General features: G+C 38.9%; 1 protein-coding gene across 2 annotated transcripts; it reads right to left on the bottom strand.

The window, feature by feature from the left end:
• Positions 1-25,668: 25,668 nt before the first annotated feature.
• On the bottom strand, positions 25,669-122,665 carry TAF4B (TATA-box binding protein associated factor 4b; the record flags this gene model as incomplete). Of its 2 annotated transcripts, XM_080920313.1 has the most annotated exons (15): positions 25,669-25,873; positions 47,894-47,998; positions 57,192-57,248; positions 61,503-61,628; positions 68,741-68,871; positions 73,128-73,297; positions 79,434-79,545; positions 80,070-80,187; positions 86,405-87,007; positions 94,624-94,713; positions 97,121-97,243; positions 97,331-97,492; positions 108,021-108,128; positions 109,895-110,040; positions 122,326-122,665. In XM_080920313.1, the coding sequence occupies 15 exons, from the start codon at positions 122,663-122,665 to the stop codon at positions 25,706-25,708; spliced, it is 2,559 nt and encodes an 852-aa protein (XP_080776439.1). In that variant the 3' UTR covers positions 25,669-25,705. The 2 variants fall into 2 exon arrangements, with proteins under 2 accessions (XP_080776439.1, XP_080776440.1); XM_080920314.1 differs by lacking the exon at positions 97,121-97,243.
• Positions 122,666-144,179: the final 21,514 nt, after the last annotated feature.

The following is a 144,179-nucleotide window of genomic DNA, read 5'->3' as shown; positions in this document are numbered from 1 at the left end:
TAATGCATCACATATGTGATAGTTTATACTGATTGTCAACAACAGGATCTAGAATCACCTCAGAGAAAAACTTCCAGGCATGCCTGTTGAATAACTTGGAAAAAGTACCCTAAAAGTGGGCAGCAACATGCCTTGGGCAAGCACCATGGACAAAACTAAAAGGAGGATTTGGGCTGAGCACCAGAATTCATTACTCTTTGTTTCCTGACTGTGGATACACTGTAACAGCTGCCTCCTGACTGTGGATACACTGTAACAGCTGCCTCCCAACTGTGGATACACTGTAACAGCTGCCTCCCAACTGTGGATACACTGTAACAGCTGCCTCCCAACTGTGGATACACTGTAACAGCTGCCTCCCAACTGTGGATACACTGTAACAGCTGCTTCCTGACTAGTGGATACAGTGCAATAGCTGCTTCCTGACTGTGGATACAGTACAGCAGCTGCCTTAAGCTTCTACTGCTCTATCATCCCCATTGTGATAGACTGTACCCTCAAACATCCAGTCAAATAAACTTTTCTTCATAAGTTGCTTATATCAGGTATTTTGTTATTAAAAGAACATAATTAATGTAATATTCTATATGATACATATCATGAGTTATACAAAGATAACTTTATTGTTTTGTTTAATACTAACCCAAATTCTATGAGATGAGTGACACTTCTCTCACAGAAGTAGAGGACACCAACAACATCGGCTCAGTAAATAGTGGGAGAGAAACTCAAATCCCAGTTTGATCTCAGACTTCATAGTCCCCCCCCACCCCATGGGCTTTCATCACAGCCCAAGGACTTGTTTGAAGTGGTATGATGGTAACAGAAAAGTGCCTGGTTTTAGAGCGGAGTTAGAGAGTGGCTAGCCAAGGCCAAAGAATGAGCCCAGAGCCAGAGCAAAGCCATTGGACTCAGAAGACACTGTGAAGGCTGAACCAACTTGAGAGCAGTTGAGGGACATGGAGAAAGAAATTGGAAGAGGTTTAACAAGGTATATGCCTGAATCTAAATGATCCAGCTGACCAAAGAGATAATACATAAACATACACGAGAGAACGAGGACATCAAATGAAAGGACAAGGAAGAGCTGACACACATATAAAGCACATATCAAAGGCCACGTGGAAAATGAAGGTAGAAAGATCAAACACAGTCCGAAGTTGAAAGGCAAATTTCTTAGTATAGAAAGAGGAGCTGAGAAGCTGTGGGGAGCAGGAAAGGCATCTGAAGAGCCACCTGAGGTCAGGAGGACATGCTAGCAGCTAAGAGGACTGCTCAGAATGCTGTGTGTATAAAACTGAGGAGATGAGGTGATTATTAAAAGAAGACTTCAATGCTTCCTTTCATCCTGATGCCACAGGTTGGTCTAACAAACATTTAAGGGAAACCATGTTGAGCAATGACATAATACACACACTCTCAGCAACATGTGTGCACCTTAATCTCAACAGGCATTCTGCAGTCCACTCCCTTACCACAGTTCAGCCAGCACAGAAAAACCAAGACTCATATAAATATTATATGCAGAATTTAGATTTAAATAAATATATTTGAATGCACATATGACATAAAAGTAAAAGGGGGACTATGTGGGACTTGGACCCTTTTCATGGAGGGAGCAGAGGAACTAAAAGAAGGTAGAAAGAAAGGGGAAGAAAGACAAAATGTGGCATGTATTATCTTACACACAGAAGGAGGGCCACTTGCCAGGAGAAAGAGAATGGGTAGAAGAGGGGAGGAGGGACAGGGGAGTCATGATATATGCTTGAAAATGTCATAATAAAACCCATTGTTTTCACCAGCTAAAAATGAATTGCAAAAAGATAATATAGATACACCATGAACTTGTGTGTGGTGGGATCCCAGAAGCCAAACACAATCACACGAACTATACAGAGAAGAGTGGAGAATTTAAATTCCAAAGCTAGTAACTTCTGAAACAACATGCCAGATTGAGAGCACAGTTGTTCCTCCATGCCTGAGGGGGATTGGAAGCAAGACACTCCCAACCCAACCATGGCCAAAATCCATGGGTGCTCGAGTTATATATAAAATTACTTGTTACCATTGGTACATACAGTAGTCCCAGCTACTTGGGAGAAATGGTTAAGCTCAGGAGTTCAAGACCAACCTAGGTAATATAGCAAGACCCATTTAAAGACTAAAATAAAATGCTTAGTATTTGCATATCTATGTACAAATATATTTCCTTCAGACTGTTGGTCACCTCTGGGCACCGGTGGCTGTTATGGGACTTGAGCTTAAACTCACTTTCTCCAGCCTCACCTTTACTAGCTTACGGACTACATTTACATCTCACTCTGCCCAGCACACAGTGGTTTTGTTTGTTTGTTTGGCTGGTTTTGGTTTTAGTTTGATATAGAAATCTATATTCTTTACAAAATATGGAGGAAGCACTCATGAAATTGAAAGATAAGTTGCCTTTCTGGGCACAGTGGTGCACACCTGTAATGTTAGCAGTCGGCAGGCTAAGGCAGAAGGACCACAAGTTCCCAATAAGCTGTGGCCATGTATTGACAGTGGATGACGGATGCTCAGCCTTTACTCGGGTGTGTCCTGACTCAGGACTCTTTTATTCCCCAGGATTGGTAGCATGATCAGAAGTGCTGCACCAGGAAACCCCTTCCCTCTCTATTCTAAGCATTTCCAGGTAGCCTTGAGGCCAGGGTCACAATACTCTCTGTTTGCCCCTCAGAAATGAGTAAAGACCCATTTGCTCTGTCTCTCTTTCTTCTCCGTCCCTCCTTTCTTCAACAACTTTTCCTTCTGAAGCACGCTCAGAGAAACTCTCAGCAATTGTTCAAGAATGGTAATAGAGAGAGGAACTTAATATTGAAGAAAGAGGGGTAGAAAGAGACGATGTGGTGGTGACATTGGTAAATGTCCCAAATACCAGGCCCACAATATGTGAAGTTATAAGAAAAGTTACCATTGCACTCCAAGAAAATGAACATTTCTGCTCACTGCCCCAGGGAGGAGGCGGGGATCAGAACCCTCTGAGTACCCAGGGTCCTCCCTGGAGAAAGGATGCCGGAGGAGGAAAGATCTAGGGTTCTGTGTCTCTGCCAGCCTCATAGCTTTGTGAATCTCTTGCACGAATGATGAATGCCTCCATCCTGCTGATCCTGTCCGGTGTTTGCCTCACCTAATGCCAGACATTGCTTCGCCTTCATTCATCCTAAAGCAAAACCTGTCATCTGTCTCTCTTTTGGCAGAAGGTCTACTCCTCCCAAGCCATTTATTCTTCTATAAGCTGCAAGGGGCAGGGCAGTGGTGTATGAGGCACTTCAGAGAAGCCAGGCCTGCTTGGCTTCCCAGCACAGGGTGCAGGGTTCATATCTGTGTCAAAGGCTGAGGGAGCCACCATGACTCTAACTCATCTGTCCTCAGAGTTCTAGCTGTTGAGACTGAATTTTTATTACATGAGATATTTGGAGATAAAAAAAGTCTTATAATAAAGGATTAAAAGCCCATGCTTTGTTATACATATCTCCAGGCAAACCTAAGGTTATTTTATCACTACCGAAGTTACAGGCCTGATGTAGTTTCAGCAGGAATCTGGAAGGGGCACCAAGTGAGAAGCCCCATCTCTAAGGCTTTGAGAGGCCCTTGTTTTAGAAAGCTGGGCACCCATTCATCCATGTGAATAACCAGCTGGGCAAAACCCAAACCCCAACAGAAAAAAGAACCTATCCATCCACCCGCTTCCCACCAACAGCAAGAGTTATGAGCTGGGCCATCCTGGTGTTCACAGTACATTTGGTCTAGCTGGGCCTCGCCTCTAAAGAAGACATTGTAGTCTGCTGTATTAAGGCCTCACTCCTTCCTCGCCGGAGAAAGATTGTTAGACACGGGATGAGGAAGAGACTCCCAGACTCTGTTCAGCGGTCTTGTTCCTTCAGACCCTGCAAGGATCCAACACTGGCCCCAGAAGTGAGTTTGCAGCAGGCCAAGTGTTTCTGTTTTGTTGTGCCGACTCCCTGCTTGGTCTCTTCAGCTAGGTTCCCAGCAGTGTGTGTCCTACATAAGAGGTACCCCCTCCCTGTCCATATGCACCCCAAAGTTTGCAGTTCCTTAAGCCAATTTTTCTTCTGTGAGGAAGAAATAGGAAGAAAGTCCCCAAAGGGCTTTCTGACCTCCCTGGGGACCCTTACCAACCACGTCAGTGGAACATGAGATCACCCATGTCCAGGAATTGTGACACCCCCAACCCCCAGCACATGGATGTTGCCCATAGTATAGATATGGCAGTAAGGGGTCCTAAATGTCACATAGGCAGATTTTTAGTAAGAAAGTATGGCTACAGTGACCCTCCATCTGACTTTAGAGTGGATTCTCTCCTTGAATACACTCCCTGGAACATACTCCAGAGCAGCTTCTGCTTGGCCCCATCCCAGGATGTAGCCCAGAAGTAACATTCACCCTCTGGTACTCCAGACTCACAAGGCTAAATCATAAGCAACATGGTTGCCACCTGATCTGGGAGCCCAGCCCTGCCCTAAAAGTCTAGCCACAGCTTAGAAGAGGACCAAGGTGGACAGCTGGTTCTCTGGTAGCCTCTAACCTCTACAGAGTTACCTACAGCCTGACCATCACTCAGGCCTTTTCTTCTAGCTTTCACGATGACTGTCACAAATTTAGGGGCTTAGCAGGCCTAAGAAGGGGCACTAAACATGACATCCACAAATGCATAGTCAGCAAGTGTGTAACCTTCACACTCACTTGGGTGGCAGTCTCTGAGGGGATGTCTCCTTTCAACACTCACTCCCCCAGCAGACAGCTGAGGCTTCTAGACTACTTGCTAGCCTCCCACTCCCATCCCCCACCCTTGCCCCAGCCCCCAGCAATGCTGCAGTTAGATTGGTCCATGGTCCCTGTAGTGCTCCAGGATCACACTGGGGCTCTTGGGTAAGCGAATTTAAAGAGAAAGTTGTCTTTAGTTGATCTATGGACCATGTGACTTTGCTTGGGAAGTGAGAGGGATGTGCTGCCGGCAGTCTTTCTGCTGTGGGCACACCCTATCCCCATCCCATGCAGCATGAGCTGAGAACGGCCATGGCATATTGCCATTGGGGAGAGAAGGGGACCTATGCAGTCTGTACTCCTGGGAGTACTGCTGTGACTCACATGGGCTGGGAAGCCTGGGGAGTCTTACTATAGGACTCACTGGGACAGGCTTCCCTGGGGAGCATGACTCAAGTGCTCTTGCTGACTGCCAGGTTTATAAAGCAAATAAATGGTTCTGTACCTGGAGTTTCCACCCAACCATGCTGGGGAGGCACCCTGCAGTATAAACATGTGACTCAAACGTTGGTCTGTGCTGCCACTAACAGCTGCTAGGCCCTTCCAGAGCTGGTGTGACTCCTGACGATTTCAGAACGCTCTATTCCAAAGAAGCTAAACAAAGGCAGTGAAGTCCCTGATGATGGCTTTGCAGACACCCTGACATCAGCTCCCAGTTACCTGACAGCTAAGAGGCTGAGTGTTCTGGGAGGGGCTCTGAAAGCGCTAAGACCTCTGACCCTATGAGGACATAGATTCTGTCTTCCAATCTCTAAGGGACATATGTGCCCTTCTGTGTGGTGTAGTGTAAAGGTACCTGCTATATGTTCCCAAACACCAGTAATCTGGGGGACCAACAGCCCAACCCCTCATGTGAGACGATATCTACTCCCTACCCTAACCCTAAACCATGTAGGAGAGGGAGAGATGAAGTGAGGTTGTAGAGACCCAGAAAGAGGCTAAGAATTCTTTGAAGGCTATGGGCTCTACAGGGCATACCTTCAAAGGCTGACACGATTAGGCATGAAACCATGAATGATACTGACTGTGAGCAAAAGGCGGTCACATAAAGACTCAAGAGTCTTGACACAGGAGCCATGTGAGTTTGCATCTGAGAGAAAATGGTAGTCAAGAAAATTAGCATAAAAATTGCTGGGAAAGGAGGGTAAGGAGCAGGATCATCAAGGATGGCTTAAAGCTCTGATGTCCTCCAACTGTGCTTCACAAGTACAATCTTATCTGACCTCTGCACACACACCTAGAATTCAAAACACATCAGCTGTCTGACTTGAAATTCCTTTCAAAGCTGGTTAAAGCTTTCCTGAATCTCCTTCCTCCATAACTACCAGGATGGTTTTGAAGATCAGTGCTCTGAACTTCAGCTTTAGTCATCTACTCGCTTCTTCTACAAACACAGAAGAAGCAGAGACCCATGCTGCTTCCCGGCAGGTTGAAAGGCTGCTGGGAAATGGCCTGCCGTTATTCCTGTGACCTCTCAAAGACCAGAGCCACTGAGTGACCAGGGCATGAATAGTAAGAAATCATAGGAAAGAAGGGACAAGAGGCACTGGTTCTTGTCAACATGCTAGGATGTAAAAGTGTCTAGCGTCAAGAGGATCTGAGACACATGTTCTGTGAAAGATAACCAGGGGTCTGATAATTCAACCTAGTTCACTTCTGCACCCCTTACTAAGGCAGTCACTCCATATAGCATATCCTAGCTTTCATAAACTAATAATACCTCCCCCCCCCAAAATATACCATGGCGCCTTTACCCTGCCTAGGAAACCACACTCAGCCTAATAACTGTTGTGCGTTATTTATGTTGCTGTACAAAAGCATTGAAGCTCTGCCTTCCTAAGAGCAGGTCTCCAAGCACGTACCTCCCCATCCTATCATGTGGATAGTACATCTCATGTAGCGACTCAGCAACATGCATCATCTGAGTCTTCCTTAGAATGTGAGATGCATGTGATATGTTTTAAAAATGATCTTATATACCTAATCTATTTTTTAATTACATTTCTTGATTGATTTAGTGTGTATGTGGGGGTGGGGCTGACAACTTGAGGAAGTTGGTGCTCTTCTACTGTGGTCAAACTCAGGGATCAAACACAAGTTAGCAGAGTTGTCAGCAGGCAACTTTACTCACTAAGTCCAGGCCTAAGTTTAGTAAGCCTTTAAACTGTGTGTAGAAGATAAACTGAAAAAAGAAGGAGGCAGACAGTCACAGGGATGGCAGTCAAGGCAAACATCTCTCAGTGCCTGGTTCTTGTTTCACTCAATTCTAACTACCTGCCAAAAGACCTTACCATCATGAGGATACTCCTTCAGCAGGTCTGCTCTTCTTTATCCTGGACTGTGTTGTATGGGGTGTACCATCTGGTACAGAACTCATCAGAGTGTGCCACACGGATGTGAAATCAATGAACCCGAGAATCCCTGGAATAAGAATGGTAGCATCACATTTTGAGGTTGAATGAAAAAAAAATGGTGTGAAATGATCCAACCTAACAAACAAGAAATCTATGGACCACAAGTGGTCGTGGGCTGCTAAAGTTAAGCTCTATAGCTGGAAGGGGCATTAAAATTTTCCAGGGTGGCTTGAACAAATTCTCAGACTCCAGGCAGCTTCCAGGCCTAGTCCTGATGGCACAGGGGCATGTGAATAGCCCAGAGGATGATCCAGACCTTGCTGGGCCACTTTCTGCTTTGTTGTGACCATATATATGTTTCTTTGGCTTGGATCATGTCCTCCTGTGTCCCATGCACTCCAGGTTTGCTTGCCAGCATGGGATGAGATTAGCTGATACAGTCTGAAAGATACAGGGTCTTCTGGGGGAAGTTAGGTGATGGGATTCCCTTAAAGGGAATTCTGGGACTTCACTCACTCCTCCCTGTTTCTCTTCATTTCCTGTCTGTCATGTTGGGAGCACTTGCTCCTATTATGTGTTCCTAGTACGCTGCACTGCCTTGCGCTGATCCTAAGCAACAGGGAAACTATTCAAGGACTGAAACTTGGACTATGAGTTAATATAAATCTTTCCTCTTTTTAAATGATCTTAGGTATTCCGTTACAAAATGAAGACACACAGATCTATTTGCTCAACAGTAAGATGGATATGTGTGCATTATACCACCGCCAAAGTCCTACAAAATGTTGTGGTTAATAATGACTAGAACACTTTCATGTTGAACCACACTACAAAGCATAAGCAAAGTCGTCTTAAAAATTAGAGTAACTCATGAATCAAATGGGAAATTCAGTGGAAAAAACTCTTAAGAACATAATGTTTTTCACAATCATAATGCCATCTAAGCATTTCCTAAAAGCCATTTAAAATGATACTCTTTAGTTATTATAATCACCACCAATGTTATTGTTACAATTACTTTTATTTTCATGCTGTCTGATTTGGATAAAAAACTTATATGGGAAATTTATGAGAGGGTGGGTAGATGGATCAACAGGTGTCAGGACCTGTGTTCAGATCCCCAGCACCCAGTGGAAAAGCTAGGTCTGGTTGTTGGAGCCTGCAATCCCATTGCTGGGCTGTGGGTGGGGAGAGACAGGAAAATGTGTGGGACATGCTGAAAAATGGTAAGCTCCAGGTTCAGCCAGAAATCCTATCTCAGAGGAATAAGCAGAGAGAGATAATGCTGAAGAATGGACATCTTCTTGTGGCCCAAAGACATTCTGATAGGAATTAAAGTGGAAATTGAGTGGGTGAGATGGCTGAGTAGGCTGGACACCAAGCCTGAGGATCTAAGTTCAAGCCCTGAGACCCCAAAAGTAGAAGAGAACCATCTACCATAAATTTTCTTCTGACTTCCACACACATGTCATGGTACAGACACACGCATGCAAATGAATGTGAAACTATAAAAGATATGTGAGAAACTGCTTAGACACAAGGTATATAATGCTCATGTTTTTTTCATTTTTTATTACTCTGTATTTACATTTGAGATGTTATCCCCCAACCCCCTCCCGCTACACTCAAATCCCCCCTCCCCTTCCATTTGCCTTTACAAAGGTGCACTCCCTTCTAATCACCCTTTCCACTCCATTGCCTTGTCATTCTCCTACATTGGGAAAACATGCTCTGCCTGGACCAAAAGCCTCTTCTCACATTGATGCCAGACATTGGTATCTTCAGCTACATATGCAACTGGATCAATAGCTCTCTCAATGTGTGCTCAAAGGTTAGTGTTTTTGTCCATGGGAGTATTGGAGGGTTTGGTTGGTTAATGTTGTTCTTCCCATGAGGTTGCAAGACCTTTCAACTCCTTCAGTCCTTTCTTTAGCACCCTCATTAAGGTCCCCTTGTTCAGTCTTAGCTGCAGGCATGCTCAGCTATATCTGTATGACTCTGACATAGTCCCTAAAGAAGCATCCATATCTGGTATCTGCCAGCAAGTACTTTTTGGCATCAGCTATAGTGCTTGGATTTGGTGGCTGCATATGTGGTAGATCCCCAGGTGAGGTGGCTTCTGAGTGATCTTTTCTTCAATCCCTGCTCCTCTATTTGACCTTGCATTTCCTCCTGTGAGTGTTTTGTTTTCCCATTTAAGAAGGACTGAGGCATCCCCATTTTGGCCTTCCTTCTTCTTGAGCTTCATGTCTGTGGATTGGTTCTTGGGTATTCAGAGCTTTCTGGGTCTAGTGTCCGCTTATCAGTGAGTATATGCCATGTGTGTTCTTTTGTGTCTGGGTTACCTCACTCAGGATGATAGCTTCAAGTACCATCCATTTGCCTAGGAATTTCATGAAGTTCTGATTTTAATAGCTGAGTAGTACTCCATTGTGTAAATGTACCACAATTTTTGTATCCATTCATCTACTGAAGGACATCTGGGTTCTTTCCAGCTTCTGGCTATTATAAATAAGACTGCTTTAAACATGGTGGAACATGTGTCCTTGTTATATGTTGGAGTGGTATATGCCCAGCAGTGGAATAGCTGGGCTTCCAGGAAGTACTATGCTCAATTTTCTGAGGAACCGCCAGACTGATTTCCAGAGTGGCTGTACCAGTTTACAACCCCACCAACAGTGGAGGAGTGTTCCTCTTTTTCCACATCCTCACCAGCATCTGCTGTAATCTGACATTTTGATCTTAGCCATTCTAACTGGTGTGAGGTGGAATCTCAGGGTTGCTTTGATCTGGATTTCCCTGATGACTAGGGATGTTGAGCATTTCTTTAGGTGTTTCTAAGCCATTCGATATCCGTCAGCCGAGAATTCTGTTTAGCTCTGTACCCCATTTTTTAAATAGGGTTATTTGATTCTCTATAGTATAGTTTCCTGAGTTTTTGGTATATATTGGATACTAGACCTCTATCAAATGTAGGATTGGTAAAATACTTTGCCAATCTGTTGGTTATAGTTTTGTCTTCTTGCCAGTGTCCTTAGCCTTACAGATGCTTTGCAATTTCATGACATCCCATTTGTAGATGCTTGATCTTAGGGCATAAACCATTGGTGTTCTGTTCAGGAAATTCTCCCCTGTGCTTACATGTTCTAAGCTCTTCCCACTTTCTCTTCTAATAGTTTCAGCTTACCTGGTTTTATATAGGTAGGGGAAGAGTGAGCATCCTTATCTAGTCCCTGATTTTAGTGGGGTTGCTTCAGGTTTCTTACCACTTAGTTTGATGTTGGCTATTGGTTTGCTGTATATTGCTTGTATTATGTTTAGGTATGGGCCTTGGATTCCTGCTCTTTCCAAGACTTTTAACATGAAGGGCTGTTGAATTTTGTCAAATGCTCTCTCAGCATCTAGTGATATAATTATGTGATTTTTTTTTGAGTTAGTTTATATGGTGGATTATATTGATGGGTTTTTGTATATTGAACCATCCCTGCATCCCTGGGATGAAGCCTACTTGATCATGGTAGATGACTGTTTTGATGTGTACTTGGATTTGGTTTGCAAAAATTTTATTCAGTATTTTTTGCATTGATGTTCATGAGGGAAATTAGTCTGAAGTTTCTCTTTGTGGTGTCTTTGTGTGGTTTAGGTATGAGTGAAATTGTGGCTTTGAAGAATGAGTTGAGTAGTGTTCCTTCTGTTTCTATTTTGGAGAATAGTTTGGAGAGTATTGATAATAGGTCTTCTATGAAGGTGTGATAAAATTCTGCACTGAATCCATCTGGTCCTGGGCCTTTTTTGTTTTTTTTTTTTTTTTTTTTTTGGTTGGAGACTTTTGATGACTACTTCTATTTCTTTAGGGTTTATGGGACTGTTTAGATGGCTTATCTGATCCTGATTCAACTTTGGTATCTCGTGTCTGTCTAGAAATTTGTCCACTTCCTCCAGATTTTTTAGTTTTGTTGAGTATAGGCTTTTATAGTAGGATCTGATAATTTCTTGAATTTCCTCAGTTTCTGTTGCTATGTCTCCCCTTTTATTTCTGATTTTGTTAATGTGGATACTTTCTCTGTGCCCTCTCGTTAGTCTGGCTGAGGTTGAATTTTTCAAAGAACCAGCTCCTGGTTTTGTTGATTCTTTATATCGTTTGTTTGTCTCTACTTGGTTGATTTTGCTGAGTTTGATTATTTCCTGCCATCTACTCCTCCTGGGTACATCTGCTTTTGTTCTGGAGCTTTCAGCTGTGCTGTCAAGCTGCTAGTATATGCTCTCTCCAGATTCTTTTTGAAGGCACTCAGAGCTGTGAGTTTTTCTCTTAGTACTGCTTTCATTGCATCCCATAAGTTTGGGTATGTTGTGCTTTCATTTTCATTAAATTCTAAAAAGTCCTTAATTTCTTTATTTCTTCCTTGACCGTGTTATCGTTGAGTAGAGCATTGTTCAGCTTTCATGTGTATGTGGGCTTTTTGTTGTTATGAAAGACCAGCTTCAGTCCATGGTGATCTGAGAGGATGCATGGGACTATTCCAATCTTCTTGAATCTGTTGAGGCCTGTTTCGTGACTGACTCCATGGTCAATTTAGGAGAAGGTACCACAAGTTGCTGAGAAGAAAGTTTATTCTTTTGTTTTAGGATAAAATGTCTTATTAATGTCTGTTAATTCCAATTGGTTCATAACTTCTGCTAGTTTCATTGTGTCTCTGTTCAGTTTCTGCTTCCACAATCTGTCCATTGATGAGAGTGGAGTGTTGAAGTCTCCCACATTATTTTGTGTGGTGCAATATATGCTTTGAACTTTAGTAGGGTTTCTATTATGAATGTGGGTGCCCTTGTATTTGGAGCATAGATGTTCAAGATTGAGAGTTCATCTTGACAGATTTTTCTTGTGATGAGTAAAAAGTGTCCTTACCTTTTTTGATGACTTTTGCTTGAAAATCTATTTTTATTTGATATTAGGATGGCTACTCCAGCTTGTTTCTTGGGACCATTTACTTGGAAAGTTTTTTCCTAACCTTTCCTCTGAGGTAGTTCATGGTCATCTTGTTCTTAAGGGTAGAGAAGTTTTCTTCTATGATTTTGTTGAAGATATTTTCTGTGCCTTCTAGTTGGGAGTCTTCCCCCTCTTCTACAACTATTATCCTTAGGTTTGGTCTTCTCATTGTATCCTGGATATCCTGGATGTTTTATGTTAGGAGCTTTTTGATTTTTGCACTTTTCTCTGACTATTGTGCTAATGTTTTCTATTTCATCTTCTGCCCCTAAGATCCTCTCTTCCATCTCTTGTATTCTGCTGGTGATGCTTGCATTTATGACTCCTGATTTCTTTCTTAGGTTTTCTATCTCCAGGGCTGTCTCTTTTTGTGATTTCTTTGTTTCTATTTCCATTTTCAATTCCTTTACCTGCTTGCTTGTGTTTTCCTGTAGTTATGTGAGTGATTTTTGTGCTTCTATTTGTCCACGTGTGTTCTCCTGTAAGTGTTCTAGGAAGTTATCCATGCGCTTCTAGAAGATCTCCATCATCATCATAAAATATAATTTCAAGTCGAAAGTCTTGTTTTTCTGGTGTATTTGGCAATTCACTACTTGCTGTGGTGGGAGAGCTGGGTTCTGATGTTGCCAGGATGTCTTGGTTTCCATTGCTTAGGTTCTTTCGCCTTCCTCTTGCCATCTTGTTATCTGTGATTATAGGTGATTTTGTTGTCTCCGACTGAAGCATGTCTCTCCTGTGGGCTCAGGAAGGAAATTGCTTCTTGGTGTTTGTCTCTTTTCGGGAGGCAGTGAGTTTTGATGGCAGTGACTCTGTTCTGTCTCTGTGGGTTCAGGTGGGAGAGCTCTTGTGAGGCTGTTTTGGGAGCTCAGCCGTTTGTGGGCTGGTCCTGAGTCTTGATGCCGGTCACTTGTCCTTCTCGCTGAGCCGAAAAGCACTAATGTCTTTTCTGAACAAAACATAACTAGAGTGCATGGCTGAGTGTTCTCCCTCTAACTAGCAGTGGCAGTTTTCTCTTTGTGAGAGGGTTGTTCCTTTATCTGAGCGCTCATTGCATTTTAACTCCAGTTGAAGAATGCAATCAGCCATTTCAGCTTTGCCTTAGGTTTAGAACCACTTCTTAAACATATCGGGCTTAGAAACTGACTTGTGTTGCCAGGTTGCTAATAATTTTTTAAATTATACTAGAATTTGTACATAAATTAAATGCATCCTAGCACCATGTCTTTAGGCCAATGACCTTCTCTCTCTAGGTTTCTGTTCCTGTGTCTGAAATCTGATTACAGCCATAGTTCAATTGTGCTTTAAGTTTCCTAAGCCTGGATGTAGCCTGACCCATGTGATTATGTAATTATTGACAACTATTTTATACTGAGAAGTCCAGATTTACTATAAATTAGTAAAAGCGTATTTGTATTGAAGCCATAGAATATATGACTTAAAACTCCGAGGTCCATTGATATAGCTCAGCCAAGCAAACCTTGACAAACTTTGATCCCCAGACCCACGTAAAGATGGAAAAAGAGATGGGCTCAGAGTGTTGTCCTTTTTATGATTACTGTGGTACACATTAAAATATTTTTTTCCAAAGTTGAGACCAATTTTTATTTCTTCACTGAACATGAATGCTCCACTTTAGTAACATGTTTCCTCTCTAAGGAGTCTGTGAGAATCCAGTCTCAGAACTATGTTTCTGGAAAAGAATTATACCTAGCCATATGTTAGTATTTATGCAGGTATTCCATATTTCTGAATATTCAAATTCCAGATAGATACTGTATCTTGCTTCTTTCTCCTGCATGTTACCTCACCAACAGATTATTAGAGGCTAGATAAATGAGTAGTTTGGAATACGGGCAATCCCATCCATGATTACACCCAGGAATGTTAAATTTATATCATCCCTGATCTGACCCACTCACTGTTTTTTTAATTAAGTATATAAATCCCAGAGGTCAGAGTAATCTTAAATTCAGATTGGCTCACAGTTGGAGGATGATACCAGTGGTGCTTCAGAGTTACAAACACATAGTGGGTCCTTCCAGTGAATGACTTTTCTTTTGTCCCTGTCTCATGGCCACTCTTCTCCTCCAGTAACAGGCATAGGCTATCCCTCTTCTGTTCTTCTTACAGTGCTTAGGTGGTGGAGGAATCATGGAACCTGCAGACATAGTTTGTTAGATTCTATAAAATGGTAAACAAATTCATGAACTTTACAAAATAGCAAATTTCAAATGAAAATTGTTTCTCCATAAAAATTACAAGATTCTACTAGCACACTTGATCTGGAAAACAGGCAGGTAGAATTTAGAATAGTGGAATTATGAAAACAAGTAAGATAAGTCAGTATGCTGTCATATGCAAATAAGAGGGTAAGAACATAGGGACTGCAGAGTGGTATGTATAAAACTAATAAGAAGTTCCTTGAGAAGGGATGGAGGCCCTGGAGAACCTGTAAGACAAGCATTTTGGTGTGTGCTTTTTATACTGTCTTAGTGTGCCCTACATGTTTCTATGTTTTTCATTAAAAATTTGGAAGGAATGGCAATTATGGTTCTCAACCCTAGAGAAACAGTAGACAAAGACACTGAATGTGGGTATCTTAGGATTTCTATTGTAATAATGAAACACCACAAAAACAAGTTGGGGAGGAAAGGTTTATTGGCTTACACTTTCACACTGTAGTTCATCACTAGAGGAAGTGAGAACAGGAACTCAAAAAGGCCAGGAAGCTGCAAGCAGGAGCTGATGCAGAGACCATGCTTACAGGCTTGTTAAGCATGCCTTCTTATAGGACTCATGACCACCAACCCAGGGATGGCACCACCCACAATGGGCTAGGCACTCGTACATGCACATCAATCACTAAGAAACTGCCCTAACAAGCTTGCATATAGCTTAATCTTATGGAGGCATTTTTTAAAATTGAAGTTCCTTCTTCTCAGATGACTCTAGCTTGTGCCAAGTTGACATAAACTATCCACAACAGTAGACAAAGATTTTGTTAATATGAATTGTTACCCTGACTGGATTTATACTCACCATAGAAACACAACGGATATATCTATAAAATTGTTTTCGTAAAATCACAAACTGAGCAGGGAAGATCCATCCTTAATGTAGGCTGCATCTTCACACCTGCTGGGGGTCCTGGACTGAATATATATAGAGAGGGCTGAACACCAACATTCATCTGTTTTGACTGCAGACACCATGTGACCATCTATTTCACCTTCCTACTGCCATGCCTTGCCAACACTGATAGATTGCTGTGTCTCTTACACCATGAGCGAGAATAAATGGTCCTCCCTTAAGTGACTTCTTGGTGGATATTTGTCATAGTAACAAGTAGCTTCTACAGGGTTGGAGATGTGGTAGAGTTCATATGGCAAGACTGAGTAAAATCATCAGCACCTATCCTATACACACACACACACACACACACACACACACACACACACACACACGCACTCGCGTGCTCCAGAGAGAAAGAGAGAGGAGTGGGAGGGAGGGAGAGGGCTATTAGATCTTTGTGGCTTCCTGCTCTAGTCTCCAGTGCCAAGGAATTTAGCCAAGAACATAGTTGGGTAGGACAAAGCTGTGTCACTTAACATCTCCAAATAGACAGCCTGCCCACAGAGCTGAGCAACCAAGAGCTCATGAGCCTATGGGTGAGTCCCCACTTTTCCTCTACTGACTTTCTGGGGCGAGACCACCAGGAACTCTCAGCAGGTACTGAGGTACTGCCTGAGACCAGACTCTTCCAGGCTCCATCTGTGCCCAGAGCTAGAGTCTGCACACAGGCATCGGGACTCACAGTCTGCCTGCAAAGAGCAGAACAACCAGGGGTGCTCTCCCTCCTGAGCCCTCAGGCAAGTCCCTATGTTCTCTACACTATTAGGGAGAGACTGCTGGGGACTCTCAAGGCTTATCACAGTGCTGTCTGAGACAGAACACTTACAGCATCCATCTGTGCCCAGAGCTAAAGCTGGCCCACCTCCATCAGGACTCACAGCCTGTGCACAGAGAGCTGAACACCCAGGAGCATTCTCACTCCTAAACCCATAGGCCGACAGGAGAGACAAGCTCCAGCAAGAGACAAGATCAACTAGCATCACAGATAACAAGATGGCAAGAGCCAAGTGCAAGAACCTAAGCAACAGAAACCTAGACAGCATGGCAAACATCAGAACCCAGTTCTCTCACCACAGCAGGTAGTAGATATCCTAACATATCACAAAAACAAGATTTTGACTTAAAATCATACTTTGTGATGATGATGGAGGTCCTCGAGAAGCACATGAATAACTCCCTTAAAGAAATACAGAAGAAGACAGATAAACAAGTAGAAGCCCTTAAAGCTGAAACACAAAAACCCAGAAAAATCCTTTAAAGAATTACAAGGGAAAACACATCAATTGCGAGAAGAAATTGGACAAAACCATCCAGGATCTAAAAACGGAAATAGAAACAATAAATAAATCACAAAAGGAAACAACCCTAGAAATAGAAACTGTAGGAAAGAGATCAGAAATCACAGATGCAAGCATCACCAACAGAATACAAGAGATAGAAGAGAGAATCTCAGGGGCAGAAGATACCATAGAAAACATTGATACAACAGTCAAAAGAAAATGCAAAATGCAAAAAGATCCTAACCCAAAACATACAGGAAACCCAAGACACAATGAGTAGACTAAACCTAAGAATAATAGGCATAGAACAGAGCAAAGATTCCCAACCTAAAGGACCAGTAAATATCTTTAACAAAATTATAAAAGAAAACTTCCCTAACCTAAAGAAAGAGATGGTCATGAACATACCAGAAGCCTGCAGAACTCCAAATAGACTGGACCAAAAAAGAAATTATTCCTGTCACATAATAGTGAAAACACAAAATGCACATAGCAAAGAAAAAATATTAAAAGTAGTAAAGAAAAAAAGGTCAAGTAACATATAAAGACAGACCTATCAAAATTACACCAGACTTTTAAACAGAGATCATGAAAACTAGAAGATCCTGGAAGGCGCCATAAGAGAACACAAATGCCAGCCCAGGTTACTAAACCCAGAAAAACTCTCAACTACCATACATGGAGAATCTAAGATATTCCATGACAAAAATAAATTTACACAGTATCTTTCCACAAATCAAGCCTTGCAAAGAATAATGGAGATCTCCAACCCAAGGAGAGAAATTACACCCTAGGAAACGTTAGAAAACAATCTCGCAACAAACCCAAAAGAAGATATGTACATATTTCCACCTCGAACAACAAAATAATGGGAAACAACAATCACTACTAATTCTTAATATTTCTTAACATCAATGGACTCGATTTCCCAATAAGAAGACATAGACTAACAAACTGCATATATAAACAGGACCCAGCATTTTGGAAAACATATATCCCAGCATACAGAAAAACCCCTCAGTGACAAAGACAGACCCTATCTCAGAGTAAGAGGCTGAAAAACAATTATCCATGCAAATGGTCCCCCAAAACAAGCTGGAGTAACCATTCTCATATCGATTAAAATTGACTTTCAACCAAAAGTTATCAAAAAAGATAAGGACACATCATACTCATCATAGCAAAAAGCCAACAAGATGAAATCTCAATTCTGCATATCTATGCCCCCAATGCAAGGGCATCTACATTCATAAAAGAAATCTTACTAAAGCTCAAAGCATACATTGCAGTTCACAGAATAATAGTGGACTTCAACACTTTACTTTCATCAAGGGACAGACCATGGAAACAGGAATTGTACAGAGACACAGTGAAACTAACAGAAGTTATGAACTAAATGGATTTAACAGACACCTTCTTCTCAGTACCTCATGGTACCTTCTCCAAAACTGACCATATAATCAGTCACAAAACAGGTCTCAACAGATACAAGAAGATTGAAATAATCTCATACATCCTTGAGATCACCATGGACTAAGGCTGGTCTTCAACAACAATAAAAACAACAAGAAAGGCACATACAACAAAAACAACAGGAAAGGAAGCTTCAAACTATTTCACAAGATTGAAACAAAAGGAATACTAACCCAATTTGTTCTATGAAGCCACAATTACACTTATACCTAAACCAAAAAATACTCAATAAAATTCTCATAAACCGAATCCAAGAACACATCAAAACAATCATCCACCTTGATCAAGTAGGCTTAATTCCAGGGATGCAGGGATGGTTCAATATAAGAAAATCCATCAACATAATCCACTATACAAACAACCTCAAAGAAAAATAACCCACATGATCATCTCATTAGATGTTGAGAAAGTATTTGACAAAATTCAACATCTCTTCATGCTAAAAGTCTTGGAAAGATCAGGAATCCAAGGCTCATACCTAAACATAATAAAAACAATATACAGCAAGCCAGTAGCCAACATCAACCTAAATGGAGAGAAACTTGAAGCAATCCTACTAAAATCAGGGACTAGACAAGGCTGCCCACTCTCCCCCTACCTATTCAATATAGTACTGGAAGTCCTGGCCAGAGCAATTAGATAGCAAAAGGAAATCAAATGGGAAAGGAAGAAGTCAAAATATCACTGTTTGCAGATAATATGATAGTATACTGAAGTTATCTCAAAAATTCCACCATGGAGTTCATTTTGATAAACAACTTCAGCAAAGTGGCTGGATATAAAATTAACTCAAACAAATCAGCTGCCTTCCTCTACTCAAAGGATAAACAGGCTGAGAAAGAAATTGGGGAACTGAAACCCTTCACAATAGTCACAAACTATAAAATATCTTAGTGTGACTGTAACCAGAAAAGTAAAAGATCTATGTGATAAGAATTTCAAGTCTCTGAAGAAAGAAATCAAAGATCTCAGAAGATGGAAAGATCTCTCATGCTCATGGATTGGCAGGATTAATATAGTAAAAATGGTCATCTTGCCAAAAGCAAAAGATTTAATGTAATTCCCATCAAAATTCCAACTCAATTCTTCATAGATTTGGAAAGAACAATTTGCAAATTCATTTGGAATAGCAAAAAACCCAGGATAGCAAAAACTATTCTCAACAATAAAAGAACTGCTGGGGGAATCATGATCCCCAGCCTCAAGCTGTATTACAGAGCAACTGTGATTAAAAACTGTATGGTATTGGTACAGAGGCAGGCAGGTAGATCAATGGAACAAAATTGAAGACCCAGAAATGAACCCACTCACCTATGGTCACTTGATCTTTGACAAAGGAGCTAAACCCATCCAGTGGAAAAAAGACAGCATTTTCAACAAATGATGCTGGTTCAGCCAGAGGTCAGCATGTAGAAGAATGCAAATTGATCCATACTTATCTTGTACAAAGCTCAAGTCCAAGTGGATTGAGGACATCCACATAAAACCAGGTACACTAAAACTAACAGAAGAGAAAGTGGAGAAATGCCTCAAACACATAGGCAAAGGGAAAATTCTGGAACAGCACACCAATGCTTATGGTTTAAAATCAAGAATTGACAAATGGGGTATCATAAAATTGCAAAGCTTCTTCTGTATGGGAAAGGACCTTGTCAATAGGACAGAATGGCAACCAACAGATGGAAAGAGATCTTTACCAATTCTACATCTAATAGAGCACTAATATCCAATACATACAAGAACTCAAGAAGTTAGACCCAAGAGAATTAAATAATCCAATCAAAAAATGGGGAACAAAGCTAGACAAAGAATTCTCAACTGAAGAGTATCGAATTGATGACAAGCACCTAAAAAAATGTTCAACATCCTTAGATATCCAGGAAATGCAAATCAAAACAACCCTGAGATTCCATTTCACACCAGTCAGAATGGCTACGATAAAAAATTCAGGTGACAGCACATGCTGGAGAGGATGTGAAGAAAGAGGAACACCCCTCCATTGTAAATGGGATTGCAAGCTGGTACAACCACTCTGTAATCAGTCTGGTGGTTCCTCAGAAAATTGGACATAGTACTATCTGAGAACCCAGGTATACTTCTCATGGGCATATAACCGAAAGATGCTCTTAACAAATAGCAGAGAAACATGCTCCACTATGTTCATAGCAGCCTGTTTATAATAGTCAGAAGCTAGAGAGAACCCAGATGTCCTTCAACAGAGGGATGGATACAGAAAATATGGTACATTTCCACAATGGCATACTACTCAGTTATTAAATCAATGACTTCATAAAATTCTTAGGCAATTGATGGAACTAGAAAATATCATCCTGAATGAGGTCACCCAATAAAGAAGACATATGGTATTAGCCCAAAAGGTCAGATTAGCCAAGATACAATCCCCATACCATATGAAGCTCACTCAAGAAGTTGAAGACCAAAGAGGGGGATGCTTCAGTCCTTCTTAAAGAGGGGAACAAAATATTCACAGGAGGAAATATAGAGACAAAGTTTCAAGCAGAGACTGAAGGAAGGGCTATCCAGAGACTCTGGGGATCCATCCCATATATAGTCATCAAAACCAGATACTATTGTGGATGTCAAAAAGTGCATGCTGACAGGTGCCTGATATAGCTGTCTCCTGAGAGGCTCTGTCAAAGCCTGTGAAATATAGTCAGATGCTCTCAACCAACCATTGGATTGAGAATGGGGCCCCCAATGGAGGAGTTAGAAAAAGGACTGAAGGAGCTGAAGGGGTTTGCAACCCCATAGAAAAAACAACAATATCAACCAGACCTCCCCAGAGACTAAACCACCAACCAAAAAGTACACATGGAGGAACCCAAGGGTTTCAGCAACATATGTAGCAGAGGATAGCCTTATCAGGTAGCAACAAGAGGAGAGGTCCTCGGCCCTGTGAAGACTCAATAACCCAGTGTAGGGGAGTGTTAGGGTGGGGAGATGGGAGGGAATGATTGTGTGGAATGGGGAACACTCTCATAAGGGCAGGTGGAAGGGGAACAGGATAGGGGTATTTGATAAGCTGCTCTCAACTACATGCATACAGTCTTTACTAAATTCTCAAAGCTACCCTATAGGCCAGGTGCCCGCCCCCCTTTTTTAAGATGAGGAAACAAAAGTAAAGTAACTTGCCCAAGGTAAGTGGCACAGGCTTTTTATTGCTGTGATAAAACACGATGAGCAAAAGCAACTTGAGAAAAGGGTTTATTTCAGTTTACAGTTTTACATTACAGTGCATCACTGAGGGAAGTAAAGACAGGAACAAGACAGAAACCTAGAGGCAGGGGCTGAAGGAGTGTTGTTTTACTGACTCATTCAGCATACTTTTTTATAGTACTCAGGGCTGCCAGTCCAGTGGTGGCACCACCCACAGAGAGCCAAACTGTTCCATATCAACCATCAATGAACATAGTACACCACAGGTTACCCACAAGTGAGTCTGGTAGGAGCATTTTCTGAATTGGGGTTCCTTCTTTTAAAAGGACCCTAGCTCATGTTAAGTTCACATAGAACTAGCCAGCAGAACTGGCTGTGATTAACAAGAGACCAGCACTGCTAAAGCAGAAGCTTTGTTTTGTGGTGACAATTGATATGGTCAACTGCAGCTGAGAAATTAGTGGTGATTAAGAGACTGACATCACTGGGGTGAAACACTGACAAGTGTTTCCTCAGGGTCAGCATAGAGAACCTGTACTCTTGAGGCATCCACAGACATATCATGTGCTGATACCTAAAGTTGTTAGTGTAAGAGTCACCCAGGTGTGCAGGGTTCACAAAGAGCAGCCGAGTCTTGGTGCTGTGTGGTAGTGTTGCAGTCCCTGAGGAGAGGCCACTGGTGAAGGTACAGATTTAGTTGCAACAGAAGAAGAAGATCCAGGATAGAAGAGCCCATGGAGAGATGTTGAGGCTTGGCACCATGTGGCGGGGTCAGAATCCTTGAAGAGAGCCCAGGAGAGGCCAGTGGCAAAGGTACAGCCAAGTTGCAGAGACTCAACCATTTTGGAGATGCCAGTACCACTAGATGACCACCAAGGACTTGCTGTAGAGTGGAACCAGCCTGAAATAATGAGAGATGCTGTGTGTGCTGCAGATTAGGCAATAAACCTGAAGATAATCCCTCAGAGGCATTCCCAGAAACCTGTCTCTGATGTGATTCTAGAGGTCACCAACTTGACAACTGAGAGTATTAAAAGAAGAACGGTACAAAGTAAAACTGCCTACTAGGTTATATTTAGACATAACACAATATGCTTATCCCCTGCAGAATGTAACTGGAACTTTTGAGGACAGAATTGTATACACACTTAGTAGATTCATTCTACAACATACAAAGTGAAAAGTTCAAGTCAGCATGTAACCTTGGTCCTGTTACTCTCCTAAAAATTATGCCATAACACTGCTGTGTTTTCTGCTGGAACCATGACATCACTAGAATGAAGTCTTAATTGTAAGTACATTTCTCTTGACAAAATTCTAATGAAACAAAACTTATGCCACATATAATTTTGAAGAATTTTATAGGTTTTAAAAATGTTTGTTGGGTCAGTGAAATGGCTGAGCAGGTTAAAGATACTTGCTGCCAAGTCTGATGATCTGATCCAGTGCTACATAATAAAGAGAACCAAGTCCTGTAAGTTGTCCCCTGAACTGTACATGTATGTACATGCCTATAAATCATACACACACATACAATAAATATAAAAAAACATTTTTCTAATGCTTCTTTAAAAAGAAGATTACTGGAGTTGGGGAGGTGAGGATGAATAGGGGGAGTGTTGAGGAGGTGAGGGTGAGTGGGGGGGTGTTGGGGAGGTGAGGGTGAGTAGGGGGGTGTTGGGGAGGTGAGGGTGAGTAGAGGGGGTGTTGAGGAGGTGAGGGTGAGTGGGGAGGTGAGGGTGAGTAGGGGGGTGTTGGGGAGGTGAGGGTGAGTAGGGGGTGTTGAGGAGGTGAGGGCGAGTAGGGGGGGTGTTGGGGAGGTGAGGGTGAGTAGAGGGGGTGTTGAGGAGGTGAGGGTGAGTGGGGGGGTGTTGAGGAGGTAAGGGTGAGTAGGGGGGCTGTTGGGGAGGTGAGGGTGAGTAGGGGGGGTGTTGAGGAGGTGAGGGTGAGTGGGGGGTGTTGGGGAGGTGAGGGTGAGTAGGGGGGTGTTGAGGAGGTGAGGGTGAGTAGGGGGGCTGTTGGGGAGGTGAGGGTGAGTAGGGGGGTGTTGAGGAGGTGAGGGTGAGTGGGGGGTGTTGGGGAGGTGAGGGTGAGTAGGGGGTATTGGGGAGGTGAGGGTGAGTGGGGGGGTGTTGGGGAGGTGAGGGTGAGTGGGGGGGTGCTGGGGAGGTGAGGGTGAGTAGGAGTGTCTGGGGGTACAGATGCTGAGAGCCTGGGCTGGAGCCACAGTGTTCACATAACAAAACAAAATATCACTACCACCACCACCAAGGGCTTGCTAAATTATATATTAAAAACAATTCACCTGAAGAGCAAATCTACCCCAAAGTCTCCATTTTGCTGTATACGCACAATTGTTTTTCTCTGTATAAGAGAGGTCTTGAAACCTGTATAACACAAGTTTCAAAATGCACATTCAGAAACTTGAGAGCTGGCTCAGTGGGTAATGTACCTGCTATGGTGAGCAGAGGACCCACGTTTGGATCCCCAGTACCCATGTAAAATGTTAGCCACGGTGGTACACTCCTGACATCCTAGAGCTCAGAGGTGGAGACGGGAAGATCCACGGGGTTGCTGGTCAGCCAGTCTAGCCAATAAGGAAGCTCCAGACTCAGTACCTTGTTTTCAGACATAAGATGGAGAGGTGAGAGAGGAAGACACACATACATACACCATATGTATATCACAAAAGGTTTTATATTAAACATTTTGAAAAAAAAATCTTGGTAAGAAAAACTCAACGGACCAAGAAAAGCTTTCATAATGACTATGTTTCATAACGACTTTCTTTTTGATTCAAATAGGCAAAATTACAACTATTTCAAAGGAAGTGATATAGAAGCTTAGATCTAAGTGCAAGTTTAGAACCCAAATGCAAATAAAGACACTCACTGCCAGGCAGATCTGTGTCCTCCAGGGACTGGCTGCTAATAGAAACTGCTGCAAAGTCAGGGACTGAGCAAAGTTTTGTTTGTTTTTAATCATAAAATAATTATTTTAATGGTGTATTTGAAATAATTTTAAACATCTGATCAATAAGATTACAGAAATGTGGGAATTGCTGTACTTTACAAAAAATAAAGCTAAGTATTTAAATATACAATTTTGGGTATAGATTTCTTGGTAAGGTAATTTTTAAAGCATATACATAATTTACGGCATTTTACATAACTTGCTAGAACAAAAACTGTGGCTAATTAAACTCTTACAACAGTACAGAATGTGACCATAACAGTCCCTGTGGGAGGAACAGAACAGAGAATGACAGACTGGAAATGTTTCCCCAGGAGAGTTTGGCATTCTTTCTGTCTGTGATTTCAATTTCACCATTATTTTTGTCAGTTATCATCTACACAAGTAGATTTCAGAGGAAGAGAGGAGGTACTTTGAATATCAGCTTCCTCCTCAGAGAGATACACAATACGCTGCTCACATTTAGAGCCGCCCCTAAGAGCGAGACACTGACAGCACCTCTTACGTACACAATTTAAAGGGAGTCCTACAGTGTAATGTTCTTACCAGCAGTTGGATATTTGAAAAGTACTAGATGCTTAAAATATAGGGTAACTGGGAGAGAAAGAACTCCGGGAATTAAAACAATGCAAAAACAAACCATCCTTTTGAAATACTGTAACTAAATATTTGCCAGGTTTTCCTCTTTGGTTGACCTATGATTTTTTTTTCATCAGTAAAACAAGGATGAGCTTTGGCTTTCCCAGTGCAGCCTCGTCTCCTTGGACATGTGGTTCACACATCAGTTTCAAGATGCAATTTTCATCCCGTCATTTTGAACACAAGGCCTCATTTTTTCCCAGTATGTTTTAGCTTTTCCACATTTCAATGAGGTATATCAGTAGCGATTTCAGTTTTAAAACTTGGCTGACAAAGACGGCCCTCACTGGGCATCAGAAACACTGCAGCATGGGAAGCCAGAGAGTCAGCAACCTCAGACTAATGACCTCCAACGGCTGTGTAATTCTGGCTCAACTAACCCACGTTGACTCTGCCTCTACTCTGCTTGTAACACTTCAACAATGGAAGGTAAGTGTCACTGTTGGCTCAGTAACCTCCAACTGCAAATCATAAAATCTAACACTAGGAGACAGATTCAGTACAGGGTACATTCTGACTCCTCCGTTATCCTTCATCTAGACACAGCCTGTATCAGAGAAGGCACCTCACTGCTACCACGCGGAAACAACAACCGAGGGTGGTAAAAGGGAGACCCTAGCTACTGTAATTAAATGCAGGTCAGTCAGTGGTGTTTCTATATAAAGTATACATAGTACTGACTTTCAGAAAGCATCTGAATCCTCATCTGCAAGAATCCACAGGACATACAGACAAGAAGTAGTAAAAGCTTGTCAGTGTAAACAGTGGTCTTCCATAATGGTGACTATTTTCCAGAGCAGATGTCAGAACAGTGCAACAGTGCTCTCCGTATCTTCTTTGGCGGTAAACAGTGTGTCTGGATGAAGTGATCACTTAAGAAGGGCAAGGTATAGGGCTCGGGAATACTTCATTTCTCTTTCCTGTTCCATACAGAATATCAAGTCCCTGAGGCAGATTCTTGTGATTCTTGGACGAAGCAATGGTTTGGTGGCTGTTAGGCTGGAAGTCCCAGAAGTAGAAGGGTTATCTTTGAAGCTCTAAACAGGGAAATAAAAAAGAGAAGTAGTTTAAAAAAAGGACTTTCATAAGGCAAAGCCTGCTGCTGTGGCACATGTGCACTGTTCACTGGCTCCTCTGTCCTGGCCTGGCAGAGCCTGGAAGAGAGGTCTCTTCTCTTCTCTTTCAGGTGTCCCTTTGCTCCACTCTCCTGCCCTTCCAGGTGAGTCTTCCCACGTGAAAGATTTTACAAAACACTTCAAAGGGATGAATTTATGATTTTGATCATGGTGCTGAAGGGTTATATACAAGTAAAAAGCCACTGCCACAAAGCAGTCTTTTGTGCATCAATTGTAAAAATAAACATAGCAAAAGCCCATTATGATTCTGATCTCATCAAGTTACAGTGCCAAAAAATCTTTAATGGCTCCCCAGAGGCCAGAGCTCCACTTGAAAATTTGTCTTTCTTTCATACAACATTGCAACAAGGTCTGAGGGCTGTCTCCCACTGCTTAGACCAGATAGGAAAACGATTCTGGCCTGGAGAAGTCATGTGTCATAAGTCTCACAGCAAGGTGGAATAGGACGCCATTTGTAATTTGATCTGAAATCAGTGTCTTTAGCCACTGTGCTATGTGGTATTATTGGGTGCCAGGTCAGCACCGTCCTGGTTCCCTCCAATCACACTTGCCATTCTCTTTTACAAAGGACTTTAGCTATATGCAATAGGCAGAGATCTCCAGAAGGCCACTCAGGTACAATCTAGTCATCTAACGAGATTTATTAAGAAGCTCATGCTGAATAACAGTGATTCATAGATGGTTCCATATCACCACAAAACCACCAGACCAAAAGCTTTCTAAGGAAAATGATTATTGTTTATGGCCCCTCAGGAACTTGGCAAAGTATGAAGAACAACATGGATTATCCATAGTATTTTGTTTCTGAAACAGAGTCTGACAATTTTGCTCTGATTGGCCTGGAACTCACTGTGTAGGTCAGACTACCTCAAACTCAGATATCTACTTTCCTCTTCCTCCCAAGTGTTGAAGTGCTGCCATTTAAAGGCATGTACTACCACATCCAGCCTAATATTTTCTTAACTGAATTTACTGATCATAAACAGAATAGCCAATGTGAGTTTCAAATTCATCTAAGAATGAACTGAAAGCCATTATTCCTGCAATAAGATAGTTTCTTAAACATTGACATCTATGCACTATTTTGCCAAATTTTTTTTTAAGTTTTTACTTTAATAATGATGATGATGATGATGATGATGATGATTATTATTAATTTTGGCTACATAATGTGGGGTTGGGTGAAGGCCACATGCATATTATGGTGTGTATGTGGAGGCCAGAGAACAACTCAGTGGAACCAGTTCTCTCCTGTATTTATGTAGGTCTTAGGGGTCAAACTCAGGTTGTCAGGCTTCTATCCACTTTATCCACTGAACTATTTAATGTCACAACAACAACAAAGAAGGTGACCAACAGTCTTACTGAGTTTTGCCATCTATGAACCACATCAGCAACCAGCATGGTATCATAACTCTACAGGTGCATTGGTGGCCAATTTGGAAACAAGATGGATACTGTGTCTGGTGCTAGAAACTTAGCTAATTATTCAGTACTACAGAAATTATGGCTATTAAAAGAGAATTTACAATTAACTAAACTAGCTACTAACATAATCTCTAACAGTAATCCCTAAACACTGTGTTCTTATGCCAACAGATAATGGTAGTCTTTAGCCCTCACCAAGGAAATCTCTTCGCAACACTAATCGACCACTCAAGAAAACTACAACCAATACCAATGCAGTGATGGAGCCCTGTCCCAAGAGGTACATTTCCAATCTGATTGCACCTCCACTCAAGGCTCAGAGATCATTTCAAAGAGGGATTGGAAAGTTATAAGTGCCTAAGGAACTGGGAGTATGCTTTACTGGAGTGAGACTGTACCTTCTGGTAATATCAGAAGCTATACAATTTGAAAACCCAAACGTGAGCAATGATGACGCCAATAAGCAGGTCAAAGGCCTTAATCCAACACAAAGAACTACGGACAAACTGAGGAAAAAGCACACCAATCAGTTCTCCAGTGCCAAACGGTGATTCCTGAAAACATGCACAAGTAATACATGGATTCAACAGGCTATATTTAAAACACATAGTGTGTGTGTGTGTGTGTGTGTGTGTGTGTGTGCGCGCGCGCGTACCATATACATATATACATACAAATACAGATATATTCACAACATTTAGTAAAAAAAAAAAAAAAGCCATTAGTTTTAAAAGAGCAGAGAAGAATATATGGGAGGATTTGAAAAGAAGAAATAATCTCAAACTTAAAAATAAAGTCAAATAGGGTGGTGCACTCTTTAATCCTAACACTCAGTGGGTAGAAGCAGGCAGATCTGAGATGGAGGCCAGCCTGGTCTACATGGTGAGTTCTAGGGCAGCCAGAACTACACAGAAAAACCCTGTCTTAAAATTTTAAATAGTTATCCTATGTGTGTGGTGTCTATGAGAGCTGGTGGGCAGATGTCAGAGGGCAGCTTTCAGGACTAGGCTCTCCCCTTCTACCATAGATACCAGAGATCAAACCAGGGTTGCCAAACTTGTACAGTAAGCACATTCATCCACTGAAACATCTTGTTTGCCTAAAGAATTATGTGTAAAAGGGAAACCCTTGTTTTGTGTGTGGGGGTATGGGGTGTCCTTTAGCTTAAATTCCAGATTATAGATTATCTGTGACTTATGGCAGGCAAGTCACAGAGCAGGGCCTTCAGAGAAGTGGCTATATTCTATCAACAGACAGAAGAAGAGAGTCACAGACATGTACATGATTTCACTCAGATGGCACTGATCAGGATCCCTTTCTTAGGGAATGATGTCAACCAGTCTTCAGTAACATCATGAAAATAATCCTCCACAGGCAGACCAGTCTAATCTAGACAATTAGTACTCATTGAGACTCTCCAGATCATATAAACCTTTTGCCTTTTACTTCATTTTAAAAAAACTATATTTTGTTTTGAAACATATTTTCAGGACTGGAGAGATGGCTCAATGGGTAGAGGCATACTTGACACAAGCCTGATCCCTGGAGGCCATGAAAAGGTGAAAGACTCTTCAAAGTCTTCTTGTGGCTTCCATATGAAAGTAGAACATGTACACCTACGCTCGCGTACCATGAATGTACACATAATAATAAATTAATTGTGTAAAAAGTAAAAAAAAAAACATTTTGATAGGATTGGTTGAGACTTATAGAAGTACTTAGGTAACATGGGAACCAAATTTTTCCATTCTGCTTTAACAACACTGAATTTTAATTATTCCCTTCACAATTTTGGCTTGTTTTGGCAGTGGGGGGGGGGCATGGTGTATACAGACTACAAAACTCCAAGGTCAGAAACATTCAACGGAATCCATGATATTCATAGCATAACTTCAGGGAGGCTGTACTTAGAAACACATTGTCTTATAACATTCAGTTTCTGAGGGATATAGCATCCTAACCATGCCAATTCTCTCATTAGGTTAAACTTGCTCATAGGACCCTATGGAACAAACATTAGGAAGCCAAGAGGAAGAAGGGCGCAGAGTGTGATCTGTGCATGTCCAAGTGGCGAACTACAACTGAGCAAGCATGGCAGTCCACAGTGAGTGATCTGCTGTCTTCCTTCTTTTCTGCAACTTTTGCTACTCAGGCATCCAACAGACGACACTTTACTACTGTCAATTATTATCACTAAAACATTTTACATGATTTCCGCAGGATGATCTCAACAGCTCAGCTTTGGAAACAACATACACAATAGGACGTCAGTAATATGTACTGACAGTGACGGGCGATCTTGTTTACAAGAGTTAGAGGTATTTAATCTTCAGTGCATTCTAAAGTAAAGAAGGAAAAAGGAAGAAGGGAGGTAGGAAGGACGGATGGAAGAAAGATGTGGGAGGAAGGGAAGATGAATGGATAGACAGACAGATAGATAAATAGACAGATGGATCTCATATAATTCAGGTTGGTGCCCAAATCACCTTGGAGCCAAGGATAAACTCTGAACTTCTGGCTCTCCTGTCTGTACTTCCCAAATGTTAGGATCACAGGTGTGTGCCACCGTGCCTAGTTTATATGGTGGTGGGGGTCAAACATAGTGCTTTCAGCAAGCTGCACAGAGACTTTACAGATTAGCTGCATTTCCAGCTCAAAAAGGTTTTTTTTTCAGTTATAAATGATATATTATTGCTAATTCTAAATCTATACATATATTTAACAGTGTTCATACATCTGCCTGCAACATAAATATGTCTCAGCAATTTTGTTTTTATGAAAATACCTAGAAATGTTGTTTTTACCAAAAGTCACGTAAGTTTATATTTTGTATTAGTATTCACAAATAATCTTGACTGGAAACACAATGACTATTATAAGTGAAGTAAGTTTTAACAACTGAGAGGACCCGGGACACAAAGGAACAACTACTGTGAGGTTCCACTTTTTGCATGTTTCCAGACAGGCAAGCCTGCAGAAGAGTCAGGCAATGATTCTTTTGGGAATCCGAGGAGCTGGAAGGACACTGTCACTTCCTTCCAGGAAGGTTCCTTCTTAGCTTGAAACTGTCTAGGTGGGAACATTCCCTGCCTAAAAACTGATTCCACTTATGCTTTGGTTTTGTTCATTACGTATCAATGTGGTGTTTTGATTAAAAATTAAACTGCTAGCAAAAATCCCATCTCATCTCTGTAGGAAATTGAAAGGAAAGTACAAGAGGGGGAAGAAAAAAATGGTAAGATTGTTAAATGTAAAGAAAATAAAGACCCAATTATCTGGGTTAAAGAACAAAGGGGTCATGGTTCATGTCTGTCATCTGACAAGCCTCAAGAAGAACTGCATTATGGCTGCCAGGCCAGGGTTGAGGAGGAGGTCACTGCAACAGGATGCAGTGGAGGCCTGGGGCAATGTTATAAATGAAACAAGCCCGAGGGACACTCTACAACCCACCACAAATGTCTTTCATATTTCACAACTTCATTCGCTTCCTCCAAATCATGACTGATTTAAAAAGCCAAATTCTTGAAACTGAATGCAAAATAAAAGCTTATCGTTTTTGTAAGTGGGATAGTTAACAATTCTGACTGGTTAGTTTCACAATGGCAAAGCCATAATAATCAGATAATTCTTGGTTATTGAATGACTACTTGTATTCATCAACAGTAAACCTGCCTCTCAGTTTTTCTATTCCTCCATGCCACCAGGTCCTTCCCCGAAGTTCCCTCGGTTCAACAGTGCCAAGACTGAAGAATTAATTGCAGTTCAGAGAAAATACAGAAGAAAAAAATAGGATCTTATGTAAAGACTGCATTGTTTCTGAAACAGAGGGTTTCCCAATCCACGTCTGATGAGAATATTCCTTTATGGGTTTTTAAAATGGAGAAACAACCAATTGACCAAATGCCTAACCAAACCTAGCATCAGTAAGTATCTTCTACAACAACAGACCAATTAAACTAGCTTCACTGATTTGTTAAGATTGCATTCTTGAACAAAGCTTCTTATTTCTATGATGAAACAGCAGAAACTCTTTTATTCTTATGAGGAGAAAGTGAGTACCAGTGGTTTCCAGCCTTAGATATTTAACAATGCAGTGACTTGGTGTGCCAGGATGGGGTGATGCACTGAGGGGTGGGGCTGTACGAGCAGTGGGACTGGGAAGGGGCTGCAATCAGCAATGACTAAAAACAATTGGTCATGCAAATTTTTATTCCCATCTACATAATAGAGCAGGTGGCGTAAAATAAAATCTTTAAAAGCCTTTTAACTTTTCCTTTAGTTATAACAATCACTTCTACACCAAGTTAGAAGCTAAAACAAGAGCTGGGTAGCCAGAGTGGCTTTCAGAGCCCTGCCACACTCCTCTCATTTCGTGTGGGCCTTTATCCAAATGTCACCACCCTTGCGGAGGGAAGAGAAACCCCTGAGAGTCAGAGGACAAGCACACAAGGACCCACAGCAGCATGGAGTGGGGATCACGGGCTGCTGGGAACAAGCTGAGAGCTGTCAGTAGTAACCTGTCTCCATGACCAAGTCACACTCTGATCTAGTTCAAGCACTGTCACAGGCACCTATGCTCGGATGATACTGTACAGAAATAGCACTAGTTGTCAGCTTCATAAACAATATAAAACAAACTACTTAACGTCTCTGCCTCAGTTTCTTACACTGTGAACAAGAGGACCAACAGCAATACCACCCCATCACCAGATCTATTTGAGAGGAAGGTTACGTGTTTCTTCCTTCAAGTTTATAAAGATTTGTATTCCACCCAAAGAGCTGTTAGAATGGCTTAGCACTGGGCTGTAGTAGAATCTGGGCAGAGAATCTGAGAGTGTGGGTACCATTACTTCCTTTCCACAATAAACACGTCCTCTAGAACCTGGGAGCAAGGATAAATGGGAGTGTACTAGAGCTGACTGGGTAGTAAGAGTGCTTGCTGTACAAGATGATCTTAATGCAGAATCCTCATAAAAGAGCTGAGCTGGCGCACGCTCTCTCTCCCCCAGCACTGAAGGGAAGCACGGAAATGGAGTAGGATTTCCTAAACGGTTGGAAGCTCTGGTTTAGTAAGAGACCATTTCTTAAGTGAGTTAGGTGGAGAGTGATAGAACAGGACATCCATCTTTTTCTGGATAATGAACATGCACACAGGTGAACACAATTTCACACCTACTCCACCCCCCCCCAATAAATAAGTTGTTGCCTGACTCAGTACAACAACATACAGAACCTTTTGTCCAAAAGCCTAAGCCTTCAGGTCAGATATGAGTCAGTTGGTAGAGTGCTCATCTAACACTGAGGTAGCCTTGGGTTTGACTAGTGCCACCACTAATGGCTCATACCTGTAAATTCAGCACTAAAATAGTGGATGGAGGCAGGGAGATCAAAAGCTCAATGTCAATCATATCAACACAGGGAGCAGGAGGCCAGCCCAGGCTACACAGACCCTGGCTAAAAATCAAACAAAAACAAAACACCAGACCAACTTTTAAGCCTTGAGGGGAACACAGCAGAATATACAGAACTTTGAGGCTGACTGCCCTCTGCTGGTCAAGAAGTAAAACTTCTAAAGCTAAGTCTGACTTTAATCGCATTCATTTTATCCTTTAGAGCTGTAGCAAGGCATAGGCAGTCAGACATGTCTGTCTCTGCCCAATAATTTCATCATCCGATGTGTTTCAAAGGAAGTAAGCAGTCTTAAGTGACACTGAACCACAGGCTTTGAAGTATAGTTACGGTTCTGAAATTATGTCAGCTAGTAAAGAAATGAACTGGTTGTCATATGTATTAACCCTAATCTTTACTTCAGGCCCCACTATTTAGCAAATTTTTAGCAAAACTTCCAAATTAATGTAGTACATTCAATACATATCCCACATTCAACATACCTTGAACCATTATTTTTCCCCTTCTTCCTCTTTTATTTCAAGAAATGTAAACATATATAAATAAAATACCCAATACATCAATCTGGATGAAACCTACCACGCTTACCAATTCTACCTCTCCTTAACACCGTGTAAGTCATACTTCCTTCAACCTTTTCACTTTTATTATCTTATTTGAAAAATACTAATTTTTAAACAGTCTACCCTCTTATTACTATTGCTTATTACTATTGCTGACACTGGAGTGTGAATTACTGTTCAAAAAAAAAATCTGGCAATACAATTTTCCTGTTTAAAATGCTCCAATGACTAAAAATATATAGGACCAAATATAAACACACAAGGATACAAACAGACATTTATATCCACAATAAAGCCAGTCTTGTCTCTCTCATTTGTTTATTCCTGACACAAAGTACTGATCATGGAAAAAGTAATGTCTTCCCTTGAAGAAGCCAGGAAACAGATACAGTATGCTCTCTTCCAGGAAACAGATACAGTATGCTCTCTTCCAGGAAACAGATACAGTATGCTCTCTTCCAGGAAACAGATACAGTATTCTCTCTTCCAGGAAACAGATACAGTATTCTCTCTTCCAGGAAACAGATACAGTATGCTCTCTTCCAGGAAACAGATACAGTATGCTCTCTTCCAGGAAACATACAGTATGCTCTCTTCTCTGCATGGCACCCTCCAGTCCATTTTCAAGTTCCAGCACTGAATTCTGAAGGACTGAAGTAGGTGGTACATTTCCCCAGCCTACAAGCACTAACTTGTCTAGTTCTAGACTAGTTGCAATCTGTGTACTTTCCTAGGACTCTTCTCAAACTACAAGCCTGCTGTTCTCTTGTCTCAAACCAGACACTCACTGAACTGAAGAGGATGACTGTGGCCTATGAAGATTTTTACAGTCCCTGGAGAAGGATCTGATCAATGTGTGCAGGGTCCAGTGTCACACAATGACACAGCTGGTATGAATGAGCATTGAAATCGGATCACCACAATCGTTGGTCAAAATTGTGCTGCTATTCTCAGCTTTAAGTCAAACAAATATGGAAGAAAAATGTAAAGTTCTTGGGGGAGTATATTTGTGAAGTATTATCCTGTCCTCTAAGAACTATTTTGTCTACTTACTCTCACCAAGCTACCATCAGATGGAATTTATCCAAAACAATGGTCTTTTAAAAGTTTTTCTATTTATATTCTCAAAATAGTGAGAAGGCACTTCAGCCAGCCCACTAAGGTAACACGCAAGAACTTCAAATGGCCAAATAGCAGCCAACTCTGAAAAGCCATAACTAGACTGCCTCCAGTGGCCAAGAACAAAAGTACATCTTAGGACTTTTCTAAAAGCCATTAGAAAATTTAATGTAAGCTGTGTGGATCTCAGTTTTGTTAAAACTTCTTTGCAGGACTGACCGTGAAGCATCAACAAACAGGTCCAGTTTCACACTAGAAGAACAGGGAAAGCTTCTGGGCGAACAACTAAAGGCACAGATTTACTGATAGTTCTGAATGTACTAACAGTAGCTTTATTTAGAAGCTTAGCAATTATAGAGTTCGTGAGCTGCGCACAGGATGGAAAATACTCCTATAAAAATATTTGGACTAACAGGAAAGCAGAGCCCGAGCAGTGCCGATTTTCCAGTCATCAGTTCTGAACACATTACAAGCTAAGTGATGGCAGTCTATGACAGGGGGGAGTTCGGAGCTAGCAGCAGTAACACAAAGAACAGAGGGCACATGGAGCTCGGAGGGAGGGCTCCTACGAAAAATGAATGACACTAACTCAACCTCAGCAACAGTCAAAAAAGCATGTTTTATGCTTAAAAGATACAGATGCCACTTTAAAAAAAGCATATCTAAAAAGTTAAAAAAGAAAAGGATACAGAGTAAAGTTGTTAAAATATACTCAACTAATTCAAATGATAACATACAGAATAAATGAGAAAACCCAATTTCTTAGAGACCCACTATGAATAAAAACACAATTAAGTTAAAAGTATGTATGTGGAAAAAGAAAACCTATGTAAATTGTAGGCCTAAGAAAGCTATCACAACTATAAAATATTAAAGAAAGCACACTTACAAAGAATATCTCTAGAAATGAAGATCTAGTAAAAAGACAGAGACACCATACTAATAGTGGCAGAATAAATATACATCTAAATTGACCAGACATTTAAACATAAGCATCAACAGATTTAAAAGGACTGAAATCATAGACTATGTTCTCTGCCACATGAAAAAAAATGTAGCAAGAAAACACATTTCCAAACAGCTGGTATGAGAAAGCTATCAAGAAGAAAATTAAGAGTTAATGCAAGCATATTATATACAACATATTAAAGTTTTTATGGGTGAAGCCAAGACAAAAAGATAATAAAAATTCATAGTACACACTCAATGTTCGCTTGGCTGACTGAAGGCCTAGCTTGTGTAAAAGTTTTTGTTCAATCCCTAGTATCCAATAAATGTGGTGAATGCTTCAATTTCTACAACTCTTAGGAGGGAGAGCAGGAAGATCAGAAGTTCCTTGATGATTCTTACAGGAAATCATGTCTCAAGAAAATGTTCAGTAAGTTGTAAATTAGTATTTGACTAATAAAACCAATGAGGCCTTTCTAGACTAACATAGAAGTGAGGGGAGGGGAGAAAAAGGATAAAACCCACTGTTTATCAACATTGAGAATAAAAAAGAATGTACTTTATTAAGACATTAAACAGATAATAAGACACGATGAATAACTTCATGTTAACAACCTGAACAACTCAGATAAGACAGATCTCTTAGGCAGAGAAAGTACAGAGACAAGAACAGGTGGTGCCCGTCAAACTTCACTCATACTCAGGAAGCAGAGAACAATGAACGTAAGTGCTCAGCTAGCTTTTTTCCCTTTGAACTAAGCTATTGCCTAATTTAGCTGAGTCCCCCCCTTCAAGTAACAATGTAGATAACCCCTCACAGTTAGCCCAGAGATTTGTTTCACTGATTCTAAATCCTATTAAGATTAATCGCCACAAACTGTTCAAGAAACATTTTTACCAAGCAACATAAAGAGAAATCCAATAGTGAATTTTCTCCACACTGAACTCTCTGTAGACCTGGAGAAGAGAAGTATTAAGCAGCAGCTAGGATACAGTCTGAACACTATGCAGTCTTGACAACAAGTCAGTCCCTTACTCCTATAGACTGCCTCACTCAAAGTTAAAACTCACACACACCAAAGTCAAAATGTCACACAAATGACTGCTAGCCCAGTTCAAGGAAGTTCTTGCTCCCTTCTGAGCACATGTCTAATATCTTTCTGCTCCACCTTTTGTTCTTGTGCTCTCTTTCTCCCCCTCTCCCTTTCCTTAGATGAGAGCAGCAAGCATAGCTTTGTTACTGTACTATAGCCTGAACACTAGGCGGTCTTGACATTTCCTATGTGCGCGTGTGCAGAGATATGCAGGTGCCCATGCAGATTAAACCTAGAACATGCAAGCATTTATTGCAGTAGTATTTCCAGCCCATTTTTCTTTTCTTTTCTTTTTTTTTTTTTTTTTTAGAATTCTGGCACACCGTTCAATAAGTTATCAGGGTTAGCTCTGAACTTACTCTGCAGCTCAAGTAGGCCTTGGAAGTACCAACCCAATGCATCATATTCTCAGGGACTGGGATATAAAATACCCTTATCAGCAGTATAAAAAATGAATAGATAACTATTAAGTTCAATGAATGACATGACAGACTTATAGTAAAATAAGATATTAAAAGGAAAGTGATGGTAGATATAAACCAGCAAGGCTATAATATTCATAGGTTAAAAGGTAAGGTGTTTGTTCCCCACAAATTATCTCTAGATTCAGTGTCAGCCTGACTGTGGAAAAAGCCACATGCATTTCTGTAACACTGATGAGTATAAGACTCATGTAAATGCATGTAGTTCATATAAAATTACACAAAATAGCTTTTAAAAAAAAATAGAAGATCCATATAGGCTGACTTTAAGCCAATTAATGAAGAAAAAACTGGAATATAAAAATACAGAAAAATACACCAATAGAAAATATATATGTATAAATAAACATTAACTTCTGTTGCCTTAACACAATATTTGTGATAGTTAACTAATATAGAAAGGGTTGACTAGCTCATAATTTAAGGATCCCATCCAAGATAAGATGGACTGGTTAGTTTTGCATCATGAAAACACAGCACATTACATCAGTAGCCTATGATGGAGCAGAATCCTCTCATTCAAGGTCAGGGACCAAGAGGACAAGGAGGGGCAAGGGTCCCCAATTCCCCTTCAAGCCACACCATTAATGGCCTCCTATCTGATCATTTCTTTCAAAGGCTACACCATCATGCCATAGATATATACTCCCTAGGGATGAAGTCCATACTCATTGACCTCCAGAAGATATCCAATCTATAGCTAATATATTAAATGTATTTTTAGCATAAGATATATGGTAATAAGTAAAATGCAATAGAGGGTTTTACCAGTAAGTATGGTACATAAGGATCTCTCTTGTGTGGGGCAAAAAAAATCCATACCTTACACTAGACAAGAAAGGTCAAAGATCTTAAAGGACAAAGTTAAATCCAAAAAGCTTCTAAGAAAAAATAACAACAACATAGTAAAGTTTTACAAACATGGAACAAAGCTTTTATTTTAATATATAAAAATTACTAATCATAAAAGTGTGAGTTAGACTTTGTGATAATTAAAACCTTTATCTTTTTATTTCTTTGAAGACAGCAGAATCAAAGTACATTGCTCAGCAGAGTCTGAAGTCGAATGGCCAGCCACTGAAAACCACATGGAGCTCTTTGGAAAGTTAAACATGGGCCTCTTTTATGCTCCAATACTTATACTAAGTACTTACCTAAGAGAAATGGAAACCCCTTCACAAAATTACTTTTATAAGGATGTTCATAGTCACTTTAGATGCACTAAGCAATATGTGTAAACCAACCACATATCTAATGCATAAGCAAACTTTAGTCTTCATATACTAACCTGCTGCTCAGTACCGACAGGAATGTACTCCTAATGGTCAGTATAAAATCTCATAACATTATGTTGAGTCAAACCATTCAGATGCAAAGAGTCCATTTTTCCACAATTCTCAACTACTCAAAACTCTACAACAGGTAAAACTAAGGTATGGTAAGAGATATGAAGACTTTGGACCTCAGTGGTTGACAGTTCATACTACTTTTGCAAACTACCCGAGTACTAGGTTGCTTAAAACTACTTATAATTCCAGTTCTAGATGACACCTACTTCTGGCCTTGGAGGGCACATGCATTCACATGTGAATGTACACGTCCACAGAAACACAGACATGGGTGCACGCGCACACACACACACACACACACACACACACACACACACACACACAATGAACATGAAAAAAGAAATTAAAATAGTAATTGCAAAGGAGGTTGAGGTTTGCAGAAAGAATGCATGATTAAACCTCTGTAGGGTGATAAAAATGGCATAGGTGCTGAGTCATCTCCTTAACCTAGAAGAATGAATTTGATGTGACTCACATCAAGTCAAACAAATCAAAGATAAAGAGTAAATATAAGGGATAGAACATGGTAACCTTTAAGAAGTTATAGATATAAATATTTGTAAAACTGTATTAAATATTTCTTAGCTATGATCCTCAAAACATAAATAATCAATCAAAACTAGACTAGACTTTATTCCCACAAATCAGTAAGCACATAGATGCAAAACAAATCCACAAGTGAGATACACTTCACACTTACTAGGACTGCTATAGTTTTAAAATATAGATGATGGTAAGCAGTAGCAAGGAGAAACTGAAACCATCCTACACTGTAATTAAAATATGTGATCACCATGAAAAGCAGTTTGTCAGCTCCTCTATTTATCAAGAAACATGTCCCATCTGACTCCAAAAGTCTATTAGAGCTATACCAAGCAAGAGAAAAGAATACGAAGTACACATGAACTTTTGTATATGAATGTTCTGAATGACATTATTCTTAGTTCCCCAAAAGTATAAACAATGAAAGGATAAACTTTGGACCTCACTGTGCATTCACACAATGGATTATTCAAACAAAAAGAAATGGCTGCCAACATACTCTACAACACATATAGACCACACACAAAAAAAAAGTTAAGTGAGAAAAGCTGAAGACAAAAGGCCATGCATTACACAATTCTATTTATAGGAACTGCCCATTTGGATTACATGAACACAATTCCAAACAAGCCCTTTCCCCCATTTGGAGACAGGGTATCTTTACATGGCCCTAGCTGTCTTGGAATTCATTAAGTAGACCAAGCTGGCCTCAAACTTGCAAAGAATCACTTGTGTCTTCTTCCAAGTGCTGGGATTAAAGATGTGCACCACCACAGCCAGTTCAAACAAGATTTTAAGAAAAAGCTACAAAGCAGATGACTAGCTCCTGCTGCTAATAGCAGAATAGCTAACAGCTAATAGCTACTGTTTTAGTATGAGAAAAATGTCCAAGGTTCAAAGTGGTGAGAATTGCTGTGTAGTGAAAATATTAACAGTCACTGAGTTGTACACTTTAAAATGGTGAATTTACTGTTCATAAATCAAGTATCAACAACTGTCAAACTAAAAATTTATAGGTACTGTTAAAACAAAAAATAAGCTTGAATAAATATTTCAAAATCAAATTATTTTTCCCACTCAATAATCTGGAATTCTTGTGGATAAAGTAAAAACAGGAGTATCTAATGCTATAAAGTTACTACTATAAGAATATCTAAAGTAGATCCACTGTTTTTCATGGAAACATTTTTTTTTTTTTAAACTGGTAACAGTGACTGAAAACTTGAACATCTAATTTGGGCAATAGCACAGGGAACTTAACTGTCATTTCAATTAAGCCATGCACAGTAATCTCTGACAGTAGATGCTATCTGCTATTAATTAGCAGTTCCCTATCATTTTGGAAAGCCCTTTAAAACCTAATAGTTATTACAGATAATCCTATATAACAAGCAATTCATGATTTTAAAAGTCACTAAAGTGTTACCCAAATAGCTGCATAAGAGTCTGAAACAAAGCACTAACAAATACTTGCAACAATATAGTGAGCTGCACAAGAAGGCTACAAAGTAAGAGCAGTGTTAGTTTAAACTCCAGAAAAAATAATCCATATAATATGATAGACACAGTGTTTCAAGAAATGTTTCTGGGATCCAGATAGCTCACTAAAAACATTTTAAAGCTATGCAATTTTAAGCAAGCAACTTTCTCAGCTTAAGTTTACCATTAAGCTAATTTTAATGCATACACTTTCAGAGAAAAATAGTTCTTAAATGCCACATATAAACACCATGTGCCCTCAGGAGAACCTTACTTGGAACACAATGTAACAATGAAACACTCAAAAGCAGACAGGATTTCTACAGGCGCACAGACCACTCTATAGGGATGTTCTAGCTTTTTTTCTTAACTACCCCAATGCCCAGTTTAATCACAAGTGTGTATCGTAAACTGCTAAAAGGAACACAACACTTTTACCATTTGTCTGTATTCATGTCATAGTTCTTTAGTCAGAAAAGGCCAGAAACATATCCAGCACTGCTTCAAAAAAGAAAGCTAATTTTTAGATTTAGGTGATTACTTTTCAAGAAATTGGAAAATCTTGTTCTTTTTCACCACTCACTGTACCTAACAGACTTTTCCCTTTTGAGTCAACTTGTCAGTCTCAGGCCATGCAACTTTAAAAATTATATTTGTTTGCATCTGTTTGCTCACCTATCCATTGGGAGAGGGGTATGCTCCAGTGCGCCTCTGGAAGTCAGAGGACAAATTGCAGGAGTAGGTTCTCCCTTTCCATTAGGTGGATCCAGGGAATTATACTAAGGTCATCAGCTCTGGCTGGTTTAAGGTCAGACTAGGCTACACGAGACCCTGTCTCAAAACAAAAACAAGCAAACAAAACAAAACAACTAACAATAGAATAATTAATTTCCCATTATAAATAAAACTTTTAGCTTTAAACCTTAAAATGAAATAGAAAAAGGAAGCAAAAAAAAAAAAAAAAGCAAAACAGAGACCAGGCTATGCTTCTCTGAAGATTCTTCCGCAGAGAGAGTTAAAAAAGCTCTTTGTCCTGTGTTCCAAAAGCAGTACCTGATTAATGTTATTAACCAGGTCCTGGTCACATACTCTATGCCAAACCAAATCAAATGATGTGAAATTTCCCACCAGACTTATATTAAAAAGTCAGGTACTTCCCTCTCTCTTCCCTCCTTCCCCATCTCCATTTCTTATTTTCATTCTTTATGAAGCTCCTCTCCTGGCTTTAAATAAAAGCTGTTGTTTCCATTTAAGGCTCTCATCACGTTTTGGCCTTCTCATACATTGTTCTGTTTACTGTTTAATGCTTCACCTCCTACCCTGAGGCCCCATCATGGCCTGAAGGTCTTTTCTCCAAATAAACCTCATTCCTGAAAGACCTCTTACATTCTATTTCCCTTTCCTTGGACTGACCACTGTTGTTTTATTATTGTTTCTTTATTATTATCTTTAACACATACCAAATGCAAAATAAAGTTCTGGTAGACTTTAAAATCCTGGTGTGTTCTAATGTAAAATAGAATACAGTCTAATAAGATCACCCCCCCCCCCCCCGTTCTCTCCACAGGACTACAGGCGTTTATTAGAGTAGAACTGTATCACTTGTGTCTTCTGGGGCCCAGACTTGGGGACCCAAAAACAACAAAGAAAACATGAGGGAAGGATTCTAAAAGCATGCTTCTTTTATCACACTATTACTCATTTATCCTGACTTTTATTGCTATTTCCTCATTCATTAGAATTCCTAATAAATTTGAAATTCCTCTTCCTGCTTCCCATGCTATCGCCCCCAACAACCTATAGCTTGAACACCCCATCAAGTCAGCATTAAGGGACCATAAGCTACTACAGTCATTAATAAGACCCCAACTCTATTCTGGTTATTCTATCTGAACACCTACAACAGAAAATGCTGGGATGATCTGTAGTATAAGGTTTTCAAAAGCACATCTCTAAATACAGAACTACTAAATAACTTGCCAGAAGTCATTTCTCATTATCTAGACGAATTCTCAATGGTCTCTCTGATCTTTTTTCCCCAGTGTCCAATGAGCTTGTAATAAAACACTTCAGTGTGATAATTCCAATTATCAACCTTATAGGTAGGACGCCTGAACATACATGGTTAATACAGACTCATTTTTGTAAGTGTCCAAATACAATGTCAAATTGATAATCTTTAAAGAATGGTTGGCTTAAAAACAAGAACTTAGAAGAATGTCCAATATTAAATAAAAACCTTTTCAAAGCTCCAAACATTTAAAAAGTACCAATATTAAGACTGCACTAATTTGTGGGCAAAGTAGCAACACTTAATATTTTCACATTGCTCTGTGAATTAGAATTCAGTTGTGGAGTTATTATATACATTTTTGAAACCAGACTCACATACTCTTAATTATTAATAACAATTTCATTTATTCATAAGTAAAAGTCAAGTCTCAATTTTCCTTTTATCTCAAGAATCAGAATTATAGGAAAGCCCCTATTTCCAAGAGTAAATGTATATTCTACAAACTTAATTCAGTTACCATCTTTAAAGAAACAAAGTCGAGAGAACAGAATATTAAAAATTATTTCATATATCATTTTATCTTATTTGTCAGAGAAATGGATGTAGCAATTATGACTGATACTATTTAATTTATTGCAGTGGCCAATAAATCAGCATGTACAATACCAAAGAACATAAAATAGTTATTTCCAATAAATCAGTATATATAATACCAAAATAACATAAAATAGAATTTTTTCTTGTTTTCTATTTTTAAAAGAAAAATACCTTTAAATTACTCGGTAGTTTAAATGAGAAGGGCCTCTATAAGGAAAGGATTAGGAGGTGTGGATGGTGGCATTCCTTCTACGCTCCACTCAACAGTTACCTGGCAATAGGTAGGCCTGGCTTACTATCAATGGGGCTGTTTGGCTCCTCCTCACTCGCTCTGCCCCTTCTCTCCTCTGACTCTCTTTTCTCCCTCTCTCCACTCTTTCCACATGTTCCTGGGTGGCCTCTCTGTCTCTGTCTGTCTGTCTCTACCCTCTTCTCAACTTCCTTTACCATGCCCTAAATAAACTCTATTCTATACTATATCCATCTTATGGTACCTCAGGAGGAAATGATGCCTCAGCAAAGGCCCACTGTAGCACCATACCACATTCTATAAAACATGCACTTGGCTTTTTATAAAACATAACAGTGGCCTCAATGAAAGAGGTGTGCCACTGGGAGGTTCTCCCCCACCGACCATCTTTCTGCCTTACAGTTGATGTCTCAACATGTAAGCCCTCAGCCACTGCTCTGTTGCTACGGTGATGCCCATTATGATGGTCATAGACCTACTTCTCTAAAACTCTAAGCAAGCCTCTGAGTAATTCTTTTAAAAGTTTCCTTGGCCATGTCTCTTTACAATAATGAAGTAAGATGATTACTATAAACAAAAACCAGCAAAAAGAAAATAGTCTTGATTTTCAGAATAAAATTTTACTAAAATACCAAATGATTAATTAAAGAAGTGATATTTGAATTCAGGTTTTTAAATAAACATTATTTAAAAATCTGACAACCACCTAAGCTTATATTCTTTTTTTTCTCTTTCAACTTTATTTATAAAAAAAGATACATGTACAGATTTTTAAAGGTATTTTGGCATAACACTATATGAATATATTTTTGTCAGTACTTAATTCTTTTAGAACTAAGCTTATATTCTAAGAAATGATAGAAGAAACCCGTGTCTTAGTTCTTAAAATTGAAAAAGCACCATATGTGCAGAAATTTCAATGTTTATACCCAATGTAAAGAATATCTTTTGAGAGTACAAATTAGTATTTTTGCATTTTAATACTGACAGTTTGCACACAGTCATTTTTATCTCTGTATAATATGTTGTCATCTTGGACTTTGTCCCATTGCCACAATAACTAAACAGAGTAAAAAAGATGATAGCTAGTAAAGGGGAAAAGGAGAGTTATGAATCCCTCATCTGGAATTCCAGCTATTACCCCTCCCAAAAGTGTGAAGCATCTTAAGAGATACTCTATTATACAGAAGTAACAGGCCAATAGGAAGCATGGCTTCGCAATGCAGCTTGTAGGAGGTTGCCATCCAATGATGAGCTGTTTCTGGACTCCTGTAAGTAACTCACTTGTATTATTTAAGCAACCCCAAAAAGCTCAATGGTCTCAACAAGCTGGACTTTGGTGAAAGTATAATTTGGTGTATCATTGGCACCTAGCTAGAGTGGATAGATATTTGTGTCTCCCCAGAAAAATTAAGCCAACAGACAAATTGCATAAACAAACTTTCCCAGTGTTATATCTTTTTAGCCAACTGGGACAATTTAGAATGTGGCTTAAAGGACTTGTCCAAATTTAAAAGCTTACAAGAGTTAAGAATCAAGCTCAGACCTGTACTGTGTATGTACTAACTTATTACCCCATGTGCTATAGTGAGTTCTCACTAGGAAAACTTTTAACAGACTCTGTTATATAAACATCACTAGAATAGAAAAGTAGGTCAGGAACTCAAAACCACTCTTAAATGAGTTACAATATTAAATAGTTACTAAGTGGGTGGAAGACTTTATAATATTCTAGACAGGATAGGAAAAGAATGCTAAGACTTGTTCATACTTGTATACTTGATGATTTGACATGTTCCACCTAGATATTCACACAGATCCACATGCATATGAATAAAAACAAAGGGTAGTGGGTTGCTTAGTGTTAGGACAGTAGGAAGCAATTTCTTTGCCCAACTAGCTTTATCTTAATCTTAAATATATTAGGATTTGAAACATTGAAGACATTATGGTAACTCAAACCAGTAGTGAAAGAAAAATACCATCAAATTACACTTCTGTGTGATATCCGAGGAGTTAAACTTACAGAAGCAGATGGAGTGAGGTTCACAAGGGGTTTAGGAAACGGAGAGATGGAAAATTGTTTAATCAGTATAGTATTTTAGTCTTATAAGATGTACAAGTACGTAAGATCTTTCAATGATGTGAATATGTTTAATAAACATTACCTGTACATTTATAATACAGCCAATAGCCACAAGTAAATATTAGAATTCATGTTCATTTAAAGGATGAGAAATTCATTTCAATAGCTCAATAACCATATGCAGCAGACACAGATTATTTTCATATTCATAGCACACTCTATCAGGACAGGTTCACACTGTGTAAAAATGACACAAATACAAATGTATTCCATTTAAAATTGCATGTGTTAAAGGTGGCATTTCAAATCAGCAAGGTAAGAATTACTGGATAAATGGTGTTAACTAGTTATTAGGACCAAGGAAATAAAACTAAAGGCACATTAACAACTTTCCCTCCTCTTTGATACAGCCAGAGATGGCTCCACCTTGCTATATGAGAAAGGCCAGTTGTGAACTCCTAGCCCCACTGAGATAATAGGTGTGCACTGAGATGTTTTTAAGAGTGAAAAGACTCATGCACTCTGTTTCAGAGAAGTCAATGCAGTAGGCCAGGGAAAACATGGTGGAACAGAGAAGTTCACTTCACTGAGCCAGAAAGAAATGGATAATGCTGGATAAATGCACAAAGCCATGGATTCAGTACCCAGCACTATAAAAAAAATGAAAAAATATAGACCTAAAAAGTACAATGTCATTCTAAAAGGAAAGGAGGAGCTTTCACTGTCAGGATGGCTACAATGCCTGTGGCAGAAGGACCCAAGTTCAAAGTTAGCCTGGGCTACACAGTGAGAACCTATTTCAAAATAAAACAAAACAAAACAAAAAAAAAAAAAAAAAAAAAAAAAAAAAAAAAAAAAGAAAGAAAGAAAGAAAGAAAGGAAAAAGCAAGAGATAGAGATTACAAAAGAGAATATAAATCTAAAAGACAATAATGAAAGACTGACTTAAAAAAATAAATAAAGCTATCAAATGTAAAGCAAAAAGCAAACAAACAAGCAAACTTTATATGAATAAAGAACAGAAAAACAGAAAAAATGATAGAAAAGGTTTATGTTTCTTTAATGAGTTGTAAAGCATAATTCAATGGGAAAAAGAAAAAATGTCTCAAATTTTGTATGTGTCTGAGTTTTTCTAGTGAATTTTTCTAGATATCGATATTTCTCCAACCCAAGTTTTTCCAGAGTTTCACTCACACCGCAATTTAAGTAAAAGGAAATCCTAAGAGGCAATGAAAGCAAAGACCTGAAAAATGACCTAAGCATTTACTGGAGAAGTAGCTGAATAAGTTACGATTCATTTAAACACAGAACTATCATAAATCCAGGTTATGACTGTGCGTGTTTGTAATCCCAGCCTTTTGAAGGGGAGGTGGGAGGTGGAGATGTTCTAGAACATCACCTGGAAGCTTGCAGGCCAGATAGCCTACAATAATCAACAGCAACAGACCCAAGAAAGACCCTGCCTTCAGAAGGTGGAGGTGAGAAGCTGTTCTTGAACATCCTATGTGCATTCTGACAAGAGTGTGCATATCCCACTCTCATACACAAATGTGCACAAAATTAAAAAATTAAAAATAAATTTAGGAAAAAGTAAGAATAAACACTCCGTTGTGGTCCGAACATGCTTGGCTCCAGTCGTGGTGATATTAGGAGGTATGGCCTTGCTGGAGTAGGTGTGTCACTGTGGAGGTGGACTTGAGACCTTCCTCCTAGCTTCCTGAAAGTCACCTTTCACCTCCGGGACCAGATGCAGAACTCTCAGCTCCCTCACTAGCACATGTCTACCTGGACTCTGCCATACTTCCTGCCTTGATGATAACAGACTGAACCTCTGAACCTGTAAGCTAACCCCAAATAAATACTGTGCTTTATAAGAGCTGCCTTGATATGGTTGTTCATTATAAACGTTGTCTTGGTTTCTTCACAGCAATGGAAGCCCAAACTAAAACAGCCATATAACACATTTTATGCTCAGAAATTAGAGGGCCGATTCAGTCTTAGGAGATAAGATGGGTTTAGGTACACAAAGGAGAGATTACATAAAAATGTTAGGAAGGGACCTAGAGTGATAGATCAGTTCTTGGCGTAGACACAGCCCAGTTTCTAACACCTATGTCAGATGGCTCAAGAACACCTGTAACTGAAGCTCCAGGGGCTCTGACACCTGCTCTCCGTGCCAGTCATCTGTATTTACATGCCCAAACCCACATACAGTACCCTCCCCCCCACACCTTAAAAATGAATACTTAAAAATGTTAGAATACAGAGGTTTTTAAAAATGAAAATGGCATACCTGGAGATAGAACTAAAAAAGGTGACATATTTAAAAATAGAGTTAAAAAGATACACATGTTAAAAAAACTGGTAAAACAGATTTTATAAAAATATATAGAATTTAGATAAAAAATTATGCAAAGCAGAATTTCAAGAAAAGTTTGGTATCATTTAGATCAAGATAGATGATTTCCATGCCTCCTGCTTTTGTTTTCTTTTTGACTTATGTTTTTGACATAAAAACAACAACAACAAAACCAACAACAACAAACACTATAATAAGTACCTCATTTCCTGATTCTAGTGGTCTCTTCTTCCGTGGTCCAATGGCTGCAAGCGCTGTAAGATTAGCATCCCTGTATTGAATCTGGGCGAGCTCCAACTGCTGCAGCTAGAAGACGGGGGAGGGAGAGTCAGTGTTTACACAGATGCTCAGAAAAAGAAAATGATCACAAAACCAACTTCTGTATTATTCCCAAAATCCACAAAAGATGTCTTACTGAAAAAGGATTTCAAAGTGATTACATGTGGAAATAGTGATGTATTTTTATAAAGACAAAGTAAAAATAAAGTACCACTGCATAAACCCTTCAGCTTTTTTAGAAGAGAAAACAAAAACAATAACAAATATTCAATTCTCACGAAATCTCACTGCTGTGTAAGGAAAAAAAAAAAAAAAGACAAAAATTGTTGAGGCTGAGAGTCACAGCCAACAGGATCAAGACAGCCAGTCCACTAAGAAACACTCACACCAGGAATATTCTTGAGGAAACAAGACAGTAGCCAAAGCTCAAACGTTATAAAGCGATAAGGAGGAGCACAGCACAGGACCGTGTCTATGAGGAAGGCCCTCATCACATACCAACCAGCCCTTGTCTTCACGTCAGACCACCTAGTCTCCAGAGCTGTGGAAAATAAAATCTTGTTGAATAAATGCTATTTGCTAAGCTTTTCTAAGCCTAAATATATTTAGAAAACCAATAATCAAAGTAAGTAAACTAAGAAATATTCTATTTGCACTAAAATTTATAAGATAGAAAGCCTTTTAAGCTGTAGGCTTTCTTATAAATAAATTGTTAGATAAGGGTTTTAGAAGTTATAAAATCTTTTGTTGCTGCTGGCCTTTTTAATAAAAACTATAGTCAAGAGTCTGATGCTGCCACAATCCAGACTTCTATGTAACAAAAAAACTGGCTCTAGTTAATCTACCCTACAGCACAAATCAAATAAAAATGTTTTTAAAGGCCTTCCCTATAGATATATGGTATCTTCAAGATAAGTCACACCAAATAAGGGTCCTCCACACCTTTCAACTGACTGAATAACTCTTCCTTCATGCATGTTTTAGAAAAATTCCACAACAAAACAGCAAAAACAGCTAAAAAAAAAACTGGCCATAGTTTTAATCGGTTCTTTAGTTATAACACACTCTAAAAAACAATGCCATTTAACCTGCACAAAGCAAAGAAATCAGACATAACTAGGAAAGAGGAAGCTCCGGGCATTAATACAGACTTGGCATCTGTAGTTGGAGATGACGACGGCATTAAAATAAGAAAAAAATTCAGAAGAACTACATAATTATATATGCAGAAAAGGATCATCAACACCACCACCTTCCTCTCCCAATCTTAGCTGGCAGCAGGATGGCTGAGATGGCTGAGTAAGATGCTTGCTGCTGAACCTGATGACCTGAGGTTCTTCCTTAGGACTCACTCACGCTGTAGAAAAGAGAAGCCAGCTTCCCAAGTTATCTTTTAATCTTTACATTTTTATGTTCACACACACACACACACACACACACACACAGGCATATTCAAATAAATGTAAGACAAAACAAAACAAATAAAAACCACCTAGTTTTAATGAGTGCATATGGTCAAACTACAAGACACAAGTTGCCACAAGCAGCCATCACCATCTACCCAACTGTTAGTAAGGATCAGGTGGAAATGAAATACTAAGAAATAAATATGTACAGCTGTTTGTATGCTTCAAGCCACAAAATATCACACAAGATAAACAAAGAGATGATTGTGTTTATGAATTACTAACTTGGACTTGATAAAGATTTTGAAGGATGAGGATTTAGCTTAAGAGCAGAGCATCGATCTAGTATGTGTGAGGCTCTGGGCTTAATCCCTACAACCCAATCCCCCTGCAAAAGGGTTTTTGCAAATTGACCCAAGAGTTATCTCCTGGAGTGTGGGTGCTAATTAAAGGACCACAAACTATCAGAACTCCTATGTCAAGATTGAGCCTCTGCCTTCCCAGCTAACCAATCAACTTTCACTTTGGGAGTACTCTGTCCCCCACTTAATTAACTGCATTTTTTAAAATCACACACAAAATCTGTCTTTACCACCTGAATGTCTAACATTATATCACAATGGAATACTACTCAGCCATTAAGAATGAGGACATCCTGAGTTTTGCAGGCAAATATGGAACTAGAATATATCATCCCGAGTGAGGCAACTCAGACCCAAAAGGACATGCATGGTATGTACTCACTAATAAGTAGATACTAGCAAAAAAAAAAAAAAAAAAAAAGTGCAGAATACCCAAGATAGACTCCACAGAACTCAAAAAGGTCAACAAGCTGAAAGTGAAGATGCCTCAGTCCCACTGGGGACTGAGAACAAATCAACTACAAGGTAGTAGGAGGGTCCTAGAGGGAAAGGGGCATGGCGGGGCATGATCTGATATTGGGTCGTTGAAAAGGGCTGAAGCCCTGAGGGCCAGCAGAAAGAATGGAATAGGCAGCCTTGGGAGACAGGATGTTGGGACGACCCACCAGAATATACAGAGACCAGGGAGGTAAGAGATTTTCAGGACTCAAGGAGGAAGGGGAGCCCTAAATACAATGCCCTACAGTGTGGAGAGGGAACTTGTAGAGCCTGCCTCCAGCAGAAAGACAGGGCACCAAGTGAGGGACGGGGTTGCTATCCCACAGTCAAAACTCTGACCCATAATTGTTCCTTTCTGAAAAAACCACATGGATGACAATGTAGAAGAGCCTGAGGAAAAGAAGGTCCAGCGAAAGGCCCCAAAAGGGGATCCACCCCAAGGCCTGACACCATTACCGAGGCTATGAAGTGCTCACCAAAAGGGCCCTATCATGACTGCCCTCCAAAAGATCCAACAAGCAGCTGAAACAGTCAGATGCAGATATTTACACCCAACCAAGAGAAGCTGCTGGCCCCTGTGGTTGAATTAGGGAAAAGCAGGAGGCAGCTGAGGGCGACCCTGTAGGAGGACCAGCAGTCTCAACTAACCTGGACCCCTGAGATCTCTCAGACACTGGGTCACCAACCAGTCAGCAAACACTAGCTGAAATGAGGCCCCCAACACATATACAGCAGAGGTCTGGGTTCAGTCAGAGAAGATGCACTTAACCCTCAAGAGACTGGAGGCCCCAGGGAGTTCAGAGGTCTGGCTGGGGTGGGTAGGGTAGGGACATCCTCATGGAGACAGAGGGTGCGGGAGGAGGTATGGGATGTGGAATGGAGGGTGGACCAGGAGCAGAATAAAATCTTGAGTGTAAAAGTAAAAATTAAAAAATAATAAAAACAAGAAAAAAAGAAAAATTGCAAAGGGAGGAAAAAAGAAAATAGGCAGTGATAGTTCACATTTTCAGTTATAGCTGGGGAGGCACAGTCTGTGGGTCTCTCATTCCAAGGCTACAGTGATCTGCAGAGCAAGTTCGAGGACAACAAGGGCTACACAGAGAAACTCTACCTTGAAAAATAGAAAGGAAGAAGGGAGGGAGGGGAGGAGTGAGAAATAAAGGGGGAGAGGAAAGGAGAAAGGAAGAAATGGAGGAGAAAATAAACATCTATGTATAGAATAAAGCTTAAAAACATCCAGTCTGGATCTAACCTTCAAATGTTATACAGAAATTATCAAAGTATAGAAAAAACTTATATAAAAAGCACACACACACACACACAATCTTCATGAGTGGGGAGTCTAGTAAAGACTTCTTAGATGAGAAGTATCTATTCACAAAAGCACTGACAAACTGGCCTTCTGCTGATTTAAAATCTTTTAATCTGTGACAGACTCATTTAAGAAAATCCAAGGCTACAAGCTGGAGTCATCTTGGGAGGAAAAAACTCAGCTGAGATCATGCCTCCTCCAGACTTGTCTGTGGTGCATTTCCTTAACTGATAGTTGGTGTGGTGGGTCCGTCTCACTATGGGTGGGGCCACAGGGCTGGTGTTCCTGACGCTATAAAAGGCAGGCTGAGCGAGTCAGTGTGTGGCTATCCTCCACATCCTTTGCTTCATTCCAGCATCGAGTTTTCTGCTTTGAAGTCTTATCTTGAATTCCCTTCACAATGGACTGTGATTAGGATGTATAAATGTTGATGCTCGCCTCCTTCTAGCATAGCTGAAGCCATTTTGTTCCATGCCTGCCAGTCATTGTCACTGAAAAGTAACGACTCAGAGCACAGTCATGCTGACCACAAGTTAATCTTAAAAATTCCACAAACATAGAACCTATCTAAAGATCAATATGAACTGTTAAAATGTAACAGTCTAAAATGGCTTGAGTTAGAGCTGACCACTGGGCAGCACTTCCAGCACCTGTGTATGAACTCATTGTGGTTTTTGTTGTTTTAGCCTTTATAAGCTGACATATAAAAATGTTCAGGGTTGGAGTCTCTGAGGATGTGTGATAGGTAAACCATCCCTGTATGACTGAGTTTGGTGTTCGTGTGGTTTGTGGTGTGACTCCTGATTTCCAATAATAAGCCTAAATAAGCCCTTTCTTCCCCAGTCTGCTACTTATGGTCATGGTTTTAATCATGCAATTGAAAACTCAAGCTAAACCAGAAACTGGTACCAAGTCATGAGGTATGGTATGACAGAACTGGCCATGTGTTTCAGGGAAGATTGTGGAAGGACTTTGGAACTTCTGGCTGGAAAAACCAATGAAAACTCAGGGCTTAATGGGCTGTTGTGGGAGCTTTGAAGACAGAGACACAGAGAGCAATGAGGATGATGGAGGCCCAGCTTGTGAAGTTTCAGAGGGAAGCAAAGACACCGCTGAGGTCACTTATGTGATGTTCAGAATTTAAACTGTAGTTCTGGTCAGCTGGGGCTGAAGAATCAGCCATGATTAACAAGAGACCAGCACCACTGAAGTGAAACCTTACAATTGTTGATATTGGTGAGTGGGACCTGAGATATTAGTAGTGATTAAGAAGAAAGAGTCTAGTGCCACCAAAGGCTATAAATCTGTGAGTATTTACTCACGGTAGGCACGGAGAGGCTGTGGTCTATTGAGGGCTGCTTTTGTTGTGTCGCAGGCTGGCAGCTAAACTTGGTAATATGTAAGGATCATTCAGATGTGCTGGGCAGAGTACACGCCTTTGATCTTAGCACTCAGGAGGCAGAAGCAGGTGGATCTCTGTGGGTTTGAGGCCAGAACAAACAGGTCTACACAGAAAGTTCCAGAGCTACATAAGGAGACCCTGTCTCAAACAAACAAACAGAACAAAATAATGTACTTCCAGAATAATATACAGCTTTAACTCAGAATTTGGGAAGCAGAGACAGAAGGATATCTATGAATTCTAAGTCAGCCTAGTATAACAGTATACTCAGAGTGTACCAAGGCACCCAGGGCTAAATAGTGAAACCCTGTCTTTAAAAAAAAAAAAAAAATTCAGCAAGGCCTTTCTCAAAATATACTTTCTATTCAGAAATGAGGCCTTATATGCAGATATGCAGTACGCTATAATTACACAATAGTGGACTATGGAGAGTTATACCCTGAGTTTCATAATCTATTTTTTAAAAATCCTATTTCAAAGTATATGTTTCTAATTAGCCATGCATTTTAATCACTTCTCCCATAGGTTGCTATGCAAAGTCAATGTTCCAGCACATACATGATTGTAGTCCTTTGCTTCCCCTTTATTGTTTAATATAAAATGAAACTGAGAATTCCTTCAAGTGTTAAAAAGAAAATGAATGAATATTTTTTTACAGTAAATATTAAAAATAAAAAGGCCTATCTCTTTATCAGCCCCCAGGTCTCACTCTGTGGCTGCCACTCCAGTGTGGAGCCGTACACACTTGGTCCACAAGCTACACCGTGAACGTGATTCCCTTCCCTGTCGGTTCACCCCGCCTGCCCTGCTGCCTCTGTCCCCGGTGGAATTGCGGCCCTATGTTTTCATTCCTCCACCACCATCAGAAACATCACTTCAAAGCCCAGTAACTTTTCAATCAGGGTTACATGATAAAGTCTCAGTTCATAAACCCTCTACACAATAAGATTACATCCAATAGATAAAGATACAAACTGCCCTTCCATATGAGATAAAGACCTATAGGATCCCTTTAATATTTATATCTACCTATGTCTAATTACAACCACCAGGGTCTAAGTCTGCTTTTCCCGGCTCCATCTTGATTTTTTCAATCTCTGTTCTTTTTCCGTTTTGTTTTTTTTAGCTTTTTCTCTGCCTACCACTCCACTGTCCAATCATGTAACGACTTAACATAAATCTACATTTTGTTACACTCTGCAGATTCACAGAACTCACATTTTTCAAAGGAGAAAAAAGAAATCCAAATGGTTATAAGGGTCATAAAATATGTTTTTAAACTCTTTAAGTCAGGATGCTTGAACTTTAAGGTCAGATGGCTGGCTTTGCAGAATTTGGAGTGATGTACTAAGGGAAAACACTAAGGGCAAGATAGATGTTAATCTACAGCATACAACACACAGTTCAGACAAACCTGCAGCTGTATTATTTGGAATTAGAATCTGACAATTAATAATGTAATTTAAAGCTTTACAAACCGAGGGTAAAATGGAAGCATGTTATCATTTACATTTTAGACAAATTATCTATTAATCCCTAAATTGCAGCAGTGAAAATTGTTTTTAGAGAAAGAAACAAAAACAATTTAAAACAAACCAAAACAAATGCACAAACAGAAAACACTATACACTAAGAATTGAAAAAGAAACCCTTCAAGTTTAAGATAAAATGTCTGAATTGCATGGATAGCCCCAGACATTTTGCTAGACAGCAGTAAGGTCAATGCCAACAGTATGCAGCAGGAGCCACTGCAATGGGCTGAGACTAAGCTGAAGGCAAAGCCAAAGGCAACCAGATGAGAACAGCAACATTTGAAGAAGTCAATAGACGAATAAAAAGCAATCACTAGATACATTCATAAAAACCTGCCAATTTAACAGATTGTCATATAAACTAAACATACAAATATGAAGTTTCTAAAACTACTTTAGAACAAAAAAGGAAAACCCTAGGAGAACTATCAATATCAAAGTTGTAGTCATTAGCAAATCTAGATGTAGGCATGATTGGAAACATGATAAAAACCCTTGCTGAAACATCTCTACATAAACAAAGCCACGACTACTTTAAGCAGTTCCTTTGCAATTCTTCACTTATAATGCTGTCTCATTAGTCCATTTCCTGTGACCAGTACGCAAGGGAGACAAAGCTGTTCGAATAGAGCATCAACTACAAAACAGTGCTAGTCTTCCAATCAAGTCAAGAAAACCACAACAAGCCACAGTATTGCAACCTCTACAAGCACATTTCAACTCCAGGGTAAGGTAGGGATAATATTTCTATAATTAAATTACCCATGTGTGTGACCTTGAAAGGAACAAAAGACAAAAATAAGAATATTTAACCTTCAAGCTAACAGCAACCTTGCAACAATAAATAATACAGAACAGCTCTCGTCTTCAACCAGGGCCAAGAAATTTGATTCCTTTTGATCACAATGGATTTACTGAAGAAGACTTAAAAAACTAGCCTGGAAGGAAATTATATTAGAACAGTAAATAGAAGTCCAAAGGAAAGAACAAGAAGTGGGTCTGCTCTCCTTCACTTCAGTAAAGAAGCTGCACCTTGTCCACAGTGCTGTCTGAGGAGTGCTGTCTACACAGTGACTTCATGAAGAAAAACCATCTCTTTCAAAGCGGAAGGAGGAAAAAACCAATCTAAACACCCATGTTTATGAAGCAACAACACACAGGGTAAGATAATTAACTTTCCAAGATACAAGTATCCAAGAAGAGATACCCAGGACTTGGAGCAGTGACAGGTGGCACAGCTACACCTATGTGTCATCAATCTAGGATTGCTTAGAAAGTAGACATGGTTCTCAGGTTAAGTGTTAGATACATTTCCACTGGAGGAATTTAAAACAATTTGCTGAAAGGGACTCCAGTTCCGACACTTTAATATGCCTCCTTTCTTGCCCTAATCACTATACCCCTTTACCCAGAGTTCATGTACTTTCTTTCTCTATGCTACAGAAAACACACGTGATTTTAAGAAGAATTTTACTAATTTCCATGTGTTTTGCCTCAGCTCCTACATTAATCCAACCAATAAAAGCCTTAGAACATTAATAAATAACCTGCTGCTGCTGGCACCTAGGTGCCAAGTGCTGAATGCTGAAGACAACAAATTTCATAGTCCAAGAGGCACAGTTAAGGGAAAGGGTTGCTCAGGAAATCACTCGAATTTAGCACAAAGATCCTTAAAAAATTGCATGAGATCAGTCAAGTAACTATAGAAACCAATTTCTTCAGCTCCATATCACACATCTCACACCTCAATTGTCTTTATTATCATCTGCTGTCAGATCCTTAACCAGAAATGTGAACAGGCTTGATGATTTATTCAGGAGAGAAAAGAAGCTGTAGGTCAAGTGAAAAATTTCACACACACACACACACACACACACACACACACACACACACACACACACACACACACACCCTTCCTTTCAACCTTAGGTACTTTCATTTCATTCTGTTCTCAGTAGCTCTGGGGGCAACTCCAGTGAGATCCAATATTAAGGCTCAATTAAAATAAGCTCCAATTAGTGGAGCTTTTTTCTCTGAGGCTAGAGAAGTCAGGAAATGGATATTGGGAAATGTAAAAAGTCAGCTACTGAGAGGAGGCTGCAGACATAAATGAACTTATTTGTTGATTTCTACAGTTGCTATGCAGAGGCCTCTGGGAGTAAAAGCTTAACCAGTCTAAGCTATAAACTAAAACCCCTGCAGCTAAACATGAACTGTGTGAAACAAGGGCTCCATTCCAGAACAGAAAACTGCTGGGCCCAGAAAATTAAAAGCCAGAGGCATTTTCCATTTAAAACTAAATCCCAGTACCGCCTCCCAGCCAAAGAATTATAAGCAGTATCAGATTTACAAAACGAACAATTACCCTGGAAAAATGTAGCCTATTGTACGGTCCCAGATGCTAAATCTCAAAAGTTTCTTTTTTCTTTCTTTTAATCCCACACTATATTCTTCCAAGTATATGGCTGCAGTTTACAAAGAGCCATTTCCAGAAAGGCCTAAGCCTTGAAAATAAATTTTAAAAGGAGAGCACATAGCTCACTGACCTCATTTGAAGTACTGCCCTTGCCTTCAGCAGTTCCTGTCCTTCCCCAAGGCTTTTGCAAATGGTATGCAACAGTAAAATAAACCCTGACCTAATTGCCAAGAGTGAGGCTGCCAACCTTCCCTCAAACACAAAGACCAGAACAGTAACTTGAAAGTCCTACCTCTTTGGCTTTCTGTTTTAATCTCAGCTGTTCTGGATCTTCTTTATTGGAGCGGCTCTGTCAAAGGAAAAGAAAATTTTAATAGAAATCATCTAAACACACTCACTGCTATTAAATATTTAATAAATGATGATTTCTCCTGTGATTGAAAACCCTAGCTCCAGGGGCAATGCCTCGGTCTAGTCTAGCTGCACTCCGGCCCTCGCCCCTCCTCCTGTCATCTGGCCGGCTGCTGCAGTTCTAGCCTGGGGGAAACGCACAATGAAAATGATGCTAACTATGTCAGTCAGGTCTCGTCAAGGCAGGATGTGGTTCATGCTGGAACATGGCAGAATGAAAACTGGGCTGAACAGAAGAAAAGAAAAAGAAGTTTTGCCATGAATGAAGACAAACAATACTGGCTCATCCTTAGGTGAAGCCATTTTGGAAAAACATATGGTATTTTAACTATTAAAATCAGGAACTCATTTAGCCTTTTAACCAAATCTCCCAGAAAAGAGTAATTTCTGAAAGTACAAGTAGAAAACACACTCCAATATTTTTATTAGTTTTAGGTCTGCTATTGCACTTAATAAAATAATACTACTGATACTTATACATGCTATAAAAGAACAAAGTGGGATAGACATTTAACTCTGCTAGTAACATGTAAGTAGAACTCTGAATAACAAGAACAAGAAATCACATCAAAACATTAGGGAAGGCCAGACTAACAGAAGACACGGTAAACACCAAAGCCTTAAAATTACAGCAAGCATGAGAACTGACGGGATGGGCTTATGTTTGAAGCACACAGAAAACATGGTAGAGAAAGGTCAAGTGTTGCCTACAATCAGCCAATGGAGGAAGACTTATTGCAGAGCACAGGAATGGGAGTACATTGGGGCTCATCTAGGCAGAGTGCTTACTACACCTACCTATGACTGAAGGCACAGAGACCACATAATGACTAGTCTACTTTCAATCAACTGCCATGAACAGAGGCTGATGGAGGAAATGAAGACAGCAGCCTAGAACAGCAAAGATGATAATGACAAATAGATTTGCATTCCATTTTGCAAGTCAACCAGACTTGTGGCGGACTAGAGAAAGGGTACAAGAATATTTAGACTAGTATTCAATAGTTTATGTTATTTACTGCATAGTAATTAGAAATAATTAGAACCAGTTAACTGTCTTTTAACAGTAGCTCTTAGTTCTTGCTTATAATGTTTCAAACTCAAAAAGAAATATCTTCCTGTCCATGTCCCTCCCTTCCCAGCACAGTGGTCTGTATTGGGGCTGAGACAACAGAGCAGAGGCCATGCTATGATGCTCATATCCTTGTGGTCTGAGATGTCTCAGTGAAACATAGGCCAGTGGACTAAATAGTAGTACGGAGTCAATCAGCCAAGCTGGTGACATATCAATCTTTTTCTTTTAATTGAACAACTTTATTTTAAAAAACAAAGATAAATGTACAGATTTTAAGCATTTTTGCATAACAGTATATGAATACATTTTTGTCAGTACTTGATTTTTTTAAAGGTTTGATAGTATGCCTTAAAATCTTACTAGTTACAATGAGCATAAAGTACATGTAAAACAGGATGTAACCTGGAAATAGTCAAAGTTTTCTTGGTGTCTAAAGATTAAGCATAATGGTTTATCATTTTCTTTTCTTTTTTTTTTTTTTTTTTGGCCTTTGTTTTTTTTTTTTGAACTTCATGTAGTCTGTGAGTTGTTTCTGGGGAGTTCAGAGCTTTCTGGGGTTAGTATCCAATTATCAGTGACTGCATATTATGTGATTTTATATATATTTTTTATATATATTTTTGTGATTGGGTATCTCACTCAGGATGATATTCTCTAGATGCATCCATTTTTGTAAGAATTTCATTAAGTAATTGTTTCTGATATCTGAGTAGTATTCCATTGTGTAAATGTACCACAAATTTTGTATCCATTCATCTACTGAAGGACATCTGGGTTCTTTCCAGCTTCTGGCTATTATAAATAAAGTTGCTATGAACATTGTGGTGCATGTGTCTTTGTTGTATATTGGAGTGTCTCTGGGGTATATGCCCAGAAGTGGAATAACTGGGTCTTCAGGTAGGACTATGTCCAATTTTCTGAGGAACCACCAGACTGATTTCCAGAGTGATTGTACCAGTTTACAACCCCACCAACAGTGGAGAAGTGTTCCTCTTTCTCTGCATCCTCGCCAGCATCTGCTGTCATCTGAATTTTTGATCTTAGCCATTCTGACTGGTGTGAGGTAGAATCTCAGGGTTGTTTTGATTTGCATTTCCCTGATGGCTAAGGATGTCGAGCACTTCCTTAGATGCTTCTCTGCCATTCTTGAGTTCTTTGTATACATTGGATATTAGACCTCTATCAGATGTGGGGTTGGTAAAGATCTTTTCCCAATCTGTTGTCTGCCATTTTGTTTTCTTGACAGTGTCCTTAGCCTTACAGAAACTTTGCAATCTCATTAAGTACCATTTGTCGATATTTGACCTTAGAGCACAAGCCATTGGTGTTCTGTTCAGGAAATTTTCTCCTGTGCCTATGTGTTCTAAGGTTTTCCCTACTTTCTCTTCTAAGACATATTAATCTTTCTGATTAAATACATACACTGATTGAGGATATATGTGTGTGTGTGTGTGTGTATATATATATATATGTATATATATATATATATATATATATATAGAGAGAGAGAGAGAGAGAGAGACATCATACAAATATTCCCTAGAGCTATCCACTAATATGTCCTATATTTAATGATACTGTTAAGCAATGAACATAGCATGTGCTCTAATATTGGTATCTGAGCATCATCTTCAATTAAAAGAAGCAGAATTTCCTATAGAAATGGCTGATTCCAGGATGGAGGCAAGAACAGTAAAGGCTGGCTCTGGAATATCTTAAAGACAACAAGTAGGACATGCTTAGTGAGTAATGGTGACACAAGGAACAAAGTGGATGTTTAGAATGAAACATCCTACAGCATGAAACTACTGAATGAAATACTTACTTCTAAAAAGAAAAATGGAACCTGAAGAAAAAAGACAAGTAAGACGGCTGATGATATCTGAACAGGCATCTCTTGCAATGGACACACACACACACACACACACACACACACAGAGAGAGAGAGAGAGAGAGAGAGAGAGAGAGAGGAATGTTGTAAAGTAGTGGGCCAATATGTATCAGGACTGCTCTCCAGAGATTCTCTGAAAATATAGAGAATTACATAACTATAAATATACAAAAAAAATTTTCTCGATTAATCAAGGTAGAGGGTATTATACACATACTGACAAACAAAAGTGTGTGTGTGTGTTGCATACAAGGAGTAAAGAAAAGAGTAGAGATGGAATAAATGCAAAAAAATGGGGGACATGAGGGAGTCTTTAAAAAGGGGTAGAAATGTATAGTTTTGATACTATTGGTATAAAATTGTTTCAAAATAAATGGAAAAAGCAATTAAAGCCAAGAATCATGACTGACCCCTGTAAATCCTAGCACTTCAGAGCAACAGGGCAGTGGGTTCAAAGGCAGCCTGCATGGACCCTATCTCATCACAAAACAGACTGAAAACAGAAAATAGCAGTTAGTGGGCTGGGTATGATGGTGCATGCCTTTAAGGTCAGCACTCAGTAGGAAGAGGGAAGCCAGTCTCTAAGAGTTCAAGGACAGCCTGGTGTAGACAGAAGGTTCCAGATAAGCCAGGGCTACACAGTGAGATTCCGTTTCAAAAATAAAGAAGATATTAGTATGTATCTGAGAAAAAAAATCTTTCAGGAATATGAGAAATTAAAAGTAAGGTCCTCAGAACAAAACTAAGTCCTACAAAACAGCTTAAAGGAAGAATGAAGGTCTATGGCTCCACCTGCCTTCCTTCTTACTCCTCCTCTCTAACTCCTTTTCCATGAATATACATTTGTTCCATATATTCTACACTATTCCTAATTTTACTATAATCCTCTTGTCTTTTAACTTTAACTTGGTACATATCAACTATTGTCTTAAAGTCTAAAATTTGTATAATATTCTATACATTTGTATATATTTAACCTGTGAATAGGAGCAGGATAGAAATGATATCAGGTTACGCCAGAATGAAGGAGAAAAGATTATGACTCATTAACTAAAAAACTAAAAGCACCATACTACACCATCTTGGTTGATCGAGAAACCTACTAGTAAATTCATTTTAGGAAATTCAGGGGAAATCTAAAGGTGTAATAAGAGCAACACTGTCAATCAATGAAGCCAACTGTGATCCCATTGTCAGACCACAGTCCTAGAAAATCAGCACTTTACCTTGGCTGCCTTTAGTAACATCTCTCTTTCTTCTAAATCCTTCCTCTGTTTCTCCAATTGATCGAGTTTTTCAAGAAATTTGAGCTGTGATCTGGTATCAGTAGACAAGATGTAATTTTCACTTCCCTAGGGGAAAAAAAGTCTTATGATTCTGGTTTTGCATTAGAGCACAACAATACCAAAGAAAGTAATTCCAACACAAGTAGGGAATTAGATTTTTCAGAAGACAATATTTTTTATTCTGTTAAACAAGCAAACAAAATAAAAGCCAGAAACTGTAATTGACTTTAAAATTTGAGGGATGATTAAGCATTTATATTTCAGAAAGATTTCCTTAGCAAGCCTCTTCAGAGACAGGAAAAGTAATTAAGTCAAACAATAGCAGAAAGAACACAGTAGAATATACCATTACCTATAATTCAATCTCCCTTAGTCACATTATTTCCTATCTAAGTAGGCATAAATATGAGTAATTAAATCTTAGATGAAAAGCAAGAAACAATCAGCTCACTGACAATGAGAAGGGAAAAAACTAGTTAGATTGGCTTGCTCTTAACAACCTAAAACACTTCTGCCCAAATAGAACATAAAATGGGGAACATTAAAGTTGTAAAAGCCTGGTTTGGAGATTCCCTTAATTTAGTCTAATTTAGACAGAAACTTTACTTAAAATAGTTTTAATACAATTTATTTATTTATCATTTATCTATAAGCAGATTCTCACTATGCAGACTTGGCTTCCATGGAACTTGAGATCATCCCGCCTTAGGACTCCCAAGTAGTGGGAAAACATAATTTACAAATGAGAGCTGTAACAAAAAACTGTAATTTCTTATTTTAAGTATTCTATACAATGACAAAATTCAAACTGTCTCATTTATCCTGGTATGCTAGAGTACAAAAACAGTGCTTTCAAGTGTAAGCATGGCTATATAGCTCCCTCTACAACACAAATATCCGTGTATGTGCTTGTTTGGGACAGAGCAGAAAGGTATTTCCCAGTCAACACGCACCCCTTTACTCAACACCCAGGGAGAGACTCTTACAGCCAAACAAGTAAACCCGGACCCAACAGTAAGCAGCAGGCTTGCAGCCCAGCACGGCACCATTACATCCCCACCTTATCCTCAAGCTCATGGCTGCTTCAATTAACTTAGACTAAGAGATTTCATATGCCCAGGATTCTTTCTAAATTAAATTTTTATTGGTGGTATTTAACTAGATCAAAAGAGTATTACATGGTTGAAGGAAGAAGGATGTATTAGTAGTGCTACTTATTTTACTTCAAGCTAATACAAGAATTCCCAGTGGTCTTTAAAGTTGAATAATACAAGATAAAATGTGGAATGCATTATAGGGCAAGCATAGAGGTTAAGCACAATACAGTGGTTTCTTATACACTCTATCTTTACCATTTCTGTGTTGAGAAACTCTGGAGACAGTTTACAGACAGAAATTTAATTTAAAGGGGACAATAAACACTAAATTAAAAAGAAGCACAAGCAGTCTCAATTTTAACCATATCACATTCACATGCTGTTTTCTTTACTAATCTGGATACAACGGCCTGTGGCATTTCTCCTTTTCTTCCAGCTATTGCAAATGAATGCCTTTCCCTAACCTACTAAAGCCATACCACCTTTGTTAAGTAACAGGTACTCCTGATGTTAACACGCCCCTTCCTGCATCTAACTCAAGTCTTCATGGACTACACGTATGACATCCACTAGAAACCCAGACTCAAGTTGTGTTAGCACCATCAGGTGAGTCCCATCCAAAAGAACCATCACAGTACCTTTCAGCCAGAGAGTGAAACGTCTCCATGGCCACAACAAAGACTACAGCATCGGTGGAAAAACACCAAGTAGAGCCCAGCAGTGGTGGCACTCAGGAGGCAGTGGCAGGCAAACCTCTGAATTTGAGGTCAGCCAGGTCTACAGAGCAAGTTCAGGACAGGCAGGTTTATACAGAGAAACTTTGTCTCAAAACACAAAACAATACAAAATACAAAACAAAACAAAAAAACCCCACAAAACAAATAAATAAATAGATAAATGAACAAAACAAAAGCCCACCAAGCAGGATCAAAAGCACTAAATTACAGGTTACTGTTTAATTTTTTATTTAAATTTCAGTTTATGGTCTATGATTAATTAGAATATTATACTTCACCAAAGGGGGGGGGGTAATCAAAAGTAACTAATGTCTACAGTAGAAAAAAAGATGGGAATTTTACTTTTAATAATAATTGGCTCATTCTTTAAAAATTTGTGGAGCAGGATTTTCTTTATTGTGTGGATAAAAATAAATCCTGAGAGATAGACCAGACCAAATCTTTGTAATATATACAATTATGTTTAATTGTAATTTTGAAGTAAACTTGAATGTGTAATTAAGTGGTTATTTCTGCTTAAAGAAAGACAACATTTGTCTTTCTATATAATATTCGGACAATAATTCTAGCTATGCTAATAAATGAATGTAGAGAAATGTGCAAGATAAATCAATAGTAATAGCAATTGTATGTACTGGCTGGTTTTGTGTCAAGCTGGAGTTATCACAGAGAAAGGAGCCTCAGTTGAGAAAATGCCTCTATGAGATCCAGCTGTAAGGCATTTTCTCAACTAGTGATCAAGGGGGGAGGGCCCAGTCCATTGTGGGTGGTGCCATCCCTGGCCCAGCCCATTGTGGGTGGTGCCATCCCTTGGCTGGGAGACCTGGGCTCTATATGAAGCAGGCTGAGCAAGCCAGGGGAAGCAAGCCAGAAAGTGACATTCCTCCATGACCTCTGCATCGGTTCCTGCTTCCTGACCTGCTTGGGTTCTAGTCCTGATTTCCTTTGGTGATGAACAGCAATGTGGAAGTGTAAGCTGAATAAACCCTTTTCTCCCCAACTTGCTTCTTGATCATGATGTTTGTGCAGTAATAGAAACCCTGACTAAGACACTGTAAAATATAGTGGTTCTCAACCTGTGGGTTACAACCCCTAGGGTGGGGGTGGGTCAAACAACATTTCACAGAAGCCTCATATCAGATATATAACATATCTAATATTTGCATTATGATTCATAACAGTAGTAAAAGCAGCATTGGAATAATTTTACTGTTGAGAAACTGTATTAAAGGATCACACCATTTGAAAGGTTGAGAGTCACTTGTACAATAGAAAGTTAAGAAGAATCCTTAAGCTAAGTAAGTGATTAAGGTATTCCAGGTGGAATAAACACTACCCATTTTCTTAGGGCTATCAAATATAGTAACATTGATAATATTGATGAAATAGAAAGATTCTACCTGAAAGATTCTACAACAGAATTTTGAATGACACACTGAAACGAAATCGTTTGGAAGTATTTCCTTGGGATTAGCACATAGAAGCTGTGGTTCAGAGCAGGCCAAAGATGTATCCTGTGTTGACAGCCAAACATGGCTATGTGTAAGAGTCAGTCATGAAGGGGTCTTGGAGTTATAGGGACTATATAAAAAGAGCTGGAGTCCCTGAAAAGAGGCCACAAGAAGTCACAAGTAAGATATAGTCTCAGTTGCAGTGCAGACAGACTCCAGAACTTAAGGGGTCATGGAGACTATTATACCATGTGGTAAGGTCAAAGTCCCTCAAGAAATCCCATGAGGCCATTGGTGAAGGTGCCCCTAATGGAAATCTCAGCCTTGGGAGATGCCAGGACCATGCAAAGACAACAAAGGAAAGCAGCAGCTGTGGAGAAGAGCTGGCCTGAGACTATAAGACAAACTGCTGTGAGTGACAGAGCTGGAGAAATAAAGTGTGTTAGGGCCCAGAAGACCATGAGTATCAGATGTCAGACACCAAACTGTGCATACTTATGGACTTAGGCTCTGCTCTGATTAAAACTGTGAGCTGGTCCTTTCCTCTTAAAATAATAATGTAAGTTTTTTTTTAAGTTTTATAAGAGCCTACAGTTGAGAGACTTTTAAAGACTTTTAAAGAAAAGTAGACTTTTTAGTGATATTGAGACTTTTAAAGACTGTACAAATTTTTGTGTTTGAAATGTTTCATGATTTGACTTAAGGACCACTGTACAAAATGAACTCATTCATACCTGATACTAATTGTGTAACTAAGAACCAGACATCAGACCTATGGTAAAAACAAAATACTACTGATGAAGGAGGGGGAGTAAGAGGAGGAAGAAGAGGAGGCTCCAATAAAATGATTCCTAATGACATTCTGCTATATTCATAGACGATGCCTTGTTCAGCTCTCATCAGAGAAGCTTCTTCCTGAAGCAGATGAGAGCAAATAGAGACCCACAGTCAGACTCTTCCACAAGAGCTAGAGGGAACGAAGGCCCTCTAAAAATCATGACCAACGCTCATAAACTCAGAGACTGAAGCAGCATAGACAGAACTTTCACACGTCTGTGCCAGGTCCTCGAATACATTATGACTTCCAGTTTTGTGGTTTGGGGGATTCCTAAGTGTGCAAATGTGTAGATCTCTGACTCTTTTACCTTCTCTTGGGCTCTTTTTCTTCTGTTTGTTTTGTCCAGCTCTGACACGATGGTTTTATGTTTTTCCTTATTATATTTTACTATCATCTCTTAGAGGCCTATTTTTTTTCTAATGGGAGATAGAAGGGGATCCATATGGGAGGGGGAGGAGTGGAGGAACTGGGAAGAGGGAGGAAGGAAACTGTAATCAAGATATATTGTATGAGAAAAGAACCTACTTTCAATAAGAGAAAAAGCTGGATTGTTTTATGTTGTCATACTAATATTAAAAGGCATCTCAGGGTCAACAACAAAGGACAGGTTATGGTAACTCTAGGTACTCTGGAGATTGAAGCAAGAGATCTTTTGAATCGAAGCATCTAAGACCTACCTGGGTTACATGGGGAGTTAAGTGATTAACTGAAGACAAGGAGGAAGAATGGGATGATGTATATTACTAAAAGGGTTAAGAAGACTGCATTACTCAGTGGTCCATGTGTTGCCTGCTTGGTCACAAGCCAATGTGATAATGGAAGGAGGCAGAACGGACCCTAGGAAATATAGGACACTAGCCTCTTCTCCTGTTTTAACTTCGGGCTGCCTTAAGTACAACAGCTTTGCTTCACCAGAAATGCTACTGCTATGAATCCTGACCATGGGACCAACCAATGGCAGCAACTCTAACCCTCCATCGAGTACAGCCTCCCAATCTGTGAGCCAAAATAAACCTTTCTTTACTTTGGGGTAATTAGCTTAAGTTGTTTGTTTTAGTAACAGAAATATGATAAAGTTATATAAACCCAACAGCGAAGGCCTCAAATATAAAGCAAACCTGGTTACAACTTTTTGATTGTTATCAAAGATTGAACCCAGAGCTTCATGTATACATCTTCCATTTCTGAACTAAATGCCATGTTTCAATATCAGATGGAATGTAGACTGTCAACAAAAAACAGATGGCAACATTTAAAACAAGCTAGATAATAATCATATATCAATATTACACCCAAGATCAAAAACTATATATTCTATTCAAGTACATGTAGAACATTCTCTAGGAAACACCATATATTAGGTTATAGAAAAAGCCTTGGGCTGGAGAAATGGCTCAGTGGTTAAGAGCACTGACTGCTCTTTCAGAGGTCCTAGGTTCAAATCACAGCAACCACATGGTGGCTCACAACCATCTGTGATGAGATCTGATGCCCTCTTCTGGTGTCTGAAGACAGGGACAGTGTACTTATATATACATAAATAAAAAAAAGAAGCCTTAATGAATTCAAATAATTCAATCATATAAAGTTTCTTCTTTTATCACAAAAGTGAAGATTAAAGAAAAAAGGCAGCACTAAAAAAAAAAAAACCTGAAAATTTTATTAAAACGGGGAAATTTAACAACACACACTCAACCAGTCTCAACCACTGATTCAAAGGGAAAAAAAAACAAAACAAAAAACAGACAACAGACAAAATAAAAGACAACACCCCAATTGTATGAAATACAGTGATCTCTTAGGTGCAGAGATCCATAGTGGTAACTGTCTACCCAGAAGAGAACAATCTCAAATGAACGTCTTTATTTCACCTCATTTGTAATTTTAAAAATGGAGCAAAGTAAACCTAAAGCTAGTAAAACAGAGGAAACAAAGATCAGAACAGAGATAAATAAAATTCAGAATACACAAGCAAAGTCAATGAAATGGAGATGTTCTGGTTCTTTGTAATGACAAAGAGCATAGGGAACATTAGCTAGAGTAACAGGGGAGACACACGTAAGGATCAAAGCACACAAGAGCAGTTTCCTAGCACAGCAGAACCGGCAGTGATGGACAGCCTACAAAATGGGCAGACAAAATACTGAAACTGTGCTTCCCACCACTTCTTCTGCTGCTTATTCTCTGTTTTTAAGTCAGTCTGACAAATGTCACAAAGAATTTTCAAGTAAGCACCTTAACCGCTATAGGTCTTCTGAAGGAAGATTTCTTTTGCAAGTTTACTAGGGAGGCAGTAGCAGGTATTCCGGATTTCCTTTAATTTGTGTGGTTCTGGAGATTTGGCAGTGAATGACTCCTTTTGCAAACTTAAAATCTCATAAAGTTACCTATTTACCAATATGTCGGAAATCAACCCTCAGTACTTTTTAATAAAGAAAAGTGTTATTCCTTTTCATTCCACTATCTTTTCTTAAAATCCATAATCATCCATGGTACCTGCCCACCTCTGAAATTTCAGTTTACACCTGATCTTACCCTAAATCAGCAAAAACTACAATTCAAATACAGCAAGTGCTTTCATTTTGGTAAGTTACTTGTTACACCACTAGACAGGCTCTTTTTGCATTAAGCTTTCCCTAACAGCAGCTAAGAACAGCAAAGCAGGACACCAGAATCAACCCTCATCATCATAATGTATCTAACTAAACCGCCCATAGCCATTAGCAGAGTCCAGACCACCAAAGACAACCAATATTCCATCCCAACACAACCTTCTTTCTAATCAAGTCTTGAGGAGGAGCCTCAGGCAAAACAAATGCATACTCCAATTTACAACAATAACCTTACATTGGACACTACTTGAAATCCATTTCAATTTGATTTACTATGAAAGTACATCTAAGTAAAACAATTAAGGAAACTGCTTTCCTACTAACATGAAATATATGTCTCAATCATTCTAAAAATACAGCCAGATATGTACCCCTGTCCGTGAAACTACCTTTGATACTGCTGAGGAGGTGACAGCCTGTATTTCCTTAATGATTTTCTTTACCTTATAAATAGCCATTCGATGCTGAGCAATTGTAGTTAGTTTCTCTAGAAGGCCTCGTAATCTCTCCTGTGTTGCATGGGAGATCAAGTTCACAGCATCAGAGTTAAGTTCTGTAATGTCATGCTTTTTACCTGTAGAGGTAGAGAAAATCCATTACATGTTTTAGTAGTGGCTTATAATTGAAATAATTAGCACAGCAGGTATTCAGTTCCCCCTGGAAGTCATACCCATTATGAATAAAGGTTCGGAGATTATGATTTTCCTGGTAAAGTCACAACTTCAAAGATCTTAGACATTACATTAATAAAACCTAGCCTGGAGCCTCAGAAAATATAGACATTGTTTCCCTTAGCCTCTAGAATCATTCTCCTTGCAAGGTCATTTATAGGACAAAGTTAATAAGAACACAAATCAAGTTTAGTGTTCAGGGAGGAAAATGGTAACTGCAGAAATTAGTACTATATTCTGTTAATTTTATTAATTAAAAAATGGAAAGTCACATTTTACCATTTGACATTGTTAACACTTCATGACATTTATTTCGGTGAACTCAAATTATAAATCTGTTAATTCCTTGTCTATATACTTCTTGTTCGTTGCTAATTATATTTTTCACTACTCATGTTTCCAACAGATTAACCTGTTAAATTACAAGCTAAAATATGCTCACAACCTCATCATTTCATTATTAATTTCAATAACTTCTTTTTTATGAAAAATTGTTTTATCCTGGTAGTAATAAGGAAGAAAGTTTTAGGGAAGAAAATAAAAAGGCAATAACAAAAGCAGCAGCTTTCTTACAGACAATCATCAGTGTTTAAACTATTTCTTAGGGGCAATATAGCTAGCTGCCTAAGTAGATATGCAAATCTAAACATACAGGCAATAAGTAATCGAGGTACATATACTTTTAAAGACTGTGTATCTATGTCTGTGTTTGCCTACGTGTGTCTTGTACATGCATTTATGTATATTCACATGTGTAAGGAGTGCTACTGACCTAGTCCACATATTGCAAACAAGTGTTTTATCCACTGAGCCACTTCTCAAGGCATCTATGGTTGTTTTAAAACACACACACACACACACACACACACACACACACACACACACACACACACACCTTTGTAATAATTTAAAAAGTGTTTGATTTTTGTATGCTAATTTATATAATACATACTCATATTCTCAAAGGCTAAACTACAGCAAAAATATATTATAACTCAATGCACTTTGATATTACCACATAGTAAATTTAAACTTAATTTGAAATGTAGTCCATAGTAAACTAAATAGAAAGAAAATTTAGAATTATCCGACTTCTTTGAAACTAAGCCTTCAAAATGTAATTCATTAGTTTGTGAAAAACTGAACTCATTTCCAGTTTCAGACTGAAATAGAGGGAAAAGAAAAACCCACCACAAAAATACAACTTCATTAAAATGTACAGCATAAACAGTTAATTGGGCCTTCTACATTCATTGCACTTCCAGGACCTAAATCAATTCCTAGCACAGTGTCCACGGCTTATAATGTGACTCTAGTTCCAGGGAATCAATGTCTGTGGCCTCCATGTGCGTCAGAACTCACATGCAAATACAGACACATACATATACAAGTTTAAACAATAAAAATAAATTACAACTAGACATAGGGTAGCCAAGGTACTTCATAATTCATTTTTTTTTAAATGAGCACTTAAAATTAGTTCTTGGGGAAATATTTTTGAAAATAACTATATTAAAAAGATAAAAAACAGAAATAATTTATCTATTTAGAAATCTATGCTGTTATAGAAAGCTGTGGGTTTGATTCTCTGAATATCAAATTAATAATAATAACTGATACTCTTTTTTAAAACCTGTACTATTTAGGTAGTGGTAATGAACAAGTGTTAATAAATAAGTCCTGAGGGTATGCAACAGCAAGAGCCTTCACTAAGTTAGAAACCAGTCTGAGAGCACAAGTTAAAACTATAGATTAATTCCCACTTTTAGCACATTTAAACAAAGTCAACATAATTAAGGAGAGCTAGTTAGTGCTTGGCTTCTTACTACTGACTATATTGTATGTCTGCAATTTAATTTAGGAAATTAGAGAAAAAAATGAAGAATGCTGACATTTAATCTAACCTTCACCCTGGAAAAAATTCTCAAAAATTCTTTCAGAAGACATGTAATTTCTAAAATTGTTTTTAAGATACGTTTTACTGATTCTGTGAGTTTCACACTTTGTACCCTAGCCCAACTCTTCTCTGCCCCTTCTTATCTGCACTCTGCCCTGGCAACAGCCCCATCCCTGAAAAAGAAAGTAAAAAATAAACACAGTATAAAGTCATCTCAGGTGCAGGTCTGCTTTCCCTCCTACTTGCTAAAGGTGGCAAGGGGCAGGGGGCAGGGGTGTCGGGCTAGGTCTCCAGTGCTAATGCCCTTGGACTGGCTCACCATTGCCTTTACCACCAAGGCCAGCCAGCTGTGCTACCAAGGTGAGGTACAGAACCTGTGCTCCAGATTGCTGTGTCTGGTGAGGAACAGGGCCAGCTTTCCTTCCTGCTGTTGATAATGTGGAAGGCATAATTTCTACTTTTAAGGAATGCCCTCAGATGATACCTATTCTGTAAAAAAGGAATTTTATTATAAATAGAAAATATCTCTAGAAAGAAATTAACATTCACTCCTTGGCTTTCTCCTTTAAGCTTAGACACTTCAGAGAATTTTTGTAGTTTACATTTTGTATTATACTGTTTGTGTTTCATTAATAACTGAAAATAGAAATAGTTTCCCAATCGTTCCTAAAACAGAGGTTGCCAAACTACAGTCAATAGGTCAAAACTCATCTCTCTCATTTTAAAGGAATCAACCACATGGAAGTTTATGCCTCCCCAAAATGCATGCAGAAGCTCTGTCCATGACTCAGTCAGGGTAACTGGAGTGGAGACCCTTGGGATTAACTAATTCACAAGGAATAAGATAAAAGTAGATCACATAAGGGTACAGCATAAAGAAAACTGTCCTAGGATCACCAAGAAGGCCCTGACCAAAAATCCCGAAGAGTATACAGATCTGGCTTCCCTACTCCACAAGTGTCAGAAGCCTTCACATACGATATCCTGTTATGGAAGCCAGGGCCCAATAAGAAACAGTCCTGCTCATCTGTCCATAGGATGTTCATGTTTGCTTTTGGTCTGGACCAAGAGGGCTCAGCAGCTGTGGCACAAAGTGGCCCTATCACCTAAACATATGTGGGAAAATGTTTTTGATTATTATCTTAACATGTCTTCAAACTTTAAGAAAACGACCATACAGGGAATCACTGTCTGGCTCAGTGGTTAGGAACACTGGCGGAGGATCCAGACTGAGTTCCAAACACCCACACTGTAAAGCTCACAATCACCTCTAACTCCAGCTCTAGGGGACTCACACATCTGCCCACTGCAGGCACCCCACACTAGTGCATAAACCCCCACACAGGACACATATACACAACATTAACAGTAATATTTAATATTTTTAAAACTGAAAACAATCATTTAATTAAGATTTTAATCAAACTAAAAATAAAATGTGGAAGGGAAAAAGAACTGAACCAATGCTCTGGATAATGTGGCACCACAAGCAAGATGATTAGTTTTTCTCAATAGAGGCTTGTTTCAAACGGACAAAAACTAACCAGGAGAAGCTACTATTAACTGCTTGCTAAATAATACAGCCTTAAAGTGTTCAACATAGTATACATAAAATACTTATTGTTAATTATGAAGTAGATCAAATATTGTATAATTCATACAAAATCTGCAATCTTGTCTATTGTTACATTTAATATGAGGCCTTATAGTTCTTTCACAAGTTGAAATTTGGTTCCTAATGATGAGTACAGTATCTTCCATTTTCTTTCATTCACTGCAGCCACCTAAAAACCACCCTAAAACCTAGAGAAAAATCTTAGTATTCTAGCTCAGCTTTCTTTACAATAAAAGTAAAATTAAATTTTGGGGTTGATATAAGGAAAAAAAAATTGATTCTCATCAGGTATGCTTATAATTAATAACCACAATATCTAACAAACTTTTATTGTATACATGCATATATCTAAGGACTAACAAGGAGTAAGATTTCAAAAATAAGTATACATTAAATATTTGTGTAAAATATGTATCTCTATTACTCTGTCATAAAAATGAATAAACTATTAACTTATATTATCTACCCAGAAATAAAAAGTTGTCATAATGATTTTTAAATAAAATGCTTTATTCTGAAATATTCTAGAAATCTTAAGAGCATTCCTAGAGCCTTTTATAAGCTTTAGAGTCCCAGGCCATCTCTTTAAAGAACATTTCCCTCAACAAACATTTCTATCGGGTCGATAATCATGATTCTATACTTACCAATGTCCAAAATTCTCTTTTGTAGAGCTCCAATGAGAAGGAATGGCTCTTCTTTACAGGACTGAATGAGTGTGCCAACAAAGTCAGAATGTGTTGCTAAGATGCAGGCGTTCTCTTCATCAAGGTTGACCTCTGCCATGCAAGTCACATCATTGATGTCATCTTCACCTCTAACCGGAGAAAAAGTTAGGTTGGGAAGGGTGTGTGTATGTGAGTGCACGCACATGCATTCATGTATATACACAGTTTAGCCACGTGTGGTAGTGCCCTCTGTAATCTCAGTACTGGAGCAGCAGAGGCAGAAGAAACAGGAGTAAAGGTCATTATTGGCTTCAGAGCCAGTTCAAGGTCAGTCTGCTGCATAGAAAAAAAAAAAAAAAAGACAAACGAAACAAAAAACAAAACCAGATCGTTCTTATCAATAACAACATTATTTTATTGAGTTTACCCAATGAAGTGATGTTAAAAATGCCTATCTTTCTCCTTAAGCTTTTAAAATTAAAATGGCATCACTAAGCACAAGATATGTTTTCCTGGAGAAGAAATCAGAACCTGCTGTGTGGTACAGAACTTATCTTTTCCTGCGTGGTGAGACACACAAAAAAGGGTTTAGACTTACCCAAGCAACCCACAAATCCTCTACAATGAAAGGCAAGTAAATGAAACCCAACTCTTTGCTTTCATCCAGGATTGTTAAAAGCCCCTCAGATTTCCCATGAGCACTCCACTACTCCACGTAGTAGCGGCAGAAACACTAGGTCACAAGAAGTCCTATCACATAAAATCCCTTGAGAAACTACTTATTGTAAAATCTATTTTTAAAATTAATTTTGTTTTTATGACTCTGATTTTTTTTTTACATGCTTGCTCTTACCAAATGAATACATTGAAACATACCCTTAAGCAATGGGCTACAAAGAACCTATAGGCAAAATATTAAAAAATTCTATACATGATCATACACATATACAAAGCCAAACATGAAATGGGTTCTCACAGGACTGCTATTTGGCTGTAATACTAACATGAGGATGTGCACATAAGTGAGGAAATACAATAAAATTCCATCTAATCATCCTTCCCACCATGTATAATGACAGTCTACTTGTTCATGACTTACATACAGATATACAAAGGTCTGATACTTTATATTAATGGTGTCTGATAAATAGATAGGCAAACGGCACACCACAAATTCCATGTCCAACAGACTTTTAATTATACATCTCCTATGATGATCATTTGTGTAGAGAACAAGTTATAATTATCAAACACTTTAGAAATGAAAACCCCTTATGTCCACCTTTAAAAAGTAGGACATAAAGTTAAGGGAGGAAGTCCCCACATTAACATAGAGAAATGAGCCAAATGAAAGAAAGGTGACAGACACAAGCCTAAAGTAAAAAAAAGAACAATGCTTTACCATCAAGCAGCCCACTAATAGCTCAACATTACAGGTGTGTCTGTACTAGGGCAAAGAAAAAAAAGAACAAATTAATATCTCAAAATACTAATAAAACATTCATTATAAAGAAAATAAACTCCATCTAGTGAATGTAAAAAGTTCTCAGTGGCTTTAAAAATCAACTTCCAACTGATATAAATCAAGTGGTATGTCCAGATTTAAAAGTTTAAACACGAAGTATAAAAATGGTAGGAATAACTACCTAACTAGGATCACACTCTAAAGAAATCTTTTAAAAGGCGTAAGTTAATTTACCAGAGTTTGCAGCGTCCCTGAGCACTAGATAGAGAATAAGGAGCGCTGCACTCCAGCTCCTTAGAGCCACTACAGAAGGTGATATTGACTACACGTAAAAATAGAGCATGCTCCTCAATCTTTCCATCAAACAAGATGACCATTGTTTGTAACGGAATACATCACTCTAACATGAGCATTATACAGTGTGTTATGTAAGTATGTATTAAAACATAATATAGTATCTACAAATGTGTATTATAGATTGATTCCAAATTTCCCGAGGAACCACCATATTGATTTTCAAACCGGTTGTATAAGTTTGCATTCCCACCATCACCTGAGGAATGTCCCTTGCTCTACACCCTCATCAACAAGAGTTGTTACTTATGTTTTTTAATTTAATCATTCATATACCTCAAGACCCAGCTATACCATTCCTGGGCATATACTCAAAAGACGCCTCGTCTACCACAAGAACACTTGATCAGCTATGCTCAAAGAAGCTTTATTTTTAATAGCTAGAAACTGGAAGCAACCCAGATGTCCATCAACCAAAAAATGAGTAAAGAAAATGTGGTACATTTGCACAAAATAGAGTACTACTCAGCTGTTCAAGATAATAACAATGTGAAATTTATAGGCAAATGGTGAAAGTAGGGGGAAAAAATTCAACTTGAGTTAGTTTAAGTCAGACCCAGAAAGACTTACAAATTTTGTACTTAGTTATAAACGGAAATTAGCTGGTAAGTAAAAGATGATCATGCTACAGCCCACACACCCAGAGGCTAAGTAACAAGAAGGGCTCAATGGGGGACAAATGGATCTCACTAGAAAAATAGATTTCACAGGTACACTGGGACAGGTGGGATCAGCCTGGAGAACATACTCCTTACAGGTAACTATAGAAACTAATCAAATTGAATTTATATATTTAGGAAGGAGGGAAGAGGGGAGGAAGAGAGGGAGGGAGAGAGAGAAAGAGAGAGAGAGGGAGAGAGAAATAAAAGTCCATTATTTTGAGTTAGTACAAAGTCAGGGGTATGTGGGAAGGCCTGGAAGGAGGTATATTATATATTACAATTTCAAAAAATTAGTTATAAATAAATTAAAAGTTTATGCAGCTGGAGAGATGGCTCTGCAGTTAAGAGCACTTGCTGCTTTTTAAGTAAGCCAGCCCCAGGTAGATGTCCTTGTAAGAGCTGCCTTGATCATAGTGTCTCTTTCCAGCAATGGAAACCCTAAGACGGCTGCATGGCAAGCACGTTATCAACAGAGCCATGTCATCATCAGCCTCATTTATTCCTTAGACAGCACAACTGAGTAACGTGAGCCATACTTAGAAATTTGAGGTTGACACCAAAGTTTCAGACTCTGCCCGAGCAATCTAATCTGTAAGACAGTTGTGATAAGTGTGAATCTTCCGTTTCTACTCAATCATCTCATCTAAAAAAATGAAAATAAAACTTGACAGGTGTTAAATGTTCTTGAATGAAAGCCATGATAAACTAAAACTATATTAGAAACTAAGCATGAAATAAAAGGCAGACCCTCCTGCCCCTCAACTCTTTATCTTCTTTCTCTTCCCTTTTGTCTCAGTAATCCTCAATAAACCTCTTCCATGTGGAACCGCAAATAAATGAATGAATGAATGAATGAATAAAACCAAGCATGAATATTTTTGAAGAATGAAATAAAAAGCCCACCATGTTAAATAACTTAGATGTAAGCAGTATCTCATCCTTCTTTTCATAAAGCCTCTCTAACATGTGCTCTGAGTCTCTCACTTTCACTTCACCAAACACTGTGTGACTCTGCAAATGAACAGGTTTTCAGATTACATTTGAGAGAGGCAGGTACTTCTTAAACTGTGGTGAATATCAGAAATACTTTAAAACATTTCTAAAACAGATTCTAGTCATTCCTTGTCCCCAGGTATGCCATTCTGGATAAGCCTAGAATCCAAACATCAAGCAAGTTTACTAGGTAATCCCGAAATTACTGATCTATATGTTAAGGTGTTTCCACACGTACCAACAGACTTTTCCTATCTTTGAACTTCTCACTTATATTATGAAATAGCATGAATCACAACAGTATTATCAACCTCTTTGATCCTTCTTGGGGATAGGCATGACCAATAAACCTAACTCCAGGCCTCATAGCTTTTAACCTTTGCTCATGGTGTGCTCACTTTTTATCAACTTTTTTATATGTTTAAGTACAAAAATGATTTTTCCTGAACATCATTTACTATGTATGATAAACTAGGTCTGCAACTTAAGTTATATTAGTAAATCGTCATGTGCTGTATGTAGCTGTTGGAAAGTACAAACTCTGAAAGTACAGTGGGAGCTCTAGTCTCAGACTCAAGTATGTCTGTCAGCAGTGTGAAGACCCTGGCTGGGCAGGCTGACCTCCTCCACTGTGACATTAAAAATACTGCACCCTTGAGAACAGCTGGAAGGTAAAATATTTCTAATGGAGGTCACAACTGGTTATCTAATGTCATAAAAATCCCTTCAGTGAGACGAGCAGGTGGACGCTCACTCAAGGAGAAAACTCTCTGCTCTGCCTACAATTCTCAACTGGTTACTCCCATGACTGTTTATCAGGCCTTCCCTAGTCATTTCTGCTAGGTGCTGCAAATATCTGATTTGATGATCGCATTTAGTTGCTACTTTTATTCTTTTAATTTTTCTTTATCTTTTTAATTTGTTCTTTTAATTGCTATAAGCAATAAACTCACTCACTCAAAATCAAAGGTATGGAAACTGTAGAGAATTTTCTATACAGAGCAATACAGCAGCTTAGAAAGACTTCATGGTCTCATTTCTAAGATATTATTTGTAGTTCCCTGTGTGGCAGGTCAGGGATTTAGCTGCTATCTTTTAGTTGGATTTTAACACTGTGATAATCTACCGTGGGCCTGGCTAACATGAATATATCTTCTCTCTCTCTACTAGCTCAAAGATGGGAGAGTTTGGTTTGTTCACCAGACATTTTTTGTGTCTTTTTAAAAGTCACTCTCCTAAAATGATTAAACATGTATTAGCAGCACATAAATAATACATAGAATTGATATATTTGTATGCACAGCACATAACACACTAAACAAGATTCATATGTTTAAAGGTAAACACAGTCTAAAATATGTTAGAGAACCTGGTTCCCTTTGCAATATGAAAAAAACTAAGTATCAATTTAGAAGTAATACAGCGTATGAAATAACATTATTACCTTGTTTGAGATGAAACCTGAATCTCTGGTGCCCTCTGGTGTTTTAAACACTATACAACTTCTAATATTCATCCCAGAATTTACCAAGAAGCTAAATACAAAATGGGATTTTCTAGTGAAAAAGTTACAAATTCACAACAAAAGTTTAGATTAACCAGGTATCTTTCAACAACAACAACAACAACAACAACAACAACAAAGCAATTATCAAATATCATGAAATCCAACCTAGTTTAGTCAAGACGGCCTAACAACATATACAGCTGTTCCTTCTTACTTAATATAAGTCAACATTAAGGGTCTGATTTTACTTTCATTTGGGCTAGGGTAGCAATAATACTATTCAAAACACTCTATATCCATTTCTTAATACACTGTAATATGTGAAAGATTGCATATGACACAAATTATCAAGAAGTATTTTTTTAGGACTATCTTAGTGCAAAAATTAAAGACCCGAATTAAAAAAAAAAAAAAAAAAAAAAGACACCAAAAAATAAACACTGTAGAAAATTCAGCCATTTCAACAAATAGTGCTAGGAACTGAATATCCACAAATAGAAGAATGAAAGTAGATTCTTATCTCTTAACCTCTAAGAAAAAAACAACTGGATCAAAAAAGAAATGGAATAAACACCTTAATGTAAGACATGAAATTCTGGAAAAAATGTGGTCCCATCTATACAATGGAAGACTATTCATCTTTTAAAAACAAAGGCATCATGAAATTTGCAGGCAAATGGGTGGAACTTGAGAATATCACAGAAACTAAACCACCACCCAAAGAGCATGAAGGGACTGGATATAAGCCCCCTCCCCACATTTGTAGCAGATGAGCAGCTTCGGCTTCATGTGGGTCCCCTATCAAATGGAGTGAGGACTCCCACTGAGGCCCAACCAAGCAGTATGTGCTTAGTTCTACTGGGTTGGATGGTATGGGGGAAGGGGAGGGGTGGGCTTCCCCCTCTCTGAGAAGGGGTTGAGGTAATAAAGGGAGGGATTTGTAAACTAATAAACAGGTTTTTCAAAATGCATTGAAAAATGAGCATGTATAATTTGTGTCTGCTATTTATAAATTATACTCAGTAAAATGCTGTTAGAAATTTTAATTTCTAATTTTATTAGTATGTATGGTTGTTCTACCCACATTATGTCTGTGGAAGAGGACACTATATCCATTACAAATGAAGTTACAAAAGGTTATATAGCACACGGGTGCTAGAAATCAAACCAGGGTTATCTCTTATCAGAATGTTTTACAGGCATTCAAATCTGTTTGTTTAGACATTATTCTTTACCATCCATTTTCCCTGAAACTTTACTTCCACCATACATCAGATAAAGTTTTAACTACTGGTTTTCTTTACCTGAAGCTTGTTGGTCCATTTTCTTTCACTTTATTGTTCTGAATATTAGATGTTTGAGCTTGAAGCGACAAAAGTTTGTTTCCAGGCAGAGTAATTTGCTTTATGATGGAATCTGTAAAAAACAAAACAAGAAAGAAAAAAGTAGACCTCCCCCCAAAAAAGGTAATCATGTCACATTAGAAAAAATTCATAGCAGGATTTAATAAATATGAAATAATCAAAAGATGTCCTAAGCTACCCAGAACTATGTTTAAATTTAAATAGGCTAATGAATGTAAACCCTGCATAAGAAACCAGCTTACAAACATCTCTGGATTATGTTTCTATATACTCTCAAATTGTCTTTAGAATTAGCGTTATTATAAAAACATCATGCTTGAAAAGTAACTGCTGATAATATGTCATTTATATTGGTTTATTTTTAACACTTATTTACTGCTAGAATGTTTTACATAATAATACAATACTTTAAGCAATTGTTTATTTCAAAACTATATACATGCCTAAAATGCAATGTTTATGTAAATGTAACAGATATTTTACATTTCTCTTCTCATACACTTCTCTTGATTTCTCTTAACACAACAAGTGCAAGCCCTGCCACGTTCCAGATGCACTGGGAAGAAGGAAACTTACTGGAATGCATTACAGTGTTCACTGATGTCTTCTGCCCACAGTTCAGAGTGCTCAGTGGTGAGGAATGGGAAATGGAGGTCACTTGATTTGCATTGCCTCCTGAAGGCTGCTGGACTACCTGAAACAAAGAGAGCTCATTATGGCCACTCAAGGAACCATACTTAGCAATGAACAAGAGCTTCCATTTTTAATAGTTTGACTTTGTTTAGCTATATATACCTCTAGCTAGCACAATAAGAATGCCTACATAAAATTTATTTTTTTACTTTACTAAGACAAGATCTTAGGATGGCCCCTGAATAATGGGGATCCTCTTGCCTCAGTTTCCCAAATGCTAGGGTTTATGTGTATACTACCACACCCAGTTTAATTTGTATGTAGCAAATTATCTTGTTCAAATGTAAAAAAAAAAAATGGATACATTAAATATTTTCTACAGCGGAATCCAAATAAGTTTAGGGCTGGAGAGATGGCTTAACAGTTAGTGCACTGGCTGCTCTTCCAGAGGTTCTGAGTTCAATTCCCAGCAACTACATGGTTGGTCACAGCCACCTATAGGGGGATCTGATGCCCTCTTCTGGCAGGCGGATGTGTATGCAGCAGAGCACTCATATTAAATAAGTAATTTTTTAAAAGAAATTTTATACATACTACCTTTATTTCTTAATTTATCATGAAAACTTTCAAGCATATCAAAAGCAGAGAACAAAGTGAAACTACCTACACCACTACCTAGACTAAGCAAGGATCAATTCTTACAGAATCATGTTTCACTTTTACCTTTTCCTCACTTTCAAATTATTTAAAACAAATCTAAGAAATATCTTTGTCCATAATATTTCAAAATATATCTACCAAAGATAAAGACTTTTATCTACTATTTTTAAAAAGTGTTATCTTAAATCCATCAGAAAGTGCTGTTCTCCCAAATAATAGTTACAGGAATACAGTAATAGTTAAGGATAAAGAAAGATGGTAACAAGATAATTACTTTAGCTTCAAAGACAAGACAGAAAAAGCAGAGTGTCACATTATCAGTTCAAAGAAAAGCAGTCATCCTGTATTTGGGCCAGCTGCTGATAGGGATAATAATAAATTCTTAAACTTCTGTTTATTATAGAGTGATGGTCTGCCCAAGAGACATGCTTCTGAGTAAAAAATTTATTAAAAAATATCTGTAATTAAAATATACAAACCAAGTGTGTGCAACTAAATACATATCTCAAGCAAGGTATGGGAGGCAGGAAGACCTATGTGAGTTCCTGTTCTGTACAGCAAGTTCCAAGCCGGCCAGGGCTATGCAGTAAGACCTGTCTAATACAATACTGTCTCCTTGGAGAATAAACATAGAATAAAATAATACTATTGTTATCACTCTTTGATAATAGGAATCTCCTAGCAAGTGAATTATAAATTGGAATAATTCAATTGCCATCATTCTTCAGAAAGAGAAAAACTGTGTGTGTGTTTATGTTTTGTCTTTGATGCTTCAGCTTTACCCTGAGTAAGTCGGATTGCAGACCTGAACCATTAAGTCAGGGTAGAAAAGAACCCTTGCAGAAATAGCACATGTCAATGGAGCAGATTCCATGCATATTTTGAAGTACTGGAGCTTGGGTTTAAAGTACACGAACTAATACACATTTATGCATTTAGAATCTCCGAAATTTTGCCTTTTCTCCTTATAATTGTGTTTTTCCATCTCCAGAAAATATTCAGTTTACTCTCCAAAATATCTGACTTTCTTGGAGGAAAAAAAAAAGAGGCCAGGGATTTTTAATGAACCTTCTCATTCCTGAATTTTGTTTGTGAATGCTGTACATTTGTGTAATTTTACTTTTAATTTAATCTGGTAAAACTAATTATAAAAATTTAAATTTTAAAATTAAACTGACTAAATTTGCAATTTTTGAGTTCTGAATTAAATTAGTTTTGCTAACTAAAATTGAAAATGATCTTTTGTTTAAATGAATAAAACAACTAAAAGAAAACTTTCAAGCATCAAATTGAGGGACTAGGAATTATCCCTGGTAGGCAGACAGGCAGGGAGAGAAGCCATGTTTAGGCAATAAAGATGATAAACTTCTAAGGTGGTCGGCTTCTTCTCTTCACAGAAGATGCACTAGCTCAAAGCTGCACAAGTTAGACAATAGTTGTGAACCAATCAGCCACCCTGTTCTGTTTCCTCTGATAACCCTATATCATATAGCCTCTTCAGAGACTTCCAGGAAGACTCAGCACTGAAGAACTGGATCTCCAGCTTCCAGAAAATGACCTGGACCAAAACCCACAGACAACTACCTGACTGTTTCTATATAAAAAAGTTAAGGGTAAAATAGTAAGCTCAGTATTTATGTTGACTGTATAATTATTATATAAAAATGATAAAGAGGCAGTAAGTTTAGTCATTCATAAAAAATTGAATTTTTACAAAAATTTCCAGAACTACCAAGTAGGTTCACATTTCAAGTATTTAATACAAAATAGAAAGCTTACACCTCAAAAAACGGAAACAAAAAAACCAAAAACAATTTTAGCTCATAGAACCCCTGAATATAATAAAACAATAGTTAACAAAGGAAAAAAGGGTAGAATGTAAAGAAAAGAGAACATGCAGTAATAAATCTACTTTTTAAAGTGGTGGTAGGTAGAATACAACATTTCATAAAATCCTATGAATGGAAGCCAGGTATGGCTAGTTTGGAAGAATTCCTGCAAGTTCAGTTAGAGATATTATTCAAAAGACTAAAGATATAAAATTATCCAGAATTATACTAATCAAAAGTAAATATTAATAAAACCTTAAGCTCATGATTTATTATCATAGTACACATCATCAACTGGCTGACTGCAGAGCCTAAAAGATGCCATTGATGCTAAAGCTGAGGTTGAGGTTAAGGCTCATCTCAGAAAGGCCCTATCGTAAGCAGATGCTCTCTCTTCCTTGGAGCTAGAGCTCAAACAGATTATCAAGCTGGCACTGCTCATGAAAGAAGGAAAGAAAGAAGTGGCAATAAAACATGTGATGAAGAATGCCTGAAAAGAGAGGGGCTGAGTGGAGTTCTGGGGCCCAGAAGGTGGTCCAGGACTTTTGCAAATGTAGACCAGTGCCCACAGGTCATCTAGGAGCTCTCAGAACACATGCCAAAACTAGAAACTGGTATAGTTTCAGGAAAGCAAGAATACAGTCTCCTTCAGCCATTCTGCTTTTGAGGTTTTTTTTTTTATTTCAGTCCCATGGTGTAATGTGCAGATATGTGATCTGATTAGTGAGAAACCACACTCGTTTCAAAGGCAGGTCTCCTTAAATCACTGTTCCAGACCCCATGAGGTAATTGTACTCTATTTCCCCCTTGATGTAAGAGCTGCTAAGAGACTGATCTAATCTTTCTCAGACTTTTAGGAAATGTAAATAAGAAATCATAAACAATTAACTTTGTATCATATTCTGTTAATTGTGTTTATGTGGTTTTAATGACATTGAGAATATATTTTAAGGCAGTGCCTGGCAAGACATGCCCTGAATTAAAGTTATCATTAGCCATTAGCCAAACATAGAATTATTAAAGAAAGCTAGCTACACCTGAGAGCCAGGAGCATATTCTTTATAATATATCCTTTTTATAATGAGTAGCTCGACCACAGATATGATCCAATGTGGATATTTCTGTTTTTAATTGACCATGTGTGATATTTCTTATAAACTATAAAGAATGTTTGCTTGTTTTTAGCACTCCTAAGTATTTTCCCCTCACCTAAACATAGAATTAAACTGGGCTATATTTTATTATAAAGTCAATGATATTTTTAATTACTTCTCAATTTTAAGTTCTATCTAATTTCCAAGGCTATAGGAGACACTTTCTGCTCTTACAGAAGATCTACGCATGACTCACACCACCCACGTAGCAGCTCACCACCAACTGTAACTCCACTTCCAAGGACTCCCATACCCTCTTCTGGTCTCCAAAGGCACACACATAGTGCACAAACATATATTCAGAAAAAATATTCATAAACCTAGATTTGCCTTTAAACTAAAGTACTAACACCAATAAAAGTTCCTAGAGTTAAAGGTAAAATGCCAACTTTTCAAGTCAACGTTTGAAGGCATGTCTCAGCTCAATCTGGAATATTGTGATTCTAGTTATCATAAGTAAATGTTATAAAATGAATTTACAGTGTAGCTTTACTATTTTTCCCCACTGTGGTTTTTTCCTATTTAACAGGTAAGAGGCTAATTTGCTACCTAAAAATACATTTTAAGAAAAAGCAGACTTTTTTACATTTTAAAGAATAAAAATAGGGGGAAAACATCATTAAGGTGTACCATTAGATTTTCTGTTACACTTTTTCTGTGATTCTAATGATTTCCAGTGAATAATATGTCAAACCTCCAAGAGATATTATCAGCAGCAGCTTTCAGCTTCAGGATACTCTAGAAAACTGGTAGTGTTTTTTTCCCAAAAGAATAAGCTAATGGACTACCACTAGATAGGTCACTTAGTATGTCTGAATTCTTAGTCTTCCCTTACCTTTTCTTTATCAAAAAAAAAAAAATAGCTTTAAATTCATAACACATTAATGATACACTTTTCCTAAAAAGTATGCAAGTAACCAAGTATTATCACAGCTCATGGACCTTTATGCTCTAGTCAATCAAAAAGATTAGCACCAACTTAAGAACTAATAATGGCCAACAGAGAAGATTCTAATTCTGCTCAGTCCTACCACAGAGAGACCTGTCCCTGGAACAGTTCCCCATTGCCCAGAGCAGTACTGAAGAACCACTGATTTGAAGACTGCCTTATGCTAGGCAGTGGCACACACCTTTGATTCTAGGACTCAGGAGGCAGAGTTTGCAGCTAGCCTGATGTATATAAGTGAGTTCCAGGACCTGGTCTAGCTTTAGGTACCCAGGAAAACCCTAACCTGTGTATTGTTCCACTTGAAATTCCAATGAAGAGTGTTAAGGCTAAGATGAGAGTTCTCTAAGTGGTTGTTATCCTGACTACTCAACAATTAGACTGCCCTTCAATCTGGTCACCTTCTGTGCCTGAAGATGATGCCTCTGTCTCTTCACACAGTATGACTAGGAAGCATACACAAGACAAATAGAGTAAACACAATCAAAGAGATCCTAAACACAGCATATCTAACACAAACATTTATAAACGAGAACAGCCATCAAACAAACAAAAGATCAGCAAGCTGTGTTAAGAACTGCACTTAGAAAAGTGATTTTAAATTAATTCACCACGTACAATCTCCCAAGGGTCAACAATACCTTCATAGTTTGATAAGAATATGTCTTCCTGAATAAAGTTGAAAGAAAATTCTAAACAATGTCTAAACAATAAACAGCTAAAATCCCCTTCTTTTATCAAAAACTCTAGTCAACCTACCAGGAACAGAAATACACCCCTATCTCTAGTCACTTTATACACATTGTCTCTCTTACTCTCTTACTTAGCATTTTTTTAAATATTAAAAGCAAAAAAGCAGCTCAAGAGCCACACCTAAAGGCACAGGCCTAAGACACTAGTTACTTGGTAGGATAAGGCAGAAGGACTGAAAGTTCAAGGTCAGCCTGGCAAGTGAGAAAAAAAAAAAAGGTGCTAGAAAGATGGTTCAGCAGATAGTCACATGAAAGCTGGGAGAGCAGAGCCTGCCTGGAGAAAGAGAAACAGGAGAACCCCACTGTGGAGGGAATGGAGAGACAGCTCTGTTGTTAAAAGTGCTTTTTTGCTCTTCCAGAGAACACAAGTTCATAACCCCACATTCATAAATAAAAGGTAATCTTAAGGAAAAAAAAAAAAAAAACGAACAGGGTGGAAAGCTCTCCAGAAGAAACCCCATTGCCAACCTCTGGCCACACACACTAGGGGTGTGCGGGAACAGACCAAGATGGAGACTGAGATCTACAGAGACAGAGAGACAAAGGCACTTAAGTCTCCAATTTTAAAAGGTTTTTAAAAGGCCAATGATGTAGCTCAGTGGTAGAATGCTTGCCCAGGACACTTAAGAATGCACAGTCTGCAGCACTGAAAAAGAAGAAAGGAAAGAAAGAAAAAAAAGAGAATGGGAAGGGGGCAGGAAAGGAAGGAAAGGGGCAAATAGACATAACAGTTTGAAGTACACAGTGACAACTTCCATAACTCTCAGATGTTCAGTAAAAACTATGTGTGCATTGTCTACAGAACTAGAGAAAAGGCAACTAAACAAGTGAGGTGAAAGAATTTCACTAAGTCAAGTCTGGGAAGTGTACAGTCTTGACAGTTTTCTGGGTGTGTGAATATTTGGAGTGGCTGAGGAAGAAATGAAATGGTACTCACTAGCTGCTTGACTTTGCCTGCCTGTGGAATGCCAGCTGCCTGTGGAAGGAGGGGGCTCGGCTGTGCAAGTGTGATCTGGACTGGAGTGCCAACGGCAGGTTTATCGGCTCTGGTCCCAGCAGAGGGAATGGCAGGCTTCACAGATGGGAGACAACGAGGTGTAGCTGACGCATCTCCAAAAGTTGCTGATGGAATGGACAGTGTTACTGCTGTCCCAGACACAACTGGATTCTCGGGCTGAAGGGACACTGCTGTCACTGCATTTGGTACCGATGTTGTAAGTGGTTTTGAAGTCTGAAGCAAAACAGTGGCAGTTGTTGTACCTCCTGTTGCAGCAGCTGGGGCCACCGAACGCAGTGTGACAACTCCAGTGTTTGCCCCTCCTGGACCAGCAAGTGGTTTCAGAGTCTGCTGAACAGACAGAGTTCTGGGTGCTGCTGCTCCAGACACAAGGACTGGGGAGACTGTACTTGTCACCACGGGAGACGTTGCTGTTGTCACAGTACAGGAAGAAATGACCACACCACCAGAAACTTCCTTAACACAGTTCTCAATGAAGCTCTGGGAGTTCGGAAGAAGCTGTCTTAAGGCAACCACACTCTTCTAGAAACAGTAGAGGAAAGGAAGATACAGATAATTGAATAAGCTAAAAATAACCCAAAATTTGTAATAAACAACATCAAATTAAGTAAGTACATCAAGTGTTTCTATTAAAAAAACTGTTATCATTTTTGTTTCCCTTTCAGTATCCAGATACAATAAATTTAAAGGTTGAAGTGCTTTCTCAGTGAAAAAATAATTTAAATAAAAAACAGTAAATTTATTTTGGATATGTCAATGATCAACTTGATAAAATAAAACACTGTAGTTTACTTCTCCCTACTCATCTAAACCCACAGGCAGATTATTATTACTTTAATATGTATAAAATTATTTATAACCGAAGAATCAGGGTCATTTTGTTAAGCACCTTTCAAGCATTGAATGTAAAGCCTTTACATCAAAATAAGAATAACACAAAATAAAAAATGACTTAAGTTTCAACTGAAAATGTAAAAGAAATACCTAATTGGAAACAAATGTTGAAGTATTGAGAGTTAGACAATGTAAGTGTGTATTAATTATCTCTTAATCATAGCAGGATTAACCTGAAAGGCCAAATGTATCCTCTTCTCTATGAAGCATTTAATAACTCAAATTCTCTCTGCTCTAGGTGATGCCAGGAATTATCAAGTATTAAAAAACAAGCAAATCCAATGCTTAGTAAACTACAAACACAAAAACAAAACAAAAAAAAAAACAAAACAAAAACAAAAACAGTAAGAGCTGGAATGGAGGCACCCTTTGCTATAGATAAAGGTGCTCCCAGAAGCCATTAAATGAACTTCTCATTGCCAGCAGTGGGCTACTGCATCGAGTTGTTGGTCAGAGAGTCCCAACACCCCAAAACAATATAGGCAATTGCTACTGCTGTTGGTTGCTTTCAAGACATATCTAACAAGACCCCATTACTGAGGAAGCCATATGCTAGGGTCACAGGACAAAGAAAGACCAAGTTGAATCTGAGCTGGAAGTTCCTCCTTGCCAGTAGCCATTAGAGTCCTCAGATGTGGTATTTTGGCTACTCCAGAGAAAAGCCAAAGGTTTTATTCAGCTATGGATGTGGCATGTATCACTCACTAGTGCAAGATACACTCACTAGTGCAACAAGGGCAATTCTGCTACAGAGGTGATCAACTGCTTTATGACTGCATTGAGGTCTTGCTACTGTTAACCTGTTCAGAATCCTTGAGCCGAGGCCCTAGTAACAACATTATTGCCATTCCTTGTTAAATGAGCATTATATACCCATCAAATTGCTTTGTAAATAACTATGTGTCCCTAGATTAGTGCTGCTATTAGCTTTGGGTCAAAGAAGCTTCTTTTTGCACTGTTTAGTAGTAACTGTTATAGGCATAATGTTACTGTGCACTATGTAAAGATTATCCTTGTATTATTCAAATTCTGTGACCCCATATATGGTTGCAAAACATTGCCCCCCCCAATCATTCCCTGATTGCTTGGTAAAGCTCCTCAGCCAATGACTGAGCAGAGAGAATAGGGATGGACTTCCTCCTGCCAGAGGAGGGGGAAGGACAAGAAGTAGAGATTTGCCATGAGGAGAGAGACCAGGAGTCACCATGAGAAAATACCTAAAGCTGAGAGAACCAGAACACTAAATACAAGCATCATGGGAATCTCAGCTGGGACGTAGCCAGATTATCTTAGAAAATTATAAAAAGATTATTACCTGCTCAGTTATTATCTCCTTAAAGCTTGTAGAATAAATATAACAGTTTCTCTCAATTATTTGGGACCTACTGTGGTTAAGAAAAAGCTGCCACTCTTAAAAAATACAACCAATAAACCATAGAGACTAATTTGTCAAATCACAGGGGAAAAGTAGCCACTCGTAACTAAGTTGTATACATCAGCCCCTTCGAGGCTTGGGGAAAGGATATTACAGCAGCAGAGGAAGGGGACGTGGATGTGGACTGTGGAGCCCAGCTATGATTCCGTTCACAGGGTCTGCATCAAAGGGAAAACAACAGGAGGAAACAGTAGACAGGGGTAATGAACACTATGGATATTTAAAAAGGCACATGAAACCTACTATTCTATAAATTTCATATGTACACATATGAATATACACAATGAGGTGTTTATTTGGAGCTGTCCTAAATAGAGAACAATGTGCCACCAAGAAGCCATGGGATGTCAAATAAAAAGCCCAGAATTAATCCTTTCAACTTGTTAGCCAAAGGTGTCCCAGAGACCCCCACAGTAATACAGGCTATATCTACATGATAAGACCCTATTCTGGAAGACACCACACACTAGCCACAGTGTGAAACCAGTTAGAACTAACTAGGAAGCTACCTTCCTACTGGATAGTTTTCACAGTACTGGAAAGTATTATGCAGGCTACTGGGTTATTAATGGTCTTAGATAGAGAACCCTGCAAATTATAGTAATGACTGGCTTGGCAAAAATACACTCAAGAGTGCAATACTGGCAAGGATATTACAGAGTTTGAGGCCAGCTGGGTGTACAGACTGAGTTCCAGGACAGCCAGGCTACCCAGTGAAGCCCTGTCTCAAAAACCAAAACAAAAACAAATAAAATAGAAAAAAAATTATAAAGAGATGACTCAGCAGTTAAGACTAACTTTTCCAGAGAACCCCAGTTCAGTTCTCAGCGTTCACTGGGTGCCTCATAATCACCAGTAACTCCATCTCCAGAGTATGAGAAGCCCTCTTTTAAGCTCTGAGAACACACACACATGCATGACACATCACATGGACACATACACATAAATAAAGAGAAACATTTGCAAAAGAGACAGCTATATCGGGTTCTTAGTGGTTAAAAGCACTTATTGTTCTTGTAGATGACCCAGGTTTGGTTGCTAGCACTCACATGGTAGCTTACAACCATCCATAACTCCAGTTACAGGGGATCCAACAGCTTCAGACCTCCTGAGACATCAGACACACACACTGTGCATTTACATACATGTAGGCAAAGTGCTCATAGAATAAAAACAAATCCTGAAGAAAAATAAAAATGGCAATTTAGATGGGCTTTGTTGTCTCTAAAATAGAAAATAAATATTATATGGCATATTAAGGTTGTGCTAGTCTGAGATACAGAAACACTCAGAAACACTAAAGAGTATGGATCAATTTGCTTTCTTCAACATGCTGACCTCCAGTAACTAGCACCATTTGTTGAAAATACTGTCTTTTTTACACTGGATGGTTTTAGTTCCTTTGTCAAAAATCAAGCCACCATAGGTGTGTACGTTCATTTCTGGGTCTTCAACTCTATTCCATTGATCTAACTGCCTATCTCTGTATCAATACCATGTGGATTTTATCACCATTGCTCTGTAATACAGCTGAGGTCAGGGATAGTGATTCCCCCTGAAGTTCTTTTATTGTTGAGAATAGTTTTTGCTATCCTGTTTTTTTTTTTTGTTATTCCACATGAATTTACAAATTGTTCTTTCTAACTCTATGAAGAATTGAGTTGGAATTTTGATGGGGATTGCATTGAATCTGTAGATTGCTTTTGGCAATATGGTTATTTTTACATTAATCCTAACAATCCATGAGCATGGGAGATCTTTCCATCTTCTTAGGTTTTCTTCAAAGACTCAAAGTTCTTGTCTTGCAGATCTTTCACTTGCTTGGTTAAAGTCATACTAAAGTATTTTACATTATTTGTGACTATTGTGAAGGGTATTATTTCCCTAATTTCTTCTCAGCCTGTTTATCATTTGAGTAGAGGAAGGCTACCGATTTCTTTGAGTTAATTTTACATTCAGCCACTTTGCTGAGTTATGGGTTTAGGAGTTCTCTGGCAGAATTTTGGAGGGCACTTAATTATACTATCATGTCATCTGCAAATAGTGTTACTTTGACTTCTTCCTTTCCAATTTCTATTCCTTTTACCTCTTTTTTAGCGAAATTGCTTCGAGTTTCTCTCCATTTAGTTTGATGTTGGCTACTGGTTTGCTGTATATTGCTTTTACTGTTTAGGTATGAGCCTTGAATTCCTGATCATTCCAGGATTTTTATCATGAAGAGGTGTTGAATTTATCAAATTTTTCTCAGCATCTAATGAGATGATTATGTGGTTTTTTCTTTGAGTTTGTTTATGTTGGATTAGGTTGATAGATTTCCATATATTGAACCATCCCTGCATCTCCGGGATGAAGCCTACCCGATCATGATGGATGATGATATTGATGTTCTTGGATTCAGTTTGCGAGAATTTTATTGAGTATTTTTGTATCAGTATTCATAAGGGAAATTGGTCTAGTTTTCTTTCTTTCTAAGGTTATTTGTGTGCTTTAGGTATAAGCATAATTGTGGCTTCATAGAAAGAATTGGGTAGTGTTCTTTCTGTTTATATTTTGTGGAACAGTTTGAAAAATACTGGTATTAGGTATTCATTGAAGGTCTAATGGAATTCTACACTAAATCCATCTGGTCCTGGGAATTTTTTGTTGGGAGAAATTTCACTGTTTCTATTTCTTTAGGGGTTATGGGACTGTTCAGATGGTTTATCTGATGCTGATTTAACTTTGTTACCTGGTATATGTCTAGAAAATTGTCCTTTTCATCCAGATTTTCCGCTTTTGTTGAGTATAGGCTTTTGTAGTAGGATCTGATGATTTTTTTAAAATTTCCTCAGTTTCTGTTATGTCTCCCCTTTCATTTCTGATTTTGTTAATTTGTATACTGTTCCTGTGTCCTCTGTTTATTCTGGCTAAGGGTTTATTATCTTTTTGATTTTCTCAAAGAACCAACTCCAACTTTTTTTTTTTCTTTTTTGTCGATTCTTTGAATAGTTGTTTTTGGTTCTACTTGGTTGATTTCAGCCTGAGCTTGATTATTTCTACTCCTCTTGGGTGTATTTGCTTCTTTTTGTTCTAGAGCTTTCAGGCGTGTTGTCAAGCTGCTGGTATATGCTCTCTTAGTTTCTTTTTGGAGGCACTCAGAGCTAAACTCAGAGTTTTCCTCTTAGCACTGCTTTCATTGTGTACCATAAGTTTGGGTATGTTGTACCTTCCTTTTCATTAAATTCTAGAAAGTCTTTAATTTCTTTATTTCTTCCTTGAGCAGTTATTACTGAGTACAGCGTTGGTCTGCTTCCATGTGTATGTGGCCTTTGGACTTTTTGTTGTTATTGGTGACCAAACTTAGTCCATGGTGATCTGATAGGATTATTTCAATTGTCTTGTATCTGTTGAGGCCTGTTTTGTGACCAATTATATGGTCCATTTTGGAGCAGGTACCATAGGTGCTGAGAAAAAGATATATGCTTTTGTTGTAGGATAACATATCCTATAGATATCTGCCAAGTTCATTTGGTTCATAACTTCTGTCAGTCTCACTGTGTCTCTGTTCAGTTTCTGCTTCCAGGATCTGTCCATTGATGAGAGTGGGGAGTTAAAGTCTCCCAGTGTTATTGTGTGTGGTACAATGTATATTTTGAGGTTTAGTAATGTTTCTTTTATGAATGTGGGTACCCTTGCATTTGGAGCATAAATGTTCAAAATTGAATTGAAAATTCATCTTGGTAGATTGTTTTTGTTTCTGTTTTGGTTTTTTTTTCCTTGATGAGTAGAAAGTGCTCTTATCTTTTTTGATAACTTTTTGTTTAAAGTTAATTTTATTTGATGACTACTCCAGCTTGCTTCTTGGAACTATTTGTTTGGAAAGAGATTTCCCAACCTTTTACTCTGAGTTAGTGCCTGTTTTGTTGCTGAGATGAATTTCCTGTATGCAGCAAAATGATGGATTCTGTTTACATATCCAGTCTGATAGTATATGCCTTTTTATTGCGGAATTGAGTCCATTGATGTTAAGAGATATTAGTGAATGATTGTTGTTTCCTGTTATTTTTGTTGTTAGAGGTACAATTATGTTTGTATGGCTATCTTCTTTTGGGTTTGTTGTAAGATTACTTTCTTGCTTTTTCTAAGGTGTAGTTTCCCTCCTTGTCTTGGAGATTTCCATCTATTATCCTTTGTAGGGTTGGATTTGTGTAAAGATACCATGTAAATTTGGTTTTGTCATATAATATCTTGGTCGCTCCATCTATGGTAATTGAGAGTTTTACTGGATATAGTAGCTGGGACTGACATTTGTGTTCTCCTAGGATCTGTATGACATCTGATCAGGATCTTCTAGCTTTCATAGTCTCTGTTGAGAAGTCTAGTGTGATTCTAATAGTCTGCCTTTATGTTACTTGACATTTTCCCCTTACTGTTTTTAATATTCTTTGTTTTGTTCATTTGGTGTTTTTGACTATTATGTGATGAGAAGAATTTCTTTTCTGGTCCAGTCTATTTAGAGTTCTGTAGGCTTCTTGTATGTTCATGGGCATCTCTTTCTTTAGGTTAGAAAATTTTTCTTCTATAATTTTATTGAAGATATTTACTGTCCCTTTAAGTTGGGGATCTTTGCTGTCTTCTATAACTATTACTCTTATGTTTGTTCTGGATTTCCTAGATGCTTTGGGTCAGTATCTTTTCGCGCTTTGCATTTTCTTTGACTGTTGTGTCAATGTTTTCTATGGTATCTTCTGCCCCTGAGATTCTGTCTTCCATCTCTTGTACTCTGTTGTTGATGCTTATAGCTATGATTCCTGATCTCTTTCCAAGGTATTCTATATCTAGGTTGTCTCCTTTTATGATTTCTATGGTTGCTATTTCCATTTTTAGATCCTGAATGGTTTTGTTCCATTCCTTCACCTGTTTGGTTGTGTTCTCCTGTATTTCTTTAAGGGAGTTATTCATGTCCTTCTTAAAGTCCTCTATCATTATCATGAGATATAACTTTAAATTTGAATCTTGCTTTTCATTCATGTGTGATGTGGTATCTAGGACTTGCTGTAGTCAGAGAAGTGGGTTCTGATGATGGGTGGGCAGAGGTTTTGCATTTCCCTGGTTCTTGTGTGGGTCCCATTTATGCTGGATATATGGAGAAGATGTGTGGTCTCAACTGTGATCTTGAGTATGTCAGGGCTCCGGTGCTCTTGAGTGTGTCCAATCTCCTGGAACTCAAGCTTCCTCTGTGATCCTTTGATCCTGTGATCCTGGGACTGTTAGTGCACCTGTGATCCTGTGATTCAATGTTTCTTCGATCCTGTGTCTCTGAGCGTGTGAGAGCGCCTGGGTAATGGACTTCCCTGGGTATTGTAGGAATGGGTGTGGAACCAGCACCCAAGGTCTGCTCTCAGCAGAAATATAGACTGGAAGGGAACTGTTCCACCAGCTGTGCTGGGGTGGGGGTGGGAGTTGGGGGGGGTGAGGGAGTTCTACATCCCTGGATCCCAGGGGACCCACTTACTCTGGGTGTTGAGACAGATGTGTTCTCCTCACCTGTGATCCTATGCGTGTTAGAGCACCTGGGTGACGGGCTTCCTCTGGGAATGAGTGTGAAGCCAGCAAGCACCCAAGGTCTGCTTTGGGCACAAGTTCAGACCAGAAGGGCTATGTCTGTTTTTCTAAACTGCTCAAATCAATATTATGTTGACTTATAGTTTACAGAAGTAATAGGGTTTCCTTATCATTAGTATCTTCACAGTGATTTCCCTTTAAACATTTAGGTTTTAACGTAAAGTAATTTAACGTGAACAACTTCACTAAAGAAACATATTCCTACCTTAAGAAAAGGGACAAGGTGCGGCTGAGGTGCAGACTTGAGTTCAATATATAATTTCCTAGTAAACTCTTCTGCTTCAATTTCTGCATCCTAAGGAATGAAAAAAGGAAGATATTTTTAGATCTACAAATACTTTAGGAAACAAGACTGGGTGCAAGTGTGAATGCCTGTGAGGATGCTGACACAGAGAAGCACTTTAGCCTAGGAGTTGAAAGCCAGCATAGACCACAGACTTCCAGTCTCTTTAAAGTAAACAAAATTTTAAAAAAAGGCAAAGTACTTTATGATTGTAGACAAGCTTTTCCTAATTAGTAAATTCTACCTTTATAAGGTTTTTTCTAATCTCATATCACCAGAGACCTAAATGAACAATAATTAACAGATATGTCCAATTAGAAAATACAGTAAAGACAGTACTCTCTTTATGAAGAAGTCTAATATGCAAAGTGAAAACTTTGTTAAACAGTTTTATTTCTTCAATTTTAAAATTATCTTAGTGTACCTAAGATTGGATTTTTAAAATGTTATTGCAAATTTATAATAATTCCAATGAACTAATGAACTTTTAATTATAATTCTTTACATGACAAGAAGCTTGTTGGGGAGGTCACTGTGCTAAGATCTACACTAACAATATAAATAAAGGACGCACAACAGATGCTGATAAGTGAGAGTGAACCGATCCTCAGGTACTGCTCTACACTTGCAATTAAACAATGAATAGACAGGGTTGAAGAAATGACTCAGCAATTAAAAAGCCCTGGGTGCTCCTCCAAAAGACCCCAGCACCCATGACAGTTCACAATTGTCTGTCCCTCCAGTCTCAGAACAGATGCCCTTTGGTAACACAGACATCAATAGAGAAAAAAATTCCATATATACACATAAAGGAAAATAAAAATAATTTTTAAAAAAAGAACAACTTCACTTTAAGACAAAGAGAAAACAAACTATCAAATCAGAACGCTTCACCACACAATAGTTTGATATTGTGTACCAAGAAAAACACTGGAGGACAAGTGCTGTGTGAGGTACCAGTAAAGCCAATGGTGCATTTTCATTCTTGCTTATCTATCTTTTCTTTCTTTCCTTCATTTACATTTGGATATTTAGTAAACATTTTTCTCAAAAACCAAGGCTATCAAAATAAATGATAGCATTTGTTGCCAATGATAGAAACTAAATTCTCAATCCAAAAAAAAAAAAAAAAAAAAAATCACAATTCTGGAAAACGTAACTCTTTCTCTAAACTTGATAGCTTCTTATAATTTAAAGCTTTTCTTAAAATATTTCTGTGGGAACTGGAGAGGTGGCTGTTACTGTGTAACAAAGATTTGAGTTTGGACCCCAACATCAACATGTCAGGTATAATCTCCCACGTGCCCAGAACTCCAGTGCTCTCAGAGCTGACAGGGCTATTAGGACTGATGCCGGTCCAAGCCAAAACTCATGAACTCCAGATTCAATGAGAGACTCTGCCTCAAACCAATGAAGCAGATACAGAAGGAAGACTGATGCATTCCTCTGGCATCTGTGTATGGCAAATATATACATACTTACACGCACCACAGCAATGCTCACAAGGTGTAGGAATCAAGGTAGGTTAAGAAATATATAGCTATATACAGACACATATGTAGAAAGTTGAGTGAAATTAGGAATCAGATTACCTTAATACATTAAATATCTAAAAACTTTTATAAGGTCTGAATAATACAAAGAAACAACATTTTTGTTTTAAAGAAGGCATGCTACTACAAAAATTATACAACACTAAAGACATTCATTCACAATGTAAAAATAAACTAGTAGACTAAAGATTATTTACATGGATCTAGAGAAGGCTACTAAAATGTTCAATATTCCAACTATCTCTCTGCGGAAGGACAGAAATTCTCTAATACCCCATTACAAAATAGAATAAGAGAAAAATATCCAGCCACTTTGTATTAAGTGAAGCAACAAACTTAAAAAATGCAAATCCATATCATTTCCCACTCAATTTTGTTATTTTGGAAATTGTAATTTTTCTTTAAATATTATATATGTTACAAAACAATGGTTTTGTTATTCTTAAATAGTTTTTTAATACTTAGTTTTAATTTCAGGGCCACAAAAATAAAATACATTGAGGGAGTTCTAATTTTTAAGAATATTAAAGTATCCTCTGCCAAAATATTTGAGATCTGCTGTCTGTTAGTCTGAGATAAACAGGTCATAAACTGAAAAGGATATTTAATAAACTTATAGCTGTTGCTATCTGTCCACAACATATACATAGAAAAGACTGGTATAAAAATAATATTCAAAATATTGTGCTTATGTTAGATATATGATGAAAATTAAATTATTAAAGATTTTATGTAGTGATTATCAAGTTTTAATGAAGTAAAAAGTTTTAACAAATATAAACGAATCTCATTAAAACATCATTATTTCCCATACAACGCCCTCTGGACTCTCATAAAGCTTGCAGAATTATACAATACTAACTTACCAAAAGTTGTTCCACCAGCTTCTTCACATTCTGCCCCATTTCTGGAGACTGTGATCCACTACATGCTAGTTTTATCAACATCGAAAGGAAGTTTTTACATTTTTTCACATTTTCTAATACTGTCTGATATAAAAAAATAATCACAAATGTTAGTAAATAGGAGTTGCAACATAGCAAGGAACTACACACAAGGTACAAGTGGAAGTTTACCGGAGGAAGAGTAGTCTGAGCAGCTACTGAAGTCTCAGCTTTGAGACTGGAGTCACTCGAGGGAGTAGGTAATATTCCCAAACTTGATGACTTCAGGATGGATACAGTATTCACCGGCTTTGCAGGAGTAACTGTGACAACAGCACTTGGTACAGCCACTGGCTGAAATTAATGAAATCAGCATAAAGTTAAAAATGTATTGCTATATACCTTAGTGGGTACTGTGCTTTCCAATACTCCTCATTGTCATCTACTTCAGCACTAGTTACCACAAGGTAAAATTCTAATACCAATTCCCATCTGAAAAAGCAAAGCTAAGAATGTTACTATGCTTAGGTGGTCTGTGAAAAACTGTGTCACTCAGAAAAGTCCATAAAATATTAATATCTTATTACTGAGTTGAGAAAATATCTGACTGAGTACAAATACCATGTTATGATCATTAGCACCCACATAAAATCTGGGCATGGTGGTACATCTCAGTAATCCCAGTGTTTGTGGGGTAGAGAGGAAAATCCCAGAGTGGAGGTTTTCACTGGACAGCCAGTTCCAGGCCAAATGGCAATTCCCAGGTTCAGTGAGAAACCCTGTCTAAAATAAGGTAGAGAGCAATTGAGGTAAATTTTATTCAACACACATGCATAGACAAGTGAGCATACAATACTTACACACGTATGCACATACACACTTGTATTTCGCTTAAAATAATTGGTAATAGCAAAGCTCTGTGGTTTATATGAACTTTCCTTTTTTAATTATAAAACAGTTATCAACTACTTTTGATAAGCTCAGCTATATTAATCTTATGTGGACCATCAGTATAAGTAGAATAGCATTACAAGAGAGGGATGTCTTATTTCCACACTGAAAGGAATTTCATTAATGTCTACATGGATCAGAATGAGGTGGCATGACTTTAGCACCACCTACCGGACAGAAAGCTTAAAACAAAAATTGTAAGCTATGGTACAAAATTAAAAAAACTACAGAGAGTAGTTTTTTTAATTTTGTACCATAGCTTACAATTTTTGTAATTGTCCTAAGTAATTGTCCTTTTGTAATTTACAAATGTCCTAAGAACAGTGGGGTAGAGTATGTAGGGAGAAGACTAACATTACTACACAAATTTATCTGAGGTGCTTACATTCTCAAGAAAAGCTTTTTTCTATGCATGTCAAGATAGGTAAATGGACACCAAAATTTTCCCTTCAAAGACACTGGTATGAACATCAAACAGTCTTTAGGTAAAAAGGGAAATAAACTTAAAATACCTATGAATAATAACTGGAACTGATGATGATAGAATTAAGGCCCTGGAGAGGTGCCTCAGTAATAAAGATCACTTGCTGCTTTTCTAGGACCTGGGTTCAGTTCCCAGTACTCACACAGTGGCTCACAGCAGTCTCTAACTCTAGTTAGAGGTGATCAACCCTCATTTCTGGCCTCCCTAGGAAACAGAATCACACAAAGTATATATATACACGCAGGCAAGGCATCTGTACACCTAAATTAATTACTTTAAAAATATTTCAAAATTTTAAAAATAAAACATTTTAAGGGAAAATAAAAATCATAACTAAAATCGGTCCTATTTCATTAGGTAAAACAGAAAGCTTCAAATGCAGCATCCAAGTGATTTCTTCTCCAACCTGAATTCTTTCACATTTTCCAGACAAATCCTATAAAATGGCTTCTGAATCCATCTAGACTTTTAAACTTTTATTGTGAACAGTGGAGACACAGAGACACAGGCCTGGTGATAAGGGGTTCTGACTAGCCAGGGGGCAGAGAGATCTCTGCCAAGCCTGCGTGAAAAGTGCACCCCTGCCCTGCTTGATCCAGGGACCCAGGAACCCGGAATTGGAACTTCTGTTCCCAGCCAGCGGCTTTTGGGTGCAGAACAGGTGCTTGGACCATCTGCCACCAGGAATGGCAGAGACCCAGGGACACACGCCAGGTAAAAGGGAAAGGTGAGAACCAATCGCTGACAAGATAGCAAGAGGAAAGCGAAAGAGCATACCCCAGGGAAACCAAGACAACCTGGCAACACTAGGACCCAGCTTTCCTGTCACAGCAAACAGCGGAATGCCAAACACTCCAGAAAAAGAAGACTCAGACATGAAATCCTACCTCAAGAGGATGATAGAGATCCTTAAACAAAAACAGGAAGAAAAGCATAAAGAATTAGAAGCTTTTAAAGAAGAAACAAGAAAAACACCCAAAGAACTCAAAGAACTAGAAGAAAACAGAACCAAAGAGATGGAGAAATGGAAGAAGGAACTTAAAACGGAAATGCACACAATAAAGAAAACACTAAAAAGGCAACCCCAGAGGTAGAAATCTTAAAAAAAAAAAAAAAAAAAAAAAAATCGGGAGTCACAGATGCAAGCACTTCCAATAGACTACAAGAGATGGAAGAAAGAATATCGGGGGCCGAAGACAACATTGAAAACATAGACAAAACAGTCAGAGAAGATGCAAAAAACAAAAAGCTCTTAACCCAAAATGTGGAGATCGAGGAAACAACGAGAAGACCAAACCTAAGGATAATAGGAATAGAAGAGGGAGAAGAGTATCAACTAAGAGGCACAGTAAATATCTTCAACAAAATCGTAGAAAAAAACTTCCCTACCCTCAAGAATGAGATGACCACGAGCATAAAAGAAGCCTTCAGAACTCCAAATAGGTTGGACCAGAAAAGAAATTCCTCCCGACACATAATATTCAAAACACCAAGTGCCCAAAGCAAAGAAAAAATACTAAAAGCAGTAAGGGAAAAAGGTCATGTAACATATAAAGAAAGACCAATCAGAATCACACCCGATTTCTCAACAGAGACTAAGAAAGCTAGAAGAGCCTGGACAGACATCATGCAGACCCTAAGAGAGCACAAGTGCCAGCCCAAGCTGCTATACCCAGCAAAACTATCAATCACCATAGATGGAGAGATGAAGATATTCCAAGACAAAACTAAATTCACACAAAATCTGACCACAAACCCAGCACTACAATGAATTATAGGTGGAAAACACAATACAATGAGGGGAACTACATCATAGTAAAAACAAAAAAAAAAAAAAAAAACTCCTAAGCAAAAAAACCAAAATAAGACAGACACACAGGCACAATTCAACCTACAAAAGCAATAATAGCAGGAAACAGCAACCACTATTCCTTGATATCTATTAACATAAATGGATTCAACTCCCCAATAAAAAATATAGCCTATCAGACTGGATACATAAACAAAACCCAGCATTTTGTTGCATACAAGAAACTCATCTCAGAGACAAAGATGACACAGTCTCAGAGTAAAAGGTTGGGGAAAAACTACCAAGCAAACAGCCCCAAGAAGCAAGCTGGAGTGGCTATTCTAATATTGAATAAAGTAAATTTCCAACCAAAAATTATCAAAAAATATAAGGAAGGACACTTTTTATTCATTACAGGGGAAATCTTCAGGAGGAACTCTCAATCCTTAACATATATGCAACAAATACAAAAGCACCCATATTCATAAAAGAAACCCTACTAAAGCTCAAAAAATACATTTCACCCCACACAATAATAGTGGGAGACTTTAATACCCCACTCTCACCAATGGACAGATCATGGAAACAGAAACTGAACGACACTGTAAAACTAGCAGAGACTATGAACTAACTGGAATTAATAGATATCTACAGAACATATCATCATAAAGTAAAAAAATACACTTTCTTCTCAGCACCCCATGGCACCTTCTCGAAAATTGACCACATAATTGGCCACAGGATGAGCCTCAATCGATATAAGAAGATTGAAATACTCCCATGCATCCTCTCAAATCACAAAGGTCTAAGGCTTGTCTTTAACAACAACAAAAACAACAAAAAGCCCATATACACATGGAAACTAAACAATGCTCTATTAAACAATAGCAGGGTCAAAGAAGAAAGAGAAATAAATTAAGGATTTTCTAGAATTCAATGAAAATGAAAACACTACATACCCAAACCTATGGGATGCAATGAAAGCAGTACTGAGTGGAAAACTCACAGCCCTAAGTGCTTCCAAAAAGAAACTGGAGAGAGCATACATCAGCAACCTGACAGCACAGCTAAAAGCCCTAGAACAAAGGAAGCAGATACACCCAAGAGGAGTAGACAGCAAGAAATAATCAAAATTAGGGCAGAAATAAACAAAATAGAAACAAAAAGAACCATTGAAAGAATCAACAAAACCAAGAGCTGGTTCTTTGAGAAAATCAACAAGATTGATAAACCCTTAGCCAGACTAACTAGAGGGCAAAGAGAGAGTATCCAAATTAACAAAATCAGAAAGGAAAGTGGAGAAATAACGACTGAAACTGAGGAAATTCAAGAAATCATCAGATCCTACTACAAAAAAAGCCTATACTCAACAAAGCTGGAAAATTTGGAGGAAATGGATGAATTCCTAGACAGATACAAGATACTAAAGTTAAAGCAGGACCAGGTAAACCATCTAAATAATCCCATAACACCTAAAGAAATAGAAGCAGTCACCAAAAGCCTCCCAACCAAAATAAGCCCAGGTCCAGATGGGTTCAGTGCAGAGTTTTATCAGATATTTATTGAGGACATAATACAAATACTCTCCAAACTATTCCACCAAATAGAATCAGATGGAATACTACCTAACTCTTTTTTTGAGGCTACAATAACCCTCTTTCCTAAACCACACAAAGACCCTACAAGGAAAGAGAACTTCAGACCAATCTCATTTATGAACATTGATGCAAAAATACTCAACAAAATTCTTGCAAACTGAATCCAAGAACACATCAAAACGATCATTCACCATGATCAAGTAGGCTTCATCCCTGGGAGGCAGGGATGGTTTAATATACAGAAATATATCAATGTAATCCATCATATAAACCAACTCAAAGAAAAAAACCACATGGTCATCTCACTAGATGCTGAGAGAGCATTTGACAAAATTCAACACCCCTTCATGTTAAAAGTCTTGGAAAAAACAGGATTCCAAGGCCCATACCTAAACATAATAAAAGCAATATACAGCAAACTAACAGCCAACATCAAACTTAGTGGTGAGAAACTTGAAGCAATCCCACTAAAATCAGGGACTGAACAAAACTGCCCACTTTCCCCCTACCTATTCAACATAGTACTGGAAGTCCTGGCTGGAGCAATTGGACAGCAAAAGGAAATCAAAGAAATACAAATTGGAAAGGAAGAAGTAAAAACATCACTATTTGCAGATGACATGATAGTGTACTTAAGCAACCCCACAAATTCCCCCAGAGAATTCCTACAGCTGATAAACAAGTTCAGCAAAGTGGCTGGATATAAAATTAACTCAAACAAATCAGTAGCCTTCCTATACTCAAAGGACAAACATGTGGAGAAAGAAATTAGGGAAAAGATACCCTTCACAATAGTCACAAAAACTATGAAATACCTTGGTGCGACTCTAACTAAGCAAGTGAAGGACCTGTATGACAAGAACGCCAAACCTCTAAAGAAGGAAATCGAGGAAGATCTCAGAAAATGGAAAGATCTCCCATGCTCATGAATTGGAAGGATCAACATTTTAAAAATGGCCATCTTACCAAAAGCAATCTACAGATTCAATGCAATCTCCATCAAAATTCCAACCTAGTTCTTCGTTGAGTTGGAAAGAGCAATGTGGAATTTCATCTGGAATAACAAAAGACCTAGAATATCGAAATTCATCCTCAACAACAAGAAAACATCTGTGGGAATCACTATCCCTGACCTCAAGCTATATTACAAGGCAATTTTGCTAAAAACTGCATGGTACTGGTACAGAAATAGGCACATGGATCAATGGAATAGAATATAAGATCCAGAAATGAGCCCTCACATATATGGTCACCTGATTTTTGACAAAGGAGCTGTAAACATTCAATGGAAAAAGGACAGCCTATTCAGCAAAGGTGTTGGTCCAACTGGCACTCAGCATGCACAAGAATGAAAATAGACCCTTTCTTATCTTCTTGTACAAAGCTCAAGTGTAAGTAAATCAAAGATCTCCACATTAAACCAGATACACTGAAACTATTAGATGAGAAAGTAGGGAAAACCTTAGAACACATAGGCACAGGAGAAAATTTCCTGAACAAAATACCAATGGCTCATGCTCTAAGGTCAAAGATTAGCAAATGGGACTTAATGAGATTGCAAAGTTTCTGTAAGGCTAAGGACACTGTCAAGAAAACAAAATGGTAGCCAACAGAGTGGGAAAAGATGTTTACCAACCCCACATCAGATAGAGGCCTAGTATCCAAGGTATACAAAGAACTCAAAAAGCTAGACAACAGAGAATCAAACAACCCTATTAAAAAATGGGGTACAGAGTTAAACAAAAAGCTTTCAATTGAGGAATATTGAATGGCCGAGAAACATCTAAGGAAGTGCTCGACATCCTTAGCCATCAGGGAAATGCAAATCAAAACAACCCTGAGATTCCACCTCACACCAGTCTGATTGGCCAAGATCCAAAACTCAGATGACAGCAGATGCTGGCGAGGATGTGGAGAAAGAGGAACACTTCTCCATTGTTGGTGGGGTTGTAAACTGATACAACCACTCTGGAAATCAGTCTGGTGATTCCTCAGAAAACTGGACATAGTACTACCTAAAGATCTAGCTATTCCACTTCTAGGCATACACCCCAGAGACACTCCAATATACAACAAAGACACATGCACCACAATGTTCATAGCAACTCTATTTATAATAGCCAGAAGCTGGAAAGAACCCAGATGTCCTTCAGTAGATGAATGGATACAAAAATTGTGGTATATTTACACAATGGAGTACTACTCAGTTATCAGGAACAATGACTTAATGAAATTCTTAAGAAAATTGATGCATCTAGAGAATATCATCCTAAGTGAGATAACCCAGTCACAAAAGAACAGACATAATATGCAGTCACTGATAATGGGATACTAACCCCAGAAAGCTCTGAACTCCCCAGAAACAACTCACAGACTGTGTGAAGTTCAAGAAAAAGAAAAAAGAAAAAAAGAAAAGAAAAGAAAAAACCATTATGCTCAATCCTTACATACCAAGAAAACTTTGACTAATTCCGGCTTACATCCTGTTTTACATGTACTTTATGCTCACTGTAACTAGTAAGACCTTAATGCACACTATCAAACCTTTGGGGAAAAAAAATAAACCAAGAACTGACAAAAATATATTCATATACTTTTATGCAAAAATGCTTAAAATTTGTTCATTTATCTTTGTTTTTTAAAATAAAGTTGTTCAAAACAAATAAAAAAAGAAAGGCGAGGCAAAAACAAAACCTATTGTTTGTAACAGTAAGGAAGATTCCTCAGAGATAAAAAGTGGTTTGTATATCTAGAATCTAGCACTTGGAGGTAAAAATAAGAGAATTAGTCATTTAAGGTCAACTTCGGGTACATAATAAGTTTGAGGTAAGCCTGGAGAAAACCCATTTCAAGATTACTCAATATAATACTAGAGAAAACCCATTATAATTAGCCATATAGTCTATTACACTGCACTTTGAAAAGGGTAGTTTGTAATTTTAACTAGTGCGTATGATGTCCTTCAATGACTGGTGAGTAGTTCCTCAGAGCAGTACCAACCATTGTGTACAAAGCAAACAGTATCCAGTAAAATGTGACTCACAGATGTTCTGTCATCTGTGAGTATAAAAGGTACTAAAGGCATCTTACTTCCCTGTCAATATTTTATTCTTTCGACATGTTCTAGTTTGCATCTTAAATCACCTCCAAAGATCTGCATTCTAAAGCTTGTGGTCCAGCCCCATGAGATTATGGTGCAATGAGAGAACACTGAAGATATGGAAGTTAGTTAGTAGAGCCCAGTCATTAGAACTGTACTGTTGAAGGGTACTGGCAATCCCTTCTTCCTGCCTTTGGCTTCCGGTTATAAAGTGAACTATATCTTACATTATTCACATGGTTTGTACTGTAATGCTACCAGGCCAATAGACAATAGCCTAAAATCTACAAAACTGTGAGACAAATAAAACTTTTCAAGCTGATTTATCTTAGCTATTTGTTACAATGATGGAAAATACATTCCAACACAAATTTGTCTTTCATAACCCTTTCTAATATAAGCTACTATCTGTACTTTACCAAATATGTATAACTTCTATGCCAAACTTTAAGGGGCATGGGGAGATACCTAACCCTGGTGTTTCCATTGCAGTTATTGAATATAGTTTTTAAAACTCAATCATAACTCTCTTGGACTAAAATAACCGAACCAGTCAATGGTATTTCCAATATTACCAAGATTGAATTGTAGCAATTAAACATATCTTGGAGATAGTAGAAAAAGGGGCAAGATTATGAGCAAAACAGATCTGTTTAAAAAATGCATGCTTTACTAGATCATGCCGTACTTCAAGGTCATTTTCTATACCTATCTGAACAATTACATTAGGCTGGCTCATTAATTAGAAACACTAATTCTAAATTAAGTTATTTATACCTTTATGTCTTGACACCTATTAATAGGAAAATACACACCTTCTGGAGAGAATCTAGAGTCAGGCCTAATCAGTACTCTAGTTCAAGAATAGTTTCAAGTTAAGACACTGAGGCTAAAATCCCTATTCTTCTACATGTTAGTAGAAATCTGGATAGTTTCTTAGCCTCTCTAACATTATCACATATAGAGGTAGGTGATTGATGGATTGAAAGATACCTAAAAGTATAAAGAGCACTAAGTGCTCAACAATGGCCAGCCATTAGTTTTTAAAGCACTGTTGTTCCTTATCAGACTTAGTGCTTATGACCCTACATAGTAGAAAAGAATATATATGAAGAGTGTGATTAAATACATTTTAGAACAGCAACACTGAGACTGATAAATAAGTTTTATAAATAATTTTATAATAATTTTATAAATAAATAAATAATATTCTATCTAAGTAAGCAATAAGAAGAGCATCTGCTCCATGACAAAGGAAACATGACAGTTTCCTGACCATGGGATCCACTAGTGGCCCACACACATTACCCCAGAATTAGAACATTCTGACTACAGGAAGCACAGATAAACTGAGGCAATCCTTATTAAGGATGGGATTCTATCCTCTAAAACTCAGTAAAATCACTAAGTCAAAACAATCTATGTGGTACTTTGTCCCCATAGTAGGACATACACATCAATCAAGGAACTTGGAAGAAATGTATGAATAGACTCTTATTCGTCCCAATAACCTCTGAGGACCCCGTGCTTTCTATTTCTGCTCACAAGAAAAACAATTCCCTTAGGAGACCAGATACTACAGCCGCCACCGGGTACTTCAGGTCCACAGATGAGCCAGAGAGATGAGTCTGAACCCAGAGAGGAGTAATTAGTTCTCATTATCTGAAAGATGTAGTTTTTAATCACATAGAGGATTCTATGATTTGAATATCCTTCCAAGACTCATGTTGAAATATAATTCTCATTATACTGGTATCAAGAAATAAGACCTTTAGGAAGTGATTAAGACCAGTAGTTTTTGGTTGTAAATGGATTACAGCTGCTATTACAGGAGTAGGGATTCATTCTTAGGAGGAACATCCTAATCAAAGGGTAAGTTTAACTCCCATCAATCCCCTCTTCTATTCTGCCTCCCTTTCTTCTGGAACACCATGCTCTCTAAGGCTCTCCCCATATATTTACACGATCATCTTAGACTTTCCATCTCCTGAATCATGAGTCAATCAAACTTCTATTTACTACAAATTACTCAATCTGTGCTATTCTGTTAAAAAGCGGATAAAAACAGAAAACCCAAGATAGGGCAAAAGCATACAGTCCACAGAGATCTCTAACAGGAAAGTCTACTAGTAGGCAACCCTCAAGACCAGCACAGGCAGTAGGGAAGAAAGAGTGAGGGCAAGACAAGGTGGACAAAGGGGTACTGACATGATTTAGTATCAGCCTCAGGAGTAGAGCTATATATTCTATCCTTTTAACCTCTTGTTTCTCCAGGAAAGAAGCCCACCCATAGCACATTATGTATTCTTAAATGTACCAAACATTTAAGAAATATATATACAAGATTAGATTTCAATGAACCACTGTAAAGAGAGTCTTGGCTAATAGTATGCTACTGGATAACTTCCAGTTATCAGCTTCATTAATTTGGTCTCTGCTGCTAAGAGACCTTGGACAAATGTACAATTTTCCAAGAAGAGTCCAATAAATCCCAGAAGAGTATGTTGACTAACAGTGGGCCAATGCTGTCAAGGGACATATTCTTCCATGTTCTCTATTAGGTTGGCTGAGTGAAACTTTTTCAATCTGAGACTAGCTTAAATTTACTCTCCTCTTCAAAAGTACTAACTCCTAACAAATAACCTATCCAAACTATTTTAGCACCTCCTTCTGGAGACTGCAATACATGGCAATTAGATGTATTTATATTACTCTAAAGCATTTATGCACTGAATTTCTAATAATGATAGACACCATGTTTATTCCTGCATTAACAGTTGGTTCACTGTCTGATAAACAGCATCATATATTATATGCCTTCAGTGTCTCATAGATGCCAAAATATCTGGCAAAAAATAATTGAATAGTAGTGAGAAAAACAGCCAGTTTTCTCTCTCTCTCCCTCACACACACACACACACACACACACACACACACACACACACACACACACCACTTACTTGTCCTGAGGAAGTACTGGAGACAGTGGTTGCCACAGTAGTTCCTATCTGTGTCAAATTCTTAACAGGTGCCACTGTTACTTTCTTCATTAGCTGTGAGCTAGAGTTCTGGGGAAAAGGACAAAGATAACAGTTATTGGTACGTCATTTTGGTCATCTTCTTATTTTTGGAAAAAGGGTCTCACTGTGCAGCAGTGGCTAGTCTAGATCTCAATACATATGCCTGGCTGGCCTAGAAGTCACAGAGCTCTACCTGTCTCTGCCTCAAGGCACATGTCACTACACCGGGCCAATATCAGTCATTTTAAAATCAACCAGTATTGTGAACAAAAAATGAAAAGACTTTCAGCAAAGTTATTCTGTATAGACTATATTTTATGAACATTCCATATCATAAGCTTAACTGGTCAGTTGGTCAGCTGACATTTCTTAAAGAAGGCAACTGATTCATAAAATAACCTTTTCTTTTATAGTAATTCTCCAATTAACTTCTATAACATTCAGCACTGAAACCTTAAACTTTGGCCAGCAAAACTGCTCAAGATAAAAGCTCTTGCCATACAAAAGCCTGACACCCTGAGTATGAGCCCCAGATCCCACAGTGAAAACCACTGACAAAAAATAACTAATCCATCAACTTGTATCAAAACTGGAAGGACAGGAAAGATGCCACAAAGTGTGATGACCTGAGCTCCATCCTGGAAAGAGAAGTGACTCCTGAAAGTTGTCCTGACTTCCACATGTGCAGCCATGGCACACACATCACCCCCAACACACGCACGCATGCAGGCACGCACAGTAAACAAATGTAAATACTAATGTTAAAGGCGAAAAGGAAGAAGGAAGGAGGGAGAGGGAGGAAGGCAGTCAACCTTTGGCACCGACTGTCTACCTCAATTGTTCCCTGCCTTCATTTTTGAAACATTATTTCTCACTGAACCTGGAGCTCTTGAATTTGGCTCCACCATCTGGCAGCAAACCCTCGGAATCCTCTCGATTTCAGTGCTATGACTGCAGGTGCATGCTCTCTATGCAATCCAAACTCAAACCCTCAAGCTTGGGTACAAGTACTTTACCAACCAAAATATCTCCCCAACACCAGCATTTTTCTAGTTAAATAAAAATGTTCATAAGAATATTTTTAAAATAAACTCATTGACACACACTAAATTTCAGTTACCAATAAGTCATATCAAACAAGGCGACTAATGAAATATTAAAGCAGATTCCTGAATTACTTAGAAGTGATTTCTATAATAAATACTTTAAACAGGACTCTTACTAATTACAAATTTAGAGTGAAACAGAGATGAAGAGACAGCACACTCAGTAAAGTGTTTGTTTCATAAGCATGAAGACCTGAGTTCAGATCCCAACACTGTGTAAAAAGTGAAAAACATCAAAGGAAGGAAAACCGGTGGGCAGGTGCTGGGGAGGCAAAGATAGGAGTGTCCTGGGAGGTTGCTGATCATCAGCCAGTCCAACCTATCTGTGAACTCCAACTTCAATGAAAAACCCATCTGAAAAAATATACTGAAGAGCACCTGAGGAAGATACCCAATGGGTATCAACCTCTGGCCTGCATACCCCACATAAGACCACACCTGAAGGCACATAACCACATACACACATTCTAAATACCTTACTCACAATGGGCATTACCTTTCAGCAGGTGCATACAACATCCTTTGACAACAATAAAAATCACTGAGTATGAAGGTACAACTTTCATTATTTTAGCACTTACCAAGTATCAAATCCAAATTTGCACTTAATTTTAAAATTGAGTAAAATTATCTTGAATTTTTACTGGCAAACATATGCATATTTATATGAAGACAGTGGCTAGAAATAAGAAGACTAAGGAAGATTACCGGCACTGTACAGATCTTGACTGTTTGAGTGTTTGCTGGTACTGCTGGTCTTGGAGTCATGTTACTTGTGGTCTTTGCTCCCGTTACAGCTTGTTGAGGAGATACCAGCATCAACTGACCACTGTTACTTTTGATCAAAACTGTTCCTATAATTAAAAGAAAAACAACTGTGACTCTGAAGCCATTAAATAAAACACAAACATCACATACTTTTGTTTCCCATTTATTTCAAGCACACTGGGAAGTGCTTGAGATAAATGCCTAACATATAATGAACTCCATGTTCACTAATTACTATAAGATGGTAAAATTCAAAACTACTTAAGCTGAGCATGCAGCACAAACCTGTAATTCTAGGACTAGGAAGCTGAGCCTAAAGGAATACAGGCTCGGGGCCAGATAGGGGCATATAGTAAGAGCCTGTGTTTTTTTAAAATAAATGAATAAACAAGTAAATAGCTATACAAAAATTTTTTCTAATCTAAGCCTATAAAAAGACACTCCTGAAGGTCAATACTTTTCCTTCATGATACTGACACTACAATACTACATTAAGATGAACAGGAGTCTAGAGATGTGGCTCCGCAGTACTGGATACTCTTGCAGAGGACTGAAGTTCCATTCCCAGAACCCCAGATGCAGTCCTACAGCCCTCTCCTGAACTCCAATTCCAGGGAAATGATGTCCTCTTCAGGCCTCTGAGAACACTGCACACAATGGTGCACAGACACACACATAAGCAAATCAACCATACACATAAAATATCTTTTTAAAGATGGTATAGGAACAGCACAGTGCTACATAAGCTGATCAAACAAACAGAAAACTTCTAGAAGACATATCATACGGATTGAGCACCCCTCATCAAAATGACTATTTCAAAATTTTAGAATATTCGCATAGATGTTTCTGGAACATCTTTAACCTGAAACTATGAAAGCATTCAAAATGCTCCAAAATCCAAAACACATACAATGCTATAGTAAAAAATGGAATCCACCCTAGGTAGACCACTGTCCCTTAAGATTTAACTCCACTGGATAGATTAAGGAACTGGTAAGGGCCATTCATAGGAAGGCCAACTCACCCTAAGATAATGCTCCTTTCCTTCCCAGAATCCCCATTCCCTAATGTGACCCCTCAAATGATACACTAAGAACAGTCAGATCCCAAGGACCCTAACTCTAGCTCTTTTGTAAGGCATCTCTATTGAGAGAAAACACTGGGAAAGAGAAAAGTACCACTCAGGTCCACACAGTAGCCTGCTCCTATAGTAAAGATGTCAATCAAAGAGAAGCATGACACCACAGTCTTGTCCCCATGCAAAATATCTCCTTAGAGGAACTGATTTGCCCTCAGAAAGCTAAGAACTTAAGTGAAAAAACTATGGCATACAAAAATAAACCCTCTTAATTGAAACAGAAGATGAAACACAAGAGAATAGAAAACAAAAATAAATATCAAAGCTAAATTTAACTATATTAAAAGTATAGGACTGGATAAAGTAATACCAATCATTTGTTATTTTCCTAAGACTTATCTGAGATTTAAAAATACAGCCCATAATGCTAGTCATGTGAGAAGCTGAGAATTCAAGAATATCTCAACCTATACAGTGAGTTTGGGGCAATCTCAGCTAAATCTGAAAACCCACTCTCAAAAGAAAAAAGAAAAGGTGGAAAGAAATAAGAATCATATCACACAACAGCAAACAGAAGAAAGCTAAAGTGGTCATAATATTATCAAACAAAACAGAATCAAGAAAAAAAAAATCCTACCAATAGGGATACAAATAGGAGTCTGTTGTAATGACAAAGATCACAAAAAATGAGGATGCTGCCATATTTAAAATGTAAATGCACCAAACTGAAGCAGTTGAGTCTAGGGCAACCTGGAATGTTACGTGTTTTGGACTATACACACTTTTCCTAAAATGCACTTGGCAACATTAGACCCTCACCTGCACATACTATGCAAACACACCCCTAACAATGCACCAAGCAACCTGTTAGCAATTTACACACACGAATCTAGAAACAACCACCAGATTTTATCACATGTTACAAAACTACAGAGCCTAAAATACATAAAGAAAAATTGTAAATAAATGTAAATAAAGAGAAATAGTTCAACACTTATAAAATCTTCATCTTCATTGAAAGTGTAGAATTAGACAGATGAAGGAAAGGGAACTCGATGGAGACAGAGCATTTACTCTGAGGACAATGCCTAGCAACATCGCCAAACACTCATAAGATACCAATAAGGTAAGCCTTAAAAGGCAGTATAAATCAAGTAAACTTAGCACACATTCAGAGAACATTTTACCCCACAAATTAACTGTACCAAGAAAAATGTTAAACAAGGACTATCTACACTGGGTGTGATGGAATACAGTTGTAATCCCAGCACTTGGGAAGCTGTACAGAAATGACTGCAAACTCCAGGTCAGCCTAGTTTACTTAGGCAAATTTCAGGCCCTCAATACATGAGGTAGGCGGTGCTGGAGAGATGGCTCAGAGGTTAAGAATGCTTGCTGCTCTTTCAAAAGACCCTGAGCTCACACATCAAGTACCCATATGGGGAGACTCACAACCACCCGTAACTCTAGCTCCCGGGAATCTAAACTCTGAAAGTGACTGCACTTATAGACACATATTCATACCCACAAACAAGACAGATACACAATTAAAAATATAAATAAAACCTAAAAAACAAATAAAACACATTAGTACATAGAGCAAGCCCTGATAAATTTAAAAGTACTGAAATCATAATAAATGTGTTGAGCCCAACTACAATTCAATGAAACTAGAAACTAGTAGCAGGAAAAGAGTTGATAAATTTACAAATAGATGGATATTAAGAAATGCATTCAGAGACCAACAAGCCAATTTAAAAAAAAACCTTAAAGGCAATTGAAAATATACATAGACAAGTAACAATGAAAAAATGAAATCGCAAGATTTATGGGGTATAGTCAATGAAATGTTTACAATCTTAAAAAGATCTCAAACCATTAATATCCCATAACCTTGTAACACTGGAAGTAGATAAAAATAAAAATTAAAACAATTGCATGTAAAGAAATGTAAAAATCAAAACAATTGTAATATGGAAGAGAAAAATAATTTAGAAAATTAATAAACCCAAAACTCAGCTACTTGAAAAGAGTGTTGAAACTAATAAATTTGCAAAGTGCAGTGACTCGGGATTAATCTCAGGATTGGGAGGCTGAGGCAGGAAGAACCCTGTGAGTTCCAGGATAGCCATTGCTACACAGTGATGCCCTGTGTTGAAAACAAAACAAAACAAACAACAACCACAACAAACACCTGACAAACTAGACAAAAAGACTTGGAAACCATTATGTGGAACACCCAAGCTCAGCACTTACAGCTTGTCCTTTGCATTCTGTTACACACTCATAGTGTGGCCTTATTATTCTTCCCACTGTAACCTCGTAGCTAAGTACAGTGGCTACTCAACAGGCAGTTTGTCTATTTTGAGAAAACTGTAGAGGAAACATCCTAAACAACTGTAAATCAATGAGCCAGATAAATTTATGAATAAAAGAGACAAATTCATAGAAATATACAAGTACTAAGTTTTATTGTGAAAAATAGACAATTTGAATAGAAGTCTAAAAATGTAAATAATTTTAAAAACCACTTATATAATAAGCCCAAGTATAGATGACTCTATTGTTCATATCTACCAAGCCCTGGAAAAAATGCTAATACTTGACATCTTCAAGTAAATAACATTTAACTCATTTTGTCAGGTCAGTATCAGCCATACTAGAAATAGGTTGACCATGCATACAAAAATTCACAATCAATTATCAGAAATTAAATCTAGTATCATAACAAAACTACTATACATAAGGACAATAGGACATTATCTCAAAGGTTGGCTCAATAACTGACATTAAGTAAATGTTCAGTTTCCTATCAATGGGAAAAAGAAAGCCCACAAAAACTATATGAATATCTCACACAGAAGCAGAGCAAATCTGAGAAAATTCGATGTCTCTTTTTTTAAAGATTTAGCATTTTTAGTTATATAAGCATGTACATATACATACATACATACACACACACAAACAATATGGTTGCTCATCTTCCAAAAGTAATTAAAGTCAAAATGGTTGGTATTATTAATTGTCACAATGCCATGACAACTGCATAATGCTAATGTCAGCAGCTATGGATGCTTTACCAATTAAAATCATACTCCAGAAATGATGTAGAACTTACACTAGGCACCCAGAGACCCCTGATCTGAGGAATTATTTTCTGGAACTACACACTCTCCAACTATCTCACCCAACTCCCACAACACTGCAAATACCTGAACTAAAAGCATATAGTTGAAAAAAATAATAAACCAAATAAAGAAATAACATCAGATATCTAGGTCCCAACATGGTTTAACATGAAACACACAAAAAGTCAAGACAATAAAGCTTCAAAAATTCACAATTCCTCAGCAAAGACATCTAGTGAGTCAGTTAAATGAAACCTCAGAGAAGGCAAAACAATCATTAAAAGTGTGCTCAAAGACAAAAATGAACAATTAAATAAGGTATGGATTGTGTGAAAAAAGATTTCAACAAACACTGAAGGGGGAGATCAACCTGAAATGTTAAAATTAAAGTTTCTGTGGAAAGTCTCAGCAGTAGACTAGATCAAGGAAAGGACAGAATATCGAAGAACTAGAACAATGATATGACAAGGACAAAGATGTAAGAATAAGGAATTATGAGATATACACAATCTCTGGAAAAATAAAAGTATAGTTTATAGGAGTGGAAGAACAAGCAAAATCTCATTCTCAAGGTATAGAAAACATTTGCTAAAAAATCATGATGGAGGGCTGGAGAGATGGCTCAGAGGTAAAAAGCACTGACTGTTCTTCCAGAGGTCCTGAGTTCAATTCCCAGCAACCACATGGTGGATCACAACCACCTGTAATGGGATCTGATGACCTCTTCTGGTGGTGTCTGAAGACAACTACAGTGCACTCATATGTATAAAATAAATAAAATCTTTAAAACAAATCATGATGGAAAGTTAGCCCGAGTTATAAAAAGAGATGTCAATCCAGATCTAGTAGGCATTTAGGACATGAAGGCCCCAGAGGCCCTCAAAACAACAAAGACAATTGCCATTATTCTTTATTGTAATGAGACTAAATGGTAGGACCCTATTGCTGAAGACATTCCATACTTTGATTACAAGACATAGAGAAACCAACCAACCTAGAACTGACCTGAAAACACTTCCCTGCTGACTAACTTTCATAGTGCTAGAAGGTACTATAGCAGACCATGGGGGAGAATAGGCGTCAATAGTAATAGAGCAAACCACACATGAGACAAGATGTGCTCAACATCTGCAATAGTGACATGACAGATATGAAGATAACTCAACAGCTCAATGGGAAGGAATTCATGTCTGAACTGAAAACTGGTCAAAACCCATAGCTTGGAAAGTTTTAGGCCTTGAAGATGAGGCCTACTATTGATGTCTTGCTAAACAGACAAGTTTCAGTCCTCAAGATATTTATTTATATGCATAGATTAATGCTGCCTACAACCTTGGCCAGAAAAGCTTCTCTTTCCAGTGGTCAGCACTTAATGCCAACTCATAAGTCACCAAAATGTTAGGAATAAGTGACTTTTATTCTTAAGACTACTTATATGTAGGATCAGCCATAAATGGAATATCAGGAAGAGAAAGTGAAAGTCAGAAGATGGAGATGAATGCTCAAGATAGAGATAGTAAAACCAGTCAACATTACAACAGGTAGTGTTAACTTAAAAAAAAAAAATGACATGAATGGAGGGGTGGGCATGGTAAGGTGACCATGGGAATGGAAGGGGGGATTCAGATGGATATGATGAAGACATTCTTTACATATATGAAATTGTCAAGGAATGAAAGATATTTTATTTTCTAAAGAAAAAGTTCTCATACATTAGGTGAAATAGATTATCTTTCCTCTATAAATATTAAGATTTTAAAAGTAGACTTCTGGGGGAATCACCAATCCTGACTTCAAGCTGTACTACAGAGTAATAGTGATAAGAACCACAAGGTATTGGTACAGAGACAGACAGGCCAATCAATAGAATAGAATTAAAGACCCAGAAATAAACTCACACACCTAGGGACACCTGATCTTTGACAAAGAAGCCGAAACCATACAGTGGAATAAAGAAAGCATCTTCAACAAATGGTGCTGATCTAACTGGTGGTCTGCATGTAGAAGAATGCAAATTGATCCATATTTATCTTCTTGTACAAAGTTCAAGTCCAAGTGGATCAAGAACCTCCACATAAAACCAGATACACTGAATCTAATAAAAGACAAAGTGGGAAGAGCCTTGAACACATGGGCACATGGGAAAATTTTCTGAACAGAACACCAATGGTTTAGGCTCTAAGATCAAAAATTGACAAATGGGAGGGATCACATGAAACTGAAAAGCTTCTGTAATGCAAAGGGCACTGTCAATAGGACAAACCAGCAACCTACAAATTGGGAAAATATCTCTACTATCCCTACATCCAACAGAGGGCTAATATCCAATATATACAAAAAAACTCAAGAAGTTAGACTCCAGAAACCCAAATAACCCAATTTTTAAAATGGGGTACAGAGCTAATCAGAGAATTTTCAACTGAGGAATATCCAATGGCCGAGAAGCACCTAAAGAAATGTTCAGCATCCTTAGTCATCAGGGAAATACAAATCAAAATGACCCTGGGATTCCACCTATCAGTGAGAATGGCTAAGATCAAAAAGTCAGGCTACAGCAGATGCTAGCAAGGATGTAGACAAAGAGGAACAAACATTCCTCCATTACTGGTGGGATTGCAAGCTGGTATAACCACTTTGGAAATCAGTCTGGTGGTTCCTTAGAAAACTGGCAATAGTTCTACCTAAAGACTCAGCTATAACATTCCTGGGCGTAAACCTAAAAGATGCTCCACCATATCACAAGGACTCCACCATGTTCATAGCAGCCATATTTATAATAGCCAAAAGCTGGAAACAACCCAGATGTCCCTCATCAAGAAATGGATACAGAAAATGAAGTACATAATGGAATACTACTCAGTTATTAAAAATGAGGACATCACAAATTTTGCAGGCAAGACAAATGAACTAAAAAATATATCCTGATTGATGTAACTCGGACACAAAAGCACATACATAGTATGTACTTGCTGATAAGTGGAAATTAGCCTAAAAGCTCAGAATAGCCGAGATACTACTCACAGACCATATAAAGTTTAACAAGAAGGAAGGCCCAAGTGTAGATGCTTCAATCCCACTTAGAAGAGGGAACAAAATAGTCCCAGGAGGCAGAAGGAGGGAGGACATGGATGGGAGAGGAGAGGAGGGAAAAAACAGGGGCAGGATCAAGTATGGAGAGAGACAGGAGAGAAGCCCAAAGGGCCAAGAGAATGAATAGAAATATGCAACAATGTGGGATGGGGTTGTAGGGAACCATTAGAATGTCCCAGACAGCAGAGATGTGACAGGCTCCCAGGACCCAATGGGACAACATTAGCCAAAATGCCAAACAGTGGGGAGATGGAACCTGAAGAGACCACCTTCAATAGACAGACATGGCCCCCAGCTGAGGGATGGGACCACCCAACAATCTCAAAAATTTTGACCTAGAATTGTTCTTGTCTAAAGAAAATGCAGGGCAAAAATGGAGCCGACACTTAAGGAAAGAAAGGCCGTCCAGAGACTGCCTCACCTAGGGATCCATCCCACCTGCAGACACCAAACCCGACACTATTGCTGATGCTAAGATGTGTTCTCACACAGGAACCTGGCAATGCTGTCCTCTGAGAGGCACCTGACTCAGACAAATGCAGATACTCACAGGAACCCCTATAGAAGAGTTAGGAGAAGGACTAAAGAGCTGAAGGGAACAGCAACCCCATAGGGAAAACAACAATATCAACTAACCAGACTGACCCCTCAGAGCTCCCAGGGACTAAACTACCAACCAAAGAACATATATGGGCTGGTCTACATATATAGCAGAGGACTGACTTGTCTGGCCTCAGTGGGAGATGTGCTTGGTCCTGTGGAAGGAAGCTTGATGGCCCAGAAAAGGGGGAAGCTAGAGGGGTGAGAGAGAGTAAGAGGATTAGAGGAGCACTTCCTTAGAGGCAGGGGAGGGGGATGGGGCAGAAGCTCATGGAGGGGGGATGGAGAAGGGGGACAACATTTGAAATGTAAATATTTAATAAAAAAGGTGAACTACTATCTATTTTCTACCTCACGTATAAATTGTTTTTTGCTTTTTTTTTTGCTCTGTGAACTGCTGTGTTTCAATGGCAGAGTCTGATCTAGATGGAAGCTCTTTGATTTTTCAATATTCTCATATATTTGTAAATAGCTCTGAAAGAATAGCAAGTCTATAAAAATCTAGATCCAGAGAGATTCTAACTCAAATGCTATAATTCAAAACGCCAGACTGGCAACTTCCTAGTCTCTTCTCAAATAACCTAGAGTTAGGAAAAATGAGAGAGACAGCAGTCACTCAAGAGCAGAGTAGGAACAGTTTCCCTTTAGCATCCATAAGAAACAAAGGTTACTCTTAAGGCCATACAAAATTAGCTTAGTTACATTTTCGTACTGAGTTCTGTAAAGATGTATATGCCTAAACTGCATCTTTCTGTAGGTACCATAGGCCAAAATCCTCTTATTTTTCACACAATTTTCTTTACTGAGTTTAAAACCATTTATATTGCCCTTTTCTCATTTCCTAAATTTATTGTAAGCAAATTAAAATACTAGGTTTTGATTACTTTTCATTGACCAAAACAGAGAATGATTTCCCAAAACAGGTTTTTATTTCTCTTTAAATTTCACCTCTAAAATAAGACATATAAGACTCCAAGTGATTATTACTTTGCATATTTGGTGCTAGTTTTATGAATGCATACATTATTTCAAAAATAACAAAAATTAAACCCAAAGTAATTTATGGAAATTCAGGAAGTCTATTAAATTTCTAAAAGAGAAATGTTGTCTGCTTTACTCACAGTTGAATTCATAGGATTTAGCACAGAATCCAGCATATGTTGCAATGACCAGTACATAACAAAATATACAACTATGTTACCTATTTCCACCCCAAAATCATACACGTGTAACACAACCTAAATATAAAAATGTCTACTTTAGTAAATAATAAGATAATAAGCAATCAACCTAAATATACAATAAGTGAATTATTAAATGATAAATTATACTGCCATTAAAAATTAAATATGTTTGGCTCCTGAGATGTCTTAGTAGGTAAATGAAGTTGCCACCAAGCCTGAGCACTGGTTCTCAAACACTGGATCAAGACCCTCCCACCAGGGTCACACATTAGATATCCTGAATTCTAACAGTAGCAAAATTAGTTATGAAGAAGCAATGAAATAATTTTATGGTTGGGATCAGCACAACACTAAAAACTGTATTGAAGGGTCATAGTGTTAGGAATGTTGAAAGCCACTGTGTTAAGGGATAAAATTCAGTCAAATCACATACCTAGACCCTGGGTTTGAGATAGGGCCTTACTGCACTGTAGGCCAGGCTAGCCTCAGCCCTGAGGCCATCCTCCTGGCTCAGTCTCACTGGAATTAAGTCCAAGCATGATCTTAAACTCCTGAGTGCTCCAATACAGGAGTTGTGCACCCTCAGACCTGGCTGGATATAAATATTGTTAAAAACAAGTTCTACTCAAAGGAAACTCTAAAAGAAGTTAAGTACTCAAAAGAATGTATCTTGGTAAATTAAGAACTGACACACATTCTTGAAGAACTAACTGTTAATCAGTTCACCAGAATTGTATAGCATTTATAACCTACAGTTAGTCAATGTCATTTCATTCTATTGGCTCTTCTGCTTACATACCAGTAGAGATTCCCCCAAGTAACTCTTCAGGTACATCTCATGTTCTTCTACCACTAGTCCTTTAAAAGTCTCTCCTCTCTTACAGTAATACACTGTACACATTTATACTTAAATAGATCCGGATTTAAATCCCCTCTGACTTATATGAGTTATTTGCCTAACACTGGGTAATTATCCTTACAGACTTCTTTTCCTTATTTGCTACCTGTTCATTATGAGAACAGAATAAAAGAAATAATGCATTAAAAGTGACTACCATGGCAAGCCCTCAGTAAAATAACTTGCTACAACTTATCAGCAAGCTTTCCACCTTGACAATGTTTTCTATCTTAAATAGTTTTTTTGACTTTCTAAAAAACTTCAGTGATGCTAGGTGGCAAAGGTGCATGCCTTTAATCTCAGCACTCAGGAGGAAGAGGCAAGTGGATATCTGCTAGCCTGGTCTATTAAGTGAATTCCAAGACATCCAGGGCTACACAGAAGTGGGGGTGGAGTGGGGGCAAACATTTCAATAACTAAACAAGAATATACATTGTAGCAAATAAGCAGGTAATTTAACTCAAATACATTCACCACCACCTTATAAAACTGCAAGGCAGTAACTTAGAACTGTCAAATTTATAGTATCCAATGATACACTGTTTTTACCAGGAGAGGTACCTTGTGTACCATACAACACTGAATTTTGTGAAATGTGTATAACATAATCTGCTCAGGATGCCCATAACCAAATACAACCTTAGCTCTCAGACTTAATTAGGGTTACTACTGCTATGATGAAACACCATGACCAAAGCAATTAGGGAGGAAAGGGTTAATTTCCTTCACAGTTCCAAATAACAATTCATCATAAAAAGCAATGAAGGCAGGAACTCAAGCAGGGCAAGAACCTGGAGGCAGGAGCTGATACTGAGGCCAGAGAAGCCTTTTTATAGAACCCAGGCCAGGAATGGCATCACCCACAATAGGTTGGGCCCTCTCACATAATCATTAATTAAGAAAATGCCATACAGGCTTGTCTAAAAGACAGATATTATGGAAGCATTTTCTCAGTTGAGGCTTCCTCTTAGTTTGTGTCAAGTTGATACAAAACTAGCCTACACACACCCTTCCCCTCCAAAAAAAAAAAAAAAAAAAAAAAAAAAAAAAAAAAAAACCTCTGTCCTTTGCTAGAGGATATTAAAGAAATCTTTTCTTTTCATTTTTGTGTAGCCCTAGCTGCCCTACAACTAACTCCCTCTCTAAACTAGGCTGGCCTCACCCTCAAGAGATCTGCCTGACTCTGCCTCCCAAGTGCTGTATTAAAAGAGTGCACCACCACCACCAGATGTAATCAAGGTTTTCTTGGCAGAGCTTTGTAGCACTACCAATACGTTAGATTTCCACTTTCTGCTTAGAAAAATAGAAGACAAATTCAAGATTATTTTTCAACTAAGAAACAAATGACAACAGTAAAATATTTACAATGTGTAAATGATTGCAAAGCAAAACTTTTGTGCCAACCATAAAACAGTCCAACCGGGTAATGAGCCTCCAAAGAATAAAAAACAAAGAGGGCTGGAGAAATGGCTTGGTGGTTAATAGCACTGATTGCTCTTCCAAAGGACGCACGTTCAATCCCTAGCACCTACATGGCAGCTCACAACTGTCCATAACTACAATTTCAGGGGATCTGACACCCTCACACCAATGCACATGAAATAAGATTAAATTATAACAAAAGCCAGGAGTAGTGCTGCTCGCCTTTAATCTCAGCACACAGGCGGATCTCTGTGAGTCTGAGGCAAGCCTGGTCCACAAGGGCGGCTCCTAGCAGAGTCCCACACCTAAAGGAAACCAAAGACTCATTAATACAACTTCAAATACAACAGTTGCACTGCACGACTCAGATTTGTCAACATGACCACTTGTTCCCTACCTAAAGGATTCTTTTAACTAAAAATTACATGTATTGAACATTTAAGATGGTATACAACACAGTATTTGGCCAGATGCAGTTGCACATATAAGTAATCCTAGCTCTTAGAAGGAGACAAGAATTCAAAGTAATCTACCCCTACACACAGAGGTTCAAAGCCAGCCTGGGCTACAGAGGATTCTGTCTCAAAGGAAAAACAAAACAAAATGGAACTAATAGGATCTGTTGTAAACTTATTTTAACTTGCTTAAATTAAAACACTCTTTGCCTGAAGTTTCAAAAACTTTCTTTAAAAACAAAACAAAACAAAAAGGGATCGTTTTACTGGTTCTTTCTCCACATGAAAGTTAACTCCAGAGAGTCCCTATGTTCCCATCTAGGTGCAGGCAATGCTTCCAGGGCGGTCCTGAGAGTGCCTCTTCCAGGTCTGACTGTATCTTGGGTGTCCGCAGACTCACTCGCTGCAAAGTCAAGAAGACTAGGGAGGCATCTCTTGGCTCTAAGTTCCTCAGAGTTACGGAGGCTGCCATGTCCCCGAGTCACCTCAGACGAGGCGGGGTACTCCACATACCTGGAGGAAGCTGCAGATTAGCCGGTAGTTGGATTGTCGTGGTGCCTGGAGTTTTCACGGTGACTATCTGAGGAGCAGGCAGCCTAGGGCCGCCGAGTTTAGGAAGGGCAGTGACAGGAACCACTTTGGTCACTAGAGTCCCCACTGGGGCTGGCAAGGGCTGGGGCGCCACAGACTCCACGCAGACACTGACAGGAGCTTTAGTCACAGGGCACAGGGCCACCGGGGTGCTCTCCACCCGCATAGGCAGCGCCCCGACCGGGGCCATAGTCACGGCCCCCGAGGCGCTCGAGACTACAGGAGCAGCGGCGCCGGCCGGCTCCGTGAGGCCCGCCGGCATGCCCTCGGAGGCTCAGCGGCAGCGACGCTGCCCTTCCCGGAGCTGAGGCGAGGCGAGCCGGGGCGGGCGGCAGGCGACTCTGGTGCAGTCGGGACGCTGCAGCATCGCGGAGCACACGCGCGCTCCGGGCCCGGCGGGCGGCGACACCGCCTGGCACTCCCTCAGCGGCGCTCACACGTGCGCGCTCAGCCCCGGTTCCGCCGTAGAAGCGCCCGGACCGGCAGCTCCCTCAGGGCGTCACTTCAGTTCCCACCCGAGCAGCTTTAAACTCTGCGCTTCCCCGCCAGTAATTTCAAAATCCTACAGACCCGCAGAGTCCACAGCCACCCCACACGCGCTCCTCGCAGACCCCGGAGCCGCTCCGCCAGCCATGTTTATATAGCCACGCGGAGCCCTTGCGCACGCGCCCTGGCGGCCCTCGCCGCCCGGGGCTTCCCTGAAGTCCGACCTTCTGATTGGCCAGCGAGAGGAATCGCGCTAGTGACGTCACGAGGGGCGGCTCCCGAGTAGCTCAGCGGCTTCACCAGAATCCCGAGCGCTGAGGCGCAGGTTCCCGGAAAGTCATCACGTGCGAGCGGCGAGCAGCACCAGCTGACCTGCGACAGGGCGCGCCTCCGCTGCTCTGCCGGGTCTCAGCGCCCAGAAAGCCTCCTCCCGCCTCTCCTGGGATGCTATACACCGAGAAAAAAGTGCGGAGAACTGATTCTGGACAAGGTGAATCTAGTAACTCAATCCCGCTTCGGGTTCGTCTGGTTTCTGGTTTTATTTCCCCCCTCCCTCCCCCCGGCGTCACGGGAAAGCCTCGCAAAAATTTTTCATAACTGTAGACATTGGGAAAATCAGAATAGTGTATACATTTATAGTTCTTAAAGTATTATTTTAGACTTGAAATAGCTAAAACATAAACTGGAATTTTTTTTCTATTCCTCCTTACTGATTTCTGTCTCTGCCTGCTTTTAGCTTACTTGTTTTTACTGCATTTTGTTTAGACAGGGTCTCACTATTTAGCCCTAGCTGGCCTTGGGCTTTATCTCTGCCTCCCGGGGGCAAGGATTAGAGGCTTGCACCGCCACACCTGGATATTTTCTTCTTACTCTGTAGTATATGGTGTTCTCGAACTCATTCTGACCTAAAAGCATGGTAATCCCACCTCAGCTTCCCACATGCTGACCATTTCATATTTAAATTGTTAACTTGCTTACAAGTCATCTTCCTTCTTGGGGGAAACTAGAACAGGTCTTCTGAGTCTAAATTCCAGCTCTAAGGTCTTTTTTGGAGGGCGGGGAGGGAGAATTTCAGAGACAGGATTTCTCTCTGGCTTCCCTGGAATTTATCTCTCCTCTCCTCCCCTTCCCTCTCCCCTCTCTTCCCGAGTTCCAGCAAGTTCCAGGCCGGCCATGACTACATACCAAGACCCTCGCTTTAAAAAAAAAAAATCATACATTAAATATTAATATTAAAGTAATCAGGGCTCAGTAGTAAGCACATCTACTGTTATTTCAGAGGACCTGGATTCAAATTCCCAGCAAACACATCAGGCAGCTACAACGTCTATAACTGGAGCTCCAGACCTGACAACCTGTCCACCATGGGCACCAGAACTCATGTGCACATGCCCACACAGAGACATGTACATGTAATAAAAAATAAAATAGAAAAAGTAAAATAAAGCCAAAGCTTCATGTCGCCAAAATTAAAAGTCCAAATTAATTGTATAAATACTTTTTAAAGAGTTCTGAGAGAATGCCTTTGACTCTCCTGTCGTGCAAGGTAAGGTTACAATAACAAGACCATCTAGGAAGCCACCCTTATCAGACACCAACTTGAATCACAATTATTTATTGGGGGGTACATACCACAGTGTGTGTGCAGATCAGGGAGTCAGCTGTTTCCCCCAACCATGTGGGTCCTGCGTGTTAAACTCTGGTCACTAGTAAATACTGTTACTGGCTAAACCATTGCACTGGTGTGGATTACGTTGTTGTAGCGTCCCAAATAACTGTCCGTCTCATTCAGCGTTTTGTCTTCTCCATCTCTGCAAACCTTCTGGATGTCCCTCCCTCATGTGATACAGAACTCTCCATACACACTTCTGCTGTATGTCTCACTGTCTTATTCAGTCAAGTGAAAACTGTTCCTGCTGAGTGTGAGAGTGTGAACGGAGGCAGGAGGATGAAGAGCTCAAGGCCATCTTTGCCAGTTCCTGTCTGAAAATAAACTAAACTTGTCTGCGGTTCAGTTCATTTACAACTCTCTCCATCTCCCAACCCAAATACTCTACAGTTTTCTAGATCACGTTGATGCTGACTCCCCCAAATGAAGTATCTTACACTGTCTGGGGGAATTCCTTGGGCATAAATATATTTAATAAATATTTGATAAGAGATTGGGTTGAATAAAGCGAAGCAGCATTTAAGCAAAGCAAAAACAGTGTAGGCAAATTTAAATTTTAGTCCTGTTCGTCAAAAGCTGAGTAGATGAGTTAGGCTTAATTTTCCTCCCAGTGTAACCATCTCTCTCTCTCTCTCTCTCTCTCTCTCTCTCTCTCTCTCTCTCTCTCTCTCTCTCTCTCTCCTCACCGCTGGTGAAAACCTTAGCCTCATGCAAGGCTAGGGAAAAGCCACACCCACAAACACTGCCCACTTATACTTTGTGGACCATGACTTTTTTAAAATTATATTTTAACTGCCAGGCTGAATGGTTTTATGTCGACTCGACACAGGCTGGAGTTATCTGAAAGGAAGGAGCCTCAAATGAGCAAAACCTCCATAAGCTCCAGCTATAGAGCATGTCTTAATTAGTGATTGATGAGGGAGGCCCAGCCCATTGTGGGTAGTGCAATCCTTGGGCTTGTGGTTGAGTTCTAAGGGAAAACAGAGCAAGCCCATAAACAGAAGAACTTCATGGCCTCTGCATCAACTCTTGCCTCCAGATTCCTGCCCTGGCCTCCCTCCATGATGAAGCGATATGACAGTATTAGCCAAAAAAACACTTTCCTCCTTTGCTTTTTAGTCCTGGATTTCATTGCAACAATGGAAGCCCTAACATTTCTCCTTCCCTTTCCTCCCTCTAACACCCCTCATTTCCCCTCCCCACTCTCCTTCAAATTTGTGGCCTCTTTTTTCATCAATTGTTATACATACATGCATGTATTTGTATATATACATACATTCCCAAATAGAACATGTACAGTCCATATAGTGCTACTTGTAGGTATGTTTTCAGTGCTAACTATTGGGCACTGGACAACCAGTTGGTGTGCTTGTCCCGGGGCGGGCCAGCCCACCGGCTCCAAGCTTTACTGACTAGCTGTAGTTCTTTGGGTAAGCTTGAGGCCTCATGGGATTTCCCTGTCCACTTTGGCATGACCACTGGTGTCATCTTGGTTGGGCTCACATTTGGGCAGTCATGTTGGTGAAATTTTTGTAGATGTATTTCCTGACACTACTAGGAGACACAATCTCACAGGGTTTTGTAATCCTCTGAAGTACAAAAATGATTTATATCTCTGGGGGCTGGGCTTCACAACTGTGCATTTTAGTTGGTTGTGGTTTTCCGTAGTGGTATCCAACTGTTGCAAAGAGAAGTTTTCTTGATGAGAGGTGAAGACTACATTTGCCTGTGAGTATGAGGACTAGGGATTAATCTGGTTGAGTAGATTGGTAGCAGGCACTCCAATAGGATGATTTCAGCAGCAGTGAGTAGTTAGGTTTTCAGTACCAGGAATTGTCTCCTTCTAATTGAGCCGACCTTAAAGGAAGTTTTGGCTACTGCCAACTTTTTTCTCTTGCAGCTTTCTACACACTTTCTTTGTGATATATACTTTGTATTTTGACTATGATGTGCCGTGGGGCTTTTCTTTTCTAGTCTTCTCTGGTTTTTCTGTGTGCTGCTTCTTAAATCTGTACAGGTGTGTCTTGTGATCTTGAAGATCTGATGTATTCCATGGACTGGGAATTCTCCCTTGTTTATGCCTATGATTTGAAGGTTTGGGTTCTTTTTTAATTTCCTATGTGTTCTTCTGCTCTGCATTTTAAATGTTTGCATGTTCACTGCTTATGTGGTCTAGATCTTCTGTTTTATCTTTGAAACATGATATTCTGCTTGGTTCATCTTGCTTGTGAGGCATCCCTTTGAGTTTTCTTGTTGTGCTTTTGGGTGTTTCAACTCCATCTTCTTTTCAGGTTGAGTTCTTGTCAGTGCCCCCATCTCTCCTGAGCTCCATCCTCAAGTCCTCACTGGTCCCCATCACTCCCATCATCAGCCTCGTGTTTGTGTTTTCTTGGGTGTTTGTTCTCCTTTAACTTTTCCCCTTGATTTTACTGAGCTGTTTCTATCTTCTTTCAACTCCTTGGTGTATGTATGTGACGACACTCTCTTCAGACATACCAGAGGAGGGCATCAGATCCCATTATAGATAGTTGTGAGCCACCATGTGGTTGCTAGGAATTGAACTGAGGACGTCTGGAAGAACAGCCAGGACTCTTAACTATTGAGCCATCTCTCCAGCCCCCATCTAGGTAATTTTTTATTGGTAAACATTTCTATAGGACTGGTAGGTTTAGGGAGAAGATACTACCTTGATCTGTCATATTGTTTGTGCTCCTGTGATGACCTCAGAGCATGAGGCTTCCTTTGTTGGTTTTAAGTTAGTTATGGATAGAATAGTGTGAGGGGTAGGTTAGGTGGAAAGAGGTTGGAATTAGCTTGGGCAGAATGCAGTCAGGTGGGACAGGGGTGGTATGCGGGATGTGCTTCCTGTTTCAAGCTGGGCATATGGGTGTTGATAGGTCTGAGTGAAAAGGTTGGGTGTGATGTGAGATAATCCTGTGGTATGGCAGATAGTGGCCTAACCCTAGAGTTCCTCTGCAGTGAAGGCTGGGAGGGAAGTCAAGACTAGGCTTGTACACTGGTTGTGGGACCCAGGCTAAATCTTGTAGATTATGAAAAAGACGTGGGTGAAAAGGTCAGGATTAGCCACCAGACTAGACCCTGGAGAAGGATGTGGGAAGTCTGTGTATAGAATGCAATAATAGAGACAGTGTAAAGTTTCTGAGGGTAGATGAAGGTATTAGCAGGTCCAGGGAGAAGCCTAAATGTTGGCTCAGGTGAAGGAGAATGTGATAGGACTAAGCAAGAACAGAAATTTGGGACCCTGCAGTAGAAGCCTGTAGGTCACTACAAGGTATAGTTGGTCAGACTAGGCATGTGCATTCTTACACATTTCTTTCTACAGTTTACTGTATCATTCATCTGATGATGGGAAATTTCATTCTATTATTCCCCAAAATATACTCCTCCATACCTAGCATGAAAAGCAGCCACTGGTCTGAATTTGGAGTTCAGTAGTAATGGTGTTACATTCCTACAAAAATGAAAGCAGGATGCTTGGGGATAAAATGATGCGTTTGTCCCTATATATGGAAAGAACAAAGGAAAACAATCAGTTGATTTTCTTCTGATTATCTGTTAATATTTGTAAACATGATTGTCTTAGGATTCCTGTTGCTGTGAAGAGACACCATGACTACACCAACCCTTATAAGGAAAAACATTTGTTTAGGATGGGCTTACAGGTCAGCGTTCTAGTTCATTATCATCATAGTGAAAAGCATGGTGGCACACAGGCAGACATGGTACTGGAAAGGTAGCTGAGAGTTCTACATCTGGATCCACAGGCAGCAGGAAGAGACATTAGACCTGGCTTGAGCTTTTGAAACCCCAAAGCCCATCCCTTAGTTATACATCTCCTCCAATAAGGCCACACCTCCTAATAATGCCACTCCCTGTTGGCCAAGCATTGAAACACATGCATTTATGGGGGCTATTTCTATTCAAACCACTACACCAATAATATTGAAGCATACTTCTTCTATTTCTGTTTGTGTGTGTTGAGTGTGCATGTAAGCGGTACAGATGCAATTTGCCTTTCAAATAAGGCACACGTCCTTAAATGTCCAGATAGCCTGAATAAAATAAAACTGTGAACAAATGCAAACTTATTTCCAACTGAGTAAATCCAAAGGCTACAGTTAAAATTACTGAATGAACAAACTAAACTATTCTTATTGGTCATTTGAACTTCCAAGCACCTAAAATATTTTCTGGAAATCAGTAGAAGTTTACTATTCTGGGACTGGTGAGATATGTGGCTCATCGTCAAATGAAGACGCTTGTCTCACACACCTGACCATATACGTGTGATCACCAGAACCCACACAAAGGAAGAAGCAAACCGACTTCACACCGGTGTTTTACCTCTTAATGTGCCTCGTGGCTCATGTGCTTCTGCCTCTAGCATATACACAGACACTAATAACAATAATTAATAACAAAAGTTTAAAGTTTAAATGGGAATTAAGACCAAATAAACATGAAGTCTGCCTGAGAAAATCTTCCTGAGGCCAAGCTTCAGATTGCATTTAACAGCAGATGTCTTCACAGGCGATCCTTTGAACCTGGTGCAGGTTGGTTTTTCATCAGTTCATTTAAGTACCTCCTGCAACAAAGCAAGCTCTTACAACATGTTCTGTCATTTTTCGTTAGAAGGGAATATAGCCTAAACATTTTTAAAAGGGTTAACTGCTTAATCCAGTTCCCTCTTTTATTTTTTATGAGACAGGATTTTATTGTGTAACCCTGGCTGGCCTCAAACTCAAAATCATTGTTCCTCAATTTCCCAAGTGCTAGAATTATAGGGGAATGCCACCAAGCCAAGATGTTGCCTTCATTTTTATGCCTCCATTAATGGTTTAATATTCAGAATCACTAAAACTGTTCAATATTTAAAACGTAATCTCTTTTTAAGATTTATTTCTATTTCTATATATTGAGTCTGTCTATGTGTATATATGCCACATATGTGCATATGCCTGCAGGGGCCAGAAGAAGACACTGAATTCAGGCCATTGTCAACTGCTGAGCGTCAGTAAGGAAACAGAACTATATGTTCTTATAGAAGATAATCACACACTCTTACTTTCTTAGCCATCTTATGCAGCCACAGGTAATACCTCTTAAAGAATGAACAGGAATTGCCAAGCATGGTAACACATGCCTTTAATCCCAACACTCAGGAGGCAAAGACATATAGAGTCTGAGGCTAGCTTGGTCTGCAGAGTTCCAGGACAGCCAGGGCTAAACTCTTGTCTCCAAAAACAAACAAATGAACAAAGAATGAACAGAAATGATTAACAGGGCATTTCTAACTGGAGACATTCTCCATGATAATTTCTGTTTTCTAATATTGTTACAGCAAATCTATAACAGTTGTATATTCAAAATTCAACACCAGATTTTTGATAGATACATGCATTTTAACTGACAGTTAAAATGTGAACACTGTCCTCAGTCTGTTCATAGCCCCTGAGCAGCTTTACCACACCTCTAAAGCACTGCAGCAGATTTAGAAATTCATTGCAAAGATTTCCAGAGTTCTCTAACTTGAGAAAAACAAGCTTTTTAAAACAAATTAAAGTGTTTGTTTATTTATTTATTTATTTATTTATTTATTTATTTATTTAATGTGCATTAGTGTTTTGCCTGTATGTGTGCCTGAGTGATGCCATCAGGTTTCCAAAACTAGAGTGTCAGACAGTTGTGAGCCACCATGTGGATACTGGGAACCCAAGTACTCTGGAAGTCTGTGCTCTTAACTGGTGAGCCATTTCTCCAGCCCCACTCCACCCTTTTGGGCACTGTAATAATTTCTTTTCATTTCATATTAAGGTAAAAAAAGGGAAGCATTTGTTACTTTTTTTATTACTGTAATAAAATACCTAAAGCAAGCTACCTAATGAAGAAAAGAATTTTATTTAGATACACCTCTAGAGGTGCAAGGTCAAGAGACCAACTCTGCTGTTAGCCTTCCTCCTAGATAAGCCTTGAAATGGTATGGAACACTATATGGTAAAAGAGTCCTCAGTAAATTTTATTTCTAGTTTTCAATTCAGAATAAGGTACATGCAAATCACAAGGCAACAATCCTCAGCAATCTTCATGTCCAAGCCTCATCCCTTCAGGAGAGCACCCCCTTGTTACCTAAATGCTTGGACCTAAACTCTGGGTCCTCATAATTGTAGCATAAATGCTCTTAACCATCTCTTCAGTGCCCTCCTCCCACTTCAATTGATACAATGTCTCACATACCTCAGGCTAGCTGTCATAAGATTAGCTGAGGATGATCCTCTAAATATTGGGATTACTTTTTTAAAAGAATGAGTTATTTACATTGAGAGAAAGAGAAAGGGAGGGAGGGAGGGAGAGGGAGAAAGGAAGAGAAAGTGTGCGTGTGCGTGTCTGTGTGTGTGTGTGTGTGTGTGTGTGTGTTGTGTGCCATGTGTGATTAGGTTTCCTTAGAGGTCTGGGATCCTCTGGAGCAAAAGTTATGGATTATTGTGAGCTGCTTGATATAGGTACTAAGAACTGGACTCGGGTCTCTGGAAGAGGATCAAGTGCTCTTAAGCACTGAGCCATCTCTCCTACCCAAGGTACAGTCAGGAGATACCACACTCATTATTTGGAACATGAAATTTTATTTAAAAAAGAACTATTAGTAGCTTGGCACCTACAATCTCAGAACTCTGGAGGTGAATTCAGTCCTCAGCTGTCTACAGTAAAGCTCAAGGCTAGGCTGGGCTGCAGGATGTCCTGTCTGGAGAAAAATGTTAGCTAGTAGCAAATGATTAACTGTTAAATAATGAATTCTTCAAAGTGTATGTATGTAATAGGTGAAACAGCACCAAAAAATATTGCTGTACTTTAGGACATTCATCCAAAGCCACTCCTTGGATAGTGCTGAATGCAAGTGTTGAAAAGTGAGATGTAGAGATGCACAGGTGCTTTTTCACCTGGACCAGCACATAACCTGGGACACAGGCCTGGTGAGGTTGTGCCCTGAGTACCTAGAGCATAGAGAGTGCTTGGCGGTGCTTGTTGAAGAGGATCTTTTCTGGGCCACAGTAATGGTTGGGTCTAAAGGCTGCAGTTCCGAGATCAGCTGCACAGGCAGTTTTACACCTGGACCAGAGATAAGCCTGACATATAGTCCCAGGGAGGGCACACCTGGAGTTCTAAGTGAGCAGAGAGTGCTGTGCTCCCTGGAAAAGGGTCCTTTCTGGCCTAGAGAAAGAGCCAGGTCCCCGCCAATAGTACTCAGGACTTGTGGGCATAGGGCTGAGCTCCCACAACAGCCTCACAAGACCTCCCACAACTGATCCCACAAAGACAGAACTGAGTCACTGCCACCAGAACTCACTGCTTGCCCACAAAAATACTGAGCACTCAGAAGCAATTTTCTTCCTGAGACCATGGCTCCTCAGATCCACAGGAGAGACAGGCGCCAGCCACTGGCAAGAAGACCACATATAATCACAGATAACAAGATGGCAAGAGGAAAGTGAAAGAACTTAAGCAATGGAAACCAAGACAACCTGGTAACATCAGAACCAAGCTCTCCCACCACAGCAAGTAGTGGATTGCCAAACACTCCAGAAAAAGAAGACTCAGACCTGAAATCATACCTCAAGATGATGATGGAGATCTTCAGAAGCACATAAATAACTCCTTTAAACAATTACAGGAGAACAAATAGAAGCTCTTAAAGAGGAAACACAAAAATCATTCAAAGAACTACAGGAAAACACGACCAAATGGGAAGGAATTCAAAATGGAAATAGAAACAATAAAGAAGACACACAAAGAGACAAGGCTGCAGATAGAAATCCTAAAAAAGAAATCGGGAGTCACAGATGCAAGCGTCACCAACAGGCTACAAGAGATGGAAGAGCGAATCTAAGGGGCCAAAGACAACATAGAAAAGATAAACAAAACAGAGAAGATGCAAAAACCAAAAAGCTACTAACTCAAAATGTCCATGAGATCCAGGACACAATGAGAAGACCAAGCCTAAGGATAATAGGAATAGAAGAGGGAGAAGAATATCAACTAAAAGGCACAGGAAATATCTTCAACAAAATTATAGAAGAAAACTTCCCCACCCTTAAGAATGAGATGACCATGAGCATAGAAGAAGCCTACAGAACTCCAAATAGATTGGACCAGAAAATAAATTCTTCCAGACACATAATAGTCAAAACACCAAATGTTCAAAACAAAGAAAAATACTAAAAGCAGTGAGGGAAAAAGGACATGTAACATATAAAGTCAGACCAATCACAATTACCTCTGACTTCTCAACAGAGACTATGAAAGCTAGATCCTGGATAGACATCATACAGACTCTAAGAGAACACAAATGTCAGCCCAGGTTACTATATCCAGCAAAACTCTCAACATAGCTGGAGAGACCAAGATACTCCAGGACAAAACTAAATTTACACAATATCTGAACACAAATCCAGGCCTACAAAAAATAATAGATGGAAAACCCAACAAAAGCAGAGAAGCTACACCCTAAAAAAAAAAAGTAAGAAAATAACGAAGCAAGAAAACCAAAGGAAGAAAGACACACATAAGTCTAACCCTAACAGCAAAAATAGCAGGAAACAACAATCACTATTCTTTAATATTCAATAAAGAGACATGGACTATCAGGCTGAATACATAAACATAATTCAGCATTTTGCTGTAGACAGGAAACTCATCTCAGCAACAAAGACATACTACCTCAGAGTAAAAGGCTGGAGAAAAAAACTTCCAAGCAAATGGTCCCAAGAAACAAGCTGGAGTAGTCATTCTAATATCGAATAAAGTAGATTTTCAACCTAGAGTTATCAAAAAAGATAAGAAAGGACACTTTTACTCATTACAGGAAAAATTATCAGGATGAATTCTCAATCCTAAACATCTGTGCTCTAAATACAAGAGCACCCATATTCATGAAAGATACCCTACTAAAGCTCAAAACATACATTGCACCACACACAATAATAGTGGGAGACTTCAACACCCCACTCTCATCAATGGACAGATCATGGAAGCAGAAACTGAATAGATACACAGTGAAACTAGCAGAGGTTATGAACCAATTGGAATTAACAGACCTCTAAAGAATGTTCCATCCTAAAACAAAAGAATACACCTTCTTCTCAGCACCTCACAGCCCCTTTTTCAAAATTGCCCATATAGTTGGTCACAAAACAAGCCTCAATAGACATAAGAAGATTGAAATACTCTCATGCATCGTATCAGATCACCATGGACTAAGGCTGGTCTTTAATAACAACAAAGACAACAAAAAGCCCATATACACATGGAAGCTATACAGTGCTCTACTAAACGATAGCATGGTCAAAGAAGAAATAAAGAAATTAAGGATTTTCTAGAATTTAATGAAAATGAAAGCACAATATACCAAAACTTATGGGATGCAATGAAAGCAGTACTAAGAGAAAAACTCATAGCTCTGAGTGCCTCCAAAAAGAAACTGGAGAGAGCATACACTAGCAACTTAACAGCACAGCTGAAAGCTCTAGAACAAAAAGAAGATACACCTAAGTGGAGTAGAGGGCAAAAAATAATCAAACTCAGAGCAGAAATAGACCAAATAGAAACAAAAAGAACCATTCAAAGAATCAACAAAACCAAGAACTGGTTCTTTGAGAAAATTAACAAGATTAATAAACCCTTAGCCAGACTACCTAGAGGGTGAAGAGAAAGTATTCAAATTAACAAAATCAGAAATAAAAGGGAAGATATAACAACAGAAATCAAAGAAATTGAAGAAATCATCAGGTCCTACTACAAAAGCCTATACTCAACAAAGCTGTGAAATCTGGAGGAAATGGATAAGTTTCTAGACCAGATACCAAAGTTAAATCAGGACCAGATAAACCATCTAAAACAGTCCCATAACACCTAAAGAAATATAAGCAGTCATCAATAATCTTTCAAAAAAAAAAACAAAAACAAAAAACAAAAAAACCTCAGGCCAGATAGGTTCAGTGCAGAATTCTACCAGACATTTATTGACGACCTAATACCAATACTCTCCAAACTATTCCACAAAATAGAGTCAGATGGAACAGTACCCAACTCATTCTTTGCAGCTACAATAACTCTCATTCCTAGACCACATAAAGACCCTACCAGAAAAGAGAACTTCAGACCAATCTCTCTTGTGAACACTGATGCAAAAAGACTCAATAAAATTCTTGAAAACCGAATCCAAGAACATATCAAAATGATCATTCACCATGCTCAAGTTGGCTTCATCCCTGGGATGCAGAGATGGTTCAATATACAGAAGTTCATCAACATAATCCACCATATAAACAAACTCAAAGATAAAAACCACATGGCCATCTTGTTAGATGAGGAGAAAACATTTGATAAAATTCAACACCCCTTCATGTTAAAAGTCTTGGAAAGAGCAGGAATCCAAGGCCCATACCTAAACATAATAAAAGCAATATACAGCGAACCAATAGCCATTATCAAACTAGATGATGAAAAACTTGAAGCAATCCCACTAAAATCAGAAAGTAGGCAAGGTTGCCCACTTTTCCCCTACCTATTCAATATAGTACTGGAAGTCTTGGCCAGAGCAATTAGACAGCAAAAGGAAAGCAAAATGATACATCAGAAAGAAAGAAGTAAAAACATCACTATTTGCAGATGACATGATAGTATACTTAAGTGACCCAAAAAATCCCACCAGAGAATGTTTACAGCTGATAAACAACTTCAGCAAAGTGGCTGGATATAAAATTAAAGAAACCAGTAGCCTTCCTCTACTCTAAGGACAAACATGCTAAGAAAGAATTAGGGAATAGATACCCTTCAAAATAGTCACAAACAATATGAAATATCTTGGTGTGATCCTAACTAAGAAAGTGAAGGACCTGTGTGACAAGAACTTCAAATCTCTGAAAAAGGAAATTGAAGATCTCAGAAGAAATATTTCCCATGTACTTGGATTGGAAGGATCAACATTGTAAAAATGGCCATATTACCAAAAGCAATCTACAGATTCAATGCAATCCCCATCAAAATTCCAACTCAATTCTTCATAGAGTTGAAAAGAGCAATTTGCAAATTCATCTGGAATAGCAAAAAACCTAGACTAGTGAAATCTCTTCTCAACAATAAGAAATTTTCTTCGGGAATCTCTATCCTTGACCTCAAGCTATATTACAAAGGAATTTTGTTTAAAACCACATGGTACTGGTACAGAGATAGACAGGTAGATCAATGGAACAGAATAGAAAATCCAGAAATTAACTCTCACACTTTATTTTTGACAAAGGAGTTAAAAACATTCAGTGGAAAAAGGACAGCCTCTTCAACAAATGGTGTTGGCTCAACTGGCACTCAACATGCAGAAGAATGAAAATAGATTCTTATCTCCTTGTACAAAGCTCAAGTGCAAGTGGATCAAAGATATACACATAAAACTAGGTACACTGAAATTTTTAGAAGAGAAAGTGAGGAAAAGTTTAGAACACATAGGCACAGGGGAAATTTTCCTTAACAGAACACTAAAGGCTTGTGTGCTAAGATCAAGAATTGATAAATGGGACTTAATGAGATTGCAAAGTTTCTCTAAGACTAAGGACACTGTCAAAACAAATTGGCAGTCATCAGATTGGGAAAAGATCTTTACCCATCCCACATCTGATAGAGGTCTAATATCCAATATATACAAAGAACTCAAGAAGTTAGACTCCAGAGAATCAAACAATCCTATTGAAAAATCTGGTATAAAGCTAAAAAAAAAGAATTCTCAATTGAGGAATATCAAAGAGCAGAGAAGCACCTAAGGAAATGCTCTAAATCCCTAGTCATGAGGGAAAAGCAAATCAAAACAACCCTGAGATTCCACTTCACACCAGTCAAAATGGCTAAGATAAAAAACTCAGATGATCGCAGATGCTATTGAGGATGCGGAGAAAGAGGAATACTTCTCCACTGTTGGTGGGGTTGTAAGCTGGTACAATCACTCTGGAAATCAGTTCCTCAGAAAATTGGACATAGCTTAAGACCCAGTTATTCCACTTCTGGGCATATACCCCAAAGTTGCTCCAACATACAATAAGGACACATACTCCACCATGTTCATAGCAGCCTTATTTATAATAGCCAGAAGCTGGAAAGAACCCAGATATCTCTCAGTAGATGAATGGATACAGAAATTGTGGTATATTTATACAATGGAGCACTACTCAGCTATTAGAAACAATGACTTTATGAAATTCCTAGGAAAAAGAATATCTGGAGAATATCATTCTGAGTGAGGTAACCCAGTCACAAAAGAATAGACATAATATGCACTCACTGATAATTGGATACTAGCCCCAGAAAGCTCTGAATACCCAAGAAACAACTCACAGACCATACAAAACTCCCCTCCCAAAAGAAAAGAAAGGCCAAAAAGTGGAAGCCTCAGTCTTTCTTAAATAAAAAATAGTGTATAGCACCCTCTCAAAGTAGGGTACACCTAGAACTTAAATTATTAATAACTCAAGAGCTAAGAAGATAGCATTGTGGCAAATTTTGGTAGTTAAAAATCAGTATGTTAACCTTTCCACACCAATAAAACTTTGACTATTTCCATGTTATGTTTTGTTTTACATATACTTTATGATTACTGTAAATATTAAGATATCAGTGCATACTATTAAACCTTAAAAAATCAAGTACTGACAAAAATATATTCATATAGTTTTATGCTAAAATGCTTTTAATAATCTGTACATGTATCTCTTTTTTAAAAATAAAGTTGTGAGGAAAAAAAGAGATAGGGAAGTGGTTGTCCCATAGGAATAGACTCATGTTGTGTTAGGAAAGTGCTATCTCAGTATGAGGGCTCTTGTCTGTTTGTTTTGTTTTATCTTGGATCTTGCTTTGCATTTGTTTGTTATTGTTGTGTAGTTAAGAACATGTAAGCAAAGCTGAGTAGTGATGGTCTTTAATCCTAGCACTTGGGAGGCAGAGACAGGAATATCTCTGAGTTCTAGACCAACCTGGCCTACAGATTGAATTCCAGAACAGCCAAGAATACACAGAGAAATCCTGTCCTGAAAACCTAAAAAAGATAAACATGGGTACTAGTGCCAGCACCTGTGGGTCCACATGGCACACCAGGCTATTTGTAACTTAGCCACTCCAGGCTGCCTCTAAGTACTCACAGACACTGGCTTCTGTTGACCAGGATAAGGTCCGCTCTACCTGCCCTTGCTACTTCTGTCCCAGGTAGATATGACTGCCCTGGCATGTCATTTTCACTCTCTTCCCCTTGGCATGCTGTTCCCAAGTCTTACACACACACACACACACACACACACACACACACACACACACACTTCCCAACTCTGTGGTGGGCTTTGTGAGTTCCACCACTACATGCTTTGAACACAATTAAATTGTTACATCAAAGAACACAGCAAAATACTCTGATCCAATTGGTATAATATTATTTGCCCACCTAGATAAGTCAAATTATCTTGTACAATTCCACCCTTTATAAAACATTTATAACCTTATCAATGTGTGGATGAGCTGAAACATCCGCATGTTGTTTCCTCTCCCATCTCAGCTTACCCACTCCTCTTCCATTTTCCTAGACTTTGCCCCGCGTACCTCAATACTCTCCAATTATGTATCACCTTGACTTCAACCTGCAGCCACCAACTGTGCCTTGAGTTAGTCTGTGTGTTATAGAATATAAAATGGCATCAGTGTCCAGAGTTGAGTTTCAGACCCCTTAAAGGAGAGGTTGACAGTGCAAAAAGTTATGCCACAAGCAACAGGATGATATAGAAAGGAGGGGTGGGGTGTGGACATTTTCTAAGAATATAACTTGTATTTCCATAGTAAGTAATGGTGGAGTGCTGGATCCAGCCGGAAACTTACCTGTGGCTGTAGCTCTGCATTATTACCCAGTGTCCTCTAATGACGAAGCTTAACATTTTACCAGCTAACAATGGAGAAAGGCTTTCTCGAGTCTTGGCCTGGCTCCTACATCACAGAAGAGGGCAGAGGAAAGCAGGCTTGATGTAGAGACCAGGCTTCAAAACTAGCACATGTGTTATCAATATTTTATACCTCTTTTATTAAGGAACGGTGAGAACAGCATTGTCTTACACTTATTGCAAACATCTTTAAGCTGGCATAACAACATCTAGTTCTTTGCCTCTGCATTCCTTGTGTTTCAATGTTATTTTGGTTTGAATACATGAAGACAATCTGGCCTTTAGTAGGTATGTAGTTGTAAGTGGAAAGAATATTTCAAGACTTTATATTATGATGGATAATGAGAACTTAGCAAGTAGTAGTTGTAGGAAAAGGATGAAGAGAGTGGAGGAATATGACCCATGCAGGTGCGGCAAGGCCTGGAGGAGAGGGGGATGCCTCTGAGGGATCCATGTTGGGAATCCCTCCCCCTGAGGGACCAGCCACATGACAGTATAGTGCAGAATAGAGTTTATTCAGGTCATGGGGAGTTCAGAGGGTAGTAGAGGGGGAGAGACAGGGAAAGAGATGGGGGGGAGGGAGAGAGAGAGAGAAGAGAGGAGAGGAGTAGAGGCTGGCCATAGGCACATGGAGAGAGAGGGGGAAAAGGAAAGGGAAGAGAAGGGGTGGGGGGGGACAAGGGAGCAAGAGAGAGAGGAGGGGCCAAGCAGCCCTTTTTATAGTGTCAGGTCACTGGGGTGGAGCATACCTAGCTGTTGCCAGGTAACTGAAGGGTGGGATTTACAGAATCCCAACAGTAGTTTTAAAGATGAGTGGCAACATGGAAATTGAAATATTCATCATATTTTTATACTCAGATACATTACAGTTCTTCGGTTACATCTCCTTCTTGATTCTTTTCCGCTTTGGTTCATGGTTGTAAAGTTGCTGCCCTCCTGTCTCAGTCCCCAGTTGCTGAGATAAGAGACTTGCACCACCACATTCAGCTATGTTACTGAGGGGAGCGTTTAATCATGCAGAGTTTCACTATAAAATGTATATTGGGAAAATACTAGTTCACTATCAGAAGCCCATACAGTAGTCCCCTCATGCCCAAGGTTTCTTTTCAGCAGCTTCAGTTACTCAGAATTAACTGTACCGCAAAGGAATTAAATGGAAAGTTCCAGAAACAATTGGTTAGTTTTAAACTGTGCATTACTGTGAACAGAATGTTGAAATCTCCTTTCTTCCCTCTCACTTCTGTAGGATGTGAGTCACCACCTTGTTTGGCATGGCCTCATTGTATGCTTCCTGCCCATTAGTCACTTAGCCATCTCTGTTACCAAATGAACTGGGGGCAGTGGCATAGTTCTTGCATTGAAATTACTTGAATGCTGTAGCCTAAAGTACACCCCTAGCCTGGATCACTCCCTCCACCTCAGCTAATTTCGTATTTTATCATTTCATCACAAGAAAGGTAAATGTAGCAGGTATTATAAGAAGGGTTAGTTGTTTTCATTACTGTTCTTACTGCTGTGCCTAAACATTTGGCAGAAACAACTTGAAGGAGTAAAGATTTATTGCTTTAGTGCAGACCCAGGGTGGCAGAATAAATGGTGCTCATGGTGACTTGAGTCTTTGACAACAATTCCTCCCAGGTTAGTGACCAAGAAAAAGAGCAGAGACTAGAACAAAAGGCATGTACAATCAGCCTTCAAGACCCCACTCTGTATGGCCTACTTCTGCCTGGTGGGTTTGTACCCCCAAAGGCTCTACAACCTCAAAATCAGTGCCACAATCCAGAAACCAAGTGTTCAAACACAAGAATGTATCAGAGAGTTCTCTTTCAACCATAACAGAACAGAAGTAGGTATTAGAGAGGCCACATTTTCATTCCTTTTATTATATTGTAGTTAGTTTTTAAATTTTATTTTATGTCCACTGGTGTTTTGCCTGCATGTATCTACGTGAGACGATTTCAGATCCTCTCTGTGATCTTTCACATCAGCTGTGAGCTGCCATGTGGGTGCTGGGAACTGAACCTGGGCCCTCTAGAGAAGCAGTAAGTTCTCTTAACTGCTGAGCCATCTCTCTAGGTCCCTATACTGGTGTAATTGGTCTATTTTAATATTATTGTTGATTTCTTATTGTGCCCAATTTACATAAGGATTTAGTCATCACTGGGGCTAGGAACAGATCACCCAGGAAAAAGGATGTGCTGTGTTTCTCCCTTAACAACTATCTCATGGATGTTAAAACACAAAAACAAAAACAAAAAATTCATTGAGGGTTATCTTGAGTAAAGTGAATTCATTAAGGGTCACTTACAGGGATGGTAGTGTTCTTATGAAGCCATTAATATCATCCCACACCAAACTATGTTTTATAAACTTCTGCAGAATTGAGCAAACCTGGGATTACAATGCACCTCATGTTAAAGCAGGAGAGGATTTCAGGCTCCTAGAGGCAGGAAACTTACATGCTCAAGTAGACTCTGTCCTTGATTTTATCAGGGAGTGTGCTATCTTGGGCTAACATCATCTAACTGTGGCTGCTTGCTACATGGGAGTTACTCTGGCTGATATTCTACCCTTTCATCTGGCTGTTACTTTCTTTATGCCCCCTCCATGCTCCTTGAGCATTGAAGAAGCTATCTTGTGTTCATATCCTGCTGAGAATAAAACACTGATTCCCAGTTCGTCAAACACAGATACATATTTTTATATAAACACCAATCAAGAGAAATGTCCCAGCCACAAGAAATATGAATAAAACCATTCAGCTTTTTCAAGGTCTATACCACTAAGGGTGCTTAGGGCTAAGCAATTATTTCTTGCTTTTCCAATTCTTTGATAGTGAATGTAAAATCTTCACATTATCCCAGCAATTAAATAATTAAAGCCTTACTGCTTTAATTGTTACTTTTTATTACCTTTCACAGATAGAAAGTAAGTAGCACCCATTTGTATTCCACCCACCTATATCCCTGTCTTTATTGTTGGAACACCCAGGTAGAGTCCTCAGTCTATGGTGTACAGCGTGTGTCCAAGAAGCAATCCTGAGAACGTCTTACTACAAAGAGAGGTGAGCAGAATCTCCTGGAGTGGAGACATAGTTGCCTACCTCAAAATAAGCCTGTTTGTTGTTGTTGTTGTTGTTGTTTGTTTGTTTGTTTTGTTTTTCACTTTTTCTGTCCAATCTCTATATCCATCTATAGTTGCCTGTCACCTGTTTTTGGAAACTGCCTATGCCTCAGTATTCATTAGCCTATGTAGTCTATAATTAGTAATGCAATCTATACTTCATTACATTGAATCTTGGCTATTTTGTCAGAAAAGCAGCTCTGTGTGTGTGTGTGTGTGTGTGTGTGTGTGTGTGTGTGTGTAGTGTCTGTCAGTCTGTCTGTGTATGTCTGTGTTGTATGTAATGTAAGATCATCTGCCTCTGGTGCAGGAAGCACTCTATATGTCTGTCTTAGTTAGGGTTTCCTGCTGTGAACAGACACCATGACCACTGCAAGTCTTATAAAGGACAGCATTTAATTGAGACTGGCTTACATGTCAGTGGTTCAGTCCATTATCATCAAGGCAGGAGCATGGCAGAGCCCAGGCAGGCATGGTGCAGGCAGAACTGAGAGTTTTACATCTTCATCTGAAGGCTTATAGCAGAATACTAGCTTCCAGGCAGCTAGGATGAGGGTTTTATAACCCATACCCATTGAGACACACCTACTCCAACAGGGGCACACCTTTTAATCGTTCCACTCCCTGGGCCAAGCATATTCAAATCATTACAATGTGACATGCCCTTCTTCATTTTTTTATTCCTCTTTATCAGTGAACTGCTGTTCTGTCTACAGTGTCTTTCATAAACTTACCAAAAGAGCACTGAGTTTCCTATCAATTGTATGTCATAGCATACCAATATGGCTCAAACCCTGACACATTACTTCTGACATGCTGTTAATATTGTTTCTTTTTTCATATAAAATGTCTAGAACTGGAGAGAAGGTTTTGTGGTTATGAGTGCTTACTGCTCTTCCAGAGGGCCCAAGTTCGGCCTCTAGCATCATCGTCTGATGGCTCACAATCATGTAAAACTCCTGCTCCAGAATCTCATGCACTCACATGAGCATGCTCATACGGAGGCATAAACAGACATATAATTAAAATTAAGTACTTCAGATTTTCTGCAGTGAAGATATAGCCAAGAGATCGCACATGTGCACATACACAATTTGTTATTTGTTTATATAAATACACACAGAAATTTGTCGATATTCTACCAAACTACATTTATGACAAAATGAAACAAACTAAAACCATCAGTCTTATCTACAGTAAAATACCAGATCTTGGGGTGGCATTACTACCATTTGGATTTCTAGGAGAGTCTATTATACATGGTTTTCTTGTTTCATATGAGATGGAACATTACATTCTGTAGAGAGCTGGCCAAGATAACAAGACTTCAGGACGACCTTGAAAAGTAAAACTATCAGTACAGACAAGAAAATGCAGAATAATGAGAAAATACACAAAGAGCCCCAAATGAATGTTTAAGTATTAACCCTGTATCCTTTTACACATCAAGATGCAAATGACATCTGTTCTCCTAAAGAACTGAGGAGATGGCAAATCGATACTTTTGTCTGGAAGGCTAGGTGGGAGGCAGGGAAAGGAAAGGAGATGAGTTAGTAGGGGGAAAGACTGGTCAAGTAGAAGCAGAGGTAGACTCAGAGGTCCTCAAGATGCTCCCTTTGAACCATTCTGCCTAGTCAGAGCTCCTGGAGAGCACTATTAATCTGCATATCCCTTCTGTACTGGAGGTAGTCAGAGAGGAAGGAGCCTTAGTTGAGGAAATGCCTTCATGAGATCCAGCTGGAAGACATTTTGTTATTAGTGACCAGTTGGGGAGGGCCCAGCCCATTGTGGGTGGTTCTATCCCTGAACTGGTAGTTCTGGGTCCTATGAGAAAGGAGTCTGAGCAAGTCATGGGAAACAAGCCAGTAGGAAGCACCCGTCCATGGCCTCTGTATAGGCTCCTGCTTACAGGATCCTGTCATTTGAGTTCCAGTCCTCACTTCCTTTGACAATGAACTGTGATGTGGAACTGTAAGCCAAATAAATCCTTTACTTCCAACTTGTTTGTCATGGTGTCCCATGGCAGCAATAGAAACTAAGATACCATATAACTGAAATTCTTCTGTAAGGATCAGTTGCCCTCTGGGCAGGCAGTCCAGCTTCAGGTGTCTCACTGTCTTCAGTTGTAGCCACAAACTGATCACACAACTGTCCTGCAATCTATATTGCTTTCAGCAGTTATCACCTTAGGGGTTTGGCAGTATCTCATTCACTCTGCTGACAAAATTCACCTAGGAGGAATGTTGATCCATACCACATGAGGAGGACGGCCACCTTGGGATTTCTGCAAATGATTCACTCTGACTAGTTGTTGAATGAGTTGCAACATGTGAGTGCTGTGACTTTCTTGGGGAGCTATGAAAGTAACAGTAACATCAGCCTTTAAACTTAATACCAGCTTCCAAAGAATGACTCAAACAGACTCATCAAGGTGATTAAATGAGTTCATTACAGTGTACTAGTCAGAGCAGTGGGCAGCTCTGGATGCCTTCCCCTCATTTACCAAGATCCTGTTTTAC

Source organism: Micromys minutus (genome assembly GCF_963924665.1).
Source record: "Micromys minutus genome assembly, chromosome: 8".
Lineage (NCBI taxonomy): Eukaryota > Metazoa > Chordata > Mammalia > Rodentia > Muridae > Micromys > Micromys minutus.
The sequence above is the reverse complement of the archived record's forward strand: the minus strand, read 5'-3'. Positions and strand labels throughout refer to the sequence as shown.